This window comes from Chaetodon auriga, chromosome 3, assembly GCF_051107435.1.
Source record: "Chaetodon auriga isolate fChaAug3 chromosome 3, fChaAug3.hap1, whole genome shotgun sequence".
In the NCBI taxonomy this organism is placed as follows: domain Eukaryota; kingdom Metazoa; phylum Chordata; class Actinopteri; order Chaetodontiformes; family Chaetodontidae; genus Chaetodon; species Chaetodon auriga.
The window spans coordinates 17006151-17150329 of record NC_135076.1 but is presented as its reverse complement, the minus strand read 5'-3'; the positions used below and the strand labels follow the sequence as shown (position 1 = coordinate 17150329).

General features: G+C 42.0%; 1 protein-coding gene across 29 annotated transcripts; it reads right to left on the bottom strand.

Moving 5' to 3' along the window:
- Positions 1-37656: 37656 nt before the first annotated feature.
- On the bottom strand, positions 37657-134671 carry adgrl2a (adhesion G protein-coupled receptor L2a). 29 transcript variants are annotated; one of them, XM_076725849.1, is made up of 26 exons: positions 133691-134522; positions 112607-112771; positions 94129-94342; positions 81719-81840; positions 73840-74643; positions 62873-63169; positions 61985-62088; positions 60828-61013; positions 60214-60252; positions 57990-58173; positions 57125-57247; positions 56476-56681; positions 55657-55827; positions 54797-55006; positions 53786-54006; positions 53074-53140; positions 48969-49060; positions 47600-47644; positions 47268-47294; positions 45810-45978; positions 45482-45610; positions 44632-44728; positions 42912-43040; positions 42130-42147; positions 40845-40883; positions 37657-40217 (listed from the first exon to the last, which is right to left on the bottom strand). In XM_076725849.1, the coding sequence occupies exons 2-25, from the start codon at positions 112680-112682 to the stop codon at positions 40846-40848; spliced, it is 3768 nt and encodes a 1255-aa protein (XP_076581964.1). In that variant the 5' UTR covers positions 112683-112771; positions 133691-134522; the 3' UTR covers positions 37657-40217; position 40845. The 29 variants fall into 29 exon arrangements, with proteins under 29 accessions (XP_076581964.1, XP_076581951.1, XP_076581953.1 ...); XM_076725836.1 differs by lacking the exon at positions 40845-40883 and adding an exon at positions 75759-75773 and having other exon boundaries at positions 73840-74640; positions 81731-81840; XM_076725838.1 differs by lacking the exons at positions 40845-40883; positions 133691-134522 and adding exons at positions 75759-75773; positions 127324-127473 and having other exon boundaries at positions 73840-74640; positions 81731-81840.
- Positions 134672-144179: the final 9508 nt, after the last annotated feature.

Sequence of the window (144179 nt, the reverse complement as noted above, 5' to 3'; positions counted from 1 at the left end):
GAAACAAGAAATCAATTGTGTGAGCTGGTTCAGACAGCACAGAGCTCTGAACATGAGAGATCTGTTCCTTTGCGCTTCCTCACAGAAAACGATGTTTTTTTTATTTCCCCTCTCTCTGGTTTTGGTTTGTTCTGTCTTTTAGTTATCTTACACGCTTTTTAAAAACTTATCTTTCACTGTAATATTGTATTTGGCCTCCTGGAGAAAAAAAAGTTGTTTTATCATCTTGACACTTTTCAAACATTCTGAGGATTTCTCATAAACTTGAATTTTTCTTGGAGTTTTTTTTACAGGCCTCTCTGGGTCTAACTGACCCGAAACAAGTAACGTAAGTACGTAGGATAACATACTGTATATTTCTTTGCCAGTGAATGACTGTTTGGAAAACCACAGGGACATATATTTGTTCATGCATATCACATATCACATAAAACATGACATGTTTCCTTATTTGGAGTAATATCAGTGTTTTATACTCATGACTGGATTTAGTCAAAACGTGTCAAATGTGCAGTTTGGGGTTACAACTTTTATACATTACTGCTTTAATAAAGTCAGATGGGAAGAAAAAAATCAATTCAAAAGAATAAGAATTGTTATTCTTCTTCTTCTTCTTCTTCTTCTTCTTATTATTATTATTACTAATTGTTAGCATTAGTATTTGTAGTAGTAGGATCAGTATTATTAGTATTTCTAAAGATACAGCAGTAGACTGCAGTAGATTCAGTGAAAGCTGACAATACTTGTTTCTCCCTCAAGCTGCCACTTTTTATGTTTTATATATATTATCAATAATGTCTCATTCAGCAAACTAACAAGTTAATGTTATTTGTTTGTCCAGAAATATAAGTGGGAGAAAATAGAGGAGCAGAAAAGGCTTTTGAATCGGTGAGTTTCTAAAGAGGAGGTAAAGAAAGTTGGAGGGAACATCCTTGACTGCTGACTCGCTGTACTGTCGCTCGAACATACAAAAGAAATGTCTATCGAGCTGATAGAATGAAATAGCCTTTCATCCATCCATTCATCTGTTCATTCATCCACCCTCCAGACACTCCATCAGGTTCAGGGTTCTGGTGACAACACGGCCTCCTCTGTGCTGCTCTCATTAAACTTAAACAGGAAGTTGTTCTGAGTTTTTCTGTTTGTTTGTTTGTTTGTTAAGTATTCAGAGCATCCCAGGACTCTGTCATTTCACTTGACTTTCTCATCCTACCTCAAGCACCCTCCCTGGAAATTAACCAATACGCAGGTTTGGAGACATTTACACAAGTGCAGGTGCTTGTACTTGTACTTGTACTTGACCATTTCTATTTTATGCAACACTCTATCCCACCAGCTGACATTTACCTGGCAGCTAAAGCTATTTTCCAGTTTAAGATTTTACACACTTTACAGGGATGACATACAGTTTGATGTGTTTCAATGATGCTCAAAATTGATCATCTACATCATTAAAATGCTGCTTACACATTATTGGTAATTATCATATATGATACAGAAATACAGCTGACTACCTGGTGAGAACTTTTACTTTGGATGCATTAAGTACATTTTGTTGCTAATATTGCTGTAGCTCTACTTAACCCTTACATACTGTTCATATTTCTATGCCTTCACAGTATGTTCAAGGTTAATTTGGACCAAACCCACGAATCCCATCGTATTAAATGTCTATGCCAAATTCTGAAGCACAGATCTATTAGGATGTACAAATAATCTGAAATTAATTAATGGGTGATTAATCCTTAATTTATCTTTCAGAGAGCAGGGAGAGTGTAGTTTTACACCACTCATTTTTGGAGACTCACCGCTCCTTCATTAAAAAATCCTCATACACTAATCATAACTACTACCTATTAATTCAACATTAACTAACATTTCACAAACAAACCAAAAAATGTTTGCAACTAAACTACGACTAAACCAGTCTTTACATAAAAATACACACAGACACGACATGTAGTTTCATAGCTTCAGGAGTCCCTAAAACCACCATTTTCCTTGCTGATGGATCTAAAATCTATATTTCAATAGATGCGGGTCAAATGTGGCCCAGAGCAACTTCAACGTACAAACATTTGCAGGCCCCTTTACAAGAATAATATTTTTAAATGTTTAGATTTTTGTTAATTTTTTAAAAGATTTTGTGGTGTGGTGCTGCTTTTGTTTCAGTAAATGGTCTGAACGCTGCGAATGTGAGCAAGCCTCCCCCATTATCCCAAAGTGAAGTCCTGAAAAAGGCCATCCTCACCCAAAGCACATACATATTGTGCACATACATTGTTTAACATCTTGATCTCCACCAAATGGCGTCAGTGGGCCATCTGTGTCCGAGATTATTAAACAGATTCCTTCTCGGTTCTCCCTCTCTTTGTCACAACAGGAGCCCTTATCGTCTTGTGCTGTCGAGGCGCAGCCATTCTAAGTTGGGGATGAAACATCTATCACAGTTAATGTTCTTAAGGAAACTCTGGGTTATCCTAATTATCGCAAACACAGACTAGCACAATTTACTCGTTTAATCAAATCGTGTGCTTTGTTTAATTAGCTGGATATGTGCACAGAGAGGGAGAGGACAGGGTGAGTTTTTGGAGGGGAGCGAGAGACAGAGAGAGCCAGAGAGAGGAAGAGTGAGAGAGATGGCTATGCACGTACAAACATTCTTTGCCTGAGGACAGAGGGAATTAGAAAGAAAATTACCAAGCCATTGTAGAATTTGCACTCAAAGCACAAAAATTAGAGACATTTCACGAAAACTCCTGCAAAGACCAATTCAAGGTAAACTAAATCTGCTCAACAATCAGGAAACTACACTGAACACAAACTGGTTACTGCTATGGCACAATTATTGAACTGCATATTTATTTTAATTTGCCAAAAATTTATTAAGTCTTTATAAAACTGGTTTAGTTTTGCGCCTCACTCATGTTTATGCCCGTTTATCTTTTCTTTGGACATTATTTTTGGGGCTCCCATCTGAAAAAGCCCCCGTCATTTAACAAACTGTTATGTTTATAGTTTTCATTAAGTCATGCTAATGTTGCTGTCAGAGGTTAATTGCATCTCAACTTTTTCATATGTAATCCACCTTGACTTTCCACTCTTATTTGCTTTGTTTGACAAATTAAGCTTGGGAAACGGAGAAATCATGTGCTCTTTTGAAGTCAGATACAATTTGCTGAAAAGGGTCCATATTCGCATTAGTCCACCATTACTCACTATCATAATTACTCTGTCTTCTCAGAATCCAATATTTAACTCGCTGACCTTTGTAAATAAGACCAGTCTTCATTTAGAATGATTAAAACAAAGGACAAAGTCAAGACGACTGTACAACTCCACAAACCTTTCTTCATAATCTGAACTGATGTTGTACAAATTCTATAAATATGACGTTTATGTAACATGATTTAGAATGAAAGCCATCCCGTCCGCAGAAATTCATTTATTCTTAGAATTAATTTAGCTACTCGTTATTTTTCAAGCTGGCAAAATTGTAGCTACTTAAATAAAATCACATTTTTCATGGTTTTACATAAACTGACTACTATTATAAAAACATTCTTCAAATATGTTCAAAGGTCCTTTTTTACTGAAAAACATCATAAATTATCCTTTATGCTTGACCGTTACCAGATATTAAAGTCTTGATAATACAGTCAGGCGGCCTAATCCAAGTGTCTCCGATCATCATTTGTTATTAACCATCACACAACGGCTCAGGTTTAATTCCAGGTTTATATGCAGTGAACGGACACAGTCCAGCTTGCAGTGAATTTTAACTTTAAAATCCAAAAGAAAAACAATGGATCAAAGCCGTGAGGGCAAGTACCTAAAGTGTGTCCTTCACTCGAGTGGAAGATTGTGTTCTTTCTCCGGGACACAAGTGCACACATGATCCACTCCTCATCCTGCATTGCAGTCCCTGGACCAGCTCTCTTAATCTAACCCGCTACAGTGTCAAATGAGACCAATTACTACTCCCACCAATCAATCGTTCCCAGCAACTGAACCAACATCAAACTCATTGATTGAGAACAAGGCTCCGGTCGACGTAAGGTGATCAACCCCTCACAACTGCTCTGAGCTGCATCGATTTCTTTGGTACTGCACTCTGGGCAGATAAATAGATATCGTTAGATAAAGTACAGTAGATAACACTTGCTGTTAACTGTAACTTCAGACGCTTTGACCCAACTTCGGGAAAAGTTACTGTCGAGAGAAACAGAGCTGGCCTACTCTCAGAAAACTCTGAGGAGATAAAAGACAGGATTCAGAATGTGTTTTTCTTCCTCCATGATGTTGCTACATGTTGCTGTCGACCCACACGGTGAGAGGAATATATATATGCAGGAAGACAGTACTTGTTACACGCTGCATTTTAAGCAGGACAGCACATTTGAGGTCAGCTGTAAGAGACTTGTCTCCTGGCTCTTTTAAAAATGAATGCAGCAGCATTCAATCAGTGATGTACAGGACTTTTGTAATCAGTAAAAACAGGAAGAGGAGCTTATATTATTTACATTTCTGTCTGTACATTTTGAATCAATGCATATGACATCAAATTATCTACAGAAGAGAAAAAGCACAGAACAGGATGAACAGGACTTAAATTACATTTTAGAAACTGCTGGTTTCTTTTCCTGCAGCTGTATTTATCATTAGTTGAGAACTGTAACTGCTGCCTGGAAATTGTGCTCTGGTAACATTTTTTGCAGTGCTGCAATGTAAACTGTCTGGAGGAGGCCGGAGTGGACGGAGTGCATACAAAGTGCCGGACTTTGACACCAGAGATCACGATCTGCATCCTGAGTCAGGTCTATGGTTTGATTACAGGCAAACAAAAGCACTTTGGTTATGTTTAGGGGAGTCGTACCGATGTTGATAAAGGAAACGTGTATTGTCTCATCCTTGGAGTCATATCTGTTAACACAAAGGACAGCCAGAGTCAAAGAGGAACTATAGAAATGCAGCGGGTACGGTTTGTGGAGAGCTGTTCGAAAGAGAAATCAGAGCCAAAACAGAAAAGAGCAACTAAAACTCGCATCTTAAAGCTGCAGCAAAATGAGCTACAAGTAGAGAAGAGAAGGTGGGCGTGAAGCATATGAAAAATGTTCTCTCATTTTCCGAGCATAATAACGTTGAAAGGAAAACAAGCAGTCTTGTTTTGTCATTTCCACCGAGCTCCACGATGTGTTTTTGTTCAGTTGTTGAAGATTTATTCAATTTCTGATTGCTAAGTAGATTACAAATAGACGCTTCTCCCTGAGGTGCTTACTTAGTGGATGCAGCAAGTCATCAGTTACCATGATAACAGATTTGCTAGCTAATAGTGAAAGGGTTAACAGAGGAATTATTATGCGCACACAAAAACAATAAGTAGGCTTCGATGCGGAGACTATTAAATATTATGCATGTGCATTAGAATTTCATAGACCCAATAACATTTCATTGCGTTGTGTAATGGTGGTATGAATCATTTTTCCCTGGATGGCAGATGATTGTGTTTCATATGTCTGCTGTTACCTTCATATAGTTTCTACCCTCTACTTTAACAAATGTCTTGCTCCATTCAGTTCTTTCAAAGGTAATATTTAATAATGCACTCTGAGAATTGTCAGCCTTGTCATTCAAAACAATCGGAGTGACTTTCTGCTACCAGGGTTTTTTTTTTTTTTTTTTTCTCCCTGCTTTGTGTCTGTACGGACTTAGGAAACAAATCTCATGCCCTTGTTGCAGCTCAAGGACAAACAATGCAGTGTGACCAGTATTATCAAATTGTTACAAAGACAAACCTTGAGAGCCCCAGGCTACAACTGCCTGGGAAAGTGTTTTGAATTTTTTATGAAGCGTACCTGATGCAGAGCGCTGGACTGCGCGATAGTGTCACAATCACAGGCAGGTGTGGAGTGACTGACTAGTTTTATTCCAGCCTGAGAACTATATTTGGATAATACTTGAGTTGTCAAATTGAAAGGTATGTGATTTGTACTGCGCTACATTAAAGGTCTAATTTATAGACTCATGGAGAATGTTTCTTCTAGGATAAATATCAAATGTGTATTCCTCTTTAGGCCAATTTAGAAAACAGACTTCACATTTCTCTCCAACATTACAGTTGAGTTTACGACTTGAAAATGCTTCAAAAGGTGAAACAAAAATGCTCTGCACTGACAAAACTGATTTACAATTATTGTGCATAATTTTGTCATTCTGGTTTAAATAAATTGATAAAAGTGGCCATGTCTTGTTCACTTTGAAGTCAGAATTTTTTAAAATATGAAATCAAGTGTTTTGGGAAGGAACAAACTATAAGAAGGTTTTTTTTTATGGCAGTATTTCATATTCAAAACAAAAGGCTGATTAAAGCCACACACAATGCTAACCACTGCTAGTTAGCATGCCACTAAACCTTTTTTAATTCAGCTTAATACAGCATTTGGAGGCCATATGGCTGAAACTGACAATGTATATAACCGGATGATGGATCAAAACACGTGAAAGGACCAAAGTGTAACACAGTGGGGCTCCAGTTGAGGAAAGAAAATTAGATTTGTGTTATGGGAGTACTGTGATAGTTTTATTCATTCAAATTTTTACCCACTGGCACAACTTGACAGAATCACTAGAGACAGACAATACGATTTTAAGGAATTACTGGTGAATTGTGTGTGCTATGGTGCGAAAAATTAGCAAAAACCATTTTTCATTTCCTATTATTTTTTTTTTGGTGTCATTTTGAATAGGTGAGGCGTATTTTTGTATTTATCTGCTCCCATCTTTGAAAAGCAGCAGAGACACCTGGAATCAAGCTGCCAGAATCTGATCCCAGGCTAGTTAAGGGAGCACACATGTTGCTTCGGAGGCGGCAGACTGAAACATCTCTTCTACTACACAAGATGCCTGATATCACATCATCCACATGTGAACAGTAAAGGAAACATCTGTAAGACATTTCCATGCTCCAAACAGACACTGCTCTGTTAGACCAAACAAAACCTGCACAACATCCTGGCCTTTCCTACCATGGACCATTATCTGTTTTAAATGTAGCCTGGAAGCTGCAAACCTGGAGTCTGACTAATATTTGGACATTGCGTGACTGATCATAGAAACAGTCACGTCGTCCTTTAAAACCTGCTTCTCGTAGTCCACCAAGGTGGCCTGAAATACAGCTGTCACACATGCTAATTAGATAAAAAAAAGATCTGCCTGACACTGTGTGATGACCACATTATAACAGATGATACAGTCACACAAAATTATCAGCCATAGCAGGAAGGAAAACGCTGGAGTATCAGATAAATGTGTGGCATGCATTAATCCTCTGTTTAAGCCACAGTGAACCCCTGTGTTAAAGTAAGTATAATCTCCTCACATTGTGCTGAGCATAATTTTCTGATAAATCACACCTCTTTATTCTGCAAAGTCATAATAGCATTAAGGAACAAAGCCTTTCACATTTGTAAGGATTTTGTCTAAACTAGAGAGATACTGTCTCCATAACCTACATATTCCTCATTAACTATGGGACCTTATGGAGGGATGCAGTGCTATAACTTCTAATTATAAGATTCTAACTTTAAAACATCGCCTGCTATATATTTGAGCTTATGGGCTGTAAGTGTGGTTTTAGGCCCCACTCTTTGTGTCTCATCTTCTTTTTTTTGGCAAATGCAGTACATCATATCACACAGGTAATGAGGAGCCTGTCTGTCCTCCCTCCAAAGCACAATGGCATTAGTTGCTTCAGCAGATAACCAATAACAGCACACATTCACATTCAAGTCAGTAAGACCTCTAGTGGTTGTATGATGACTCCCGTCTTTTGGGAGCAAAGGAGGAAATTGGGTTGTTACATCCACAGCAAGTCCACAGAAGGAGGAGGTCAGGGTGGATGCATGGCTCAACAGAAAGTCTTACAAAGAAGGCAGCTGTTCACTTCCTACTGACGGCCTCTAACCAGGACCACAGTCCTTTCCCGACATAAACTAAGCCGTTACAATTTCAGCCATAACGGGAACGTCCCTTAACTTTGACCGAATAGTGATTTTAAGTTATTTCAATCAGACTTTAACCATAGTGGTTTCAGATCAGACAGGCTTGAAAAACACTGAAAAATGATGACCTGCCAGTAAAGGAGTCTTAAGAGTACTCCAGTGATTTAGCATTGCTCTCCTGTAATCACTGTCAGCCTCATGATGAACAGTGTAGAAAAACAAACAAACAAAGGGAATTAAAGTCGATGCAGCTGGAGCAGAGATCTTTAAAATTCGCAAAGCTCTGCGAGATCAGACTTTGAGCTGCAGCATCAGCGAACGTCCCCTTTAAGGCAGGATCGTGAGCTGATTGGTTACCTCATCCAGACTCTAATAAAACATGATTCATGTATTTTTAAAAGCACTGTTTCCTCTTATCGAAACACATTCTGATAACTAACTCACTAGTCCTCGCCACCTCCTTTGTTTTTCTGGCATCTCCATTCAGGACATAATTAATTGACTGGCTGGCGAGGGGCGTTGCATGTTGGAATATGAGAACCAATTAAATCTGAGCAAATACTGCACAATAAATACAGATTTCCCAGACTTAGTGGCAACAACATGCTGTGCCATGTAGTCAGTGTTAGCCAGAGAGTTAAATGAATTAAAACTGAATGAATTTGAATAGCTGTCTCAGAGATAACAATCAGGGTGTGTCAGTCTGAATTCAGCAAACAGGACTAACTGGAAAGAATTTGGTAATTAGTTAGTGAGGGGGGCCCAGTTGAGGCCAAATGTAGTGGTGATATGTTTATTTGACCAAGTCTGCCTGCAAGAGAGGATTTTTAAAAATCAAGTAAAATCTGAATTTTGTCAATGTGCACATTAGATTTTTAAGTGTTGGTTTGGGGGGGGCTAATGATCTTTCTCACAGATTTCCCTGCTGGTAGTGCTTAATATAGTCTCGACAAATCTAAAGATAGTTCCCCTTCTTTCCGTGCCCAGAAGATGATGAGCTGTATTGAGGGCACATTTTTAGCCACGTTGGTGTACATCGTCAATGTGAAAATGCGGAGCGGCTGCACACTAGGCTATAATGCCCCTTTTTGTAGCTAAAAAATTAAATAAATCAGCGGCTGAAGAGATAAATGAATTTGGGTGATAGGAACAATTTATCTTCACTGCTTCACTGCACTTATTTACCAAATCTTTGCTTTTACAAAGGCCTGCAGCACTGGATTTAACAAACAAGGACATGTCAGTGTGGCTTCTGTGGCAGCCACGGTCATCAGTCATCTCAGCTGGATTTAAATACTCCAGAGAGACCCGTACATCTGAAACAGTTCAGGGCAGAGGCTGATGGTGCTATTGTTGTACATGTGCTATATATGTTCAACGACGGGAGCGAACTCACATCTAGTAGCCGTATTTCCATTGGCACATTTAAATACTTCTGTCGGGAAAGTTGGAAAAAAACATTATATCTATACTATAAAACGTATTATTATATGAATGAACTGCAGATTAGCTTCTATCATTCATAGCAGGGCTGGTCTTTTAACACTCAATCATCTAATTTGTCCTGACGTATGGTAGTGGAGAATTTTACTCATTTAATGAAATGATCAGAAACAGGCACGAGAACTGGCAACGGAAACTATTCTGGCATCTGATGTAGAAACACATCCAGATGAAATGAAGAGAAGAAATGTGGACTGATGCATTTTGTTTAAATGCTTCAAACTGTTTATACAGTACACTGGACGGGGCAGACTTCAATTAATGATTATTTAGCAGTGATAACCAGAGATTTCCTGCCTGGGCAATTAAAATGAGTATCAAGAAATGAATTGTTTTGTCACATATAATATAAGTATGCTGCATGCACTATGACATTATTGTCCAGTAGATCTGTTACCTTGAACACTCAGCTAATCCGCCTTATCAGGATTGTGAGGTTGTACTTTGATAACCTAAATTCTGATTGGTGCACAGCATGTGATGTCACTTTTTTTCCAAACGAGCTCCACCCTTAAAGCCGTGAGAATCACACAGAAAAAAAAACACAAATCTGTCAAACGGTATAACCAAAACTGCTCCAGCTACGACAGAAAGGTGCTCACGTGGGAGCCCGTCGGTCACAGTCAGAAGCTGATAGAGAAAATAGATTTTCAAGGCCTTAAAATATTCATTGCTTTAAGGGTCTTTACTGTAAAGGGACGCGGCGCCTCAGTCGTCATCACAGCGGGGTCAGCTCACTGATGAGTGCCCTTGATGACACGAGTACGTGTCCAGTGCACAGCTTGAAAGAACTACCACATGCGAGGGCGTGTTAGCCTTATCAAAGATCTATTGATCACTTTGTGGGAACATTTTTCAGCCAAGACCGGCAGCCTGCCAGCACTTCACCTCTTCCTGCTGACAACACAACTTTAGCGGCACCACCTTTTCATAAATGGATGAAAATATATCTTTCTTTTTTTTTTCTCTTACAGTTGACCAGGCTCCCTACACTCTCCGCCATAAATCCTGCCCAGCTTTTCTGCACCCATTTGTTCAGAGGCCTCCCCGAAGCAGCGCTGGCAGGGGCCCAGTCCTGGGGGTTCGATCGGCCTCACCAGACAGATGGCCCTCGCGCCGTAATGGCAAAGTTCTTAGCAGAGCCTTAAGCTTTCATCAACAAGACCTTGACTGATGAAGACACTCCTCATTCCAGGTAAGGGGCCATTACTCTAACATCATGCCATTCATCTTCTCCTGTAAATGCCTGCATATTTTACAATGACGGCTTGTGTTTTCATACTTGGAAATTTCAGTGTTTTTGGCAACGGCAAATAATCTTGAAAGCGACATTTATTCCTACTTGTGCTACACTGTCTTCACTTCCTTGCTTCGACTTGACATTTTTGTCACCCAGACCGCTTTAAGATGTTGAAAGGCTGACCCACTATTTTTTGTACTTGTGGCTTTTCCTGCTCAATCGTGTCTGCTCTTATCTAGACAAAGCATATTAAAAAGAAGCCCAACATTAATCTTGCTGAATGTCTGCAGGAGGACTGAGGCCAACGATGTCAAGGCGAAAGGTTACATTAGTTGTTGGTTTCTGTGGAAGGAGTCTGGGAAATTTTAATAAAGTACAGGTTGTGGTCATGACTTAAGTCATTTGACCTGCGCACGAATCTAAATTATCTTTCCGCTCGTTTTTATCTGTCAGACAGGCAAGGTTTTTAGATACAGCATCCATGCTCTGTGATATAGCTTCAAGGTGGTTTTGCAGCCAAGAATTACAACACAGAATACAGCACCCATATAAGAAATATATTCAAAGAATAAAACCAAAGGCTTCACAATCCCTTACCATGAACTCCTGCAAAATCAGTGAGACTTTAGATATATCACTCCGGGAGTACAACATAATTAACCAAGGATTACAAAGCAAGTCAAGAGTTGATCATCGGGGGTTATGGGCTAATTTCAGTCATCGACTGATGAATATCTATCAAGATCGAGAAAGAAAACAACATGCCTCTCTTGATCATTCTGAAACTTTTGGCAGAAGTTGAAAGTCTCAGTGAAAACTGCGGACTCCTCTTAATCACAGTGCGGTTTGCTTAGGGATGCCAATGTTTACAGAGAGGAGTCTGATGAAAAACCTTTGATTGCACGATGAGCATCCACATACTCACTCTGTCGATGTTTTGGCGGTTCATACGCCATAACTCCCACTTCATATATCAAATGAATGTCCAAAAATAAACTCTGAATCATGAGGGATTCCTTTCTGACTGTCCTGATTAGCGGTTGACAAACCAAAGAGCTTAAACCAAACAGCACCTTTTGTGATATGAAAATCACACTGAGCTGAGTTGGCAAGCTGTTTATCTTCTGTTTCCTTATGTGCCATGACATCACAAAGGGATGCTAACGAGTGAAGTCTTTGTCCAAAAAGCCTTTGTTTTTAAGTTTATTTTGGCTGGAAATACACATACACAAAACTACACATTCCAACTTTCTTTAAAATAACAGAAACTCTTACTTTCAGGTGATCTATAACATTCATACTTTAAATGATATACAGTACACTACGTTGACTGTGAATTGCCTGATCACAAAGTTTCAAGGCACATATAAAAGAGATAAATGCACAGCCGGAGTAAAAAGCACAAAAAGGTGGCTACACATCTAAAAAAGTTGCCGCACCTCAGGGAGTGTGAAAAGAAGGGCTGGCAGCGCAGTGGAGCCACTGCAGCGCAGTGCAGTGCTGAATCAAGAGAAACCAAACAGCTTATCGGAGCTGCAAGTTTAGTATGAACTGTATACAACATCACAATTACAGTAATAGGCAATAAAGAAAGAGGAAATAGCGCAATTAGTTTAATTAGTCAGACCTCCCAAATTGTTAAATTGTTCTCTTTCTCAGTCTGCTTCAAATACAAACTCGCAATCATGCACACTTACAGTTTACTGCTTTTATGTTCCTTTTGATTTTATTGTGGTATTATTATCGTATTGTTTCTAATGATTCCATCAAATCGATTTGTTGGGCGAATGTGCTCTTTAAATTAAACCCTAAACAAATGGAGAGAGGAGCCTGTCTTAACTTGATGACACTAATGGGTTTCAGCGGTCCGCCTCACTTCTGCAGCGTTTATTTTTATTTCTCTTTGTTCTCTTTATGGTGGGCGTTACATGGTACATACGTGCAAATAAGCAAATTGAATGTACAGCTGAAAAGCCCATTAAAAGGGCTCAACAATAAGCCGCACTTGTGAGGGGAGCAGACCTCAGGGTTAAAACACCTCATATACTGGTGATAACTAGATAGCAATCTATTTCCCAAGTGAACTGCTAGCAGCACAGAAAACAAACAAGAAAGTAAATGAAATCTAATTCACTAAGCGTTCAGAGCAGTCAGAGGAAAAAAAACTGTTGTAACTCCAGGGTGAGTGTGATTACATTTCTAAACGGACTGAGTCTAATATATATACTAATGACTGTAAATATTCACTTTGTTTAGACATGTTATAGCAAAGTTTTCTGTCTGACTCAAATGTAATCGCCCTTTTTGCAAGTCATTAATAAATAAATAGTGTGTTAAGGATGACATTAATTGCACACTTCCAAAACTCTCTTCCTTTGTTCCATTTTGTCCTTTCCTCAAATGCCAAGAAGCTTTTTTCCTCCTCCATCTTTCATGTTCACATCACACTGTACAATGTGTAGCATGACGTTACTGAACCACAGGATGCCAAGGTTTCCACACCGCAGAGGTGTGTGTAAATAGCTTAGATGAAATAAAAGCTGAAATTAGACGAACTTTTATGCTTCTTTTGGTGGTGCTATCAGCCTGCAATTGTAGCTGGGCTCAAGCAGACAAAAATGTGTGCTGCTTTTTTTTTTTTTTTTTTATTCTGATCGCCGGGAGAGCAAGAAAAGAACCAGAAAAGAAGCTTATAGAAGGAGGAATGCAGTATCAGCAGGTGGAGTTCTCTCATCTCCTTTAAAAGCAGCAGAAAGTTTCCTAATGGACCAACCAGAGAGCTTCTCCTCAGAGAAAACTGTCTCTGGAAGGTGCAGCGTCACAAAGCAATTTATATACAGAATCCTGAATGTGCTTCCAAGGGCAGATGTCCCTTTTGTTTTAAGGAGACAGTGGATTGTTTCTGTGTGTAGTAATGCATATGGAGGAAAGACCAAAAGAGATTAGTTGGTAGAAAAATAATATGTAGGTGTGCATTTAAATAACCACGTTGTAGATAAAACATTAAAATCAGGTTTCTTTTTGGTTGCACTTCCACCATAAAGCCATGAAAACTGCTCCTTGCACCTGCGCTTGCTTTTTGAGTGAATACTGCCTCATCTGAACACATACAACTTCAGCTGCACATGACAATAAGAGATGCAAACACAAAGAATGAATTCGTACGTAACTGCCGCTGCACATGTGGTACTGTTGCTTTCCCCTCACATGACAATAATGTCCTTAATAGAGCCCTCAGCACCATTTGCACTTCACGGTCACAAAGTGCTACTGTGTGTGTGTGTGTGAGTGTGTTGTGTGTTCCACCATGGCCAAAGACAGGCGTGACAGAACAAAAAAACAAGATATTACATTTATCATAAATAATTAATGTGACAAAACAATTATGAAAATGTCTTAAATTGAGTGAAACAGATTGTGAAATTATTTTTAATTTTCAACTTAGACAGTTGCAATTCTCAGCGGAGACACTTCAATAGCAACTGTAACAAGATATTCTTTAATGCATGAGTGGTCCTATTCTCCAAATGGAATATAAAGTGGCTCAAATGCCTGAACACACCATTTGCTGTTAGCCAAAGTAGACACTCCCACCAATACCTGCACATTTACGGGTCACCTCCTGATTAACTTCCATCGCCATTAATGATCCCTTCGTCTGAAATATCATTTCAAGATTTTGACAGTGTGCGCACCAATTTTCAACACGTTATTAGGGGGGCTGTCGAAACAGAAACGGGCGACTTTCACGGTTCCACCAAAGCAAATGGAACTGCAAGTCCTGTTAGACTTGACCAAATGACGGGGTGAGTGAAGGAAGGACTGCAGGAGAGAGTCATTATTTTTAAGCCGCTGGATACGAGCCCAGATATTTTGAATTGGTGCCTAACAGGAGATTAGGACAAAACCTATCAAGGTCTTCTCATTTCACAGAACTTTTTATGAGGCTCTGTACTGTACGGTGAGTGATGAGCAACTTTCTCTGTGGACCGATGGGACGTCAGACTGGACCATATTGTGTCTTAGCATGACAAACACCTGCCAGCATACAGATGTTGCTGGCAACAGTTTAGGGTTTCAATGTCAGCTCTTACTGGGATTTAGCAGATTACCAAATTTGACAACTGCAAATTCCAAATGGCCTGTCCTGAACCACAAGTGCGATGTGCCATCATTAACCGCATCTCACATCATTTATTGCTTTTAGGAAAGTCTTGCCATTTTCAAAACTCTCTGCTTTCAGGCACACACACACCTCTCCATATGTTGGGGGCCGTTTGCTGGGATCGCCTCAGGGTTCTTTGAGAAATGCGGCCAGAACTCTCCCTTACCATCAGGAAGAGAGGGGTCAAATCTGTTAATGACTGCCCCCCTTCACTGGATGAGGTATGGAACTGGCCCCGCTGCCCCCCACACTCCCCTGTTTTTCAATACGCCGTCCATCTGGCTGAACCGCTCAAAAACTTTCCACCAGGAATGTGGCTTATACGTCTGCGGGAAACAGAGTGGATCATTGTTCGGCTCTTTGCTTCACAAACTGGAAATAATTTCTTCTCTATACATGATGTAAGCCGCTAAAGATGTTGTTATGTTAATGCAAATCACATACACGCTGATGAGGTTTTGAACATCAAAGTACATACATACTAAAAAATGTTGGCTTTTTGACAGCTGCAGTTACTCTTTACTGAAGAAAATAAAGTTCAAATAATTTCCACTTTGACGGATTACATTACAATGCTGTGCACACATAATGTACATATAAGAGTAATAATACAAATAATAAACATACAGTTTTTATTACTTTTGCACTTTGCTGCTAAGACGTCTGTACTTTAACCTAAGTCACATTTAGACTAGACTTTTCCTTGTACACAGAGTGCATTATTAGTATTTCTGCTCTTACTTAAAGGATTTGAATACTTTCACTTCACCGGTGCAAGAGCTTCTCCAGATAATTCACAGGAAACTGAACAGAAAAACAACAAAAAAAAAAAATCTAAGACAATAAAAGTCTCTCAAATCTGTGATCCATGTAAAGTGAAAACTCCAGACATACTGAAGCTGAACAAACAGTCCTCCCTTTGACGAGGAAAACACAGCTTTGAGTTTGATATGAATTATAATCCCCACCGTACTCCGGTCCTATTTTCAAGACAGATACACCAATATTCACACACATGGATGGATCCAACATTGAACAAATGAGACACAACAAGAACATGATGATTATGTTGTTTTTTCCCGCCATCACATTGAATTACATCTTTCATGCCTCCACTTCAGCTCCCAAACGTCTCCTATTCAAGTTCCTCCCCGTCAAAGTCTTGGATGCATTGCTCTTCTCATGTGTGATGGACAATGTTTACCATGGCCATGATAAACTATTTCCTCATAAACGATTTTGTCACGGCCTTCTGCTGGCTGTCATGTGGGATTCCGCCTGCAGACTAAAACAACCATAATTCACTGGGTGTATTTACCTCCTCAGAGGACAGAAGCTTGACAGATGATAAATGGCCACTGCTGACAATCATCAACACATACCGCCCTGTGTTTGCCTTGAGTATAAGTGGCGCCAGGACATGGAAATAAGACTTTGACATATCACATATGGAGAGAGAGAGACATGGAGAGAAGGAAAGAACTACAGAAGTGAAAGTGGGAGCTGTGGCTCTATTAGCGACTGGTTGAAATCTTTGATATGTATATCGCTCATGTTTGTTTCTCTGCTTCCATGCGTGTTTACTGTGTAATATTTTCCAACTGTGAATGGATTGATGCTGTACATGCAAACCCAGCAGGGGAGACGCACAGCTGTAAATTGAAGACGTGCTTTTTCTCCCCACTGTTTCTTGCTCGGTACAGTCTTACAGCATGTGAACGCTCCACTCAGAAGATAACAGTCGGGATGATGAATGTGCGTCTCCTTGCAGCATATTTTTGTATAAAGACTTTTTCCACATGGCCTAATGGCATGTGCAAGAGTCACCTGCTGCACAGCCTGTGCAGTCTTTCATGTTTTTCTCGGTGCATGTGTGCTTGTTGACAGTGTACCTACAGTAGCTGTGTGTGTGACAGCCTGGGCTGATGGTTAGAGATACTCTCCTGTAACTGAAAGCTTTCTACAACAGTCATTATGTCCATCAAATTTTCATATGTCCTTGAGGAAAAGCACTGAACTCCTTATGGTACCTCTTCACTGGCTGAAGTTACTCAAAATAAAAGCTTCTGTAAATGCAAACAAGACTATTGCCATGTCTATAATCCATACTACACACTGCCTCTAAGCAGGTTTTGAGTATGTAATGTGTTCACACGAGAGAAGTGAGAAAATATTAAATATAGACTGTGCTGTTGATGCACACTTAACTCCCACAATGCAATGCACAAAGGAAGTTAAGCAGCTCAGACCATTTCTCCTCATTAAGTTTGATTTGCAATAATATTCCAAAGTCGTTTGACTGACATCTGACATCAAACATGTTGTATCACTTCCTGCAAAATAGCACTGCTACAACAGTACACTATGAGGGGAAGTAGCCCACTAATATGCTCACAATGACAATGCTAACATGCTCATTTTTAGCTTGTATAATGTTTACCATGTTAATCATATTTGTTTATCATGTTAGCATGCTAACATTTGATGGTTGGCTTTGAGCACAAAGAACAGGTGAGGCTGACGGGAATGTGAGTCACAAACCAAAGCAGTCCGTAAATAAAGTTTCAACCTGATGATTTAAATTCGGTTTAATACCCATTTATCAATTGTATTTATATTTCATAACTTTATTGTCATAATCCATAAGTCTTTACAATATTGTTTTGTAGCTTTGGCTTTACTTGTTGCTCTTCTACTCTTGCTTTGTGAAGCACTAGGCTGCATGTTTGCATGAAAGGTGCTACATAAATAAAGATGAGTTCAGTTGAGTATCTGTTGCATGCCAATAGCTTTAGAGACATTTCACTGGACATCACAAAGGTCAACCTCATGGTGACGCTCTAGGAAAAGGCAATGCATCAGCAGCGTCAGCAGGATTCATCCTCTGGGGACCATGAATGTCTGTTAAAAATTTCATGTCAATCCATGCCAGCGTTGAGACATGTCAGTCCTGACAGACAAAGTGACATCTTTACAGCCACACTGCTAGCTTTACTAATAAGGGTAAAAAAGAAACTATCTTTGTGTCACAGCTTTCGAACTGCATGCTTGTAGTATAAGTGCAGATACATGATGTAAAAGAAGCTCTTTTCAGCCGTACTTAACTCATGACACAACAATTTAAAATGCACTTTTACTTTTTTTTTTCTTTTTACCTTCAAACGGCCCCTTTTAAGCATAAAAATATGTGTCTTTTTCCTTCCAGTAAACATGGCTGTGCAACATGTTTTGAATGTACCTCCATCCCTCCACTGCATGAAACAAGGATAATTCCTAATCATCAAGCCTTTCATCCAGGTAAAGTACACCCCTGAACACAATATTAATTAGCAGCAAGTCTTTGATCTTCTTCTAAAAAGAAAGTATGGAGCGTACAGAGTCTTGAATAAAGTGTTAAAAACACCACTTTTTTATGGATTGAGGTCTTTGCTATTTTCCCCAAATTTAGCAGTCTCATCGCAGCTGCTCCTTCTTCCCTCAGCGTTGCACATGTACTTACATCTGCGGACGGCACTATTCCTGGTAACCTTGTCCAAAGATGTTTGGCTGCATCTCAGATAGAGTAATGTGGCCTTGGATGGCATTTAGCTTCTCACTACAGGAAAAAAAGAGACAATTATAGTTCTCATCTATGCAGCACTAAAGCTAGTGGAGTGCCTTTGTACTGTATCCTCCTTCTTCTTCTATGTGCCACGCATTATCTATTTGTCAGAGAATTAGGAGATTAGTCATGTCAGACCTTCCTTCCTTTGTGGGCTATCTGTGAATTAGGCTCTGTGAAGGACGTTTTTGCCAGCCAGCAGTGAAAGGATCCTTCGCGTTTGCATATATTTCCCACACACATACTTTGCTTGCTTGTTGGGCACACATGGGGAGCCTACAGCTGTTCCCTACCCTCAACCCTGCCAACAGTCATTACGATGGCTCTGAAACCTAACACTTGGCTGCATTAGTCTTACGCAAGAAAATGTATTCCTTGCTTATTTAAGTCTAACAAATACAGAGACATTAACATGGTGTGATTGTAACTTCCAAACTTCAGAAGAAAATGCAATTCACCCGCAAAATTGAACTTTTCCACCAAATGAAACTGAATCTATCCCTTCAGACAGTTTCAATAGGGTCAAAGTCAACAGCATGACATGTGGAGGCACTTCTGCAGAAAGTTAGTGATGCATCTCATATCCAAATAGTTTGAAAAGGGCTCTGAGGATTTAGATCACTGTCTAGATACAGTATATTTGATTTGTTCAATTTCACCCCTGTGAAAATCCAAAGAACAGGCCGTTTGCAGAATGTCAATGTTGTGTATCATAGCCATCATAATGCTTACATAGCCTGCTTCAGGACTCTGAGGTCTCTTCAGAATCCCATGCACACGGTGAAACGGATCATTCCCAGAGATATCCTGGGGATATTGGATTTCCCCGGCAGATGAAACTATTTGTGACCAATATGTCAATTTTTTCCAGTCTGTTTGTGAGGGGCGAGGAAGGCAGGTTCTGACATCTCTCAGCCAAAGCAGACATGTGTTCTGCTGACCAGCAAAAGCTCCTCGTCCAGATATGGAGAGATTGCTCTGTAGCAATTTATTAACATCCGTCCAGGTGACAGGGTCAGCCGGAGACCATGCTCGCAGTTGGAGCAAATTTAAGCGTGGCACTGCTCCCTGCCATCCTGCGCAGCAAAAATCCACTACAGTATTTTAGATATTATGGTAATTGTGATTAATATGCATGAGATACAATTTAAAAAGACTTACTAATGAACTGAAATGCACTCTACTATCTCAGGTCAGTGTTACATTTGCCAAAAAAAAAAAAATTCAATTCAGTCAGGCGAGATATGAAAGATGTTCCCGATTTCATTAAGGTATTAGAATAATAATTTTAAAATTACAGACAAAAATAGCTGCCTCCAGATAAATCACCCAAACGATAACATTTCCAGATCGATCAGCGCTGGCAGCAGCCCAGCACTCACTGAGCATATCTACTTTTCACAGGGCATTTGCTGCTCAGACTGATGTATATAGAAGCAGGCAGACAGATGCAGTCATTCTCGGCTGCTCCGTGCCAGTCTCTGTGTCTCCGTCTAACTTGAGGAAAACAGGACTTATTGGCTCTGTGAACGAAATCAGTTGCTTGTGACACAAGTGTGCCTCCCAGAATTTGTTTATTGTGCCAAGTTTCATTAAATTCGCTTTAAAAGAAAGGGATACTTGCAGCGCGCCCTGTTTGGTCACATCACTTAAAATGGTTAAATGCTGAAAGGTGACACCTGCTTCCGCAGCCGTGACACGTCTGTGCTGAACCATTGTTGCGGTCCAGCTCTCTGTCAGCGTTAATTTTCCACCAGTCTCTTATTTGCTCTAAATCTAGACAGATCATCACCACTTTAAATGAGTTCCTGAGCATGCCACTATTTAGCATAGTAACATAAACATGTTTTATTCAAATGACGAGCGATAAGAGCACGGGAGGAAGCCATATTCCCCTTAGTGCCAGCAGGCAGGCACGTAGACAGATCTAGCCTCGCTGACTAAATTGTGCTTTTTTTCCTGAAAATTGGCAAGCTCTGGCTCACTAGAGGCACACTATGGTGTTGTCAATAACAATGACTGCCTGTGGCTTATTTATTTTCTTATCAGCTTTAATCAGTCTGTGTTGACAGTGACATCTGCGCTCAGCAATATCCAAACGCTACCAGTTAAGATCCATGTACATATTTGTGTTGTTTTGTGTCATATGGCTGTAGTGTATAATTTAACATTTGTGTTTGAAGATACAATTGACCATCTAATTTTGGGTATAGGCGCATATGCTCTTACACTGAGTGTGTTTTTGGGGATGTGTCTTGACCGGCCCCGTCTGCTGGGTGGGATCGTTTTGTATTAACATAATGAGGAATTGTTGATGTCGCTTGCAAGATGCAAAAACAGTGAATGTATTTCATTTGTTTTCCGGCAAAATGCGCAATCTTTTGATGCACTATCCACTCGTAGTGATTAGAGCGTTATTCAACGTTTTCATGGTGATGTTTAGGCATGGATGGCGCTGGGTTAAGGCCATGGAAAGATCATGGTCTGCTCTTACACAGAACAACTCAGCGTGGACTTGAGACGAAGAAATTTTCTATGAACATTTACCAGGAATCACGATCTTTCTTTGAAATTTTTCAAACATACTCATCTTGGATCTTGCAGTGGAGCTTATTATATAAAACCACTGAAAGCTATTTAAGTGCAGTTATTTCCTGTAAAACACTGAAGGATAAGAGGTTATTCACTTTGGATTTTATAGTTGACGACTGAGTGAGAGTTGAATAAAAAGACTCTGGCCTTTTGCCCTCTAGTCTCTAACTGAACAGATAGCTGCTGGTTTTGGACAGCTGTCTGACTGACTGCATCTCCACTGAGGAGCACATTTTTCCACTTTTCTGCCCGGCTCATCTGCCGGGTATGCCGAGAGGCGTTTGCCTGTCTGGAGAAGCGACGCTGGACTTGTGGGCAAATGTGTGTGTGTGCGTGTGTGCGTCCGGGTCTGTGTAGTGGTATGTGTATCGTCCATGTCTACCTCTCTCACTTGCTGAAACATATCCGTCCAAATTTGACAGCGCGGGGGCAGACAGCCATGTTGCAGAATTCTGATCATTTAAATGCTCAGAGGCCTGCTTGAATAGCAGAGGTGTTAAAAAAAAAAAAGAAAAAGAAAGACAGACACACGGAGAGAAAGATAGAGAGCAGCCCTCCACATGCTTCCATATCACATAAGGGACTGCCTGCCACTTTCCTGTGAAAAATAATGCTCACTTGTCAATCTTCCAAGAGCCAGCCAGATAGCCGCCAGTCTCACGGAGACCTATTGAGGTGTAAGCTTTGTTTCATCTGGGGCACGCCTCAGAGGAGATCGGGACTGTTGTATCCAGGAATTGCCTCCAAAATATAGGGTAGGAAAAGAAGACAACCCTTGAGCTGATGTGCTATCTCACTTCAGTATAGAAAACAAACTATTTACTCATTTGTTTGAACTGAGCAGAGAAAGAGACACAAATAAATGCCAAATGTATTTGAAACAAAGCTGGAAGCTATGGAAATCTTGATAAACTAAAAGCTAAAAAGGCCAGAGATAAGTGGCTGTGCTTTGTATAAAACACTATTTGAGCTGCTATTCAACAGCACAATTGTCCCTGAACCTTTTTTAAAATTTTTAGATTTATCACTGCCCTAATTACTTAAATTACCGTCTGATGATAAATCGACCAGCACACGGTTATGTACACAAAGGTACTGCATTCCTCCAGAAAAAGCAATTCTCTGTAGTCCACAGCACAAACTATAAAGGTGTCAAGTGATTTATCTATGCGGCAATGCAAATAAAGAAAAACATACCCAGCAGCTTGAGGACGAGGTCTGCATATCTGTCCACACAAACATTTCCACGTCATTTTGAAATACACTTCCTATTACAGTTTCATGATGCATTGCGCTGGAGCAAGCCAAGAAAACCTTACTTGTATAACTGTGGGAAGCATAACTTCACCTCCAGAAAGGCTTTTTTTTTTTTTTTTTTTTTAAAGTTAACAGCTAATGACGATGCTCTAACAAGTCCAGAGCAGCCGAGCGTGCCTTCAGCCTACAGCGACCGTGTTGAGAGAGATTCTGTCCTAAACATCCCACGGGTCGTCTTAAACGAGGAGGTTTATATCAGTCTATCTCGTACAGAGAGAGAGAGATTGAATGTTTGGCAAATTATTCACAGGGATTATAAATCACAGCGGTGTCAGTGTTTCCAATGATGGCAGAGGAGGCTTCCTCATTCCCTAATACAAATGACACGGAAAACAACAGCTGCAGCAATAAAACGCTCTGACATAAAAAAAAAAAGGATAAATAAATGTACAAAAAGGAAAAGCTCGTCATTAAACATGTCGGCGCGGAGCTCAATGTCATCTCAATGACTTGATGCCTGTTTTATGTTGTCGTATTTGCTTGTTTCGGCCTTGTGTAGTCAAGTTGTCTAATTCATTGATCTCATTGATGTTTATCTTATTGGATTTTAACTGTTATTGTCTTCCTTGTCTGTAAAGCACTTTCTCAAGCTCTTGAGGTGATTTTCAGCCTGTGGTGACGTACGACCCAAAGTGACTGAAGAGATTTCAGCATCTTCATATTGGTCAGCCAAGGAAATGCACTGCATTCTGTGACAGCTCCATATTTCTCGAGCATCCAGGTGTCATGATGTGACACGTTTTAATAATGATGGTATTTTTATAAACAGCATATTCCCAGATACACTCAGAGAGACACGTCAGCTCGGTAGCTTACCACAGGCTGCTGGCAGATGAAAGACCGTCTTCAAAAAGCTGAAAGAAGAAAAAAGAAATATATGTCTGTCACTTAAGAAAAAAAGGGAAAAAAAAAAATCAGGTTTGAACCAGGACTCTTCATCTGTTCAAATTAATATGTTATGTTATGTTATGCAAAACGTACACACTTCTGTTAATTTGCGGTGCCTTTGCAGCCTCACTTGAATGAGAAGCAACAAGAAAAAAAAAGGTGACTTTAAGTCTGTTGTGGTTATTCAAAATGGTTTGTTTTCATGTTCAGCACAGCTTGCTGGTTTCCTTCATTGTGCATTAAAGACAAATCACAGTTAGCGGCAGGTCAGAGTGACCTGCCGCTAACTGATACTGCTAGCTAATGTTACAGCTCATGTTTACATCCTGCACTATCACAACCACAAGTGATATCTCCAGAAACCAAAACAATCTAGACGGTTACATAAACCTGCTGGTAAGATAATTTTGGTTTTGGTGTGAACTGTTCCTTTAACCACGGAACTGGATGCTCCAGTTTCTGCCCTGTTATTTGAATTTGGAATGAAAACTTTATTTCTCTGTCATGTACTTCTTGAAATGTAACTATGGATGTTGGGTTCTACCAGTTCAGTATTGGATAAGTATGGGGTATAATGGCCTTCATGTCAAGGTTGTCCAAATACAGAAAAATTCTTACAAAGAGTCAAAGATGAAACTTAGAAGAGTAGCAGTTGTGACAAAGCTGTAGTGAAAGGATGACAAGGAAATTTGAGAATTTTCTCGACTGGTCATGAAGAAAAGCATCACGGCTTGTCTGAACTTTGAGGAAAAGAAATGAGCAGAAAGTGAAGACAGATCTCTTTCCAGTCATACTCCGTCTCTACCTGCTTATGCCTGTTCGGGGTTGATCCTCCTTTCTCAATCCATGTTGAGCCAGAAGAGGGGAAACCACCTCGGACCAGTAGCCAGTCCTTCGCAGGGCTAACACCTAAAACACACAAACACTCAAGGTCAAACAGGCTTGACCAGCTTCACCAGGGCTTCATGTATTTGCAGTATGAATGTACACAGAGGAAGCTCACTTTCAGATGTGGAAATGTGGTTGGGTTAACCACTGTAACCCAATAAGTCATACTATGTTTTCAGTCCAAACCAAAGTGCTGCTTTATTATTTCAGCAAATATTTTACTGCAGCAAGTACACTGTGACCTTAAGCCTCCAATCAGACCATAGAAACTCCAAGAACCAAAGCACCTGTAGGTTTTTTTTCCCCTCTCTATGACAGCAGTGATGAAATGGCTACTAAATGACTGATGAGGGACGATATTCTCCAACAGTCACTCCCTCCCAAGGCGAGTGTCACCCCGCTTCTCTCTCCATTTACTGCACTTTGTCATTATGCAAGGCAGCAGCTGAGATGGTTAACTACACTAAAGCCGGGTGAGAACGTGTGGTGACTCTGGCTAATGAAGGTGAAACACAATGACACTTCATTTCCACATTAGCCTCCCCCCTTTCCTCTCCTCGCTTTCCTCTGTGGGTTCACAGTGACCCGGTCCTCCCCGCTCATCTGTGTCCTGCGACGGCTCCAAACACAGGCTTGCGTGCACACACTCAGCTTTTTGTTAATATGCTTGCGAGGACTGGCTCTATGCTTCAGCCAGCATCGTGCAGACATTTGCAGCTGAAATCGAGTGCAAACAGCAAGTTACGTCTGTCAGTGACTTCTAAAAATGGTGTAAGCTTTGGTTTCAGGTTGTGCTGTGATTGGCTTGTGGTAACGGTGCAATACAGAAGAAAAAGACACATAAATGGCTGTTTTTTTAATGTCTTCGTGAACATTTTCAAGGTATACTGAGCACTGTGTTTAGCCTGTATGTCTAATTAGCGGCTCCTCTCACTCTAGTAATGTACACCTTAAAGGATAAAGGCTGCTGATGTTCTATTTTGTGTTCTAATGAATGACCCAAAACAACAATACATTTATTCATGTCAAGACTCTCTGACTTCCCCAGACCGTCAGTGCCAAACCCATTTGTTCCTACTGAAGACATAAACCTTTGAAAACGGGGCCATTGGTATATTCACTTTAATCTTTCAGAAATACAAAATAATTTCCAACTGTGTAGCAGCTAGGCGCTGTAGTTTCTCTGACAGGAGTAAAGAGAGCATTTGTGCTCTAGTGCGTAGCAGCAGGACAATAGGACTGACTCACTAAACTACAGCGCTCGTGTTCATCACAATGAAGGAACTTGTCATTCAGCGCAATTCTGTGGCTCACTGACACTAATAGTTTTTGGACAACAAAGGTTACAGCGGAGTCGTTCCTGTGCTCCCAGGGTTAGAGATTTGAGGAGGGTTAATGTGTGTTAACAGAATATTGAGCTGGGGAACACAGCACACTGGGAACATAGATGCACTCCTGAATAAACCAGCTTTGTTTAAGCTGTCATGCTTTGCATACATTCTTGTTAGCAGCATCAGTTCATTGTTGGTTTGGATCTTAAAGGATTTGATTAGAAATATTAATAGAACTAAAAACTACTAAAATACAGAATATCACCAGACTTACCCTTTTATTAGCAAGATGAATGGCCCATCTCACTAAATTACAATTCTCTCTATTAATGAAAGATTTCTTTTCATTAAACCCTTTTAGGAACCCAAACGTCTCGGCTACAGTCTCATTCCTGACCTGTGTTACTTTGGATTCTGCTTCTGTACCCTATGAAAAGAGTTTTCCTGATGTATGGTGTGCAAGTAAAAGATGCTTGGAGCTGTAGCATCCACACAGCCATAGGTCTGTGATAACACGATAAGACTGTGATTGATAGACACCAAGGACAAGCTGGAGGTTTTGGGCACTGAGAGGGCAGGGATGGACCCTGAGGAGCTGCTGGGGGCAGTTGAAGTGCCAGATCTGAAGGAAACTGATACAAGTGCAGAGAAACAACTGATGTTGAGTACGTTGGATTTTATTCTTGTGTCAATGTTCACACTTTGGTTTAGGGAGGAGCAGCACTGCTGTGAGCGGAGCAAGAGGCAGTCATTTGATGCTGAGTATAAACTGGGAACAATAGTAAAGTATTAACACTGAATACTTGCAGCCTACATTGAAAATTTTGATGTCAAATGTAGAAATTAACACCCGAACAGTTGGTATTAAAATGGGAATTTAATGAAGCAGAACTCATACCTGTTCTCATAAGGTGTTGTCTCATTCACATCTTCAGGACAGAACTGTTCATTTGCAAAGCTGAAGCTTAACTCGGAAGTCTTTTAGCTTCAGGACTGTGATTCAGGGTCTCAGCACACTTCAGGACAAAAAGCCACAAACCACCTGAGTGACCCATATATGGTGTGGGACAGGTGAGTCAAATCAATGAGCAATCACCATCAACATAGAATCAGAGTGCATAGAGAGGTAATTCATAGCTATGGACACACAACAACAAAGTCACAGAGTGGAGCAGAAGAAAAAAACATCTGGAACATCAGGAAATGCAATGTGTTTGTGTTTGAACTCACCACTGTCGTTCATGAAAAATGTCTTTACAAAACAAGACAAAACAGTAATTTCTGCCAATTTTTAACAGCAGATATGTTTGAAGTATTGCAGGCAGTGATGGAACAAGAAGGAGATGAAGAGCTGCAGGCTGCACACCTCCAACCTCTCAGCAATGAAACCAACTTCACTGTCCGCTCTGTCAGCAGACTCATGCAGTATGCCTTTAAAATCACATTAAAGTAACATAAAATATTACATTTGATATTACGTTTTCTAACAAATGTTGTAAACTGGGAAACAAAGCTGAAAGATAACACGGCAGGATGTGACTGACTAAGGTTACATTCACTCACCTGTAGATGTTTCGATTGTCACTGCTGGTAATCAGGCTTTACACTGTGCGGTGATGTTAGAGCCCTTATGTCGAATCTCCAGCACTGAAAGGTGTTCCTGTCCGACAACATGGCCGCCTGGAGGCGGGCGTGGCAGACTCAGGCTGCCAATGAGCAACACACCTTGATTTGATTGACAGACAAGCTGCGGCGCAAATTCAAAGAAGCTAACCAATCAAAAACAACTGCGTGGAAGCCGTCCTACCCTTCATGATGTTGCACTCAAAAAAGGATGAAACAGCAAAATTAATGTTATTTTCAACACATAACCTTTTTACTGAAAAGAATATTCTTGAATGTAACCGCTTTCTAATTGCCACCAATCTGATTAGTAACTGTAATTGAACTGTATATTTTTCTCAGTAGCTGTAACAGGTCAGAATTGCATATTCTGGCTGTTCCTCACTGTGCAGCTTTGTGTGCGAACACAAAATGTTCTCACTCTGTTGATCTTTAAACTCATTGCTCATGAACACAGACGCAGCCAACTTTGATATTAGTCATATTAGTCAGCCTCTGCATTAATCTTCTACAGCTCAGATGTTGTAAGTATTTGCCCCCGTTGGTCAGAACATTTTTCGGTGCCAGGTATTGATAATTCTCTCCCCTCCAGAAGTGTCAACTTGAAATGTACAAAATAAAACACGAAGAGTTTCCAAGACAACGGTGAGTGCGCGCTTCCTCCAGAGACGGGTGGATTCACGAACATGCAGGCTTCTGCTCCTCTTGTCTGAAGTAAACGCTCATTATACAAATTGTACATCACATGAAAAATGGAGAAGAAAGACAGGAAGACGAGGTTATGTGCCAAGAACGCTGAAACACTGAATTAGGCCTGTAATGTCTAAATTTTCTTTTAATCCACTATGACCAGTTTAAATTTTCTAGGAATAAGCTGTGGGAGCGCCCTGCCACCTGCTTGCACTGCGACAAGATTAATTTCCTAATCCCTACTAATACTTTCACTTGCAAACATTTCTAAGACGGACAAGTGGCTTGCACACGGCGCGGCTGTTCTAATATTAAATGACTGCTGTCAACTTTTTCTAAATGATGTAATGCCTTCCCCAGATTGACTCGGAGCAGACTCATGATACCATGTACATGATATTGTAAAGGCTGGGGAATTAAGCATGGAGCACATGACCCCAATTAGTACTTATCTCCATTACTTGGAGCGCCGCAATCCCGTGAGGCGGATTTTAAACGATCATTGTCAGTCAGTATGAGACGTCAAAGAACTTTGAGAATGACACTGTCTCAGTTCGTCAACTTTATCTGGAGAGATTTGGCTTACTCGTTATAAAAAGTTGTTTTTGTATGCAGAGAAATGTGGTCTGACTGGGAAAGGATAAGTCAGCAGTTTCTTTTACTGGGTTGTGGCTTAATAACATTGAGTTGCTGCTGAGGGTGTTGATTAGATGCAAAGGTGAAAAATCTAAGATGCTGGAAAAACTAACAAACCAATATATATTCATGAGGTTAATTACAGGATGTGCTAAAAAGATACCTTTTCATTACCATGGCCATTGTCAAATAGCAACTAGCACTGAAAGGTGTCATATTACAAATCAGTGCCAATTATGTAGACATTATGTGTCAGTGCTTTTTGTTTGGCTGGCAGGTTTGTGTTGTTGTACCGCGCACTAAAGTACACTAAATCGTTTGGAGTTTGCTGTGTTTTTATTGAGTGTTTGTTAGCTCCGCCGTGAATCAGCTTGCATCGGGTGTTTAAAGATAAAATGAGGTGTGGGGACAGCTGTTGGGTAAAGGTGAATGCACAAAAATTCATAATATTGACAGTCAACTGTGAAGCATTTTTCATTGGCTACCGGGGAAAAAAACAGTTTTATTAGAGTGAATAACAGCAGGAAGGGGCTCCTTTTTTATCAGTAATGCCAGGCGTGAAATCATGTACACAATGAGTACTTAAGAAAATAACATAGTTCATAATTCATGCAACGATAATCATAGTTTGCAGGGTACTGTGATGCTGCTAGAAAATTATGTAAAAAAAAATCTGTTTTTGGATCTGAGATATCATTGATGTGCAATTCAGCAGCACACTCGAGAAATTTATTTAGAAAAAAAAATCTAAGTGAACGCAGTTTAAACATATTCGTCGATTAAGTTAAAATTCAGCACACACGGAATCAAACACGAGCATCTTTAGCTTCATTTTTGAGTGAGTCCTCGCAGATGCTTAATGAAGCCATTAATCAAATCATGTTTTCGTGGAAGGTGCAAAATTTAACTTAAATAAAACACACTGATTGCTCACTGATTTACTATTGTGTTTCACAATTGGTGTTGTTGTATCACTTTCAGCCAACAAGTGGCCTGTAAACCAGCTCATGCCAAGAACCACGAGCAAGAGCGGCATTTCAATGCTTTATAATCACCTTGCTTATTATTCAGAGTAGTCTATCCACTGTTGATTAATGCCTCTGTGCAAATATGTACAGAGGGTCTGGTTAGTCTGCAGTGCTGTTTTAATCAAGTGGACCTTTGTTTTGTCCAGCGTCTAGTTTGTCCACCAGCCTTGTGCTTTCACATGCTCGTTATGTATTGATCACAGCAGAGTGAGAAATCCTGCCGAGAAAAAAATGCTGTTGGACTTGACTGCTTTTACCTCCTCCCTCACTCGTCCGTCTCTGCATCTTTGCTTCCTCTGAGTGCATTCAGAGCCTAGCCGTAAATCCTCTGAGCGTTTTATCATGCAGTGGTGACAGTGGGCACCCCTCTCAGCCACCCTGACCCCAGCGGACCTCTGCCACTATCGACCAAGTGACCCAGTGTACTGTTAAGGGAGAACAACATTTCCTGCAACCGCGGTTGGGTCCCTGAGCGGCGAGAGAGAAACCGGCAATGTGACTGACACTGGGTGACAAACACTTTGAACTCAGACAACAGGAAATTAATGCAAGGAGTGCAGCTCAAGGCACAGCACATTGCAGGCGGCACACTTAAATTGACACTTCTATCCAGATGACACATGTTGATACTTTGGCTGAGGCCTCAGTTCAACTTGTGATTCTCTGCATCTTGTTGTCCTCCGATGCTGCTGGCACACTGGCCACATAAAGACAAACCCTGCAGGTACTGGAGCTGCCTCGTGAATACTAATGTGAGTGGCTTAGCTTTCTCAAACCAGAACAAATCTCGACATGGTGTCAGCAACTTGTGCAATGAAACTACCCCCATTAAAAGCGCAGTTTGCACTTAACTTGCGACCAGTCTATATGCCCATCAGTCATTACTTTCACACCAAAACACCTTTCAGTGTGGCAGTAACAGCATCTGGATTTTGGCCTCTGTGGCCTCTGGAATGTAGGTGCTTCGCCCTGCGTGCCTACTGAGCTAAAGAGCTGTTTGTTAGTCTTTTCTTTATGCTTTGCCTCAATTAACCCCTTTAACGTGACCTACAGTTGAGATTTGGATGTTTGATTTCAAACTTTGTGTCTCTCAAGTTGCATTGAAGCAACAGACTTTAAAACACAGAAAAATATGGCCACCCTCTATCCAAATATCTACTGAAGATCTAATATCCCCGATCTGCCCGCCACAGCTGTAAGCCATAACATCAAAGTGAGTCGTAATGTGGCTCCTACTTGATATCACCTTCAAGCTGAAAAGCACTCGACGTAGTCAAGACAAAACAACCATTCAACATCTGTTTGGATCCCCCTGGCTCTGCTTTAATGCAACAGTGTGTGTGCAAGGAGGAAATATTGTAGGTCCCCACAAGACAGACAGCACAATGAGCGTTTACCATAATGATTGCACTGCACTGTAGGCTTATGCACTGAATTGCAAAGTGAGGCCACAGACTGTCATTAAAATGCTTTCCCAAAAAGGACATCCGCGGCGGCGGCCAGACTTGTGCTGAACATACAGGGTGAAACTAATCAATCAGGCGGCAGCGCTACCATAATCCATTACACTCAACGCTATTGAAATACATTCAAATTAAATGTCTATTTCCAGGGCTTCTGCAAGAACATGTAATAGGCACCATTCATAGCAATGAGTGTCAATACTATGATTATCACAAATAAGCTCAAAGCAATTTACTCTCAACAGAGAAATGGCTGGGAAGGCGGAAGCACGCCTGACATTAGACCCATCTGATCATTTAAATCTATTTTTGATTGTTGGAGATACGAAACCCCCGGCTCGGATATCATTAATTGCTTGTCCTCCCTTTTTCAGTCAACATAATGCTTTTCCCCTTTCACTATCTGCAATGTGATCCATTGAATCTGAGATGTAATTTACATGATTGGCAAGACATCTTATTGTCATTTGTAAGACATCAGACATAAAAAGTTTAAAGAGGAGGCTTTAAAGGTCATGCCAGTAATCTCATCAGACAAGAAATGTACTGCGGATTGATTTCAGGGCTTTCCTCTCACAATGAAACAATGGCCCTGCACTTCAGAAGCTCTGTCCCACCACTCCTGAAATAAGGTTTTACTGTCACATTTTCAGGATGATTTAGCTTGCAATTATATTGTTAAACACATCATACTTAGGAAGACATGTCAAATTTGCTTCAGAGTACAGGAACACTCCGTGGCAAACCCTTAATTCACCGTCCTATAGTCCATGAGCAGTATTCAATCCTCATTTAAAGTTGCTTCTTGTTTCTGTATTTTCCAAATTGGTTATTTAAATCAAATTTGCACACCTTCAATCAAACACATATTTACAGCCAACAAAGCGGTGCTGTGCACTGGTGCTGCTGGCCATGGGTGAAATAAACTGCTGATATGAATCAAAAAAGTGCAATTGATTCCTTGAAATGCATTCTCATTTTAATAAAGTGAAATCAGATTAGATCTCACAACACTTCACTCATGCTATATTGAAACTGACCTGCAGTTCAGTAGACATTAAATTATACAGCATGCTGTGTCTTCCTCTCTTAGTCTCCTCAGATGGGTTCATCTGTTTCTGTGTTATTGCTGGAGGGAGAGGTAACATAATGTTTGAGCATGTGAATTAAATGATTATTCATTAATAAAAAAAAAGGTGAGCTGAACCCAAAGTATCTCATGAACAAGACGAGCTGTTGAGTTGCAACTGTTGAGTCGCTGCTAAACTCAACAGAAGCTTCTATGGATGATCCTCTCTGTTTCTGCCCTCTGTTACCGGAGAAGTGGAGCAAGCTGTGCATTTTGGTGTCTTAACCAATTATTTGACTAAGACAAACTACTACACAAATAGGACAATGACAACACAAAGGCAATGAAAGTAATATGACAAAGATCACAGAGAAAAAAATGTTCCTTGAGATGTATGCTCGCTCACAGTTGCCGGGACCCTGTGGGACCACTTGGCCAGGATTAGCATGACAAGGTTCCTCTGCAAAGGCCCTTCTGAATCTTAATGAGAAGCTACTGTCCAACAGAGACATTCATAATATATTTCATATCTTGTCTTCATAGCCTCCTTCCACCTTCGCCACCAGCAAGGAAACTCTGAGTCAATATTCAGTTGCAATGCACATCTGTACTCAAGGTTACAACTGTTTTCCCTCTGCTTATCAATTATAAACACAGTGCTGGACTCGCCGGCTTTATGGATCCCGTTTATGTCCCACTGCAAATGATTGCGGTTCCCAGGCAAGGTGTTTCAATGAGACGTGGCCAAAGCTAAATCAATACATCTTGATGCCTTCATAATATTAAATAGGAACTCTAATGCATATTTTTACATATAGATTCCTCCAACTGTTACAATTCATAAATAAGTTACGTGTCATTAGAGTCTTTCATTATGCTAGCGTGCAGCTCTGAGTGTTTTCTTCATGGAGAGACTTTCGAACTTCAAATAATTATTGATTTGTTCCGACAGCATATAAGCAGGTTTTACATGTTATTAATTCTCTTCTGTCTGCCTAAAACCTGGAGAAGATGTGCTGGAGAGAGCAGTGAAAATCTGATCTGTGCTTCCCCGATGCTTTAAATTTAGAATGTGACCTTCAAACAAGGACTTTTTCTTCCATCTCTGAGGAGAAAGAAAACAGCGGGCAGTGGCTGGTAGTCAGAACTCTACAGTGCGGTTGCTTCGTTCACATAAAATTCACTATAACCTTGCTCAGAGTTTCTTTGATAGGAGAAATGGCCGCTGATGGATGCACATTGATTCTTGAGCCTTTGATTTTTCAGACACAGGACAGTCACTCTTCTGTTTCATCTATTCGGCAGATGGAACAATCACATCTTGCCATGAGAAAAGGTAACGACCTACTGTTACATCCTGATAAGCTGTGTTCATATATCTCAAGCGTAGATCTTACAGATTGCCGGCCAAGTCCAATTTGAGTGTTTTTTCCTCATATTTATTACAGTAGCATCGGCGCCTTGAGTCTAAGGATGGAACCTCATGAAGCAAGCAGTGCAGGCGAAGTTTTTATATGTTCCCTCTGATCCTGATGCTGTGCGATACAGCAGCATAATGGACGAGTTTGCATGAGTCTCAGCATACAGTAGGTGTAGCATGAGTGGGAGTTATCTATACTGGCCCGCGGAAGCTTGTGCATGGCAGGAGATCCCGTTGTTATTGCTCGAGGCTTCCCTCCAGCAAGTGCCAATGAGTTTATCAGACGAATGTCTCTCTGCTGCGAAGGGACCGCAGACAAGAATATATTGTCCCTGTTTACTGAGAAACAATGTGATAACTCATACCATTACATAAGAAAATGGTGTTATACTATAACACTACTGGGTGTTTCTGATGTGTAATGTGCTGCATGCATTAGAAATATGACAAAACACATCCATAAACCATATCAGACAGAAGGGGAGAATTTAAACGATTAAGTCTGACTAATTATTGGATCTAAAAATCATGGGCGAGTTGAGCAGGTCTTTAAATTCTCTAAATATTTTCAGTTTCTTTCCTGTCAGATGGTGCGAGCGTTTGCATCATCGTGTATCTCAATTAGCCACAAGATGAAAATGTGTTTGTCTTACAGGATGATTTGAATAGATTATTTTTGTGTTTGCCAACCCCGAGTAAATAGCAGAGGAATCAGTGACTCAGTGTGCTCAGGTTTCTAACATTTAGTCAGCCTGTGGCTCAAATCTCATTGAGTTTTGAGATGAAAGGGCCTGCACCAAAGGCAAGGTTAGACACAGTATCTCTGAAAAATAGAAAAGGCTGGGGATGAATGGGTGACATGTGAAATGTGTTGTTTTGTGAGTTTATTTTTCTCAGCGCCGGTGCAGACAGGCTGCAGCAACAGTCATGATGTTAAACGTTAAAATAGTTTAATTCAAACAAACACTGTACCTCACTGCTGCTCACTGTATTATTATGATTAGAGCTGACGGAGCTGGATAATGTAGGTTTTCTTTTAAATTTCATCTTGACCTCTAAAATAAAGGGATTTTATACTCACAGTCCTCCTAAGCGGCAGCCACCAGAGATCCCAAAGCGCTCGCAGTGCTGCTGTTTGATACATTTCCATGAGTGGTCTACTCTTATGTGCTGCATTTATACTGTGACTTCAAAAGTCTAAATGCATATCATGCAAGAGTCTATCCGTTAATCTCAATGGGCTATTTCAAGATCCGACCATCCTCTTGTTTTTGTTAGGATATTTCTTATTCTGATTACAAGGGCTTTTGCAGGTCTCACCTTCAAACCCAGTCATTAGAATTAGCTGTTCCCCCTTGAGGTAAATTGGAACTCTGTATACTGGCAGGGAATGGTTTATTTCATCTTTATTTCTGAGCCAGTCGCTCTCATCCTTTTTTCATTTGAAATCCTGCATCTGGTAATTTCATAATTATGGGAGGGAATTATAACGAAGGCAGCTGGAGCTGCAGGTTAATTGGATTTTTCACCTCGACGGGACCGGATCTAAGTCGCCCATGGGCCGCAAATCTGCACATTTGAAGTTGGGGACAGGACAAAAGAGGCTGGGGGAAGAAAAGAGTGAGCAGTTAAAGGGTCCCCTTTGACTTCAAGAGTTTGGGAAGTTACTTTTGCGCTGCCAGTTAGTGTTTGTGGCTTGAGAGGTTTTCCTTTGCTTGTACACAATCGCTTTCATCCACGTTGATGGCATCTATAATTGGCACAGTGTTTTCCGCTCACAGGAGTTACTGCAGCAGTAGCTATTGCAGCCGCTATTGATAACCTCACAGAAATCCCAGAGGGTTTGAAATGGAACTTCTTAAACTGAACTTTCAACAATAAATGAATGTAGACTTGAGAAAATGGCCTCAGTCCTCTACATTTCTGAGCCAAATCATTGAATTATTCGAGCTGGAGGCCTACAAAATATATGGACATTAAATTTTTATTTGTTAATATGGGGATGTAGAATCAAAAAGTAGGGAAAGTGCTGATGATATGCACATAATTATTACTTAACTCAAGTTGATGAAACTTGTCACAGTTGATCTTAAACTGACTAATAGTTCATTAAATCTCTGTGGACAAAAAAAAAAAAAAAAGCTTTTAGGGGAAGCGTCATTGTTTTTTGTCTCCCAGTCTGTGGCATACGGGTGGCCAAGATGGGGCGTCAGGAATTTTTTTGCAGGGTAGTGGTGGTGGGGCGGTTGGGGGTCAATAATTGGCCTGCACCTGAGAAACATGTTATGCATATGTGAGGGAGGGGAGAAGGTTGCTTGCTTTCGGGGGGGCAATGATGTATCAGAGCGGCTATGATCCCCCTGCCCCCCCCTTAGTGGCGTCCCTGCTCCCACAGAGGACACACACATGTGGGATACCTGCAGTGCAGTCTGGGACTTGGAAGAAATACACACACATATAAAGTCTTTCATCAACAGCAAAATCTCTTTCATGCCATTGCATCAGATCCTTCGGAAATTCGTCAGATCCTGAAAATTACCTCTGACTCGACAATCATAAATATCCATGTTTGGTCGCACATTAGTCTCATGCCTCTGTTAAGTCAATAGCACATCCGTCTTTAGCAGCTTCCCCCCGATTCTGCTGACAGTATTCTCTACCTCGGCTTCCAGGGACCGACCGGCTCCTCTGTGGGAGCAACCGAGCACGCAGCCCCTCGGCTCCTGGCCTACTTCTGAATCAATGTTTGACAAAGGGCGAGTCTCTCCCTGAGCAAAAGACGAGGAATTAGAGAGGCTCTGGCGTGGTGAGAGGGCCACACGCAAAGCTGGAGGGTGCCCAGGCCACATTCCCAGTCAGACAAATAGCCAATCCAAGATCAGATTTCCCTGCCCTTAATAATGAAAATAAACCTGCTTACGAGCCGAGTTTGTCCACGTCTGAGGTCACCGTGTTAGGATAAACAAACTGCAGTTTGAGAAGGGAGAGCAAAGGGCTGGCAACTCTTTGTTTGTCTGCATTGGAGGAGAGCAGCTACCTACTTAATGTTAATGTGGAGATTCTGTTTTACAATTTAGACAGAATCTAAAATGAAAGAAGTCGTCTTTTCTTCTTCGGGTAAACAAAGCGCTGGTGAGAAGCAGCTTAGGCGATTTATGTGATGCAATGTGTTTCCCGTCGAAATCAACCAACAAAGAACAAACTCAGGTCAGAATTTAGATCTGAACTTCTGACGACCAGACATTGTTTGAGTGTTTACTGCAGTGAAATTTGAGAAGTTGAACACAGCACTCTGGACACATAAAAGCAGGTTCTTCCTCTGTAGGTGTGAGATGATGAGGTTATTTAACATGAATTCTCTCTTTGTAGTTACTTTTGTTGGAATTCACAGTACAGTTTCTTGCAGTCTGACTATTTGTTAATTATTAGAAAAGGATTCTTCTCTTAAAAAATAAAAAACATTGCATATTTAAACCTCTGGGCTCTCATAGAGATAAAATGTTGCCGTACGTTTGACAATGCAGGATGGAAATCAATATGATTTTTTCTCTCCAATTATTATGCACGTCATTATGTTTGCCATTTCCAGCAGTCAACAATCACCTCAACGCTTGATTCCTAACTGACATTTAAGGGGTCTGTGCTAGAGATCACAAAAAAAGAACATAATTCTTCTACGACAATTTGTAGCCTCAGATAATTGCACAAAATGTCACATAATTGTGGAAAAAGTCAAAACAACACACAGCCCACACAGCATTATGTGCACCGGCTCTGACATAAAGCAGGTTTTTTGCTAAGTTCTGAGTCATTTCCTTCAATGCCAAATGGTAGACAGTGCAATTTCCAGCTACCCTGCTGAGAGCTGTCACTCCGCCTCAAATGGTGTTATATTAAAATGCTTCGTAAATTAGCACTACCTGAGGCATAAACTGTACAAGAACTGACTGTGGGCTTCAGCAGCAGCAGCAGACATTAATTAGTCCAAATACGTGTCATACTCGGACATATTATGTGTAATATATTTCTACATCTGCAGCCAAGTGTAACATTGACCCCTTGTTAGGTCCACGGACATGTTTCCACTCCCGCACGGAATTAAAGCCAACGTCTTCCATGATCTGTAGCGCAGGCCTTTTTAATGGTGCCAGGACTAGTGTTCATTCAATAATATACTAAGTGGACAATGCTGTGAACCAGTGTCATTTTTGAACCTTTATTAGTGTTACAACCACACAGAGGAACATTTACAATGCAATTTTCCTACCTGAGTTTCTCATCTTTGAATCACATGGAAAGATTTGGCTTCTCTAACACATACGGTGAAATGAGTTCTCTCTACTCTGCAGCGATGGAAGAAAAAAGCAGAACAAAAAGCAAATAAACCCCCCAGAAAACAACTCCACCAATTTAGCGTTCAAGGTGCTCGGAACTTACTTATAACCTGAGTCAAAAGTGTATTTTGTCCATAGCAAAATAATTAAGACCTGTTTTCTCAAATAGTACCAAAAACACAAAGCATTAAAAAGCAACTGGCATTTGACAAAAAATCTCACATTTATTTTATTTGTTAAACAAGTGTTGAACTTTACATCAGTCTTAAGTGATGAGCCCCTTGGTAACATGTTTACATAGAAAACATGAGCTACAGTACAGCATGTATACCAGTGCTGGAAAATATTCACACATTTCCCATTTATTTTTCAATAAATAAAATGTCCAAACCCAGGCGGAAGAACTACATTTATGATAAACTTTATTGTCAAAAGTCGGTCATTTGCGCGTGCCCATTACTCTGCCATGACTGTTAAAAAGATCTATTTCATTCAGAATTACACAAAAAAACTGTGCAATGCATAAATCACTTTAACTGGGTTTTTGCATTCCCATTCTACTAAAGTAATGATACTTTGGCAAAATCAAAGAGACATATTTCAATGGGCGATATCAATGAACTCAATAAGCAAAAAAACACTGTTCACAAGTGACAATGCATCTTTGTAATTTGTTGAATCCTCCGTTCTTTTCACAAGCCTTTACGTTCAAACATACTACCATGAATGAAGTGTTGGAACCATAAACACACCGTATAACATATGTGCAACTTCTACACAATAGTCTCTCAAACGTTAAATTTTGCAATTAAAAGGTTTCTTCATATTTACGGTTTCCCATGATTTTTTATTTTACACTAGCAATACAACAAAATATATATTTTAGCCATTTTCCTTGACAACAGTTCAATGTACAGTTGAGAAAATATAAGGCCAGGGGCTTGATTGCTAGTGGTTATACAATCCAAACTTCATGGTGATGGAGACTCTGGGCAGCCAGGACCTTATATTCCTTTTCTAACAGTCTGATCAGGAACATTTTACAAACAGAGTCCATGTCCTGGTCCAGGCGTGTTGTTTTGTTTACAATAAAAAAACAGGCTTCAACGAGGATGTTGGGGAGTGTATGTACAACCTTTTAACCAGGAAATTTCTGATCTGATGTAGCCAGTAATGTTTCTTTTCTTTTTTTTTTTTTTTGTCTTTTTTTTAATTTTCGTACCTTAAATTTTTCTCAATTATTCAACAGCAGCAGCACATTTAAATACATAGTTGGCTTGTCTCTTGAAATTGAAATTCGACTCTGCATTTTATGTACAGTCTCACTGAAACTTTGCACTGCCATCGCTGTGCACCAAGTCTGTTGGTCTGCAGGGAGGGTAATAGAGTGGCATGTTTGGGGAAGAGGAAGATGGCGATGCAGCTGGAGGAGGAGGGTTTGTAAATGGCGAATGTGTATGACGGGGCTTCTAGGCTCTCTTAAAAAATAAATCAAACACTTCCTTCCCTTCACGAGTGTGTCCTCCGAGAGGTCAGGGCTACACAAGGGCAGGAAGAGGTTTGGGGATGATTTAAATACATTTAAAGGCTTGTCACTAACTGCATCTGTCCTTCCCGTACATCGCCTTCAGGGATGCAGCCCTCTGTAGTGATAGGAATAATGTAACCGTCGCTGGTCCCTCGGCCTATCTGGTAATAGGCTTGGAGCTGGTGGCCGGACCCTAAGTTAGGCATGCTCTTGTAGTAAACGTCCTCATTCTCACTCCTCTTGGAGGGGGACAGGTCCTCCACCACTTCGGGGCTGCTCTCGGGGTATGGAGAGTCCCTCAGATTAGGCATACTAGTGTACAAGGAGTCTCTGTTTGGGGACTGCAGATTATCGTCGGGGTTGGTGGGTGTCAGCTGGCTGACAAAGGTTTCAACTCCCCCATCGGTCCTCACCTTCTTCTGGGGTGCGTACAGAAGCGAGTGAGTCCGCTGTGGGATGAGCGGTGCCTCCAGCTCCTGCTGATGGTGCAGCTCGAGGCCCACCGTGTCATCCACATGCACCAAAGACGAAGCGTCAGCGACGATAGCGTCGTCTTCGCTGCTGCTGCCGCCTACCACCGTCACCTTGGGCGGAGCCCGCTCCGCGTGGTGGTGGTGGTGGTACTGCGGGGGCTGCTGGTGGTGGGGCGGATGATGTAAACTGGGGTGCTGCTGCTGTTGCTGTTGGTGGCTTTTGTTACAGGCACGCAGGTTATTGTGTACTAGCTCGGAGATGATCATTTTCTCGAAGGCAGCATCGTCCAGACTGAGGCCGCAGTCTACTACCTGCACACTGTCGCCAAAGTCCCCATTGCGGAGTGAGTAGCTATTGTTAAAGTTACCATTTAGCGGTAGAGTATCCATTGCACTCGTATCCCTCACCGCATTGTTCAGTGAGTGCCCTGGAAAGAGAGGAACACGTGAGGGGATTTTACATTAGTCAACACCAGCAACCGTAAAATAAAGAAAGTTTAATGCTGTTTAGGATGCAGTTTCACATAGAGGACTCAAGTCAAATTAAAGCCATGCCGTAAATCCGTTAGTTAGGCACAACCCTTAACATACAGTACATAAGCATGCATTATTTGCAATGAGAAATCATTTTACTTTCTCACATATACATTTTGACTTTCCCTTTTGAAAGTTGCTTCATAATAAGCAGAGCATTGTGCATTTTAGTCTGCCACAAAAGTGACAAAGCAATGAAAAAGATCCCAAACAACATTAAAAAAAACAAACTGAAACAGTAATCACCATCACAACACACCGGGCAAAAGTAGATGTCCACAAGTATGAAGCCACAAACGGGCAAGCTACAACACTTACAGGTTTTCTAGCAACTAATAGGTTGGTTGTGCCAAGGGAAAGAAAAGGACAGAGATGGGAAAAGATGACACAGACAGAAAGGGAAAGTAGTCATGTATCAACATGGGACAGCCATCTTTGTTCTCACTACAAGGGGAGCCCACAAGCAGCACTCCACCATCACCACACACAGCAGGTGAAAAGACTCACTTTAGACAACTCACATCATGTCTGTCTGCTCAGGCTATCTGGTCTAAGAGCAGCTGATGTACAAAAGAAAGTAAAATGATTTATTGTAACATGGAGAAGAATCACTCAAAAGAACAACAAAACGTAAAGTAAAAGTCTTAACTGCAACTTAGCAAGAGCAAGGGTTCAGCAAATGAAATAAACAAGCATTAAATAGCTTTTACGTTTAGGAATTAAATGCCAACGGCTATTTTTGCAGCTATTTTTACTTTTTTTTTCTCTTTTTTTTTTTTTTTTTGCGTTGGTACACTTTCTGTCCATTAGTGGGCAGCTTGTGCACCCAAAGCTGGCAAAGGTCAGAGCTTGCCCGCAGCCCAGCACTTGGCATCCGTCACAGTGACAGTTCCCAGTGAGACCCCGGTCACTAGCAGAACAGCTCAAGAATAACACAGCCGCTGCAGAGGTCAGACGCAGTCATGTTAGGAATTTCTCAAAGCATGGAGGTCATGGAAAACAGCAGCCAAAAGGATAAATATTAGTTATGGCATGATTGAGAGACGAGATAAAGGAAAAATGTGCTCTGCTGTGGCTGACGTGCCTCCCTGCAGAACAACAGATGTAACAAATTAAGATGAAGACTAATGGGATATATTTGTCTTTGTCAAGAAATAAAAATGGGAGTCATTGTGATTGTTGGAGGCATGTTGAAAGTGCAGTTTCTATTCAAAATGAGGGGGAACGATGAGGAAGTTATGGAAAAAAAAAAGGGAGCATGGGAAAATGAAACAGCTGCTGCCATGACATCCATGTGTTTATGCCTGCTAGGAGGCAATTTGGTGTCCAGACAGGTGTGGTCTGGAAAGGTGTGTGAGGGGAATACTACTGGACACTGAGACTGTCGAATGCCACAAGAGGAGAGACATTTGGGAGAAAAGAAAAGAAAAGAAAAGAAAAAAGAAAAGGAAAGAAAGAAAAAAAAAGAAACCTCTCTGATAAATGCTCCTTTCTGCCAGAGAAAAGCAACACATCTTTGGTTGGTTAAAATCACAAATTAAGCAGAAGAGAGAGAAGCAGAGTAATGGGCATTTGCGATAAAGCTGTCAGATTCTGAAGATTACTTGAAATAGCTAAAGAAATCCTTTATTTCTTTTCAGATTAGAGTGGAATTTGGGTGGATAATTTTGTGAACCACTTGCTCACTGAGTGTGTGTTAATGGCCTAAAGTAAAACCAGTGATTGTGCCAGGGTTTTGGTTGTTTTTAATAAGCATGCTGAAAAAAATTTACATTTGATAGGCAAAGTTAAGTTTTACTCCCATACTTGTCTCTCTGTAGGTCACTAGAGGGAAGCACAGGGGAAAAGCACAAAACATGACAAAAGATGCCATTTCAGTTTCAAAATAGAAGAGCACACATAATCACAGCACAGTCTTAACAGTGTGATATATGCTTAAATGCCATGTGCAATTGAGATATAGTGATTTTTTAAAGGTTTTTATGCGTATCAGCTATTACCAAATATATCTATACATAGACAACTTAATGCAAATGTTGCATTAAGCAGATCTGTGTGAAGTAGCACAGATTTTGCTTGCAGTTTAACACGTTTTAAGGGGAAAGCTCCCTCTAAAATACACCAAAAAAAACAAAAAAACAAACCTCCTGATAAACTCAGGAGCATCAGTCTTAACAATCATGCAGTTTAAACTACGGCTTCAGGTCTACACCACTGTTTACATTATCGCAAGGCAGAACATGCAGTATCACTTTCCCATCTTAATCATTACGTCCCGCTCAGAGCTCGGATAAGAGAAATAAGAGAGCACACGGTCGGTGGGTCGAGACGAACCACAAACATCTCTGCGCTGCATGAGGACGTGCACGGGTTCACGCACAGACACACAGGTATGTATGAAGTCCATGTGCGACACACCCACACGTGCTGTATCAAGTAATTTGGGAGACAATGATTCAGAAGGAAAGGCGATACTGCAGAACATCCTGCTTTTCATTTGGCCTGTTGTATACTCAACTGGAGAGACAAAGAGAAAGAAGAAAGAGCAGAAAAACCTGAATGCAGGTGAAAGTATTAAGCAAGCACACCTGGCGAGTTAAACACTGGAGCCGTGGGGGTGTTACATACGACTGTCTCAGCCAGTAAGGTGTTATAAGGGTTGTTAGTGCCTTGTGGTCGAAGAAGAGGATTTGTTAGTAGATAATTCCCGCTCATTCCTGGAGTGGTAAGACAGAAGAGGAGCAGATAAGTTTGGCGCAGTCAGCCGACAGTGATTGAAAGTTTCATGAAGAAGAGAAACAGTTTCAGCAAGTGTGTCTTTTGAGGCATGTGGTTGAGAGTGAAGTCTGAGAGGTGGCGTCCGGACGCGGCTTCTGCAGGCCGTCCTCGCTTTTTACAGCTTTAGCGAGCGGGTTTCTTCACCTTTCAAGCTAATGCTAATGCTGTGTCGAAGATCATTCATAACCCGTTATTTTATAAACTGATTTTAGACGCACTAAGCTCATTATTGCACCCTGTCATCAGTGCTTTTCACAAGTCATTACTTATTTTGAACAAATACCATTTTTCAAAAAAAAAAAGCACCCGGCATCTCTGTGATTGGGATGTTTTACTGTTTGAAGCGCGTCCAAATACAAAATCTCCCCTAACACAAAGAGCAGAATCCTTTCAAGTTTGGATATCAAAATCATTACTTAAGACTCAAATTTCCATCCAAACCTCATCTTCCTTTGAGTTTTTTTTTTTTCCCACAGCTTGCAGTGTGTTTTAAGGATCTGAGGTATTTCCACTGCCATTTATCACCTGTGTTAAATGCCATCTGTCATGTTGGGAGGTCTCCAGGGATGTTTTTAATGACAGGGAAGTGCTTCCGGGAGATAGAGCCCTCCTTTAGTGCACTGACTCTACAAGGTAACTAGGCTACTACACCCCGGAGTGATCAATATCTGACCTTTACATTAACATCTCCGGTACGGTAGTCTAAAAAAAAAAAGTCCCAATCTGTGTTATTACCGATTTATCAGCAAGTCAGAATGTGCTTCATAGCCCTGCGTATAATGCTTCACCTTGTGGGAATTGACAGCGAAAGAGAAAGAGGAGGCAAAGAGCGGCAGCGACGGAGGAGGGCAGAGGAGGGAGCGAAGTTAAACTACATCAGTGTAAACCCTCTTTTCCCTCGCATGCTTGGAAAGCCATTTCAGAGGCAGCAGAAAGCCTAACAACACACTAAGCACTCCGGGTCAGCCAGAGTTGAACATCATCTTCTCATCATCATATTTGTGCTCAAGCTAAATAATAAATGACAGTTTTTCGCCCTCCCTCCCTCATAAATCCCCCTGTAAAGTAACAGAGGTCACCTTATATGCCAGGCAACAAATGGCCTCTCTGCGTGTCGTTGTATGACTCAGTTTTTAGTTTTGTCTGTGTTTCCCCAGAGTCTGGGTATGAACTTTGGACAGCCCGCTCTTAAATAAATAAAAAAACGTTCTTCTAGCCTTGCCCTAATTCGACAGTGACGTTGCCGGCCAGAATGATAGCGCACAGTGTTTGAGGACGGATTTTTGTAATCCTTCGCTGGCAGAACAGAGAGACTAGACTAAAGGCCTGGGTCTTCTTCCCCTCCTTCCTTTTTTTTTTTTTTTTACTGTACTGCTGTGTCTTTTCGAGCTGAAGGCATTCATTACGATTAGCAGAGTAGGATCCTCTTTGGCGGTGTGGGATCATTGGAACTCGAAGGAGGTATTTTTAGCTGGATGATGAAATGTGTGCATAGGTGTGCATGTGGAGAGAAATGAGGTGTGAACTGACCTTGGTTAAGGGTGGAGGTGCTGTTGATGTCACCTGAGATAAAGGAGGACTCAGATTGCTTTCTTACGGTGTCATTCCACATTCTCCTGATACGACTCTGTCAGGTCAACAAGGGACAGTCATTAGGACTTTAAACAAGCCCGCTCACCTTTCAGATCAACTTTCATTTATTTTCTCTGTACATACGACTGACTATCGCTCCTCACATGCCTGCCAGTATTGCAGTGATGGTAAGGCGGCAATAGTGCGAATTTTACATAAGTCAGCGTTTGAACGGCTTCAGCTCCAGTCATGAGCACCTCGAATTAGGCTGGAGGTTTAAGTATGATAGGGGTGTTTCTCTATAAGAGTACATCTGGAGCTATTGTCTAATAAGGCCTATTAGCCTTTAATAAGAAAGGAATAAAGCAAATGTGTTTTGTTTTTTTTTTTGTTTGCAATTTTGGCTTTCCCCATAGTAAAATGTGCTTGCAATGCTCTTTAAACAGCGCAGTACTATTTCCCATGCACATGACGTTAGTGAGAAAAAAGATAAAAGCAAGTGCTAAAGGGGGCAGAACAGAAGAAAGGTACTCATGCAGTACAGCAGATGCTGCTTGTAAAATGTGGCATAATGTTGGTGTCTCTTGATCGGCCTCTGAAACTAAAATGCATGATGTGCATTTTTTTTTGGAGCCGTACCTACATGCTCGCGATGAAAGTAGACTCTCATGAGCAATTGTTTAAACTTCGGGGTTGTTAACAATGCAAATGAGCTGCACGATTTTGTGTGTGAGCACGCAAGAGGCGCTGTGTTCCTCTCTGTTTTGACACTCGGGGAGTGTTTGACTGTATGAAGCGGCTGGTCTACCTGTGTACCAGAGGAGTAGCGAGCGCTGGTCCGTGTGGTGGAAGTCTTTGCAGAACCGTGTGAGCTCTCGGTTGGCAGCCCTCCGCAGCAGTACGTGTGGCGGAAGCACTTGCTGTACTCTTTGCGGACCTGCGTGAGCAAACAGCCTCGTATTTACGTACATTGTGGACTTTATGATTTAGCCAAGATCTTGAGGCAAGCGGTGTTTGTTCTTTATATCAGTGTGTGAATTCTTCATGCTGGTGCAAAGGCCCATTGAAATTCAGGAGTGTTTCACCTTGAAGGAAAGATGGCCGTCTTTGAGCACTGTGGATGACAAGAAACTTACTTTTTTCTGGAGGAGGCAGTGGAAGATGAAGATAAACATTCCCTGGAAGGTGTTGAATATGGTGAAGAGGTATGCCATGACAATCGAGGCCTCATTGATGAAGAACAGACCGAAGGACCACGTGAGACCCAGCAGACACAGCAAGGCGAAGGCACCCATGACCCAGGATCTGAAGGACAGCATAAAAAAACAAAACAAAACAAAAACAAACAGAGGACAAATCGGACGTTAGAGGCATTCAGTGACCTGAGAGGGTGATGAGTGGGATTTGCAATCACCATAACTATGAAAAACTAGGAAAAAGGCTGTAGACCAGGTGAGAGGGAAACAATAAAATGACAAACAACACCTATGACGCTCTCACAACCCCTTTGCCCGCTGTCCCCACCCCTCCATCCACACACACTCTCAGCCCAAACTGCAGGTCCTGCCGTCAAATAGGCAAGAAGGAAGCAAAACCTTAATCTGGTCTTGTGTAAATAACTTTTAATGTGTTGGGACATACAGAACAGCACGATCAGAAAGCACAGCATGTTTAAAAATAAGCTCAAAAAAGCGATCATGTACTAAATGTGTAATTTGTGAGTGTGTTATCAGAACTGGAGAACTACAACCCCGATTTTAAAAGAAGTTGGGAGGCTGTGTAAAGCGTAAATGAAAACAGAACGCAATCAATCAAACAAACCGTGTTTACTGACAACAGTTTTACAAAGTGTTCCTGAGCTCATGTAGAAACATCCTTTGTACAATCATGTGTTCACAAAGTGGTGAACCTCGCTCCATCCTCGCTTGTGAATGACTGAGCCTTTCCAGGATGCCTCTTTCATACCCAATCATGATACTATCACCTGTTACCAATGAACCTGTTTACCTGTGGAATGTTCCAAACAGGTGTTTTTGGAACATTCCACATCTTTCTCAGTCTTTAGTTGCTTCTGTCCAACTTGTTTGAAACATGTTGCTGCATCAAATTCAGAATAAGCAGATATTTACAATAAATGAATGAAGTTGATGAGGTAAAACATTAAATATGTTGTCTTTGCACTGTTTTCAATTGAGTATATATCAGAAAGGATTAGCAAATGATCACATCCAGTATAATTTATGTTTCACACAGCGTCCTTACTTTTTTGGAAACAACTTTTGGGGTTGTAGGCAGATGTGGAAAGAGTTCAAGGGGAAAAAGTAGATTCCCCCGCTTCATGTGTGAAGGTCCTGTGGAGCCTTCAGACACCAGCAGCGGTCACAGTTCAGCGCTCAAACACACAACAACAACAACACTGGATTTCAAGATGATGGACATGAAGTGGAAGTGAACAGTCACAAGGACAGTGGATGAGTAGCTTTGAAGCTGCAGTTTGGGAGAGGATGGGCCGGTGAAAGAAAAGAAAGAAAGAATAAACGAGGAGAGAATAAACTACAAGCTGAGGAGGAGACTACTGGGCAACATGTTCTTACTTGATAAACCGTTTATTATCTTCATAGCTAGAGAGCATGATAAGCAGGAAGAGAGAAACACAATTAGATCAGAGCGCATAACAGCGTGGGTTAGTCGGCATTTGAGCAAGATATCTTCAACTTTGATCCAGGGGAAATCACGAGAGGCAATGAAATTAAGTGTCTCACAAGAACTGAGAGTTTTATGTTTTGCTGTTGATGATTCAATTACAAAATTCTGTGTAAAGCATTTGGTCAGAGCACATTGTCTGTGGTTGAATTTTTATGCCACTGCAATGCGTGGGTGGTGTTGTGCGGGCAGAAATTGTCGGAGGTGTACAGTAAAATCTTACCCAGGCAAATCTGTATTATAGTAGCCGTCACAAACGCGATAATTACTGGTGCGGATCGCAGAACAGAGAGAGGAAGAGAATGACAGCAGAAGAGAAAGGAGAGGGTGTGCGTTAACTTTGCCTTCACATGCAACATGCAATGACACTGGTGCCAAGCTGACTTTCAGACTAAACTTTGGCACAAAAAAAAACACACACACAGAGAAAGACCACAAGGAAACAGCTACTAATACACAGTGTATTTCTGCAGTATAAACAAGCTCAAGAGAAATCATTACATCCACATACAAGCGAACACCAATCTCACCATGTGCCCCCATGTTCGGTAAATGTGTTCTGTTGTGGTTTCCTTGATAAGGTAGTAGTCTATCTCAAATAAACCGAGAAGTCTAAATAAGCCCTTTTCTGACTGTTCTTCCTGATTGCGGTGCTGTAGTGTTGCACACATTCATTAAGGAAAAAATGAAAAATAACAAACACAGGATGAAAATAGCAATGCAGCTCCTCCGCAGAGCAGAAGCTGAGATACGTAAAAAAAAAAAAAAAAAAGGGTGCAAACTGACATGGGGCGACAAAACCAGACAACCCCAAATGGAAGAGGCCCTGAAATCCAGCCTGCAGCAAACAGCAATAAATTTTTTTTGCATAAGTGCAAAAAAAATAAATAATAAACTCCCAAAACAATTAGTGCTTCAGAAAACACTGCTTTCCTTCCCAAAGCACAACACGTCATAAATGTTGAGGCGACTCTGACAGCCTGAACTAGAAGGGGGTGGTGGTGGTGGTCGGGGTGGTGGCGGTTGTGTAGAGAAGGAATTTTTTTTTTTCCTTTTCTGGGATCTATAAAAAAAAAAGGTTTGACATGTTCCAGTAACAAACACACATGGTAACTGTTACTCTGTACCCCACCCTAGCAGAGCTAACAGTGCACAGTTAAGTCGCAGCCTTGGAGTGATGTGTGTCATGCCAGTGCAATTCTGCGGCCGGTGGCTCCGAGCAAAACAACAAAGGACAAAAAAGACGACTCATGAAGTCTGCATAATCATCATGACGGCTAAGTCGTGCCAAAAGTCTCACTGAGAAACTGGGTAACCAAGTCAGAAACAATGAAGATGTTCCATCTGATCTGGATCGTTTCAAAAAAAAAAAATAAAAAAGCTAAGAAACATGGTAGCCAAGTACTGAAATCAGGCTCGGGGGTGAGGGTGTAATGCTTTCCCAGGAAACATTATCAAATAAAAATGAAAAAATGATTACCTCAAGAGTAAAAGAGCCTTATTTTTCCTGGGAGTAATGGTAGAATAGCACCAGCGTTATATTGCTGATAAGCAGCAGAATGCAGGAGTTCAGCATGTGACCCTTTACTTACTTTATATTCTCCAGTCGGCTCGAGTCTGGTTTCAGGGTGGTGGAGTGCTTCACCATTTTGTACATTGTGATGACCAGGAAGATGAGATTGAGCTGTCAAAACAGAGTAATGGCAGTGTTAATACATGAAGATGTATGACTCAAGATACAGCAGACAGAGAGAAAAAAAACTGTTAATTTGTCTATAAGTATTAAAAGAGGAGAGCCTTCAGTTCTCTGCATGTCCACAGACTAATCCAATAAACATCTATCGTTCCAGCCGGGCTCAGACGGGCCGACTGGCGCCAAATTTAGTGTCATTCTATATCAATAAGAGCATGGAAATGCATTAAAATCCATCACAGTGAAGGAAAAAAAAAAAGAAAAGGAAGAAGCAGCCACACAGCAGCAGACTGGCAAAGTCAGAAGGGAATGAAAAGTAGCAGGAGAAATAAGAGACCCCCTTGTTGTACAAAACAACTGCATATCATTTTATGCACATAGTGAAATATTATAAGGTATGATCAGCTCCAAAAGGCTTGAGGGAACATGGTATATTTTGTTCGATTTTTGTGTGTGGACACGTGAAAAGAAGGAGAGAGCAAGAGAAAGGGAGGGAGAGGGAGGGGGGCGGCGTTTGCTCGCTTGTTTTAATGTATTAAATCTTAAGGGAGCCAGTGGCACATATCAGGTTGAGACAAGAATACTATGTGCGCATTTATTCGGTACCTTAAAAATCAATACTGTGATTTAGAGACACAAAGGCTGGATGGGCCAGCGAGGAGCCGCTCCAAATAATTTACTTCAAAAACATTTATTCTGGGGCAAACTAGTCCCTGACACAGCATGTACATGCACTCACACAGCAGAGGAACCAGACTGTGTTTGTACTGCAAGCCGGGCATGTATAAATAATGTCAAGGAATATCGAAGAAAGAAAAATTGAAACGTGTGCCTCCGATAGTGCATATCAGAGCAGGAGAGAAATGCAAAAATACAGCAGACAAATACAGTATAATAAGCTACTGTGCCATTGGCATGTGTGGAAAAGGAAAACAAGACCATACATTTGCAATAACAAAAGGCTTTTTTTTTTTTTTTTCCAAGGTGAGCCTTATAAACAGAACATTTCGGTGTAAGCGTGTTACCTTTACAATGCCAAAACATATACAAGACACAAAGGGGGACGCTTTGGCAGTATGAGGGCATGAAATGAATGAATGACCTTTGTGAGCTGGACTCAGACCACAGCCATCCACCCTTGAACAGGAATTCTCCGTGTTCTGGTGCGCAGTGCTATCAAAAGACTGCCTGTGATCAATACATCACTCCTCCACATGCAATCAACTCATGGAGCCACTCACAATAACCCAGGCAGTAAAAGAGAGGGACGACTGGGGGGGGGGGGGAAAAACCCTGAATCGCAAACCTTCTTTTATATCAGAGACGGCGCTGAAGCTGTGTTTTGTTTCGAAGCTATCAGCTATTATATCTATCAACTGCCTGCATGAGTCAGACGGTGGGGTGGGGTGGGGTGGGGGGATGGGGGGGGGGCGGGGATGGGGAGGGCGCGGACTTTTTTCTAGCGGTGACATGGATCCAATGAGACACAGGAGAGGGACACAGTACTTTAAAGTAACCTAGCAGCACGGCACATGTTCCCACCCCCACCGACATGCTTTCGCAGCCCTTCCTGGGGGGATCCCCCCTTTTCTAGAGCCGTGCTGTCTTGCCTCCATCCTTCATTCTGTCTCTGAATCATCACTGCAAGCCATGCAGAAGCACCTCGCCACACTGGGACTGAGGAGAAAGCTTTTTTCTGAAGTGGACTGTGTGTGTACACACTGAACTCCAAATGAACTGCTGGGGATAAAATATTAAAGGTGCAGATGGAGCTGTCCAGATGATAAGAACTGCTTGCGACGTGTCATGATCCAAGAGGCCTCGTGTTGAAGCTATCTCAAGCATACTAATGGCTCCCCCCCACCACTCATTACTTCCATGTTCCCCTTTCATGGAGCTAATACCCCCTGTGCCCAGAGACAGGGCAACCTCTGCCTAAGAACAGGGATCTAAATGCCTTCCACTAGCTTTTGTTTTCAGTCAGTATTAAGGGCCCGTTTCAGCCAGCAGCAAAAAAAAAACAGGAAAAGCAAGAAAAAGGGGGAGAGGAAACAAAAGGATGAGAAAAAAGCATGACCACCCTCGGTTAAAACCAATGTTAGTTGGCACAAACATGGCTTGGGTGGTGGGGGGGATCCAGACCTGAGCCAAAGCAGCACTGCTTTCTCTCCTTTTTCTCTTGCTTATGTGCCTTTTCTCCTCCTTTCTCTCTCCCTCATTGACAAGGACAAAGCCAATTTGTAGAGAAACCAAGGGTCACGGATGGTGTAGACAAACCTTGCTCCTGCACGCTCCCCTGAGATGCCCCTTTCCACAGTACTTTGTCTTTTTGAGTCAATTGTTGCACAGAACCAGAGGAGCAGTGCGCGATGCCTGAGAGCAGCGCTGTGAAACCTCATTCCTGTCACACATTAGCTCTGCTACAATACATTAGCTCCTCACAGGGTCATGATTCTATCTCCTCGGTCATCACCGCCGGGATCCTGATCATCATTTCCACTGCAGAACGCATTTTTCATGCAAATCATAATAGAAGCAACACACGATCAGAAAACAATGAGGGTCCAATTTAGGGAAAGGAAACATATTCCTGTGTGGCTGACAGAGCATTTGCTGAGACAGGGAGAAATATATGTTTGTTTTAACACCGTGTTAGCTTTTCCTCAATTATAAGCTCACACATTCAAAGCGGCTGCCGAGCCGAAAAAAAAAAAAAAAAGAGGGAAAAAAAAAGAAAATCAATGAAAACAAAAAAGAAACATTTCACAATTTACTGAAGACATTTCAATCCGACACAGACCATTGCCAGGTCCTCTGCACACTTCCTCCTCCATTTTTAAATGCTACATCGAGTGGCAATGTCTCTCTTTGAGAAAACTGTGAAATGCAGTCCAGTGAGCACATTCGTCTTTTATTTATTCTGTTACCACACAGACAAAGAGATGTACTATATCTTTACTCTGAAAGCTCCTAGCAGTCTGCCAATGGTGCACAGAGCCTCGCTGGAATTTGACACGGGTGCCCCCTCTCTACAGTATATTTTCAGTGTCAGTTTGATGTTCAACAGAGGTCACTGCATCTGTAGATACAGTACCGACCATTATGCTGGATAATGAACACAGCACTGAACAAATACCAGCCATCCTCCCTGCACAGCAGCAAGACAAGTTTGCAGCGCTTCCTCATCCCTTGGTGTGCATGAGGGCAAAGCAATACATGGTGTGGTGGGCTGAGAGGAAATATCTGAGGAATACCACCTGCTATTTCCTCCTTTCCTTTTTTTTTTTTTTTTTTTTTTTTGCACAGGGAGGCAAGACTCCCTAAGGTCTCATTCTTCTGAGCCTCTCTGATGGAGCGGGAGATAATAATGTCATGACCAGTAAATAATTGCATGCTTCAGTGGGACATATGTCACTATGATATGCTATATGTCCTTCACCCTGACGGTCCTTGACCAAACAGAGAGGTGCCTTTGCTTTTCTTCTTCTCTCCAACACTGTCAGCTGCTATTTACTAAAGGAAGGCACACACACACACACACACACACACACACACACACACACACACACAGGGAGGCTGATGCAGAGGAGGGGAAAAAAGAAGCTCAAAAATCTTACAGTACGTGCTGCAAAATGCACACCTCCAGGCCATTTTTTAATCTGTTTTTGTTCCTTTATCATAGGGAGTGGAACTCGAAGGCCCATTAGGCAACATCCGTCACGTGAGGCTTCATGGGAGTTGTGTAAATGTGAGGTTAAAGTACACTATCAAATCCTGATCCTTGTCAGGTGGTGAGAGGCAGGGAGAATCGTCAGATGCCTCGAAATCTGTCCGTGGCGCAAAATTAACCTGTCATCACCGGGGAGACTGCGGAGCAAAAATCCGGCTGACTTTCCCTTCAGTTCAACCATCGCACTTCCTTTATCTCCCTCCTTCATCTCAGCCTCTCAGTTCCTTCCTCACTCTGACAGTCTCAGTATTCAAAGAAAAATAAAACAGCTTACCATGATGATAAAGGTGACAGGTCCTATAAAACTCCATATGAAATGATTGTCCACACTTAGCCAGCACCTGTGACAAGAAACACACTCTTCAGCAAAAACATATCAGTCTTCATATTCCTGCGGCCAAATATTAATGGAAAGACATCAATTTTTGGTTACTTGGGCTGGTGACTTTGCGTAATTTCCAGTCAATATTTAACTTGGAGTGCGATCAAACGCTCCTTTCACAGGCTGAACATTAATACTCATGCACAGAACAGAGAGAAGACCCCTCGTAGCCCCTCTTGATAGCTGGGTCTTAGCTGTGATATAGCCATTAATCTATGTAAAAGGCTTTTTCTTCACAGTGCTCTTCTCTTTAAGAGAGCATTTACAAACAAGAGGTCACAGGAGGGTCTTTAAGCAGAAAGGCTTTAATGTAGCAGCGCACCCCCCCCCAGCCCCCCACCCCCCGAAACCACAGTGTTGAGCCTGTCAGCCACTTTCAAATGACATGAAAAATTGAACAGCTCCTTTCGCCATCCCTGGCAAAAGGAGCTCAAATGTTTTTGCCGTAGTCTCCAGAGAGGCACATAAGGCGCTGGCAGAAATGATGAGTAGATTTCTTTTCAAAAGCTGCCACATACAGACACAGCAGGTAAGCCCACACAGTAGTAGCATCCAGCGTGTCTGCTCTGCATTTCCAAGGGCTTGTTCAGAAAGCTGCACTTACGCTTTGTCGGTCCCATAGCTGCTGTAGTCGATAGCTGCGGAGACACCGACCACGATGGCGGGGAAGAGGTAACCAGACACGTAGTAGTACTTTTTCCTTGAGTATTCGCTCTCAAAGACTTCCACGAGCATGAGGTACAGCTGGACCCCCTCAAGACACATCCAGGAGAAGGAGGCCAAGAAGAAGAAGTGGAGGATCCCGGCGATGATGGCACATCCGATCTGAGATTCACACAAGCGCAGAACATTCAAGGAGAGGCAAGAATAAACAATATGATCACAGTGCTAATAAAATGAGAGCTTTTTAGATTAACCTGAGGTACAAAAATGATTTAAGCATGACAAGAGGTATCTCCATAGCACTTTCTTTATTGAAAATTGTATATCATACAGCCCATCTTTTATTAAAATCCACTGAAAAGACGACATTCACCACTGCTGCCCCACCCATTCAGTGGAACACATATCAGTGAAACTGCTGGAAAGGGGTAATGAATATTCATTCACCACATGGGCTCTGACTACGCACAGGTTTAACTTTCCATCAGCACGATAGAAATTTAAATGGCATTCCGATTGTAAGGTTAGAGTCAGTAGATTTAATCATCTCGCTCAGCATTTGAGCCTTTGATTCCCAGCTGTATGTGGAAAAAAACGTTTTTGTGCTTCTAGAGATTGGAGGGAAAATGTAGGTGAAAGAACGTTAAAAAAAAAAACAAATAAAAAAACCCAGTATGGATGCTGGCTGTGCCATGGCAACTGTGGCTGTGAGTGAAAGAGGAAAAAAGACCCGTCAAGAGGAAGACATGGCTCCTTAGTAATCTATATTAATGGTGCTGTCCCGCTCATGTCATGTCAGGGACAAGCAGAGGAGGTTAGAAACAAACAATGCTTTAAGTCTCATCCATTTCACTCTGAAAGGGTCTTTTGTTTTGTTTTGGGGGTGAGAGGAGATAAAGTGAGCAGGAATGAATCAAAACCAAATCAATGGGGTGCAATCGTTCCGGCTTACCCTGGGTTCCGTCATATCGATACCAATTAGGAATATTAACTCCGCGATGAAGAGATTGATGCACAAGTTTTTGTGGATGGTGTTGCGATCGCTCTGCAGGCCCCGGAAGAAGCAGAAGGTGAAGATGCTGATGCTGAGGCAGACGAGGGACACCACGATCCCGACCCGAGTGATGACGGTCAGGAGCAGGTCGTGCACTATGCCTTTATCCTGGAAGGAGCAGAAGACGGACGGCGAATTACAAAATGCTTTAAGGCTGGCGTGCTTTTCTTTCAGCTCTGTGAGGGAATGTCTGTATTCAATGTTTCAGATCATGCGACCTAATTAAAATCACTAAACTTCCTTTCTATTTTTATACTGTACAGTGAATGAGTGACTATGGCATATGCATAAAAGATATACATCTGTGAGGGCCACAAAATGATTAAATGGACAAAAAAAAACATCTTTCTCTTAAACAGAATTATGTTTTTATTTTCAATTTAGTCTGACTTTTTCTCTCATCTATGTTCTTGTGAAGTACTGGATACTTTCACTTTCTCTTAATTAATTAATTCATTAATTAATTTCAAACACGCTGAGCCACAGAACATTAATTAAAGTCTTTACATTTTTGTCATTTTTAGGAAATGGCTCTAGTTTGCTCAGGTGCAGAACTGAAGTGTGTCAAACAGAAGAGTTTTACAGGATTAAACAGTTGATGGAGAAACGTCTCTCTTTCACTGCGATGACTATAATCATCATTTAAACCTAGAAACAGGAATGTTTGGGGTTTTGTGTTTGCTTATGACGTGGAAAAGAAGTCCTAAACGCTACAGGCCAGTTTGAAAGAGATAAAAAAAAAAATGGAGGAGACATACTATTTCACGATGCGCCATGAGGATGGCAAAGTTGGTGAGATGGTTGCAGGAGCAGGTGGTGTGTGTTTTATTGGAGTCCAGGAGTTTGCAGCCTTGGGTGGACCAGTAGCCCATCATACTCCTCTCAGAGTAATTCCAGAAGGAGCAATTGGAGTTGAAGTAGCGCTCCATCTGCAGATAACAAGAGATATGGTTAAGTGTCCAAATAATTGACTGCCTGAAATTGAAGTACATGTAGAACAGAGGCCATTTACCCCCTACTCATACAAAGCATTTTTCTGCACTGATATGGATGAGGATTTTTCACTTCACAGCTCTTATGAAGCAATTCATATGTTGCATCTCATTTGGAACATGCTTGCCAAATCAACCGAAGCATAGTTGGGTATATGAGGCCTTAATAACAGAGAGGCATAATTGTTTGACAGCATGTCTTTGGAATTGCACAATTTCTCTGATAAAGAATGGAGGCACGCACAGCCCTCTGGGAACTCTAGTGACAACTTTAAAAGACGAAAGATAATTGGTGCTCCAGTAATTTCATCCTAGATTGTACGGCTAATCTAGGAGTTAATTTCCCCCACTATAAAAGAAAATGGGTATCATTTATATCCCAATGTTGATTAAAGAATTAGTTTTCATTAAGAATTCACTTAGGTTCTAAAGACTCCTTTAATTTGATGTTCAATGACTTAAATAAACTGGCGAGTGACCTAGCCAGACATTTACAATTCAAATAGCAGATCTCTGTCTACTCTGAATGTTCCCTCCTGGTGTTTTTAATATGACCTCTCCATTCACTCCAGCAGGGAGACTCACATCAGTGTGCTTCAGGGTAAAAATCACCGGGTCATTAATGAATACACGGCTGGACTCTTTGTTGATTGAGGCAGCGATGATGTCAGAGTTGACGGCCACCGACACGTTGCGGCCGTAAGCCTCGTTGGCCATCTTGATGGTGGCGTTTTCTGCGCTGAGGAACTGGCTCAGGTTTTTGTAGAGGACAAAAACCAGCTTGGCAACTCCTGGAGAGAGAAAGATGGAGACAGACGGTCGGAAGATGGGGGAAAAAAATTGAAAAAAATCAAGCTTTCAGAAGAATTCAGAAAACATTCGGAGAAAAAAAAAGCTGTGGTGACAAAATATGCACAGAAAGAGGACTAAAAACATTTAAAGACTCCAGTTTATTTCAGTGTAGTTCAATTTAAAATATTCAACAAAGGAACTGCAAGAATGAGAGAAAGAAGTGGCCTCTCGTTTTTCAGCCAAAATCACAGAGCTTGAGGTTTTGGAGATAAACTCCTTTGTTGGGCTCCGACACTAATACAGACAGAGCCTTTGTTTTTTGACTGGGAGCAAAAGTCAAACACGCACGCACTTACATTTCCCAGTTCCTCGCACGCTGAACAAGCACTCCATCGCTCTCAGAGTTTACAGACCTATCTTGAGCACGTTTCTCGTAGCTTACCGTTCCGACTGTTGAGCTTGACGGTGTTGGCCGACAGCTGGATCGAGATGCCGTCCTTGCTGGATTGTGGAAATTTAAAATCCTGGACCTGGCCGTCCGTGCTCAGCACATACACATCCAGGACTGCCATGTGCAGAGAAGGCAGAAGGATGGGTTAGAGAGGAAAGATGAAAAGGCAAGAGAACGAGATGCTGGTCATTTCAGACTGTTTGACTTGGACGTCAGGGCATTAAAAGGAAGCAGAGGAGCAGACTGACTCCACAGCTTTGTTCCTGACATTTCGACACAAACTGAAATGTTGGCACAGACCAAAGGACGCATCAACGACTCAACCACTAAATCTTTGTGGCAGGGAGCTGCACAATAAAACCGTCAATCACAAAGTGATCATTTCAGCCCAGTGAGACTCTTACTAATATGAATAAAACAACAGAGCAGACGAAGGAGAGGCCTTCCTTATACGGTCTAACAGCAGAAGAAAATGAGAGGAGGAGGCTGAGGATAAACAATGCACTTTTTCTGACTCCACAGCAGGCTAATGTTCACATTAATGTATAGAGTTACAAGGTCTAGACGCACACATTTATAAACTAAGCGTGCGCAATCAGAGAATCCAGTCTATTTAATTGTTCGATATTCATCACTTTGTCAGTAAGCGACTCGTTAAACCTAATATGCGTCGTTTTTTCTGTTCCCCCGAGGTTTAAACGCTTATTATGAAAACAAAGTCCTTTTTTATGTGGCGGCCTTGTTTTCCTATCACAAGAGTTACTCTCCCAATGAATTGAAAGTAATCAAATTAACTGAGCTCGCATCAATCCACAACGCTTGTCATTTGCTTACCACAAACTCTTGTTTTACTTACTTATGTTGTCTGCAGGAACTTTGACAATGGCGGGCTCCATGAGGTTGTCAGCAAGGACAAAGGCCCCTTCCTCCAGGGTATCTAGTAACATGGTGGCTGCGTGCGTCTGCTCCGTGCTGTTCATGTCCTGCCAGGACTTCAAGGCCTCCGGTCGGAGAAGGTTATCTACTGTGTCCACGATGGCCTGCGTCGAACCAGACAAACAGACAAAAAATGAACACACGACACAAAAACGTGCACACTTGAGCAACTCGAGTTTGTTTTCAGGCGTAAAACGGTGACATGCAGACACTGAAATGAAATGGATGAAATGCTGTGCTGAAGCATCACATCTGTGAGGATTACAATGAGCGCGGTGAGGAAAAAAAAGGGGGGGCTAAAAGGAAATTCATCTTTGATGGTATATATGACAAGATCAATTCAACACAGGCATTTAGTGAATAAGAAAGACATCATTTTTGCAATCGTATTGATCATGAAGGAGGAACTACAGAGGAAGGGAAGAACAGGAGCGTTATTGAGGATGGTGCAGATTCAGTTTCTCTTTCAAGGACGTTGCATCAGGGCAGACACTGAGGGTCACAGTGTATTGAGCCTATCAGGTCTGTCCAATAGCAGGATATTAAGAGATGGCCTGATCAAAGTACCAAAAGCTGTCCTCAATTAAAATTCTCTAATTGCAAAGATCAGCGTGTGTCCGGCTCATAGAAACTTTCTTTTTCTTCAACTTTTGACCTGCAGTCAACTTGAAATCAAGTGCAAATACTTAACTGTGCAATAAGCCATTAAATCACGCTGCAAAAAGCACTAAAAAAAAGGGGCAAACCAAATGTGTGCAAAAAAAAAAAAAAACGTTAAGTTGTTTAAATGAACTGTTTCCTTCAGAAAAACATTTTTCCATCCGCACACTTTCTGCCACCTGAACAGCTCAGGGCAGACGGCGGATAAATTGGGCGTAGGAGCCAGACGACTCTGGGTTTTCTTCAGGAAATAATCAAATCAATGTGTCTAATCAGGTAATCAATGCCGGTGACGGCTGGTGGAAAGGGTGGGGGGCTGCTGTAGTGATGTTGCATGAACTATGGCAGATGTCAGATACTGCTGACTCAAAGCTCCAGATCCTCTCCTGCTGTCATTAGTCAAATGAATGCTGTCATTTAAGTTGATGCAACTTCTATAACTCTGTCGCTACCTTTGGCTTCAAATCTCAATGTTGTGACATTAAAAAAAAGAAAGTGATGATGTCACATTTTTGGGGAGTTATGTGACTACATACATGTATTTTTTTTCCCTTTCCTTCCTTTCTTTTTACGAGCTCACGGCCGTTGACTGGCTAATTAGCTCGATCCATTTTAATACCCTCCCGGAGGAGAGATCTGGATTGAGGGAGGGGTGACTTTGGTGGCAAGTGGAGGACACTGATCTCCCTAATGGTTGAGGGATATATATGGCCAAAATACTTTGAGGTATGAACCCAACCGGATAGCATTCGAGGAAAAAGAGGGGAAAAAATGGTTTGACCTGGCTAACCCTATTAACCAGATAGAGCTGAATATTCGCACCGTTAATTTATGAACTAAATGACTTCTATGACCTAAAACCTATGTCTTTGTGAAACAAGAGGCACAATTTTTATTTAACATGCGGTGAAAGGTCAAGTGAGGGTCTGCAGAAAAATAAAAGGTTTGATAAATCGCAAGTGAACTGTGTTTGATGCCATGTTCAGGAGCATTTTACATCAAAGGGATCTCTCACATAAAGGCAAAAATTGCAACAAAGCGCTAAATCCTTCAGCAAATGAATAATGAGGAGTGTAAGAACAGGATGTTTGTTTGAGTCGTGGTGTTACGCATCCAGACGTGCAATCTTGAGTAAACGCTTAGAAAACACACAATAGGGAAAAACAGAATGAAAAACAAAATCGCTGCCAAAGCATAGAGGGGTAGAAAAAAAAAAAAAAAAACACACACAGAGACACATCCACGTAAAGACGCCACCTCGGTAATTGAAGATGACTTCTCTTTGAGTTAGAAAAAGCACTTTGGGTGCAATTGTGTCTGTGTGTAAGGCAATTACTCAAAAAAAGCAGGAAGCACAGGGAGGAGGGAGTACACGACAGTGCAGAGGGTACATGCTGTTGAACGTGGCCGGGGCGTATACAGTGGCACAGGGGAAGAGGAGGGGATGGCAGCAAGCAGAGTGGGCAGAAGCTTTGCTCCAGTACCTTCATGTATGCCCTGCATGTCCTTTCTCGCTTTTGAAGCTTTTTTATTAGAAAAGAAAAAGAACAGATAAAAAATAGAGACATAATTTTACACAAGTTCATGAGCTTTGTAGGAGCTTTTACTGAACTACTGAATGACTGATACAGCTACTCCCCATCGCCTGCTGCACTGTCTCAGGCGCCGCTGCCCTGTTTACCTGCAGGTCGAAGAGTAAAGGCTTTCACTCGCATATTATGACACGCTGTATGTTCCTCTCAAAGCCCTCTGACACTTCATAGAAGTACCACATTACGGCCAATACCACAAATCCTGCCATGAACGCAGATCTCTGTTACGTGCCGGAGTGTAAAAGAACGTAACTGCTCTCTTTGTTTTGTCTTTGTCACAGTTTCCCTCAACTTGAAAAGAATGAATGCATGTGACAAACAATAACAACCACTGCACATATTACTGCATTATTCTGGGGAGCTCTGTATTCCTTTACGCATTTGTCATTCATCGTGTCGGTGCGGCGCGGAACGACAGAGCTGGTGAGAAAAACGGCTTCAGTATTTACCTTAATGTAGCGCGTTCAGTGACACGAGGGAGGCATTTTTCTGCCGAATGCGGTTACCTTGTTGAAGCTGCGCCCTGCAGAATCCTTCTCGCTGGGTCTGAGCTCCTGCAGCTGAGCATCCAGGATGTCCACCAGCTGCTCCATCAGGCGCACCGAGGAGCTGACGTCCCCGGCGAAGATGGGGCCTTTGGTGTGCTTGGCTAACTCGTTGGCCAAGTTTGCTGCATTTTCCCCACTGCGGATCTGCGAGGGGGGGTGGCAGTGAATAATGTTCACATGAATGCAAGAAGACAGGGTTGGAGAGTTCTTTACAGCTCGGCTTCTGACATCAAATCACACCTGAGTGAGTCCTTGAAATGCCAGTTGTGAAACGGAGGTTTAATGTTTTCTTCACGGAGGAGAAGTTGCCATGGTGGCAGTTTTTCACTGTGTGCTAAGTTACGGTGGGTTTTATAGTCCAGCCTTCGTGTGATCCTTCTGTCTTAACTTCTCACACCATTTGTTTTTACTGTTTTCATTTTTTCGTTTGTTTTATTACTTTGTTTTATTGCTTTTATTGACGGTGCTGTTGTTCGTCTTATTGTTTTTATGATTAACACTTTAATGGGTCCTGTTGTTTGCTGTTTTTACTCAGTAAAGCACCTTGTAAACCTGGTTTTGGAAAGGTGCTATATAAATAAAGTATTACTATTACTATTATTATTATTATTAAAAAAACAGGTACAATGAGAGCTGCTTGCTTTATCTGCTTCTACATCTCAGGGACACATTTCTGGCACAGGGGGAAGAGAAAATATTATTTCATATAAAAAGGCGTTTAACTCTGAGGCAAAGCTAATATATACATACTATTACACCAAATCTATGCCTGTCAAACATCTCTCTGGGCTTTATGCTAAACCTCTTTTTTGTTGTAGTTTGTCTCTGTCATAATTTTCCTTAACATATAAGGCTTCCCAGTCTTTACTTTTTTTAGTTGTTTTTGGAAAACACACAAATCAAGGTCCTCGTTTCCAGACCTCTTTCATAACTGACAAATGCAGCTTTCAAGCCAATCCGACCATCCTCGCTGCCATCTCCGTGACTGAGATGACGTCGCACCAGTATAGAAATCATTTCCAAGGCTGTGTTTCCATTATTTTGGCTACCCCCCTATGTTTTGAAGTAGCGCATTCCGCTTAGAGGGAAAACAGCGAGGCAGAGCACATACAAACCTTTTGGGCTACTTGGTTGACCCAGTGGGAGGTACAGTTGCTGAGATCAGGGCCCTTCGGGTGCCAGGCCCCAGTGGAAAGGACACATAAATAAGAGGCTGTGCCTGACAGGGAAAACAAAAACAGAATAGTCATGTTCAATTAAGTCAAATCAAATCTGTTTTCCCATGAAGTCCTTTACAGGGCAACAAAGGACAAGGATGCAGATAATAAGAGGAACCTGCTCCCAAACAAGAAATTTACAAACATGCAAATTTAGATCTTTTATACAAATATGAAGGCAGAAGATGTCTGCTGGTGTGCACGCACTGAAATGTCAGCCCCGAAGGATGTTTTGTTTTCTCACAGGTAAGACTGAACGCCGTCGAACGACAAATGAAACTGCCACTGTAGGATACAGTAAAACTCCAAACATCTTAAAGTCACCAATTCTGTCTCTGCAACGTTATTTCCTGAAAATATTTTCAACAGCTTGCTCCTGTTTTTGCTACAAAGTGGGAGCATTTTTTTTTTTTCCCCAGTCCTAATTAGCCCCGTGGCTGATGAACTCAGAGCGCTAACGCGATTTCACACACAATCAAATGAGGGATGCACGTCTCCACACAAGCTGCAGGAGACACAGCTGAGCCGGCTCCTCTGCGACACAGCCGTTACAGATTGCTAAATCATGTTTCGACCTGCAGTGACACAGCCAAAACTTAACGCCATTATAAACTGTCTTCGCCGATTCCCTGAACACATACTTCACATACTACAATCGGTGCTCCATCCTTGTGTGCGCGAGTATCAGACGAATCTAACAAACTCAGGGACGCTCCCTTGGGACGCCTCAGGTCATATTGAAAGCAGCAAGCACGCGGCCCTGAGGTGAGCGGTAGCCCTGTTTACCTCGTGTTCCCTTGGGGCAAGGTCGCTCCACGAGCATGCCCCTCTGGGTCTGAGGCCACGTTATGTCTCTTTTCTCGGTGGCCTCGCAGAAGCGCTCAGGTAAAGGGAAGGACTCGAGGGGCGGCGGGGAAGTAGTCTGTGGAATCACAGGAGGCGGCTTGGGCGCTCCCCTGCTGCCCTCCTTGAGCCCTGTTGTGGTGGTAGTGTTGGCCACACCCCAGTGCACTGTGGTTGTTGTGGTGGTGGTTGTAGTTCTCTGAGGCTGAGGCGACGTGGTGACTTCTGACAGTGGCGGAGCTGTGAAGAGACAGAGGATACAGAGGTGTTATGTTTCTGCGGAGCACTGTTTGTGATGGTGTGCAGCACAGTGGGGAAAAAAACATTATCTCTTCTCATGATTTATGGATCCTCACTGGGACACATATTTATCGGTCTTTATGAAAACAAGATGCAGTCTGTGGATAAAAATTAAAAAATAGACAGTTTGCAATATGGGACTGTGGAAATAAAATTGATTTTAACTTGACTAGCTTGACCTGCAGTTGCAGCGTGAGGTCAGCTCATTAGTGTGGCAACCCTGGGGCGCATAATATAGAATATATCAAGTATTTTGCTAAACATACTTTGGCAGGTATTCAAACACTGGCCGCCTGGCGGGCAGATGCCCTCATGTGCCACTAAACCTTCACAGCTGCCCCTCTGTAAAGAAGACTCCTAACTTTTTTTCTCAACATGTTCAACACTGTAATGCTTATACATCCAAGTATCCTGTTGTGTAAATTGCCGCTAAGTGCTTTGTGCAACAAGCGTATTTGCCTTCCCATTGACTATGGTTCATCCAAGGCACTCAGTCTGCAGCGAACAAGACAATAATTACAGTAACATCCTCCTGCCTGGCAATCATTCTTGCCTGGGAGATTTTGTGGCATGGCTGATTAAATTTCACTAGAGCAACACAGAACCTGTATGCGTCGCTATGGTGCCTGAGCATTCATTTTACAGTTGTTTCTTGCTACAACTCATACTCTGATAAAGCAGGTGTGCAGTAACTCATGCAATGCCCCAGGCAAAAACAATATGTTTCAGTCCTGGGAAAGGAAAAAATAGTGCACTCCTTACATTTAACATGAGCCACTAAGGAAAAACTACGAAGACATTTTTCATGTGATACACCAGAGAAGTGTGAGCAGCACTGTAATTACATTTCATAAAAGTCGAACATGAGGGAGTTTCATAGATGAAATGTTGATAAACACTAACTATTCCATATAAATCTGCTCCACATCTCCAAGTACGAAAAGAAAGCTTGCCCCCCCCCCTTAAAAAAAGTATTTGTTAGTTGAATTTACAAGGATAAGCTATATCAATGAAAGGAGCTCTGATTGGAATGCAATGTGCATAGTGAATCTAATCGTATTTGAGTACTTTGATTTCCTCCATTAGGCTGCCTGTAGAGCATGCAGAGAATGTGAAGAGGTGCTGTTACACTGCTTGAGCCGAGCACAGACGTTCTCAGTAGTACAACCGGTACTGAAAACATCGCAGAGACAGAGAGCCAAAAAGAGGAGGGAGTCAGAGGCAGGACAAGGGGGAACGAGAGAGAGAGAGAGGGAGGGAGGGGGGATGGTGGAAAGTAGAGGCACACGTGGAGGACGATGACAGGAAAATTCAGAAACAATGGGGCCAAGTTGGAGAATGAGAAGACAGTTTCTGTCTTCCGGTGGATTGGAGGAGAGGCAGCCAGACCCCAGGCAGCAACACCTCCGTATCTATTGCCTCCATTGGATAATGGGTCCGGCTGATAGCAGCAAACCCCCCCACCAACACGCACACACACCACTGCCACTATCACCATAGGCCCCACGGTGTGGATGAGAGGCTTCAGCGCAGTTGAGCTGAAGGGAAATCGCCTTTGAGGTTGGCTGCTACCTGTGGCGAATTAGGCTCTATTGACCAGAGGAGATGACTCTGTGTGCTCCCTCCTGGTGATGGGGGTATAGAACTCCATACACACAAACACACGCGCACACACAAGCGGGCGACATGAAGGTGTACACAGCTGACTGGCTGTTTTGACACTGAGCTGAAGGCAGATTTGGCTGGCTGGCTTCACCTCAGCCTCCTCTTCTCTCGTCCCTCCACCCCCACCTGTATCCTTTTACTCAACACAGTGAAATTCTCGGCTGCACGGCCTGTCACAGCGGTTGAGAGACAACCTGTGCTTAGTGTCCTTTCAGCACTAGCATTTAACTGGCTGGGAGAAATGCCCGTCTCTATTCTGCACCAATACCCTTTTATTGCTATAACCGTTGTTTTTTTTTTCATGACTCAGAGGTGAAAGCAATAGTCTCGCACACGCACAAAAAAAATTGGCTTTTTACCTTAATGTATGGTTAAGTTTACACTCGGCAGCATGAAGCGTCGCAGCTCCGTCTCAAGAAAATCAATGCGTGTGTCGGCATAGTTTGTAAATGATTATCATTGTTTCTTTTTAAACATCTGGGTCAGGGTTGCTTGGCAAATGTCCAGAAGATTCCCAATAAACCGTGGGGCCCTTTATAGGTTTCCTCTCTTCCAAATTATGAAAGATGATAATGATAAGATCCAGCCCCGCATGGGTGGGGAGTTTAGAATCCAGACAGAAATAAAACGAAAATGAATCCCTGTTCGGCACCATGATTTAAGATAAAGGGCTCCCGACCCCAGCCAATAAATCACAGAGACATCTGCCATAATCCGAGCACATTCCTTCTGCATGTCGACTAACAACTGTATCTTGTTTACACACCTCACTCAAGAGGGCCGCTTGTCATGACTCGCTGGGATGTTGAGCTCCATGCTCTAGTTACAACATGTACAAATAAATCACTTTGAAGTTTTTTTTCCTTTCATTTCTTCAGTGCTACCTGCTATCAGTGTTGAAACTGTGGGGGTAATTAATGTTAGAACTGGTTAATACCGACTAATGGGCTCGGCTTTCCTGAAGCGTTCCATTGGAGAGAGAGTTTGCGGCAAAGCAAACTGGATGGCTTCAGCTTTTGGAAAAGGGCGTGGGGTGGATTCACTGAGCCAGCGTCTGTGCTGCATGAGACATAAAAGCTCGGCTGGAATTGCTAAAAAAAAAAGGTTGTTCTCAGTGCGCACCACCATAGAATACAGCTGTACATTAAAGAGCTTAATTAACAAGAAATATTATGAAAAGGACACAAGCGAAAGGGCTAAAATAATCCTGTTGGGGGGGTCTCATTTCATGTTTATGATACAAACTAATCCTCTTTCGCGAGTGAAAAAGATGCTAATGTGGATGCTGTCTTCCCACAGAGACTCGCGCATAAACAATGGCGCCTCTCTGACCGCTGCTGTTCCTGTGTACATAGCGTGTCAGCCCGTAATCCTGCCAGCAACACAATAATCTTATTACCTTTATGCTGTAGCTCAGTTTAATTTGAGCCAGTGAAAGCTGAGAGGAATTAACCCATAGGTATTAAAATGGACACTCCGCTCAGGCAGTCACTTCTTCACAGAGATGTCTAAGTGGATAAGTTTATAAGCAGTCACTGTGAGGGATGGGTATTGATCTGTTGGTAGTGCTGCAGCAGTCTTTTCTATAGCTTTTGTGATTCATAACGTGGACCAAACATTTTCTGCTTTCTGCTGTGACACCGCTGAATACCTTCCCTGTGCAATACTCCTTTGATTATGACAAAAGCAGCAAATCCCATGTTTGGGCTATATAGCGAAACCAGGACAGGATCCTTGATTATTATGTCTCTGCTGCACTCAGCCCAAGGGGAACCTTCAATTAGCTGTCATAGAGTGTGAGCGCGTGGAGCGATATTCTCCAAAGTACCGCCGATAGTCAGGACAGACGTATTCATAACCTCTTTGTGTGATTCGACGCCCACGCGTTGTTGCACTTATATGTATTTCAGCGCTCCTGTTATAGGTCTGGGACTGAAGGCAGACAATGGGACGGGAATCCAGGAGAGGAGGACGGCTTGCCACGTAAGCACTCAGGAACACACACACGCACAAACGCGCACACACACACACACACACACAGGGAGACAAGATGAGACTTTAGCAGGACTCAGTAGTCATGCCGGGGTGACAAATGAAAACCGACAGCGTGTGTGTCTTTTATATTATGCTTAATGGCTTCACTTTCAGTAGGCACCGCATGGTTGTTCATCAGGGTAATGTTTCATACACATTACCAGGTGCTGTTTATCTTGCGAGGGAGGTGGGCAAAAAATGGTGAGGGAACACACATTTAGCATTAGTTTCAGCTAATTTGCCACATGAAAAGTTAAAAAGAATTATTAGGTCTCGCTCGTCCCCCTCCTCTATCCTCTGCTCCGTCATGGAACAATCTCGTGATGATGTTTTAGTGGGAGACTGAGCTGAAGTAAAAGAACCGTGTGTTTTGCACATGATGAAAGGTGGCTCCTGGGTGGTAATCACCTCCTAATGGAAGAGGAACAGCAAAAGTTAACAAGTCAGTGGAACCTCAAACAAAGTCTGTTTCTGCCATCAGAAGGGGCCCCACACTCAGTCTTTTGTGAGGGGGCCAAGAGGATCTAGTGGATGGAAAATACAAGAGTAAACCATCAGCTTTCAAGTCATTCGGCACAGAGCGCAGGTTAATTGAAATAAGGTGTTGAACTATGAAAAAATAATGTGTAAATTGCTTCTCCTGCTAATGCCGCTGCTGAAATGTCTCCGCTTCAAACATGCATTTCAGTCAGCCCTCTCTAGATGCACCCTTGCCTGCAAGTTCATATGGAAATGGAAGCTGTTCTTGAGTATGAAATAGTGTGATGATTTATAACACGTTTGTGATGCATTTTGATATCTACCAATAATAACAATAATACACAAAGGAAATTGGATTACACGTCTTTCACTCTGCGCTGCATTTGTAGCTGTGGAGGGGAACACGGCGTGTGATTGCTTGTGTATCAGCAGTAAATATGAAGAAAGCTGAGTGAAAATTCGTATAATTTCCCATGAGTCATGTCCTTGTGAGGGTGTGTACAGTATACGTCCATGTCTTAGGGAACAAAACCTAATAGTTGGATTATGTTATTTACTGCTGTCTCCAATATTTCTGTTTCCCACAATACAAACGCATTGATTCATACGGACACAGGCAGGCAGAGTGCACTCCCACACTCACACACATGCACGCTTAGAAACGCGTGTACACACTCATATGCACCCTCACACACAGAATGACACCAAAGTATAGAGAACAGACACAGCAGCTGCCAGACTACAGTTTTTTTCCCCCTCCTTGCAGCTTTCTCTGTACTGTACGTGCCTCAAATTTCAAGCGTTAACTCAAAGTGTGCCGAGCAGACTGATATTTAATGCCGTGCACACAGGAGGGTGTCTGTTTCAGAGGTGTTCATACAAACACACACAGACACACACAGATACAGACACACTTCCAAACAGATGCACATACATAAGCATGCAAGCACGCGAACCAGATTAGAGAAACACAGACACACATCGACACAATAATCAGGCCTGTGTGAAATAAATCTCCTCAAAGGCGTGTGTCAGGGAGTGATGGGGGACCATTGTGATGTCTGAGTAATAATTCTTTTAATACGCCTTGTTTCACAGTCAGGCTGTAATCAAACAAGAGACTGTGGATCCCCTTGGCTATAGGGCTCAGTGTAACCATAATCACACCCCCCGTCCTCACTCTCTTTTATGTAAAACAACTCTTTGTGACATTTTAAATCATAACCCCGGGTTTGCTGTTGCCCACATACTTGCTCGCTGACAGTGAAGATCACTTGGCCGCACTGTGTGCAGCGGCAGTGGTGACAAGCAGCTTGGGAGCGCGAGAAAACATTCTCTTGAGGTGTGTTTTTGGGATGAGGGGTGAAATGTTCTACCTTGTCTGGAAACAACTGGCCCTCGTGTGTTATGATGTTCGGTGCAGGAGGAGCCGCAGAGATCAAGATCCGGTTTCAGAGGAAACAGGTGACCTCCTGGCCTCGTGTCCTGAGCAGACGTCGCTGCCACCAGATACTGGCTGCTTAGGTATTATCCCACGATGTAAAACCAGAGACATTGTGAACAAGACTGTAAATCCCCATCGTGGGATTTCCCCCCTTTTATTGCCCAAGTTAAATTCACCCTATATCGTAACCAAGAATGAGACCTGAGGGTCACGGTGTAGACAGAATAATGTCACAGTATATCATAAAACGCTGGTTAAAAAAGCTACATGGGAGGAATAAAGAATGGAAGCTGGCATATAGGGAGATCCTGCAGTCCAGCGCTGAAGAATGAGGCCTTTAGCTAAAGGTACACTCCACAGCTGTGCCCGAGCATCTCAGAAATTCTTCCCAGCTCGCACAGCTCAAAACATTATCAGTAAGCTGGGCAAAATTCTGGGACTCAGGGACACCTTTAAGGGCTATAACAAAATAAAGGACTTGTTGAATTAACCCGTCACTGCGACCCACACACTGGTTTAAGGTTGCAGGTCACTTTGGGGGATTTCTACACACACTCCTGGCGGTTTTGAGCAGATTGCTGTGCACAGTGAGGTGTTTGATTTGAGCTGGTTCTGGCTTGTGTAGTCAGTCAACATCAGCGTGATCCTGACAACAACCACCAGGAGTTCAGGTCGACAGGAAAGAACACGAGAGAGAGCCACAGAGACGTTGCAGCAGGAACAACATTTTTCACTCGGATAGGTAGCTTACATCGGCTGCACTTTGCACAATGCCAATCAGAGGCAAAATAGGTTTCATGCAAAATCTTTCGGTGGAATAATGTCACTTAAATGTAAACACGGTTGTAAACTGAATGACAAAACTGGGTGATGTGTGATGTGCATGATGGCCGTCTTTGTCCTGTTTTTGTGCGTGCACAGTTTCCCAGAAGGCACAGCTACGGATTTACTTAAATCCTGTCATTTAGTGTGCACAGCCCTCATTGGGCATGATTTGAACAGTCTGACCAAAGCTTTAGCCTGACTTCAGAATGTGTGTGGATATATGTGCAGACGCGCACGTACAGAAATGCAAATACCCAAATATGTAGGGCACAGCTCGTGGATGATCATGGAGGAGGAGGACTGAAGAAGAACACTGGCAGCACAGGCAGAAGGAGGGTAAAAGAAAAATCAAAAAAGACAGAGAGAGGGGCGAGCGAAAAGAGGAAGACAGACAGAAACAACAAGACTGAATCCAATAGAGACGGAGGAGACGGAATGAAAGAGAGAGACAATAAAATGGAAGCAGACAGAGAGAGAAACAGCTAGAATATGACAGGAGGACGGAAAAACAAAAACAAAAAGGGTGAATTTCCACATCAATATCGTCTCCTTTCACACAAACAAATTGGCCGTTTTTAACACATCCTGATCCCTGCTCCTGCACCTCTGGTGAGCATGTAGGAGGCAGACGTCTCTGCCATTTTACCAGAGCGCCTCAGATGGCCGATGTTGCAGTTTAAAGTATCTATATCTCTCTCTGCTTTCCCTGCTTTCTCTCTAAATGTTGCCACGCACAAGTTGACCTCTATGTAAGCACTGCAGAAGACAGGAATGAATCATAGTGGTGCTTATTAGAGAGCTGTATATTCATCAGACTATAAGAGGTAGGCTCTCTGGGGTGACTGCTAATGCATGTGACTCACAAGCATCTGTAACAGCTGAGGATTTTTGCATTGTAAAGCACTTTCATAACACACAAACTACAGGGCATTGTTGTGACCACATGCAGAGTTTTGTAGCTAATTGGCAAGTCGCGTCAGTGAGCCATACCTTATAATTTCAAACAAATTGGGTCATTGCCTTCCTTATGATCCCCACTTGCAAATGTATAATTTGAGGATGCAGCAAAGATTGAAACTGCATGCAAATGTATTGACATTTGAACAATTAAAGAGGAGGTCTTGATTTGTGTGGGTGTTAACTGCAGCTCCGGGGGCTTTTACATGGAAGTTATTCAGAATCTAATTTTGCAACAAGGGATAAATAAAAGGTTTCCGAGGCTCACCTGTGTCCCATTGAGGCAGTGAATACAGTCTGTTTGTGCATACTTGTGGTAAAAAATAGCTTTTGATATGCTTACTGAGTGGTTTGAGGCCACATATTGGAGCTTGGCATGAATAAACGGTCCATAGAAATGGGTGCATAATGAGTTTTCTCTGGGAATACCTCATTTAAATCAATTTAATCATCTCACTTACAAGATGCGACAAAGGAATATGTCTTTTTATGAGCTCCTATATGCAAGGAGGAAGACAGGCATGAAGCCATGGTTAAATGAGTGGATTATGGCGCTGTTGGTCAAAGCCAAGAGACGGACTTACTGACCCATTTAATGTCCACTTCCAGCGGAGCCGCTTGTTGGATGTGACCCCATCCACTCCCCCATAATCCTACAAGAGATGATCTTGCCTCGACACGAGCAGCGTTATTGGACTTGACAAGAACCCAACTGTCTGCCACACAGCGTCTGAACATCACTTTGATGTGATTGCATTCCATGACAGAGCGAATCATGTGACAGAGTTGTTTGTGCACTTAAAATACATGAAAAAAAAAAAAAAAAAAATGAGGCAGGGTGTGCAGTGCACAGAGACAAACGCATACAGTATCAATCTCACGCCCCCGCAATTATATCGTTGACTCATCCTCATGTACATGCTTTGAAAATCTCTGGAAGAAAAATCTGTGGTTGAATTAAAAACCAGCAGATCTTTTTTTTTTTTTCCTCCCTTTGAAGTTTGACTTTAAAAATGTCAACCAATTAACACATGTCTAGCATCTACATTAATAATTAGCCGTGCTCTGTTGTATAAACAATGCTTTCTGCATGTGCCAAGCTTTTACATGTGCTTGATTTGAGCAAAGCTGACGCACTGTTTTGATTTTTGCGTTTTTCTCCTTTTATTTTCGAGCATTACTCAAAACGCGTACCTTCAACTTTTAACACCACGAGGCACTCTGATCGCTTGTTTCAGCGCCTAGTGAAGCAGGCGCTGGAACGGGCATCAAGATATCACAGAGAGGGCAACCAGAGACAGCCAGAAAAAAGTGCCATCATTTATGTGTCAACATCAGCCATGTGGGAGGACAAGTTTATTGACATCTTGATGATCATCCTGGACCATTCTCCCTTGCACTCATCGACTGCAACTCAACATACATTAGTCAGCAGCAGGGCCAGGCTCACGTCTCATTTGTCAGGAGGAGAGGAGCGGGTCCTCGTTGACATTAAAATAAAGATGTGTGAATACAGAAGCCCTGAGGAGCGAATACCATACGTCAGGTAGTGTTTGTTTCTAAATGTGATCTTGAGGAAGGGAAGTGGGTTCCTTTGGGTGCTTGGGGAGGTCTGACTGTGTGAATAAACACTTGTAAAGTGTGTTTCTCTCACACACGTGCACAACACAAATAACCGTAATGCACTCTTATTTCAGGATCCTTTTAAAGCCTGCGATTTCTCTATCAGTGTCCGTTCAGAAAATGAATAAATCAATTGAGCGTGCAGCCTGTATATACACAGCTTTTTTCCCAAGAATCCATAACAGCTAAGCTGAAAATAAAGGCTGTTGAGGAGGCTGTTGCTTTACTGCCAAATAATCAGTTTACTGTACATAAACACGTAATGGCATGTAAAGACACGCTCCGAAATATTCTTATTAGATAGCAGAAAAGGTCATATTATGACCACTTTTCCAGCCGCTGTGTGCAATGAAAGGCACAGCTTTGAATCAGCTCGTCTAAATTCTCTAAAGGGAGGAAACACCTTTCGACTGGAGCATATTCTTCAGTTGTTAATGTTTAATTAAAAAAAAAATCCCTGAGTATCTGTCTCACTGGCTGCGCAGAAACTTCAAGTATGCTCTTCAGACTTAGAAAAAAGAAAACATTTTTCATCTCGTTCCTTATGACAGTGGTCGTATTTCACTCGGTGCCCCCTCTGCATATTAATTCTGCTTTCCAACCTGGGCTACGTTCTTTGTCGTGGTAAAGCTTTGCCTTGGCTTGGCTGGACTGATGCCGTTTCTACTGGCCCAACCCAATTTAGCAGCCCCAGGCCATGTCCTATCAATACGAAAGCGGACGAGTAAATGCATTAATAAATATTGAGCTCTCGGATAATCTGACTAAAAGTTGCTCGACCTCTGTGACTCATCAGCGACTGTGTAAAGCATTACGTGGACTTAGGAATCTGGGTGTGTAGGGGGATTAGGATAATTACTGTTATTATATTCTCATTGTAAGGATGATCGCAGGTCTCAGCTAGCCTCCCTCAGCTCTTGACAGCTAAATTAAAAACATACACTTCTGATGTGACCCAGGGTGATTGATCCCGCTCCCTTGTGTTTACCATCCATTTCTCTCTTCGGCAGAACCTTGAATCCTTAAGTCCACCTACAGAGTGTGAAGTTTTTTTTTTTTTTCTTTTTAATGGCCAATGGAGATTTGGAGTTCCAGCATCACTTGGGGAATGATCTAACCTTGCCCCAGGCCAGACTTTGCACCTGTCCAGGCATGTATGTTTCCAGAAGTGAAAATATATCTCTCTGTCACTGTCTCTCTTTAAAAAAAAAGGGGATATGCTAGCAGGGGTCCCTCGAGTCTTAGCACCAGGGACTCAGGGAACGCCCGGATGGTAAACCTCCCCAAATCCCCTAGATACTGATCCCTTATGATATGGTAACTGGCTTCGAGGTGTTGTTTACGACAGAGCCCCACTCACTTCACCCCCGAGATGCTTTCCTACACTCCAAAGCTTCCGTAACATATCTAGCACATATTAGATTCTAAATTAAAAATCAGTCAGCTGTGACACTTAATACATAGATGGGGACTACCAAGGGAATATGACAGTGCACTTGACAGCAACTGAAATCACCATTTCAGCACTGCAATTTAACAATATTGCCTGTAAAAGAATTGATTGGGGGGACTGGGCTCTTACCATGTGCTGGATCAGGTGGGCCAAACTCCAGATTGTATCTCAGGATGTAAAAATTATTCCAAACATAGAGCTGGTTATCTCGCGGATTGTAATCCACAGCTGCAATGTACTGGTACTGGTTGGGAAAGTGGATATCAACGTATTCCCCACGGTTCTGCTTGGTATTGTAAATATAATCAATCAGGCTCTTGCTGACCTCACTTTCATTGTCTTCATAGGTGGAGCGGACCACATAGAGTACTCCACAAACCATGAAGGCATTGGAGGCGGAGCGCTTATCATATGCCGTGTCCCAGGTAGCCTCAAAACGTAGCGTGTAGGGGTTCAACTGGCTGATAACCATCATGCCATTGTTCTGCTCTGTGGCGTAGATCACCCACAGCCCATTCTCGTCTACTGCCAGGTCAATGTCTGTTTTACCACCCCACTTGTAGGGCGACGTGTCGTGGTAGTTGGCATTGTTGATGATCGCCTCGCCGCTTTTGATTCGAGTCCGCAGGTCAAACTTCACAATGTTGCGGGTACGCTCCTTGTTGAAAAACACGGCCCCGTCGTACACCACAAATCCAGTCCCATCCACCCGGTGGGGCAGCTTGTAGGTGATGGTTTGCCGGGCATTTTGGAAGTCGTCCAGGGAGGAGTACTCAATGAGAGTGTCTGTCCTATAGGGAGTCCAAGGCATGAAGTAGATTTTGTCGCCGGCTTGCAGTGGGTCTTTGCACCAGGCGCCAGCTTGTTGCTCCGCTTCAAATAGAAAGGAAGGATCACCGACAGCTTTCAGAGTCCCAGGACAAAGAAAAACTAGTAATGGAAGAAGAGTAGAATAAGAGACAGACACAGGTTAACATGTGAAAGACAAAACCATACAAAACAATGAGTAAAATCCATATAATCTCTAATGTCTTCATTTTGTTCTACAGGTTGTCCGCGAGGAGTGGGGACAGACACACATTACAGAGTGGCCGAAACACAACTAACATCTATAGCCAATATTCACAAGCAGTATAAGGATTTTGGTTTTGTGCATAGAAAGAAAAAAAGGAATAGGAAAGTTATTAAGCATAATGTTTAAATATATTAAGTAGTCTGAAACAAAAGGAAGCTTGGCCTCATAGACATTTACTGTTGGGAGTAGAACACAAATGAGGGGAAATAGAACAGAAACCAAACTTAACAAAACAATTGGTCCTGTAAACAAAAAAAATGCAGCCAACTAAAGTCACTTGGCAACAGACGGGAGAGGTTATGAGAGAGCAGGAGTCAGCGGAGTCTGCAGAATGTTTGTGTGCACACTGATGTGTCTCAGAAACACCACCATTTCTACGGTGTATACCTGAGAGGCCTGTCATTACGAAGTGGTGCAAATGTCACAACCATTAAGATTTAAAAAACTTTTCATTATGGGTCTCTGGAGGTGTTTTGGTTGTTGCTCTGAGGCATTGGAGACATAAGAATCAACAAAGAAAAGAGCAGCAAGTGGTCAGGTGAGAATAATGGGGAGAAGAGTGAGAAGGGGGGGGCGGAGGGGCTCTGAGAGAAAAGGGACAGTAGAAATCAATAGCTTGAAATAAGGGCCAAGAAACACTGTTACCATGGCATGCTATGGAAAAGGGTTTGGAAGCCAGGCAATATGAGATTCTGCTGAGTAGCAAAAGCACCCAGGGAGAATGAGAAGAGGAAGCCCCTATGGACTACAGCCAACATGCCCCCATTTACATCTTCTGGCTGCCTGTGCGCTGTCTTTTTTATGTCCAGCCTCACTTCCCCTGTTGCACTACACTGGCCGTTAAATTACAGTAGGGGGGTTCTGAAGATAACGTCTGTGATGCATTCGTTGGGGCCACCATGGGAAAATAGGTACTTTACAGCCAGATGCCACAAAACAAGGAGCTAGGGTTTGGATCGTGTCTGTTATTTACCTTTTTGCTCCACTTCTATTTTAAGCGTTGGAAGAGAGAATGAAAGGGGTGCAAGGGGAAAAAAAAGAGATTAATATGAATTAACTGTCATCGCTACGATTACATATGCAGAAACACGTTATGAGACATGGACAAAGATGGGTAGACCTATTTATAGAAAGCAGGAAAGTTGTCAGAGCGGTGGCACACAGTCGTCACGGTCCTGTCTTAGAAAAAGGGTTTCATTAGAACATCGAGAACGGTCTGATCGGGTTTGTGATCATGACCAATCATAACAACTGGTTTATAGCAGAGTGGTGGATGGATTTTATATTTGACAGACTGCCAACTGCCTGTGAGTACGTGCTCTCACTCATGGCCTCACTTCTGATATTCAGATGTAAAAGAAATCTTTGATTTTGACTGAAAACAGAGACGAGCAAGTCTGAGAGAGTGATCTCCTTTTACAACCCTCATTCCAAAAAAGTTGGACTGCGTAAAAACAGGATGTGAACAGTTGTGAATCATTTTTGGTGGAAACTCAGTCAGAAAACAGTGCAAAGACAATATATTTACAATATATTTAATGTTTTACCTCATCAACTTCATTCATTTTTGAAAATATCTGCTTATTCTGAATTTGATGCATTAACACGTTTCAAACAAGTTGAGTCAGGAGCAACTAAAAACTGGAAAAGATGTGGAATGCTCCAAAAACACCTGTTTGGATCATTCCACAGGTAAACAGGTTCACTGGTAACAGGTGATAGTATCATGATTGGGTATGAAAGGGGCATCCTGGAAAGGCTCAGTCGTTCACTGCGAGGATGGAGTGAGGTTCACCACTGTGTGAACACATGATTGAATAAAGGGTATTACTACATAGGCTCAGGAACACTTTGTGAAACTGTTGTCAGTTTGTTTTCAAAATGACTGAATAAAAATTTTATTTATGTTCAACACGGCGTCCCAACTTTTCTAAAATCAGGGTTATAGTTCTAAATATTGTGCACATAATTCTAGGTTAATGAAAACATTTTCAGACTCAAAGTCATCTCTGTGGATAATACAGTAAAGCAACATTTATTGTGTCATTTTATTTATGTTAATTATAATTTCACTCCACATGACTCTGGTTTTGGTGAAAAGCCAAACCAAGCTGCTTTCAAACTATGGTCTGTGTTAATCCACCCACCACCATAAACCAAGCCCAAATCCACGGAAAAGAAAAAATGTCTTCTTTTTAATAAATAAGTTAAATATAGGGTGTTGTATACTTCTTTGCTATGTATTTAAAATCTATATTTGAATACAAGAAATATGCCGTTTTGTCACGTAGGACCTGTAACTCCAGACTAATACCAACAAAAGCCCCTGCGTGCCACTCTGATCTTACTTTACCACTTTAAAACTGAAGCCACGTATAAAGAAAAAAAAAAATAATTGTGGCCTTTTCAAGAAAGCAGGTAATCAGTGTAAATCACTGGAGCACAATACATTAATATCGCTTATGTGCACTCACTGTTGAAATGTACTTAATTCCACAGTAAAGCACTGCACTTAATTTGCTGAGTTATTTTGTGCTTTCCAATACAAGTCGGCTATAAATTGGCCAACATGGGCACATTCAAACAAGGCACTCTGAAGGTAACGGCGCTAAGACGCATTACCCAGCCCATTAATCTGAGATGTCAACGACGGACTTAAAGGACACATCACAAGACTTAAAGCGCAGAAAGGAACCAGCTTATTTCTAATTACAACAAGACTGGAAATTATTTATGACTTGTTTACAAAGATTCTTCAGAAGAGTCTAAAGCCGAGGTCAGACTAGAAGACGGATCAAGTCATGTCTTTCCCAACTGGGACGTTTCAGCTGAGTCTGCTCACGGTTCAATCAGCAAGTTGAGGACAAAATGTGAGGGGACAAAGACGGGAACCACAGAAAAATGTATTCAGTCATTCAAAGATTCCTCCTCTTACTCTGTGTACAGAAAAATATCGTTAAAAAAACAATTCTCATTTCATGGCACTGAAGCCACAGCTTCTATTATAGAAATGTAGTTTATCTTGCTTTGTTGCTGTGACACTTCTTTGACTTAAAAAGTAATTTCTACCAATGCGGACTGATCCAGGCACATTGCTATTTGATGTAATCTGAAAGTTGTTCTTTCATCAATATAGTAATTGTTTACTAGTGGAGATGTTAATCTCCTGACTACAGACTGCTTGCGTCAGTTCTTTCGCCCTTGATCAACACTTCTATTGGTTTTTGGCTTCAGTCTCAGATGGATTCATAAAACAAAGGCTCAATCACAGAGGCCCTCTGAGAATCAGCGTTGAAATACTAATTGTACACATTTTGGGCCAGTTTGCACCATGGAATAATGTGAGCAATCATAAATTAGGTTCCCCTTGAATCCTGCACCCCTCCAGCTCCAATTAGTGCAGGTTCATATCAGAATTAGAATTTGTCTTAATTGTTGAGTCTGACCTGGACCTCAGTGGCAAAAAAAAAAAAAAAAGACAGAAGAAAAAAAAAGGCAGTAGAAACAAGAGATTTATATGGATCCATAAACGAATGCACGCCAGTCTGGAGAAGAAATTTAAATGTGTTGCAGCTAACTAAGAGATCAAACACGGATGGGAGGCAAACAAATTACAAATTACACAAACAGTCGAGCACTCAGAGGCCGCCTCAGCCGCATACAACGGAGGAGGCGAGAAGAGGACAGAGAAAGGTGGCGTGAGAGAAACCTGGAAAGAAAAAGAGAACACATGACTGAAGACCTGATGACGTTAGTAGAAATGTAAAAATAGAAATGGCAATCAGTGTGATCAGTAATCGGTCAGTGGATGAAGAGAGTGAGTCAGATAGCCGAGGAGGTTTCCTGCAGATTGCACAGGGGAAGGGAAGAGAGTCAGTCACTTTTAATACAGCAACATTAAAACAAACAAACATGAGACACATCCCAACCCACACTTTCCCCAAAGACCCTAAACTTTCTCCACTAGACGTCACAGACTTTCTAGGAAATTCCTGCTGTCTCTGAACTATGACTAATCAAATTAGACCGACTATTAATAATCACTGTTTATAATCAGGTGGTCCATCTGGATATGGATGGATGTCTGCAGTCAGCTGCAGGCTCTGTTAGTGGCTCCAGTGATTAATCTAAATCAAAGCATCGTGTAAACTATGCTGAATAAATAAGGAAGGAAAACTGAACACAAAAAAAACAAAAAAACAAAAAAGGGGATCCAAAAATCATGCTGTTACAGCTTAACTTCAATTTTGATAATCTGGCCATCACTGGCGCATGGGGGGGTGGGTGGGGGGGGTGGGGGGTGTGGGGTTACTGGCATTAGAAGGTGATGAAAAATGAAAACATTAGCATTGAGGACTGTTTATGCCCACTGGCACGACTCTTCAGTTTTGCAAGGGTAGAATGGGACTGGTACCTTTTTTCTTTTTATTCCAAAAAAGCTCACACAGAGCAGTCTTTAAAAAAAAAACACACATCTTGGCTTTTTATGTTGCCTGATTCGAGCAATTACTAGAGCCAATTCAGAGGGCAATCCAGTGCCAGGTGAAGGCAGAATTTACATCCTTGGCTGGAACATGAAGATAATGTTGCTAATGAGGGCAGTTCATGACAAGAACCAAATTATGAAGCCAAAAGGATGAAAATGGTGGAAATGTAGGCAAGTTGTTGCAAAAGCCACTTGCACAGAAGTGAAAAATCCCAAATTGCTTGTGTGATTATGCAGAGGCTTAGACAACAGAATGAATTAATTTGATAGCACATTACATTCAGTCGGTGACAGAGGCAAAAAAGCAACTGTTTGTAATACTGTGTTATTAAACTGCTGGTTATATTTCACGGGACTGATCGACTTTAAGGGGCGGCAGCTACAAGTCAAAATGAGGACACTGTCTGCGGTCCCGTCGTTGATCAGCTTAATGGGGATTTAATAATACGTTTTCTTGCAAAACAACTTCTCAAGTCTTGTATCCCGGCAAATCCTGGCGATCCTAAGCTCCTGAACCGCTGCAGTGTTTTTAATCACAAATCGTGGTATTTGGCATATGATCTGTTCCATCTGAAAACTAGAAAACTGTAGTGAGGTATTTGCTATCCCATCTGAAAACTGTAGTGAGGGTTTGCTCTGGTGAGGAAAAGCTCAGTAAATCTTCCCCTATGATTGCCTTTCTCTGCGTTAGTCTGACTCTACAAAATGATCTGGGCTATATGGATTTTATTTTGGGGAAGAGGAAACAGAGGACTGGTAAGAGGGAAGAAACATAACACAGAACTTGCCTGTAAATCACAATCTATCACAGTTTACAACAGGGCTTGAGTGGGAAAGGCTGGACTGGGCTTTGTGTGGACTGGATCAGACTGGGAGAACACTAAGCACTTACCGGGGCAGTTGCGATAGGATACATTCTGTGTTCTTGGTCCTATTCTGGTTGGGCATGGACCTTGAGAAGCAAAAAGACGGGGCTACAGACATGCATGTTTGAAACTGCTTAGAGTGAAGTGAGGACCTGCTCCGAATTTTTGTTAAGACAGACTTTGTCAGGACTGAGAGTCCTTGGGCAGAAGTTTATTTTTCACCACACTACAGCGGTCTTGACTGCTTCCTTGGTGCAAGAAGGAGGCAAAAGACAATCATAACAGTGGGTGGACATGAGTGCACCTTGAGGCTAATCCTGCTATTAAGGTTTGAGGTAACACAGCAAGACATGGGATCGATACTTCACTTAACTATGAGGCAAGTAGAAAAAACAGAAAAGAAAAAAAAAAAGCCAAAGAAAAAACAAGCAGTAAGGCGTTTAAGGTAAAAGCTACAGGATTTGGTTTTGCTCAATAAGGTGGACTCGAATACTCATTCTTGCTTATTCCAATTTTAATTACAGGTCCTCAAAGCCTCGGAGAGGTTAACCTTTAAGTTGTAATGAGCTTCACCACCTAATGATGTTCACTAATGCATTCTAATTCAACACTAAGGGGGACAACTTGGACAGGTATACTGGTAATGAGCAATGCAGAAAAAGGGTGTTGTCTAAAATATGTATTTTATAGAAATATAAAAATGTACTGTAGAATAAAGGTGCATTATCTACATTAATTTCCCTTCAAAACTAAAACATATCTGAAGACATCGGCCAATCTGCCCATCACTCCCACTCCAATTATTTCAGTTCAACCTGATTAGTGATTCTGGCAATTCATCTAAATCTTTGCCATTAATCAGTTTGTAAAGGTTACATGAGGGAATTTCTCTCACAAATTGCAAATGAACATGGCAGCTTAAAGGACAAAGTGCAATCTAAAGATTGTTTGGGAGCTGAATGGCAATGAATATTTTAGCATCCAAGGAGCAGACAAAATGTTAACACTACCTCTTTGGATGAAATATTAGCTTGTTGACTTACGAGCGGAGCCATTCTGGTCTGTTACATAATGAAACATCTGTTAACACATTTCTAACACCTGTTGTATGGATGTATATTAAGCCATCAAGGTGAGCTGCGTTTTGCGCCTGATAGACTTCTCCGAACAAGACTTGAGTAATGAAACACTCGCTTGCCATCACGGAGAGTCAGCATGACTTCCTTCCTCTACCCTCCCTCTACTCTGCTACCTCATAACCAGGCTCGTTGATCCGCTGGAATCACGGCAAGCACATCAATAATAAAGGCAGTACAGAAGAGGACCAAAGGGTTTTACAGGTCACATTTCATGAAAAGTTCATGGTGAGACACAGATGGAAGAACAGACAGCGGTTAAGGGTGCTGGAAGGTGTTGCATGTGAAGAGAGCGGACTGTTAGGACAAGGCATGAGGAAGAAATGGGACGGGATATGGTGTGACACAGAGGAGAGAACAGAGAGGGCCCAGAAGAAGAGAGACACTGAGGATGGACGGGGGAGGGTGGAGGGAGAGTTCTCATGACAGAAATTCATGACAGAAGGGTCGTACTTACTGTAGGGCACACACTCATACTGGACCTCCAGGTACTTGTAGGTCCCTGGGCAGGGGTCGGGGAAGACATCTGAACCCGTGATCACGATACACTGGGTCCGATTGTTGCATCTGAACGGGGGACAAACAGAGAGACAGAAACAAATTTAGCAAATTTGTTCCTAAATGCATCCATGCTAGCCTTTCCAAGCAAAGCAAACAATCAATTAAATGCATAAACAAGTGAAGCATAGGGAATAAAAGCACGAACAAATGTTCTTAACGCGTCTTCAGACTGGGGAATATTCAAGTTCCCCAACAAAGAGGGTGACAGAGTCGGCGAAAAGAATGGCGTTACTGCAAAGCAATGCTATTTAATCTGTTTGTAATAAAGTCAGGGCCACTGCTTTTCACTCAGCCATCACCTATTGCATCTTCTCTGCCATGTGTATGAGTCACTGAGGTCCTTTGTGCACTGTACTATTCTGTCTTTTTCAAGAGCTTGGATAATGTGTTTGACTGTGTATGTATAGGCTAATGAAGGAATACACAGGCTCTGGCTCTGCAGCATTTCTATAAAGCCATATTACCTGTCTCGTCAATAACTGGACAACAGCGTGTTACATTTCTTTTTATTCAGTGAATACTGCAGCTACACGTAGTCTGATGCTCCATCTCTTCTTCCCTGCAAGTCGTGATCAAATCAAATCCAGCCTGGCTCTTGGACGTGTGTGACGCTGCTCTACATGTAGCTGCTGTCTTGCCATTATAATAAAATTAAACTAAATGTACATAAATGGTCCAAATCAATGCAACAAATATATGAGGAAACGGATAAAGCCTTTTCCACAATTGCATGGGGACCTCATGCGATTTTGGAATTTACCCCCCACGTCTGTGTTTCGTGGGGCGCATTTGCACGGGATAAACAAAGTCTGTGTGTTTCACTCAAATGTCCCGACTTATTGATTTGAGCTTGCTCCTTCTCTGAATGGGTCTACATGCTGAGTAGCTAGATGAGGCTCTTGAATTTGCACCCAAAATGCCATCAAAGGTCTCATTAATGATTTCTACGCCAGCCTCCATAATTCTTGACCCAGAAGAGCGAAAAATGCCAAAATACTCATTGCAAGTACCTTTAAAAAAAAAAAAAAAAAATCTGAATGAGTTCTGTGGGCAGAAAACGTGTTTAATTTATGGCACATCTTTTCCACGTGGGACTGAGAACAGAGACGATCTATATGCATTCATCGGATATCACATGGAAGACCTAAAGGCGGCGGACATAATTCATGCAAAACAATGAAAAGAGAAGACGTCGTTTGGGATCATGGGAGTTGTTGTTGTCATTGTTAAACAACCACCATCGCTGATGAAAATCTATCTGAAGCGACTCAGGCGGAAACGTTCACAGGCGAGATCGTGCATGAAAGTTTTATTCACGTTATGTTGAGTCATGTTCCTTCCTCACTCTCTGACGTGTAATTTGGTGTTTCCTGAGTTTCCCTGGAAGTTGCAGAAGCTACAGGAAGTAAAGGGGAGGCGACGCCATCGACAAATGACCGGCGCCTCCTTGAATATGAATACAGATTTCAGACATTGTTGGAAACATTTGGGATAATGCAAGTATGTACGCGTGTGTGTATACATTTTGTTCTTCATTTCACCAGCCATTCACAGCAGTGTCGAGAGTTAATTTCGGTCACTGGCTTTAACATCTGGAGAGCAGACATTCTAATTGAGCCTGTGGTGTGCTCTGAAGCCTGGGGAATTGCAGGTGACCACCTTTTTGCTGTACTGAAATCATGATAATGACATCAATACCCCGAGCAAGGCGTCTCTGCTGCCGCGGGGACTTAAAATCCTATTGGCAATGCGAGGAGCCAGATCAATAACTCTGTTGTGCTGATTTAGCAGGGACCAGAGATAATATTTGTTTCTTCTTATCGCAGACCAGTGCGCCCATTTACAGCAGATCATTGGAAAATGTATTACTGGTTGCATTGCATTGTGCTCTGGGTTTTGCCTTTGTTTTGGGCTGCTGAAGTAATCACTGCTCTGTGTCCAAATGTTATTAATATAATATTAGGCAGCGCAGTGGAACAGTGGAGGGTTGCTTACTGTTGAGGTGTATAGCATCGAACAGACACGGGGGGCAGGAAATTGGCAATGTTTAGGTTTCAGAAGGAAAGCAAGCACATTTTTAGCTGCATACCATGTACGCACGCAGTGTGTTATGGTTGACAACACAAAAAAATTGTTCAGCAACTTCAACGAACAGTTCCTGTGTTCAAATAAAACACACAGTAAATCACAATAACGGCAGGGGATGGAATTAGCCATTACCTTTTTCTTTTTTTTTTTTTTTTATCAAAGCACAAAGGCAATTCATTCCTCTCTTCCTCCTGTTCCATTTCTCCCAATCAGCATGTGAGCCAATTAACCTTTTTTTTCTTTCAAATACATTTGATAGAGAGCACTTTTTTTAATTTCACCGAAAGAAATAAAAGGATTTTTTTTTTTTTTTTTTTTGGCTTTTGGCAGTGTTAAAGCATTATATCATATCACAGAGTCGATATGATACATTTGTCTCTATATCTGCGTGTGTGTGCATCTGTGTTTAGCGAAGGTCTCAAGGGGAATTTCACTTTATTAATGACCTTCACGTGTGATAACAGATGAGAATATCAGCATATTGTATTTGTTTTTATGGAAATGAATTACTGTTTTGGAATTAAAACATGTACCTCATGCTGAGCCCATAATACGCCGCTTGATTTTGTGGGTAATATTTCATGACTCTGCAGCACTTTCCATATATTATATGGTCACTTTGATGATTCTGTCCCCTTTGCTCATGCATAAGCATATCATGCTGGAGCAATATAAATTACAGTGCTTTATCTAACAGATTCCAATGAGACCGAGGAATGAATGCCTGGTTTATATTAGGCATATGAAACAGAATGATATCAAAAATAAAATTCATGACACTAATGAGACATAGACCTGCCATCGTTTCTCAGGCAAATGTATTAAACAACAGCACGTAAGCACCGGAGAAGAAAAACTCTCATATTTCTTTCAAAACAATGTTGACATAAGTGTTGATAGCTCTTTCTGATATATTGCCCTAATTTTAGAGCTGTGGAGCAGGAGCGCCCAGATCCACAGGATTGTGTGACTGTGATTCCTTCTCATCTGAGAAACCTTGGGCTTCTCCCGAGACCAATTGAAAAAGCCCTAATGACTTCTTCCATGCATAGTCCTAGCCCTCAATTTGAGAGAGAGCATGTAATTGAAATTCCTCCCATAAAAAGTTCAGCATTCAGGCCTGCCAGGGCACAGGTCTCAAAGTGCACACTAATTAAATACATGTAAAATATGATATCTCTGACTATCTTTTGATAGTCTGAGGCTATATAGTAATTAATCATGTACATAATGAATATTAAGTCAAAGGAAGCTTTTCTCCACTTTCCTCCAGAGTGAAACATTCTATTCCTATAAATACCTTGACTGCTCAACAGGATTTTACTAAAGTAGAAAGAGGACTAATTTATTTTATCCTGTAATGCAGGAGAGAGAATAATTAGCCAGCTGGAGAAGGAGCTCAATGTGAGGTACTTTTGAGGCAAAAATGCAGCAAGTTAGGCTTTTTTTCTATTTTTTTTCTCTTTGGAAGGACGTTATCCAGATGTTTGGTAATAATTCTGGATTATCTTAAATCAGGAAAAACATACAGTGCATTATTTTTGGGGGACGAATTATCTAACATATGTGTGACATGATTTAACAAAGGGCTGTGCAGTTTAAAAAAAACAAAAACAGAGCTGCACATCCTGAATATGACGAGTCCCCACCTCCTAAAATCCCAAAGCTGCATCAGTCTATCAGTTACTTTATTTCAGATTCATTAAAAATAAAAAGTAGTCAGAGTAAAACTAAAAGAAGATGGAGCCACTCTCTGCTTTGATTGCCTCCATTTTGCCTACCGGCCCGTTAATCACACCGCAGTATTGCAGATGTAATCCCATCACATCTCTGACCTTTTGGGAGAGGCAGACATCAGTACAATTAGAGTGTCATAGAAAATGCTGCTTGGATTTGATGCAAATCTCCTTTAAAAATGAGCACTCCCTGCTGACAGCGGGAAGGGGCGCGATAAGATGCCAACAAGGTGTAACTGATAGCACTCCTGGTACCATGTATCCACATGCAATTTAACCTTTTCCACTGCCATCATAAAGCATGCCAGAGGAATAATAGGACATGAAGATAATGTGCTAAATGAATAATAAATTGCCCAGAGTATGAAAAACGCTACTTCCACTAACAAATGCGGTAAAAGGCATTACTTACATCTAAAGTCTGTCTAATTCATAGGTGACTGTAATTCAGATCCTTTTTCTCCCTTTAAGCGCAGATACAATGTCATTTTAATCCGCGCTGCTGTGCTCAGTAGATCAGCTTAAGCTTGCAACTCACCTTTGCTTATGGTGCCCTACTCTAAAATTTAAGCTTTCGGTATATTTTATTGATTATTTGTTATTAATATGCACCCCTCTACTTAGTATAATGAACAAATGTAGTGCATTCAGTGAAGCAGACGTACTGGTCAATATTAGCTTACCACAAATTGTTATCAGCAGATATGTCAGCCGAGAGGAAACACATTTGCCGTGCAGAAATGCCAAAGATATGATAATTGAGGTGAATTAAGAAACATTTAGAAAGCAGAGAACGCTGGCAAGTCTTTTACTTCTTCACCTCATCCTTTTCAAAACATTTGTTTATGTGAGTGTGCTGATTTGAAAAAATAACACTGAGCAAAATAAACGTGCTGCCATTGGATTTTTAAAACTCTCAAATATCTATTTTGGGCTCAAAAAGCCAGTGTGGGGCAGGTTAAATATTAGCAATATATTGTAATTTTAATATAGGCAAAAGGTTTGATCCACCAAGCCAAGGGATGCAAAAAGTCTGTTTGGTAAATAAAATGTAGCCCAACACAATGTAAATATTCTATGGGGGAAAACCATGTGAGTCTTGCTTTTTTTTTTTTTTTTAACAGTAAAAGTTCAGGCGAAAGTTCATGTGAAACGTCACGTGCTGCTCATGTGCGACATGCTCCCGAACTGCTGAATCTGAGGCTGTTTTGGTCCCACTGCTCAATTTTTTATCCCTCAACACACTACAGAGCTGAGGAAGCCTAAGCAGCCACTTGGAATTCACAAAATAAAAAATAGCATCAGCAGCGAAAACAATCTCGGTGTAACTGGAGGAGAGGAGCGACATGAGTGAGGGGAGCACATTACAGAAAAAGGCACAGTCTACTTCCTGGTGCTCCCAGTTTGAATTTCAATCAAATTAGTGTCTCTTAAACTCAAAGTGACCCGTCTAGCTCCATTTCATCTGAAATGCTGATGAGGTTCATGGCACAATTATCAAGGCAGACATCTCTCTCAAGAGGCAAGCCTGTTGATAGCAGACAGGTCATTGAAAAATTTAATCATTTCCAGGGCCACAAAATGGCAGCAAAAGAAACAATCTGTTGCAAGCAGGACACAACACACACAGACAGACACACACACACATGCTAGATGTATAATCACCTCCAATATTGGTATATTTAGAGCGTTTTCTAAGGGGGTGGCCCAATAATGTTTCAGGAAATAGGTCGTTAGAAATTAACCATTAGCATCCTGTCTTCAACTTGAGGTCTGACCCAATATCCGGGCAAAACTTGTAATTACTGTCATATGTTTGTGTTTATGCTATATTTACTGGAGCTGCCAATGGTGCTCGATGGGGGGGATGCCAGGCTCTCACAGAGTCTGGAGGAAGGCTGTCTGACTCACATCCGTCCATCTCACCTATTGATTTTCAAACCAGCAAAGGTATATTGCCGTGCCACTCAAGTCGATGGAAATACAATTGTGACATACTGCAGCTCTAAATGTGACCTTTATAAGATGTCAGAATGCAACCCCAGCACACCCGGGCGTAAAGTCGAAGCTACACAGGAATGGCTTAAGAACAACAATGCGGATGTCCTGGAGTGACTGAGTCCAGATCAAGAGTCTGTGGCTGAACTTGAGAAAAGGCTGTTCACTCATGACGCCCGAGCAGAAGAACGAGGAAGAAATGAAGCGTCCAGATGAGCAAAGCATACAGAGGCTCATCCACACGCAGCTTAAAAACTGACATGAAAGGGGCGAATAGATATACAAAAGCATATTTTGCATTATATTATATTTGTACATCACATTCGTAATTCATTCAGATCACTTTATAGAGATCTGTTTCACTTTGATGTGAAAGATAGAAGTAAGGAGCCAAATTAAATCCACTCTGAAAGAATAAAACATGAAAACAAGCATGTGAAGACTTCTTATGAGCCCTGTATACTGCTGAAGTTGAATTTTTGATGTCTGACTCATCTTAAAAAATCCATAAACTGTACGTACGAAGACAGATTAATAATCACTAATTGCAAGTTCTGCAGGGTATCACTTAAAAACAAGGATGGAGAATCATTTTCATAGAACAGAATCTTATACTGGGACACTGATATATTTCATGATAAAGTAAATTGTTTGGAGCTTTATGAACAGGTGCATTATCATTATAATATATTGATGCAAAAATCCTACAAAAATCCAATTTGGCCATAAAGCAGTTCTGCCAACGCTGCCTACAAAGGTCTAATACTTGTTCAAGCACTTTTCAAGCACTTTCAAGGTACCTAAACCAAAAATCTCCAGACTCTTGCAGCCTTTACCGTCACATCTAAACTGTTCATATTAACTTTGATCATGATTACTTCATGCTGTCTCATGTCATCGCCAGGAGGCGACAAACACATACGACGTCAGATGATGTTGAAAATCAAGCATTTTTCAAGGCATGTGTTCGAGCATATTCCCAACCTTGAAAACATAATGTTAAAATTAAGCATTTTCAGACTTTGAATACTTTGTACAAATGCTGTAACACACGTGTCAAACTCAAGGGCCGCGGGGCACAATTTCTTCCTGCCCGCCAGATGATTCAGATTTTCCGTTATCGGCTACTGGCCCATTTCCATAATGTCAACAACATGCTGCACTACAATCCCCAGCAGCGCTCTGCGCTTTAAACCAAGCCGCTCTCCTGCTGGAAATGTTGCAGTGTTAGAAAACAGCAGAGCGAGCGTGCTCTGTGTGAGGCATTGCCATGGTTACCCATGTAAAAAAAGACAGCGTTCTGACAAGTCAACGATCAATCACTCACTCACTTAAAAAAATCAACAGCAGTCAAGAGGAGTGCAAGCAGATGGAAACACAGGTTTAAAAATAACTCGACATTAGCATTTGACAAATAGTATTTTTAAATGATTTTCCAGTTGTCTCTGTCCGTGCAGAGAGGCAGGACATCAGAGGAGATTCCACAGGGCTTCGCTTTTCTGTACATTTTCAGTTTCTATTGACTTGAATTGGGTATTTTCTGCCGCCCCAGCAGAATCACTGGATCTGACATGGTCACCCCAGGAGGAGAGTGCTGGCTGTGCCCCTCCTTATCTGGCCGGTGCATTAATTTATAATTTTTTAAGACGGCCTCTTCAGTGATTGAGCTTGGCACCCCGGGTCTAATGACACCCAGAAATGTTAAAGTGATAGCCGCCGTGCTAAGAGTCGCAGGGCAGATACGATATGACTACTAATCTAACATGATATAACATGTTTGCAGGTGAGCTTACAAACACCCATTTCCTCACGTATTAACATGCAAAAAAAAAAAAGTTTTAATTCCACTTCCATTTAATTCCACAAGTGTTATTTGTTCGTGTGATCAGTTGTCTGGCGAATGACAATCACTGATGAGTGTTCCTACACTTTTTAATTTAGCACATCATCACCAGCACAGCCTTGAGTAGAGAGCAGTTTCATGGCTCATGAACTTGTGTACACCCCTGTGAAACGCCCGGGCTGAATCTGGATCTTTATGAAATCTTAATCTGCTGCGCTTTAAATAAACACTAACACTGTATGTACAGAGAGGGAGAACAAGGCAGTGTGCTGTCAGGCGGCAACAATGAAGCTCCTCGGAGAGCCTTGCAAGCAGTCCTGTCACTGATATAAATAGTGTAAGCAGCATCGCTTAGACTCCAGAACTGCCTCACAGTTATTGACAAGAACTTGAAAAACACATGCGATTACTGCTATTAAAAGGTCATTTCAACACTGCAAATCAGATGTTACCGACCCTATTAACTCAAGCCGCGTCTTCACAAAACAGAAAGTTTCAAATGGTGAAAGGTAATGATCACTTTCATGATAATTATCAACGATAATCAGCCGTCCGCTAATCCTGCTAATGAATTACCGCGTCCTCTGTTGGAGAGCTATCTGCTTTGATCATTCTTGTCAATGATACGCTCCTCGGAAAACCCACGATCCACAGGCACGGCAGGACCCAGCCATGTTATGTTACAGTAATCAATGACCTTGTTATCGAATACTTACAATGAAGCTCATTAGTCAAAGAGGAATCAATAGATGTAAGCCACTTATTCCTACTGTACATCTTAATATGTTCTTTTTGTGAAGATGATTAGTCAAAATGTGTCATTGTCGTCTTACTGCTCCTCAAGCTACAGCGATAAGGACGGGCGGTCAGATTTAAATCAATAATAACTACGCACCAGATGGTTAGTGCATGTGCAGCCAAACCTATCACAATATAATATTCAAATCTGAATTGCAGTCTTAATCTAGTCGATGTTATCTGTGTGGCGAGAATGTGTTGTGGTTGCAATCATTATCATTATCATCAGTGCGGATGAAAAAAATGCAATTAGTAAAAACTAAAAATCCTGAAAAGAAGCACATGAAAAATCACCTCGCTGAATATTATTATCAATGAATTAATTATTTCAAACTGTACTGCCATGCAGTTTCACATCTGCTGGGGAGGTGTCCACGTGAAAAATTCCTGTACAGATTATCACCCACTTGAGTCGACTAATTGCTTGCAGCTGAATGTTCTAATTGAGCCACAACAGTCCTAAGGCTATTTTCATAAAATCATTGTGCTCATGAATATAATATGCCAGCCAGATATAAAAACAACTTGGAGTGCCAACAGGATCTATCAAACTCAGCGAAGCCTCAATCCAATTCTCCACACTTCAGGACCACATCAATTTCGGATGTTTAAAAGTGAACACAGTTTTCCACACAAGTGCTAATGCAATTTTTTCCACACACACTTCAATTAGTAGGCCAGGGTAATTATGGCGACAAATATTTTTTGGCTCTTCAGTTCTTTACTGATAGAGGCTGTACAGTGAGAAATACAAGTTCCTTCCATACACGGTGGGTTGCCTTACACATGGAAAACTTCAGCCGGGTGAGCCTCAGCAGGAGCCAGACCAGAGTTTTGACTTGCGGAGAAGTGAAGGGCTCAGACCTCCTCGCAAACAAACATTTTATTCCAAATAGGCCAAAAAAAAAAAAAAAGAAGAAGAAAAAAATTCACCACACTTCTTGTTTGAGTATAATCATCTTTGGCAGCAGAGACATTGTTTCATTACATTTGCTTCCCATTTTAGTCCGCTCCTGTAAATAAATGGACGATGGATGAAAAAAAAAAAAAGAAATCACTAATTAGTCCCATATGCAATCTCGGGCGTTCGTCAAGCTGTCCTTGAATCTATTTTCATGACAGTGAACTGTTTTAAGTTTCTGCGCTGATGACACAAAAACTGCTTTTATGATAAAGGCCTACATAGGTATTAAAGTGAAGTGTGCATCTTTCAACGTATGGCTCGCTCCCACATAAATAAGAACATGAATCTGCTGCCACACTTTACAAGGTGATGCATTTCACAAAAACTCGCGCGCTGACAAAAAAAATTATCTGTGTGGCACTTTATGCAAATATATGCAAGTCACTTTTTTCGCATCAGTTGATCTCTTTTGGATTCCTTCCTGCCGTATCAGATGTAAACTCTTGTGAGGCTCCTTTTTGTGTGATTTTTGAACCCACGCACCTGAGAGACAGCATCTGTATCACAGCACTTTTTCTTAGAACGCACATATTTCTCTCTTTGCTCTGAATACAATGGCTCGGCAGTGACATTGAAATGCTAAAAACACATTTAGAATAACATCTGAACCGGCACCCTCTGGCACTCTCAGGATATGCATATGAGGAGCGAACCTCCTCTACAGACGGCGGCGGAGGGCGTTTTTCGACGAGGCTGTTTGGGATTTGTTGTCAGGTGGCTCCTGCTGGGTCAGTATTTGTGCTTCAGTGGACTGTTTTTGTAAGAGCCGGGCTGAGGGCAGCATAATACACAGGGCCACAAGCAGGGAGCATGCAGGCGGCAGCCTTTCAAGACAGACAATGTGAGTCAGCTATCTGACTTCATCAAATAGGGCTTGACAATAAACCCCCTGAATACAAGGGCTCTACTGTTTTATTTCATTATTTTTTTTTTTATTTCCCAAGGCAGCTTGCCAAAGTTGCTGACGGTCTCATACCGTCCAATAGCTCTCTCTGTGGCACTCATATGTCATTCCATTCTGTGCACTTTGGCTCAGCTGGCATCCGTACGTGACAACTGGTCTCATGTATAAGGTCTCATGCATACGGTTTTACCACTGGAACCCTACCGAGCTGCATGTGTGCGCTCAAGTCCACGCACCTCTGTGGGTTTGTTTTCCACACTAAATCATCCTTCTTTGCACATGAGTGATAGCCACGGAGACTGTGGCATTAAAATGAGAGGACGTCTCTGTGGTCAGTGATCAGTGTGTAAGTCGGCCCTGCAAATAGCCGGCCCTTAATCCAACCAACAGGCTTCAACAAAGGGCCAGTAAAGAGGAGCAGTATCGTAAAGTTGAGGGAATGTCAGTGAGGAAAGCAGTGTTCATCTTAATGGTAAGCTTTAAGTAAAAATAGCAATACCACACTGTAAAAAATACTCCATTACAAGCTAAAGTCCTGCAATCAAAATTGGAGTCAAGTCAAATAAGTTTTATCAACAAAATGTACTTGAAGTATCAAATGTAAAAGTACTCATTATGTAAAATTAAATTACATTATTATATTTGATGATTTATGCATTAACATGTAAACGGCACTTACATGTTGTCGGTGGTCAAAATGGAGAAAATGTTTAACTTTCAGAGAATTTTTGAATCAAGCATAACAGTGCATTACATTTTCTGAACTGATCACCTTAAGTTGAATTAAATATTAAGTAAAATCTAAATATGATAACTAACTATTCGTCCATAGCTGTTGAATAACTGTAGCGTACATTTTTAGGAAAAAGTCAAATATTTGCCAGCAAATTGTAGCAGAGTTAAAGTATCAGCAGCATAATGGAAAAACTCAAAGAAAGTACAAATACCTCAAAACCTGTACAGTTTTTGAGGAGTACTTAGTTATTTTCCACCCTGAGGAAACGCTCCGGATGAAGTACAATTTGCACTAAACTGTCAGGTGTAAGTAAATAATGATACTCGATCTGGAGACTAAATATTTGATGTTTATTAAAATCCCCATAATGAATACAAGTCCCCACAATGTGACTGTATAAACAGATTTATGTCCCCGCATTGTGAGTACTACACCTCTACACACACACACACACACACACACACACACACACACACACACACACACACACACACACACACCACGGATTTCGCTAAGAGCAAGTGGCTCAGCTTCACTAATACAGCAAAACAAAGCGTGATAGACGAATGTTAGCATACTTAATCTGGAGTGCACACTTGCAAGGTAATGTATTTAACTAGAGTAATTTACAACAGACGGAGTAATTAGTAAGCACCAGTTTTTAGTTGTGGTAAAAGAGAAAAGACTGAAAGGCTTTTTACTTCCTGAGAATGTTGTTGAAAATGTTCTCGGTCATGTTCATGTTTTCTACAGTGAATTGGATCTCCATTGTGTTTCTTTCTGTGCTCTCTTGACTGATTTCTCTTAAAAAAAAAAAAGAAAAAAAAAAACTTGGATGGAAGTTTCTAATGTCTTGCAGGTTTATTGATGCTGACAAGCTACTGTTGCCTTTTTCCTACTTTTTTTAACTCCACACTTGTATTCAGTTTTACTTTTTTCAATGGAGTAAATCAATCCAGCGGCAGCCGTGTGATTCTGCTTGGCGGAAGATTTTAGTCCAAAGGCAACGGATGTGGAGGATTTTTTAAGCACAGGAGAAAGGGATGCCAAGAGGGGCAACCAGACAAAATGAAATGGATGACAGTGGTCCATATCTGGTTGCTCAGGGCAACAAGGCAACCATTACCGTTGAGCCCTGTCAATTATTTTCTCAGAGTTCTGTAACTTTGCCAGTTACCACATTTTGGAATATTTTTTTGTACTGCGCAGAGATGTCTGCAGTTTTACCTTTGTGACATGATCTTGTAGGCATCTGGAAGATAGCAGTTGATGTTCTCCATCTGGAAAGGGTCAGCGTCGCAGATCTTGTCATCTGTTCGGCCATAGTTGGCACTTTCGATCATTATGACATCACTTCCTGGACACCGCAGATCGATGGGGTAACCCTCGCAAGACAGCTCTCTCCGTACTAAGCCAAATGGCAGGGCGGCTCGACTAAACCCTGAGGGAGAAGAGAGAGAGAGTGAGCTCTATCAGTGCAAATCGAAGGGAGAGGTGTAGCTGGCGAAGAGGAAGAAGGCATGAAAGGCAGAAGATACATGAAATCAGTGCTGGGTGAGAAGCAGCATTTTTGAGCGTGTTAATCAAAAGGCTGTAGCTGCTGTGGATAGTGAGCCGTGGACTGGACCACTGGCCTGACATACATCAGTATATTGAGTGAACATTTCAGATCTCAACCGCATCAGCGAGCTAATGGTGCTAGTATGTCATCCCAGTGCCTAACTGGTCCTGAGAAAAAAATCGATAATTGTCATTAAAGTGTAGTTTGTCGGCTAAAATGTCTGGAGCACTGTAACCCCTCACGGACGTCTGCGTACAGTAAGCACATTGATACAACACTAATAACCAAGGCCGACAGCTGATGCGATGGCAAAAAAAAAATTAAACTCCGTGAAGATTTTGTTTTGTAGTGTGTTTTTGTGTTTTAAACAGCCTCCCACCACGACTGTCCTGAGTTTCATTTCAATATGGCATCAGCAGAGATATCACCAGAGAATTGTGGTTTACTCGCAAAGCTCATTTTTCTATCCAAAATGAAAAACTACAACGAGCATCTGTACAACATTAGTGTAATTTAATCCACTTTGCAGCGCTGACAATCGAAGTACGGGCTATTGGAAGGTTAGAAAAAAGAAACGTGTGTGTGTGTGTGTGTGTGTGTGTGTGTGTGTGTCAGGGAGGGTGAGGGGGTAGGAAAATAGGAAAAGAAATCAATATTGTGGCTTTGTGCTCTGCAAATGTGAACAATGCCAAGAGCCATACTTTAACTAAATCTGAACTACATAAATAAACTATATCAATCCAAATACGGGATATTTTTGGTTAGAGCTGCTTCTACGGCTGTGACATGTCAAGCATTAGAGACAGCGGCAGAGAGCTTAAAGAGATTGCCAGCCGCCCCTCTGTGAACTTTGACTAAACCACTGGTGGCACTGAATAACAACCACAGCTTCCTTGCATGCAGTGGTGACTTTGTCACCTCTTTGAATAATGGTGTTGTTACTTGCAACTTGGTTGATGGCTGTGTTGTTAGTGTTTCCAAAGCCTCTGTTACTCTAATGAGGTTTAGTTCACAGTCACACAAGAAAGGGAAAAAAGAGAGATGTCGTTTGCTCATGCACTAATTTGTTTGGCTCCTGGACAAGTCAGAATGATCCATATGTGCAGTTGTTTATAATTACAAAATACTTTTTTCACAAGTCATCCTGTGAAATGTTCTGTGTAGGGCAACACTTAACTTAAAGCCACTGACTTCAGCTCAGCTAAATTGGCCTGGGAAGGCTGAGTTCATTTTACCCTATTGGATGCTTCATCAATTAACTACCAATACAATTATCTTTGTCTGATTAAAATGCTATGCTACAATGGCAGGGGATTAGCATTCCGTATTGCGCCCCTCACCAAGAAATACTACTGTGGTATTTTACAAAGGAAGATAAATGTCAGTTTGTATTGCCTGATCCTCCGTCTGTGCACCAATCAGGTGAAAGTACGACTTCTAAGGTGCTCAGTGAAGAGCTCGGGGTAAACAAAGGATACATCTGTATGGAGGAGGGCAGCTGGCCTATCTAACCTCTATAACACTTTATTTGTTTGGAGCATACAATCATCAGGGAAGAATCTTTTTTGCCCCACTTGCTCTTTCTGACAGCAAACTTTCTCATGTGACCAATAGGCATGAAAAAGAAAGGCTTTCAAATATGATCGGTTTCAGCCATATTTCATTTTTGCACCCCCTTTTCTCTCTGGAGTCAAAAAGAAACGCTTAAGGTGATAAACAATTTATCAGAGATGTTGGCTTGAGAGAAAAAGCCCAAGTGGAAAAAAAAATGAAAACACGGTGTGTCAGGAACACGACTTGACAGCCAATCTCGAGTTCATGTCAGTGCACTCCAGCATAGCTCCATCAAAAGTCAGCAGTACAATGTGCAGCAACTATAAGAACCTATGTAAAACATCAGTCAATGCCATATTACAATTTTACACTCATATCACTACTTGAAAATGGCAGATGTATAATGGAGACACATCCACTGCTTCTCTCACCACTTAGTCTTATCAAAGAAAAGCGCAGATTTCACATCGTCCACAGATGGTGCAACAGATATTTAAAAGCCTTTTAAAAAAACATAAGGAAAGGAACTGAAATGGAAATGTAGTCCACACCACTACAGAGGCAGAAGAACATTACACATTATTAGATTAGACTCAACCTTATCATTGCACAGAGTACAAGTACTGAGACAACGAAATGCAGTTCAGCATCTGACCAGTGCAAAAGCAGTGCAGAGTAAGAGTGATGTACATATGCATAAATAACAATGAGGGGAAGATATGAATATGCTAAAATAAATACAATATGAACAGTAATAAAAGTATGAACCGAAGTATGTCCAAGTGCAATATCCAAATATCAGGAAGCATAAGTTTTTGATAAGGTGGAATGTGTTGCAGCGTACCATCAAGCATGAAGCACCGTGGTGTCACAGAGACGCCTGATCTACAGCTCATACTCTGCAGATGTGAGGGAACACGCTTGTTTGGTGCAGATCCCAGGAAAAATAACATCATCATCATCATTTTTAGATTTTTGTTTTTGTGAAAATGAAAACCAAAGACGACCATTCTCACGAAAACTGTGACTCTTATAGTAACTTGTTTCCAGTGGAGCTGCTCGGTGGCCAGCAGATGAGACTGGTTGTACTGGGCAGCTTCCAGATGTGAATGTGTGTGACTGTGTGAATGAGACCAGGGGATTTTCTGAAAAGGAGGTTTCCTCTCAGTGAAACCTCCCGGAGTGAAAAAAAGGTTAAAAAAAGCTTTGTCAAAATGATCAGAATATGATTTTTTTTTTTTTTTTTTTTTTTTTGCATATCGTATAGACCACAGGTCATATAGGACTATAGGACATGTACAATATCCCAGCTTGTCTTCCTATAGAGGTCACATGGATCGATGGGGCAGCAGTTACATATGGCTGGGTGGGATACAATACCTTTCACTGGCCTACTTTGTGGCTGCAAGTGAGCTGGTTTTTTGGCCATGTGCAAGACCTCTGAGCTTGATCTCCAAATCCTCAGCCAAACCCACTGATGCTCTGTGTCCCAGGAACACTGCTATAACACTTAAATCACTCTGCAGAGCCTTTGCAGTCTCGACTTCTGGCTTTATGATTTAGAAGTGATGCAGTCTCTCTGCCTAAGTAGAAAAACAGAGGCTGAAGCAATGAGGAGATAAATGTGTGCTCAAAAATACTGTAAGACTCCTACTGAAATACACGAGCAACTTTCCAACCACACTGATGACAGGCCCTGTAATAATGGTACATTTTCGTGTTCAATTCTCTGGAAATCAAACAAAATTGCCGTCTTCTAAGCGCACTCCATTCGCCAGCTGGGTTTGTGCATCATGGACCAAAAGCATGGTCGTAAACAACCTCAAAAAGCCTCTCTCCATTGATTAGGCCTGAGGCTGGACTACTTTCTCACTCTGGTGTCGGATGGTATTTTTGGTACACGGGGAGATGAGTGACACAAATCAATACGGGGACACCCAATAGTCCTGCAAACAAATTTCAATGCAATAGATGAAAGTCCTTAGTACAATTAAGTTAGCAATGCTCTGTTGTATTCTTGAATGCTCTGCACACTCTTCATTCTGGTTCAGTTCACTAGCTTCTTTATTCTGGTTAGAGCGAGATTCCTCAGAAAATCTCCCCTCTTGAAATACAAATTACACACCGCGGTGGTGTGATCCAGCAAAATAATGTGCAACTACTGATATACCGACTTATCCAGTGGTCAAAACAAGCTAAAGAAAAGGTAATTTACGCTGCTGTGATGACAAATCAAAAAACCTGCTCCTTGCATGATTGTTTTGTTTTGTAAGTTCTTTGATATTGTATAACTGACGGTTTAGACGACTACTTCAAATAAATGCCCTTCCTCTGTTTTCATGCAGACATTATGAAGACGCCAGAACACCATCGATCACGGTCTGGCATGACAATGCACTGCAATTACAACAGAATAATGTGATCACAGTGAATCTAACATAAACAAAATCCAATGCTTACTGTCTCACTTAACTAAATATTTCATTATTCAAATGAGCCTGAAAAGTAATCATTATTTCGCTCATGGGGTCATTAGCATAATTATTCAGGAAATGCCTGATATGAAAAGTATTTACTTTCCATATGGTAACAGTAAACACTGTCAGGAATATCAATGTGCTGAATGCTATCATATTTGATATACAACGAACCTAAGAAAGCTACATTCGGTCTTTTAAAATCACATCTGGAATGACCTCAACAGTGTATTGGAGCTGCTGAAAGCACTTGTTGTTTCAGGAACTTTTCACGTCTGAGCCTTCGACAATGGGAAAATGGCGCCACGAGCTGTGCACATCAGTGATGCATAGGTGCAAAAAAGGAGCCACATGACAGCAACTGAGAACAATTTTTAGTCGTGTTCATTTCAGGTCGTCGCAGGCACGCACCGCTCGCTCTAAAAGGGAAACTCGGCACACTCCTGTGAGCACACACTTCAGACATCTCCTCAAAGTATGAGATGCTATTTTACTAGCTTTGATGTACTCTCATTGTGATAGTGCATCCAGACCTATACAAGGGCTGCAAAGAGGGATGTCTATCAATCAAACACTCAAAAGGAGAAGCTTTACATTCTCTGCGCTAATTAAACACCAGGAGGCAAAGCATCAAGGCACACGACATCATGTGGAAAGCTAAATCCTGTGACCATGGCAACGCGGTGCAGCAGAGACATTACTGGTCAGATCCTTATCGTGGCCTTGCTGACACTCTTCCTAATCAGGCATTCTGGTCACCCACCACTACTCGAAAAGCATTTCAAATCCTCTTCATCAGCAATGTAGGAAGCACTGAGCGATGATCAGTGCCATTGAACAATAGCTAAGTACTGAGTTGGGGCCGTGCTCTTTCTTTGCACAGACTGAAATTAAATTGTAAATCTTGAAAATACTGCATATTTTACCACCGACAAGTTGAAATTAGAGCTGATTTTTGTTGTTCCCACAAGAAAATAGCTGTTTTTTTTTTTTTAAGCACATGATAACTCAACCTTTTGACACCTGCTTATTGTACATGTTATTATCACATGCCAGTAATTGATTTTGATTGGTGCACAGGACCTCTATTTCCATGGGTTATAGCACTTTATTGCACCAATGAGGAACCTCTATTTAAAGCTTCCCAGGCTGGCATTTACTACCATGTGTAACCTTTGCGATTACATTAGGCCCATACAGAATCTGCAGCTGAAGACCTGTGAGAAACTCCCCTACGTAAAGGGGACCCATTATGCACCGTCTCTCCGGTGCTGTAATGTTTTAATTCATTTTTTTTCACAGATGAGCCAAATCAATTGGAAAGTGACCATCTGCTAGGATATGAAGCAGAGGTAATGAACAAAATGTCTTCCTATTTCACAGAAACGAGGAGTCATTAGGATCTTCATCAGCCGAGTGGGGACCTTCTACCACATAGTCCCCATGAAACTAGACATTACCACGTTCAAACCCACAGGGACTTACAGCACATGCTATGGACAGAACGAACATGAGTATACAACGCTAAAATGTAGCTTCTGAGACCACTGTATGTTTAATGAGGGCAACAAACTTGAGCTGCATTCAATTAAATAGAATTATTCCACTACTGTCAAGCGCCGATTATGCAGCACATATGACAGAGGCACTATTCTGCTTTTCATCAGGACTATCTTGCTTCCAGTAAATGGTTTTCAAATTAAAATGACCCTTTGTAACTTGAGTTACACATGCTTCCAGAGTTAGTCCAGGGGCAAAGCAGAGGCTGATCAAAAGGCCCATTCAGCCACTCATGCTGCCATCATTGTGGCCAGAGCACAAAAGAGGTCTCCAGATTATTTTGATGTGAAACCAGATAATTTTTCTGTCGAGAGCCAATGAGAAGTGTGACGGGGACGCTCCTGACGCTTGTCTTCTACCGTTAATGCAGCCCTTTGATTTTCCTCGCTGTTCTGATGAGAGCTAAACAGCTGCTTGTAAATGAGCTAGCATCTCCGCTCGGCCCGCCATTATTCTGCACTCCTGAGCCGACAAGGTCGCTTGCTGGGGAGATTTGGGGTGAAAGAAAAGTATGGCCTATAGCATTAGCTTGGAGCCACAGGAAACACAGCTTGAGTTCTCCAGGTTCTGCCACCCCACCCCTTACCCCTCCTCTCCATGGTACAAGCAAAGGAAGTCTGTGAAGGAAAAGAAACCTTTAAGTCAAGACTCTTCCCACAGTGCTGATTCTGTAATCCAGAGATATCCTTTACAACAGCATGTATTCTTAAGAAGTCATGTCCACACAGGGGAGGAGAAGAAAGAAAATATTGCATATATCCTGCAAACAGCAGGGTATGAGGTAGACTGCTGACTATGTGTGGCCATTGTAAAAAAAAGAATTACACTACTGGTTTGACAGATATTAACATTCTTTTGAATTTCTTAGCGTAAACTTTAACTCAAGGCTGTGTTTCTATTTTTTCCGCCTTGTGTGTGTTGAAAGCTGATGTCATTTTTTGGGCATGGCTAACAGCAAACGACAGTCGCTTATGTAGAGGCTTTTTCTCCTCTGTAATTCAGCCCATAACATCTGTAGATTATTAAACTCTTTGACCACTGATGTTGAAACTATGACTTATGTGGCCCAGAAAACACTGACACGACATCTTAGCTCATATTTATATCAGAGATGATCAGTGACAGGCCAAAGTTATTCTGTCGGGGAAAAGACATCGATTTTTCTGTTCTTATTTCATCCATCCATCAGCATGATGCTGCAGCGCCAGACTGAGAAAAAAAAAAAAGAATTTGCACAAAGGCACAGTGGTCTTGCTTTAGAAAATTATTATTTTAAAAGTAAAACAGATCTGAAGCCACCCCGCCCCCCCCCAAAAAAGAAAAATATTCCTATTACACTATGTAGTGTCAAAATATGCAGAACACTGGCTAATGTTAGGTCTTTGAAATCTACTTGCACAGAGAGAGGGAGACAGGAACAGAGAAAGATATTGGGAGAAGAAGAAGAGGCGAAGAGCAGCAGGGGAACGAGCATTCCAACCTCATTTGTATTCTCCACCATCCAATTCACTCCAGTTCATTTACATCTCCGCTACTTCCATAGCAACAGCAGGGGGGCTATCAGGAGCATCTTTGATATAGGTACATGACTCTGAAAAAGATCTTGTCATTTCTCTCTGAATAGATGGCATGAAAAAAAAAGACTCCCAGACTTCCCCCCTTTGGGTATTAAGGTGGGTTTCTTTAAGCAGAAATTTACCCTGTCAGAGACTTTTTTACATCTACTCTATTCCTCATCCCCAACTGGCACATAAGCCTGCACAGGAAATGCCATCATTGCACAGAAAAGAAATATGATCCTGCAGCTTAGTACTTGATGATTTTACTGTGTTCTGACAAAACATGGACACTAGCAAAGTCTGGTAGCCAAGAAAGGTTTCTGTTTTTTTTTCCCTAATCCAGAACAATTTGAAAAGATACAAGGCATCAAGTGGTGCAGGCAGACGAAATGAAAATGCACCGCACCAGCAGGAAAACACAGCCCCATTACATTCCTTGTACACTTGTATGTAAATCAACCTTAAGGCCTAATTAAGCTCTATGGGGCTCATCAAGGTCATAAATCCCCTTTTTTCATAATGCATTATTGACTTCACATCATCTGCACATGTCGGCTGACTGCACTCGCACAAGCACACAATGTCATCTCACTGTCTAGTATCGGATAGCCCTGGGGCCAGGCAGTGTGTGTGTGTGTGTGTGTGTGTGCATGTGTGCGTGTGTGTGTGTGTGTGTGGGAGAGCTTTTTAGGTCACAAAAAAAGCAAGGACATCTTCTGGTAATGAAATGGCTGTGATGACCATCAAACTGTAAATTTTGTCCCATGGTCCTGAACTCAAATGGTCACTGGTTGATTTGAGCCTTAAATTACATTTTCAGATTATCAAGGATAGGACAAGGCTCCTTGCCTATTTTATCATGACAGCGATGAGGTAAATTTAAAAAATTTGGGAAGTTAACATCCTTCAACCTCACGCTAAATTATGAAATAAACAGAAAGAATGATTTTGTTTCTGTTACGAGAGCTGTGACCTTACATTTATTTATTTTTTTTGTTTGATTAGAAGTGGACTGATCGTGTGAGTCATCCCTGAGGAGAACTGCTAAGGGCCATGGTGCCTTTTAGCAGCACACTCTTTGGACTTCATTGCTCAGCCTTATCAGTGGCAATATTTCAGTATTGCAATATACAATGATCCAAAGTTTAAAGGACTAGTTATATTTTTCCAAAAGACCTTTCAGAGCGTATGTGTTTGTCAGTGTTTCCTCTGGTCTACACCATTTCCACAGGTTCCATTACAAATGATGGAAAAAAAAAAATGGACTCGGATACATTGGGTAGCCCAGACTTCCTTCTCTGCTCCAATGAAGCGTTTGATGCTCCTCGATTCAATAAGGAAGCATTTCCCAATGGGTCACCGGTGGCAGTACACACAAATGAGAAGAGTCCATCTGCTTGGTTTGCATTCCCAAAGTGCACTTCCTCAAGCAACCCACAGCAGTGGTTCCTCTTCCCGAGACCCGGCTCTCATGTGTATGCATTTGTGCCACATTATTCAGCTAGTGCTTCAACTGACCCCCACCTGGCATTTAAATTCCCTGACCAACTGGGTAGTCATGCCCTGATGACACGACTGCTGCTCCAGCTGAATTCTTTATGCAGCTCTTATTCAGACTAGACTGCAGACTTGCTGCCTTCTAGGTTAGGCAGATTGTTATGTGACACAATGCTATTTTACTACATACACTGGCCTCTGAGGCTTTTGTCTCCTCCTCACTGGACTCACTCAAGGTTATGCACAGATTCTGCACACCTGCAGAGCACTTATCTGATGAATGCAACACAAGGGAAACCAGTCCAGTCTCTTCAGTCTGCATACAGACAACACAAATTTACACATTCAAATTGCTTGCAGTGCGTATGCAGAAGTCAACCTTTGCATGCAAGTGATCCGCCAATCCTTCTGTGGAGTCGTCCTGATATCACGTAAACAAGGCGACGCAGTGTAAAGAGTAAGAAAGTCCACGTAGGATGGAGGTTGGGGTTGACGGATGGGTCAAACAAACGCAGGACTTTCACCCAGGTGAGCAGTGTTTGTGTCCCGTGTGAAACCGAAATTCAATGCTGACTTGTTTTAATGTGGGTAACCTTTAACACATACGTCAGTTAAAGTGCTTATTTTAACCCATATCCAAACTGGTGTTTTTGGATCAATCCACAACTTTCCCAGTCTCATGTTGCCTCTGTCCCAATTTATGCGTTACAGGCATCAAATTCAGAATAAGCATATATTTATTTAATATACTGTCTTTGTACGGTTTAAAATCGAGCATATCCTGTCTTATTTATGCTTTACACTGCGTCCCAACATTTTTGGAATCTGGGTTGTTCATCTTTCGATGAAGGCAGTTTTTTTTTTTTTTAATTGAAGGGACTATTATCTTTGGATTTCATGCGGTTCAAGGATTCCATCTCATAACACTTGAAGAGAAAGCTGGCCAAGCTGAAATTGAATGTTACTCTTGTTTCAATTCATCAAGGATTTATTGGCTGGTATTCATTATAATCCACAGGCTGAATATTATCTTGATGACCTTCCATCTCATATGTATTTTTCCCCTTCAGTGAAATGATTGTAATAATGTTCAAAAGAAGGGGCCCCCCCCAACATTTTTTTGTTCGAAACTTTCAGATTTGGATTAACCTCATTTGAATGGAGTCGACAGACTAAGCCTGCTTCCTAACATTCTCACTCCTCCATCTGTTTCCAGCCCTCACACGTCACAGCAGGGGCACTTTGAAGTTCTCATTTCAGGATTTATCAGATGTCTCTCATGCTTATCGGCCTTAATTATTGCTTGTTGGCTATCTAAAAATAATTTGGGGACTTGAGGGGGTTTGTGTGTGTGTGTGTGTGTGTGTGTGATGAAAATTAGAGTACAAGAGGAACTATTAAGCGAGAGGCAATGGTCCAGCTGAGCTGAGTTAGTATTATAAAAGACACCCTTACATATTAGGAGGGACTGATCATTTCATTTGATATTGATTTGTAATGTTCCCACAGGGGAATATCTCTCTCTGGTGACTATTTTCTTCAGCCAATTATTTACTTGAGAAGGGGGCTTAAGAGCAGAGGCCCAAGCCCTTGACATACGGACGCACTCAGGGGTCATTATGACTCAAAAGGTCAAAAACTGAGTCACACGCTGCCAAGTCTTAGTTATCTGCCAGAGCACAAATGGCTCGACCTGATGCGTGTTATGTTCGACAGCAAGTAGAGCTCTTCATGACTTCTTCACTCTAAATGATGAGCAACAAAAACGGGGAAATGAGCCAAAACAACTTCATAATTGACTCACAGCATATTTTATCAGCCTGCCTTTGGTCAAGCGGGTTTTGGACAAGCTTCACTTTAAAGAAAAGTCTATAAGAAGTTTGAACAAAAGAGGAAAATACTGAATGTACCAGTGAAACTCTGTAAGTTAACAAGCTTCATAAATGGGCACTCAGAGTTCCTTCAAAAGGCCCTGGTTCTAAATCCTTTATATTTATGGGCGTAGCTTCACCACCCCTCGTTTACAGGAGCCTCTTCAGGATTTATAGCTGCTCTAAATCAGGACTGAAAGCAAGAGGACAAAGAGGATTCCGCTAAGGGCAAGCAGGAATATCTTGCATCTGACTCTTGAGAGTGAACTGTGAAATCTGTGAAATCACAAGCCTTTGGATTACGTTCTCTTAGCAGAGTCTCTCATTACACGTTCTGCAATCAGATTTCCTTGCAAGACATCGAAACCACAAACACACTTCCTTTAGCTTTGGTGAACGTGTCTTTCAACAGCATCCTCACAATGGACATGTGATTACATACATCTCGAACACCTGCAGATTGTTTTTGTTGTTTACATTTGGTATTTCAGCTTATGCGGAATGAACTGACAGGCATGAGTCAATGCTTCGGTAAATAGCTGTTCTCATAAGACCACTTCAGTGCATTCATCCCTCGGTTGCTCTTGTTGCTCAAATCAGAAGGTGCATTGGGACTAAATTTCTCACACTGATAAATACATATGATTCACTATATTAAGGAAAATTGCACAGCATTGACTGTAACAGTTCATTGATAACAGTCAGCATCAGTCTTAAATTCACAGAAAAAGCTCAGGCCTATATGGTTAACAAGTGATTAATGCTGAACTCCATGTGACCTGAACACTGCAGTCTAATCACCTTAAAATTCCCCAGTATTACAGTAGCAAACAGGAAACCAAGCTACACTTGCCCTTTGACCAGCTGAGATGGTTTATTTGTCTGGCGGGAGGTGTACATGCTGGTTCCTGTTTGAAATACCATCTACGCCGGATAATCAAAAACATTCTCCTCATCTGCCCCAGACAGCACTTCATCAGCAGTACTTGCGTGAGCTCTGTCTGCAGTCCTTGATGTCCACTACACAGGCTCCAGCAACATAAAAATATTAAAGAACTAAAGAGCTTGTGCTATTTCTGTTATCATACAGGCAGCTTTAGGTGTTTTCTCACTACGCACGCCTTTTGAGCTACATATACCAGAACCTTTGAAATCAAATCCTGCAGCGAACCTGAGTTAAAGCCACTTTTTCATTCCACCACAACAAGTAACAAATATAGAACACAAGCACAAACAAAAAGACAACTTTAAAACGGGAGGCATATCTCTGACAAATTGAAGCCTGCTTATACAAAGATGCCCACATACTGCTAGTCACATCTGCCACGGCCAGATCAGAGACAACGAACAAAAGCACAAAACAATAAATGTTCCATGAATAATAGGTCTTTGGTTATAGACCACTGCACTGGAGATTGATAAGTCGTATTTGTTTTTGTCTGTCTTTGGGATTCAGAGAGGAGACTTGATGGGTAAGCAGCACATATTTTGTAGATTGTCTGGGATATACTTGTTAGGAGCCCACATGTTTCTACCTGGGCAAGAACAAAGTGAGACAAAGCATGACGGTAAAATCCAAGTCAGATAGGGACATGTGGGTAGATGACTAATGTAGGGTGCCTGAGATCCCACCCAGCGAGGGCCTCGTGGGACCAGTGCGAATGCCCATTATCCACAAAGATCAGCACCGAGAATGACGGGAGAAGGTAGGTTTCACACTAAGTCTGATGCTCTGTCACGCTGAACCAGTCTCCTAGACAAGTCTGAAACCCAATTAAGGACCATGTTAGAGGTTGAGCACCATGTCAAGAAACACAGTCCTGTTGTTCTGTGTGAGAAGTCCGCGAGACTCATGCCTTAATTAAACAAATAGCCGCATCCTTGCAAGAGAAAAACTCTTTGCTTAGGTTTATAAAGGGCAAAACATACAGCTCAGGAGACTTGAAAGAAGCCAGAATCTGAGGGATAAAAAGCCCCATATTGTACCATTTAAAGGGCCCCTGCTATAACTAACACACGGAGGAGAGTAATTGGAGTTGAAACAAGGCTTCGTGTCTTCTGTCTGAACTGCCGCACTGGTGTCACGGCCGAGATCTCACCATGAGTTATGGACGGCGACAGCACACAACAAACTAATGATGCTTCCCCAAGGTTATCTGTGCATAAATAACCATTAAGAAGAATGCTGATGCAGCAGCCCAAACCCACAGACCCCTAATATAGGGCACCAGAACGGCGTTAAAAACCTTTGGCAAGGGCAGAGAGGTAATAATTATGAGTTCCATACATTTTGGGTTAGTGGAACATCTTTTAACTGCCTCAGTAGCCAGGTGACGGGAGGTTCTGTGTTTGGGTGGAAGGGAGGAGGGTGGCAAGATGTCAAGAGCTCCGCCATGCTCTTGCATGACAAACACCAACCTGGAGCCAGCAGTGACAAAGCCCTAATCCAGAAAATCCCTCCTTCCTTTGCTGAAAATCCTAATGAGGATTTGAAGTGCTCGGCAGGGAGGAGACCCAGGGGCTGTGGTTACACCTTGCCACTGCTTGCTCTCCCAGTCATTGTCTCCTTATCTCCTTATTGGCCAAGCCTGGCTGGCGATGAAAGAGACATGACAGCATGGTGGGCCTTCGTACACAGGACCCACGCCTGCCTGGCTCCACGGGAAGCCAGATTCCACAGTCTGCCGCAAACAACCAGGATGACATCAAGCGGGAGGCGGAAAGACAAAACCAACAGAAGTTGTTTACTAAAGACACGAGACAAAGGAAAAATTCACCCCGATAGCCTGAACTGTTTTAAAGCTGTTTCCAATATGAGGAGCTGTAAAAAAAACCCTAGCTTAATATGCGTTTCATGAAACAATTACCTATGAAATGATTTGTTTCTATTAACAAATTAGCTATGGGCCAGCCTCACCTTAAATACCAAATTACGTGGTCAGGGAGCAGGAGGGTGGCGACGCAGTGGGGGACTATTCTTTTCCACCAACAAAATTCACAAATTAGTGCTTCAAAAGAACGGGCCTACTGCTTGTGGTTCTGCAAATGCTTAATTGACAGACAGTATTTTGATTTCTTCTATTTAAGATAACACACACAAGCAAAGCTACTGAGGAAGAGGTCCCTGGTGGAGAGAATGAAAAGCAGATTATTGGTAAGCACAACCACCTGCGGTATCTTTGCCTCTGAAGAATAGGCTTAAGATATCTGGATGTGTACTCTACCTGTTAGACACTAATATGCTGTCCATGATCACTATCGGCCTGACATGATGTAGTTAGGAGTGGCATGAGGGCAGGCCGGAGAGAAAAGTTATATAAAAGTTGTATAAATTAGCTTTCATGCTTACAAGAACAAGCTACGCAGAGCAGATAGGTGGTGGCACAGCAACTGGGAGGTGCTGGATCCTGTTCTTGCAGGTCCTGGCTCACATTAAGCCCTCAGCTTTTACTTCCAGTAATTACATTTCAGAACACCTTGATTGTCTATTTCACTCCATTCACTTTCATATGAAGGCTTTAAGTCTCTTCTCTTTCACTTTCACATGGTACAAAGATGACTTCTGAAGGTGCCCTTCCCCGTCGCCCTTGAGAAATCTCAAGTACTTCAAACATTTCAAGCTTTTGAGGAGAAACAATGGTGTGGTTTCAGGGTGTGTGCTGGGAACAGAAATTCTCCACGTCAGACCTGTTCGCACAAGTTTTGCCGCCGAAATGCGGCTTTTATATCACGGGACACTCTTTATGTTCGCTTAATCTCTCAAGCCATCACAGGCCTCAGAGTAAGAGAATGACAAAATGTAATCTAGAGGGAAAAAATTGCTGTTGAATCAGTCTTACACGAAATCCCCATGACCTACTTAACAAAGCTTTGCTTTTATTGTACTTATATGGACCATGGCCTTTCACTTCCTGTAAAGTTTGCAAACAAAAAAAAAAAACCAGCAATGCCACAGAAAAAAAAAAGACAATTCCTAAAAAGCATCCACTACGTCAACAAAGTTTCAAAACTGTAAAGCTGATCACTATAAGGGGAGATTCAACGAGCAGACAAACAGCAGAGGAATAAGGAGCAGAGACATATTTTCCACCGATATATGCCTGGCACTCTGTCCTTGCCCTCCCCACATCTTGACACGGAGCCCTCACTCTGCTCTCTAATTCTGTCTCGCTGTAATTCTAGCAATCTTGGGGAAAGCCTTTGAAGAGAGCGCGTGGCTGAGCTAAGGTGTGAATTGTTCTTCTGTCACTGATACAGACAAATCCTTTCAACCTCACCTGCATTGACTAAATTATTTTGGAAGACATGTGAGCCAATTTGACCATGTGTTGCAAGGGAAAATTGCCACAGTTTCTACATTTTGAAAAAAAAAAAAAAAGCAAAAAAAAAAAGCATTATTACTTCATGAATTACAACTTCACCTCATTTCTGCTGGGTTGCTATGGTGACGTCTGCAGAGGACGCCAGTAGGACAAAAGGAAATAAACCTGCTGCTTCAAAGAAGATCACTGTGAATGCCAGAGGGCAAACTTGTGTGGATGCAAAACAATATCAAAGCAGGTCAGAGTAAAGCACACTGATCAGAGGGACAGACAGTGACGTCTTTTACTTCCTGACCTGTCTCATCTCCCTTAAAATGGTCATCTGTGTTAGAAATTATTCAATAAATAGACGGTGTGTTGGGATATTCAATGTAACTTTGACAGCTCTGACACACAAAGAGCTCTTCACAAAGCTGGTGCATATTCAAAAGATCAGATATGACAGTTTTTGACTTGAAGTACTGGTGGTTTCATAAATGATGTGTCATAATTACGGTTTTTCTCATAAGTAATTAGGTATAAAGGGGCACTCCAGCAATTCACTATTTCTCTTCCACAAATAGGAAAAAAACGTCACCACTGAAGCAGCGGAGGCCAAAATACCCAGTCTTTAAGTCCCCAGCATGGCAATGTGTAACGTGTCTTTGAGAGTTTCTGTTAAAGAAAAGTGTCAAACCCAAGGTGAGTTATTTTTTTTTTGGAGTTTGTAAACCTTCCTCCAGAGCCGCAGCAGACACGATGCTGCTGCAGCAGCAGAGTTACTCCCTGAAGTGATGTGATGATGTGTAAAATCAGCATCTCTTAAAAGAAACTGAGGCCAAATTGCATCATTTACACTTGATGACCCTTTAAAACTGGTTGAGTTCTATCCTATAACCAAAAACCTGATATCCGTATTGATGATATTGATTACAGTATCAGTGTGACAGCACGGCCCTCCTGGGCTTTTGTAGGATTACATACATAGTGCAAGAGCACTGGCTCAAAGTTATGTTTCAAGATCGTCAAACGACCGTTTTATGAAAATATCTGTATTATAACAAAATAATATTACAGCTTTAGCTGTTTTACCGCAACAGTAAACAGTGTGGTGCTGTTTTTTTATTCTCTTCTGTAATAAAACACAGTCGAATATGATATTGTTAATTCCATATCCATATCATTAAGTTAGAAATCTCTTGTCCCCAGGGTTCCTTTGAAGTGTATTAAACTATGCCACATATATATATATATATGGCATAATTAAAATATATATGTATGGCATAATTAAAAAAATAAGCCCAATCAATTCCAGAAACTACAGTCACTGAATGCACTTGACTGCATGCATACAAGTAATTTTTCAGGCTGAAGATGTGAAGAAAGCGCGGAGATGAAAGGCTTGCAATGGCCGTGAGTCAGCCGAGCAAATACAGACCGCAGACACGTATACATGTGGACACGAGTCCAAGCGATCAAATGTGGAGGATGAGATATGCATTGCATAGAAGGAGGTCACAGGAGGAACACCATCCCCCACAGCTACACTTTCAATCTTGGCCTCGTGTATCTCTTCCTTCAAACACAAAAAAACATGGGGGAAATAAAAAACAAACTTTAAACTATTTACAGCATTCCACTAACCCATTTAATTCAATTATAAAAATGCATTAAAAAGATATTAGGGGTAGACGCAGTTTAATGAAGCATGTTTACTTGGGGATATTGTTTGTAATGAACTGTTTCTGGGCTGATCTCTGCGGCTGAGATGGGAAATGGGAAGGAGGAGGGGGTGGAGGAAAGGGCGGAGGGGAACCAACGAGAGGAAAATATGAATGACAAATGTCATCAATAAATGGGTTTATCCCTTTGTTTTGCATTCCCTCCTTTTTTCTCCTGAAGAAGCGCTTCCTCACACACTGCACTCACTGCTTACCCCCTCCGTTTGCCTGGGGAGAGCTTAGACTGCCATGTGCCACCCTGATCACATGGAGCCACCTGTCAGCAAGGAGTCTCACAACATGTGTGAAGTTCCCGATCGCATCCCTTTTGGCAGGTGCAGCTTCGCCAACCAACCATTAGGACTTCGTAGCTTAGTAGTTAACGTCCCTCACTGGCTTCCAACCTATCAAACGCTGCCAGCTGATCTCTCTGGAGCACCTGGCGAAACCAGAGGTGCCACAACTGGAGACAGACACTCTCTAGGGTGGCGACTATCTTTCCTGCCCCCTAAATAGGTGCATTTATATATACACCTCGGCCTTGAAATTGCAAACTCTTATCTTTGTATGGGGTTTGACAGATGGCGCTGACAGATATGGAATACATATGATCATATACAGACACTTTTAAGTGATTTCTGTGACCCTCTGGGTTTCTTTAATCCACTGAAGCCTACAGAGGCCCCAGTCTCCTCAGATTTCACTCTTCTTATATGAAAGATCCAATCCAAGCCAGATGATTTGTGAGAAACACATATGGCAACAAGCATCACGGCGCTCTGTTTTGCGAGAGTGTAAATTAAGCACGTTGAGAAATAATTACCTTCCAAAGTCAAATCAATAACCCTATATCACCGAGTTCTTTAAAAATCAATAAAGCAGGTAAAGTGAGCAGTTGGCTAGAGCTTCAACAGTTGGCACCAACAAACCAAATCTGTCATGGCTCTTCTGATATATTGGACTGAAGAGATGCCAACTTTGGTTTATTCTAACTCCAGTGATCACACATCTGAAATAATGCACCTTGATTCTTGCGATTAAACACTAACATGTTGAGGATACAGTTTATGAGGAATGATTTTGGTGCATAAATCTTGCAATTACGATACAGCTGAGAGTGATTTAATCAAAGCTAAACGCACTATGATTAAAACACATTCAGGCTTTATATTTTTCGGGGTGTGAAATCTGCGTGCGCCTGCCATGAGACTGAACATTTTAGTGGGGAATTTACAAATGGATCCAGCTCTGATGCCACTGGGAACAACTGACGCTTTCAAGCAGAAAATCTCAGACAAATCACAATTTACCAACTAATGAAACCACTCAAGATTATCCCCCATCCGCCTGCGCCCACTGTCCTCAGCACTGCATTACTTACACAAGCACTGCCTGCACTCAGAGGAGCAGCTTTGGCTTGAGTCACAATTTCACTGCTCATGCTATATTCCTAAATAAGACAATAGCAAAACAATATTCTCCGGCGCTGGCTGTCACTGCACCTGAAACAATACTCACTCAAAAGATGCTATAAAAATCCTGGCATGACAACAAATCGGTATGTTTTCAGAGAAAGCAAAGACGGCTCTTTCATATGTACTTACCCTCTGTGGAGTGCACTTGGGCGAGTGTGATGAGAAACCAGCAGAAGGTGTGTAGTTTCCACAGGGAGCAAGCCATGGCGCCTGGTTTGTGTTGTGACTAAAAGGTTCTGATTAAAAAAGTCCAAGCCGACCGGTCTCAGAGATGCTCATCATTGATCCTCTCACCTGTGGAGCAGACCAAGAGAGACGTTCATTTCAGGGATGAAACTTATTCCATGAGGGAGCTCTGTCCCCGCGTGATTTTACAGAGGAATTCACCCTGTCACACTCTTCTCACCAGGCACTTGATGCAGCATTTACAGTACATTCCACTGCAGAAATGGGACAAACCTTAAGCTGTGAAATGCTACAAACCCACGTAAGCCACTGAAATAAGCCCAGAAGGTCATTAATCCTGAGAAGGGAATCCCGTAATGGTAGCTGATTGCTCACCATTTCACTGGCGGGGAGGTGGAGCAGGGTGGGGCCAGCCAACAGATAAGGCCCTCCAATGGCAAGTGTCGCAAACCTTATCAGAGCTGTGTTAAATCACATATTCTTCACCGATTGCAAAGAACATATTCCAACCTTTCTGAGCGTTGTTAAGTCTTACGTAAGATTTCTACTTTCCCTTAGAACAAAGTGGCGTATCAGTGGGGATGTGTGAGAGATTTCTCACTCCACTGTGGAACAAAAGCTCCATGCAAATTGAAATTTAAAATCAGCCCCACAGAATAAAAAAAGCACTCAACTTTGCAGAAAAGTTGCATCAGGAACTGACCAACTGTAATTTGACTGGGCATCAAAAGTGTACAACAGCACAGTGGAAGTGTTAAATTAGCTGAAAATAACATTAAATGCTCAACTTATTCACAATAACAGCTTGATGAATATTAACCAAAAAGGCTTTTCATCCTGCTTCGCTCACATTGGTTTGCATTAGCTTGGTTTGGCTCTGAGTAATTACTGGAAACACTCAGAGAAGAGGTGGATATACAGCATAGTATGTCAAACACTGATGTTAACATGAAGTTATTTTTAGAGCATTTACACAGCAAATTAAGCCTCCAGCATCACATATTTTACAAAATGTGGGAAAGGTTTGTAACCATGTAGGTAAGCTCAGTCTCATTCACTTCAATACAACTTAAATGAGCTACATTATGCTGGTATTTAAGCAGCGTTTGCTACCACTGGCATTTCATTTCTACTTAAGCAGAGCTTAAACAGTAACAGTGCTTCTATGTGACTGATATTTTGTGAGTCTTTCCACCCCCGCGCCCTCGCCAAACAAACAAATAAACAAACACTACCAAGCAAATGGTCACTTCTCTCCGCTGTGACTGACCACAAACCAGCTTATCTCTCCGGCCCCTCCCTCCCCCTCACATCTCTCCAAACCAGAATTCCTCTCCCTCCACCTCATCCATACCTGTCCCTCTAGTGCTCGTCTGTTTGAATGTTTGTTTTTGCTCTGTTTTGCTACAAAAGCAAATGGCCTCCTCCCTGTCATGGATACAGTGCTGGAGCTGTGTAGGGTGAAACCTAATGCCTACCTGCGCGCCCAGGCATGCGTTTCACACTACTAACGGCTCCCTTTTGTCTGTGTGTTTACACTGCTGGGCTAAGCTCAGTCCTCTCACTCCCATGAACCATTAGCACATTCACCATGGGATATGGCATCGCTCTGGCAACAAGGCACATAGGGCCCCATTAGAAACTGTTTTTTGTCTTCTTTTTTAGCACATTCAAAAACAACATTGCATTTTCTTTTTCTCTGCTTACAGCCTGCAACTGTTAGTTAAGATTCAAGGGACTGAATGTTATCCATCATACTAGCAGCTAACAAGAGAACTCCAGTGAAAAGACGGTGAGGAATTCTGTTTGTCATCTACAGTCAGAGCTGCACAAATCAGCTTCGGCTGGCTCCTCCACACTGGAGAATACCCACGGCCTGAAGAGTCTTTGATCTATTTCGTCTGAGATCTCAGACAGTGCAATCATTCGCCACTGAGAAAACATGCGGAGCGCACACATTAGCCAGCAAAGTTATAATTAAACCTACCATAATCAGCTCATCTAGTATGACATTACGCCTCACCTGAGACCTCTAATTTTAGAGCCATTTAAAGGAGGTTAACAGGAGCAGAATACACGCAGCCAGTGTATTTAGTTTCAATGGAATAATGTGCAGTCATGAGGCTCGACAAATGAAAGTTGATCACCGAGACCAAACATATTGGATTCCAGCAAAACCCTAACCCTTGTCTTTTAGCTGATCAGTGCATGTGGCACGAATTAAATTTATCAGGTAAGTGGCTACAAATAATCAGCCTACACTGAAGGTCCACACAGGATAACGAGGCCTTAAGCAGATTGTCTGCACAATAAAGCTGCACAGTGAGCAAAAAGGCTTAAGGATCTTCATCTGCGCGCACAAAGTCTCACTGTTTTGTTCACTTCAGAGACAGACAATAAGACAGACAATAGTCGGATCACACACACACATACATGTGTGATGATAATCCCATTCAATCATGTTATCATGCATAAAATGATTTACTGTTAAAACTCGATCAAAATCGCAGTTGGACTAAGATGTATACATGGTTCAGTGTAACCCAGTTCGCCCAGTAAAAATGAAGTAATCTAACATGAGTTGTTTGATATCTAAACAAATGTGCAGGCCAGCAGGAAACAGAAACGCAGCAGGAAAATGGAGAGCCATGTTTGGCGATAATTGTTCTTAACATCAAATTTTACAGAGCAGATCCACCGAGGCTCTGTCACTTGAGGTGTTGGTTGTAGCATTAAATTCGTTTCACTGTCACTCAAAAAAATGAGTTTTATTTTCCCACCGTCCCTAGCCTTGTCACTCTTTTATCAAATATAGTCCCACTTTGCATCTGGTTCACTCCGTGACCTCTGCGGTGCGTGCACAGAATGGAAACACAGACGTGCCAAGTGCAATTTCAAAGACAGATGCTGTGTCTACCCCGCTTACGACCTTGACGCACGCGAGATAACCTGGTTAAGGTCTTTACGGGGTAGTTGCAATGATTGGGGTATTGCCGTACTCTGGTTGTAATTGAATTATTAGAGTACACATAAACACACTGATTTTCTCATCACAGTTGAGCAGATTAATGCAGTGGATTAAGCGCTTTACCCAAAACTTGATTCAATCTACCTGGAGAACACTCCTGTCACACCGCATCGCCTCCTTAAGCCCAAAACTACACTCTAGACAGCATTTTATTCCTCAGATTTGCAGATTAACGACCATATACCTGAGTGCACCATTAATTACATCTGAGGCAGGTTAAAAGCATGCATTTCTCTAAATTTGTGTCTCTTTTGGTGGCAGCGGGTGCTCGTGTTTACATATGTAAACAAACTATTATAAGTCTCAGCCTGAGATAACAGTGTTGAATCAATATGATTATTCTTGCTTGCCTGTCATCATTGCTTAGTGTAAAGAAGAGGCAGCGTGTTCAACAGACCTCCTGTGTCAGAATGTGAAGACAAAGACAAAATGCCTTTAAACAGTTTTGCCTCCAAGGCAGTCGAGACCCCCTACCATGAAAAAAAATGCAAAATGTAGATCCCTAGTACATGGGGATGGGTGTTCTGTAAATCGATGATAACAGTCCCATACTTTAATATATTTTGTCTCATGCTGTGAGTGTTTAACATGCTGAGACACCAAAGGCGCAGACTGGAGGGAGGCTGCCTGACTGCCGCTCTCCTCATTAGACGTGCTGAGGTCTCCCCTCTCAGTTGGGGGTTTCTTTTCTCTCTCCGCCTTGAAACAGAAACCACCGGTGATCATACCTTGCCTGTTTTTGTTTTTTTCTTTCTAAACAGCCCTAAACTTGGGTGTGATCTCAGAACAGCTCTGAGCATCATGTGCTGGGGGGGGGGGGGGGGGGTTGGTGTGCTCACGGGGGGACGGACAGATGAGGACGAGCGTCATCGTCAACATGGCTGCTTCTAATGCACGAGACAAATGATCGAGGCAATTTTCAGTGATTGTTAAGCACAGATTGCTAAAATGTCAACAGACGTCACACTGTTTTGGCTAAATATGAAGTCATTGCAGACAGATGTTGAAGCACTCTGAGAAATGGAGAAGCCACAGGGGCGTGGGCCCGGAGGCTTTAAACATATGTGTACTTGATGTACTCGCAGTACAACAGAATGCTCTCTAATGGACAACTGAGTGACGGAACTGTGAATTGCAGGAACTCAGTTGGCCTTCTTAAGGAAAAAAGGCTTAGTAACTGGGAGGAAGGGGGTTATTAGAAGGGGGGGGGGGGGGTTGATTGAAAAGGACAGTTTGAAATTTGAATGCAGCGGGGGTCTGAAAACAAGAGGCAGATGTGAAAGAATGCCGGGCTCCTTAGACAAAGGTCCCGGTTGTCCCTCTGTAGCTGTTAGAGGACCACAGGAGAATAGAAGAAGAGTTGGGCCATTCTACAAACGAGGTCTGGGAGAATGGAGGGGGGGCCCAGAATAAAGAGCCAGGGTGGGGGAGGGGGGCTCCAGTTACAATAAAAGATTGACAGCTTGCAAGTCTTGCTTGACCCTTGAATTAGCCCCTGAGCTTTCAACAAACCTCAAGAAAGAGTTGGGATGTTAATTGTCATGGAACATCAGAGGGATGCAAAGGAAGGGAAATACGGGGCCGGAGATTCACTGAAATGTAAATGAGAACCAACAGACCACCACATGTTGAATGCAGGAGAACACATTTGGTTTCTATTGGGTTTTCCCAACAGCATCCTCATACATGAATTCATACATACTATAAGACTCCTCTTATCTCTGTTTCTCTTTGCCACTTTGAGGGAAAAACTGAAATACCTGGGGACACAGGGCTCAGTCACAGAACACTCAGCATCAGATGTGGAGGAAATATATTCCCAAAAGAGATTGTGTTCCTACTTTGACACTGCTGAAGATGTACAATTTGCAAGCGTAAATCAGAAAATTTGCAGTCCAGAGGGGAGAGATTGGGCTGGCGATGGGATGAGTCTGGAGCCCCACTGAGTCAGATATGGGGCAGGGAGGAATCAGAGGCTGACCCCTCTGCTGAGGGAATGATTGAGTGCAGCACAGGGCCAGAGGAGCTGAATGACACCCAACCAAACACTGTGCGACTGCTCGTGCCCCAAAAGCAGGCCCTGACCCTGACAGAGGCTCAGCCAGTGAAATACCAGGTCAAACATGCATGCTGCGCAACAGGACAGCTCGGCTACTTCAGGAGGGGGGGTGGGGGGGTGGGGGTGATGTAGGTGATTAAGGAGGGAGAGGGGAAAACAAAAGCAAAGCATGAGGGTTTTTCTGCTCGAGTGGGGTTTCTCCGTTAAGCCGTTATATAACATTTTATCAGAACATTATTAGCAAACAACTACATCGCAGATAATTCAAAGCTACTGTGGCCGCAGATGACTGATTAGGTCGGCTATCTTTTCACATCCCTTGTAGTTACAATGTATTGCAGTTATTTATCATTTTCAGGCATCACCCAACCCATTTCATCATCGGAGAGTACATAAAAACAATTGTTTTCGGATCTGTGGATCGTAATGTTTGGATTAAATGAATCGTTACCTCGCTCTTATGCAAGCTGCACTTCAACAGACAATAACAGAAGTACGCAAGAGAGAGCCAGAACGTGTGACACAAGCGTGGGGCTTGTCATGCTCACTGCTCTTAGTGTCTGCACCATTGATCATTTTTATGAGCCACTCAATTAATCGATTAGAGTACTCCCCACTGGTCAGGACATAGGGCTACTAAATAAAGCAATCACAAGCCAAACCCTGGAACGCTCCGACTCATAAATACATTTATGGAGGCAAAAATGGAAGCGGTGTCAAAAACAAATTCATGAGATGGGGTAAAAAAAAAAAAAAAAAAATCTATTCGTGGAGTAGTTTTTAATGTGAGACAGCCATGTTTATCAGCGAATATCCCCTAATTTAAAAATGTCAATATGTAATAAGGTTTTTATGAGTCTCACATGTTATTCAAACTGTGTCCGTAGGCGCTGAGTGCTGTATTGCCCTCTGCCTGAATATATATTAACTCCATAGCCTCATAATCACTTTAGCAATGCAACAAAAATCCTATTAGTGCTGAAAGATACCTACACCTGTCTGTCCACACGGATTATAGCCAGATGATTTGCTACGGTAACAAAGTTTTAATACAGGTTCCATACATTTTGAGTTGTAATTTTGATGTTTTACTGGGAAGTGAAGTGGATTATCTCAAATGAAATTTCAAAATGTCATTTCCACTTGCTGATAGCACAAAACTATTCCTTTCAGGTCTGGTGAGATAAGAATGATTCAGCCAAGGCCGTTAAACGGTGTCTTTGCCAAATGTTCCTCCGCTTAGGAATTAATAGGCTGACATTAATACAGCAAGATAAATAGGAAGGTCAGGAATGGGAGACCTGCCATTATATGTGCATCTCATGGTGATAGTACCTGCCAATCAAGTCCAATAAGTCCTTGACACAGCATGATTCACCTTGGAATACACAGAGTGCATGCAATATGCAGCGTACAGTCCCCTGTCCAGAAACCCAATCCAATTAATATGTGCACATGAATACTTTTACCCGAGAGCACATTAGGACACCATAAAAGAAACATTTGTTGTGAGCCAGTTTGCCATGGCTAAATGAGTCAAAACAAATCAGGGATTATACAAACAGAGTACGGCAGTTGGCCAAGACGCTCTCCCAAACTCATCTTCTCAATTTCAGCACGACTACAATTATCGCTGCGTTCATGCAAAAATAAAATAACGCGATGCGGCTCGGCAAGGTCAAGCAGCGGGGACTAAAACACGAAACAACTGCACACTTCACAGCAAGACACAGCCACTGAGTGTCACGCAGAAAGATCAGAGATTTGCTCAATGGGGTCACATTCACTGAAAAAGTGTAATTGACTTCGGCAGCTTGTGTAACGCATTTTATTTCATATATTTTCAGTGTTTGCAGAAAAGGGACAAGCTCTTCTGAATGCAGACGGCCTGGTTTTAGCCCATGATAATAATGTTCTGTATTTGCTCGGATATGCACCAGTAAGCAGCTTTTGTGACCCGCCACCCCCCCACCCCCCCACCCCCTTTAAATTGAGCAGCTGAATGGTTAAAAATCCTGCTCCGTCCTTCAATTAAGGACCTCACCATCAATAATGCACTGTGATCGTGAGGCGTTATTAAACAGGATGATTAATTTTTAAGGTAGTGGGCAGCAACACAAAACATGAAGAAGGTAATGGAGAAGATGACTTGTCAGAGCCCACATTTAAAATGGAAGTAGAGCGAGTAGCAAAAGAAGGCATTTATCCACCACGTCTTTACTCATTTAAGCTACGGGAAACAAAAGAGAAAGTGAGCAATTATCATCGGGACCAAAAAACAGGGGGCAGATGTTTTAACTCCACCTTGAAAGAACGATGTGTCATTAAGTAAATCCTTGGCTTACACCGAGTATACAATCCTGATACTGAGTCACAGCACATTTTGCACAATCCACATCTCAATTGTCTAAAAGCTCTACAATCCTTCTCTTCTTTGTTTGCTTTGCTTGTTGAGCTGCATCTCCTCCTTTGTGACTGGTATATTTAAAAATGGCTTAAAGATAGCTTTTACCTGGATTCACCCCATCGGTGTGCTCGAGCATGCGTCGCATTTTTCTCTCAGTGCATATTTGTTCAAGAAAGCATCGATGGAAGATGCTCCGTCTTTCTAAAATTACTCAAAAAAAAAAAAAAAAAAAAAAAATCTTAAAAATGCACAGGCTTGGAGTGGTTGATATTTTGATTTTTGAAGGGTGCTAATTCTCTCAGATTAGAGATGTTGCGCATAATGTGGCCGACCTTGGCTCAGTGTCTAATTGAGGCTTTTAACCTTTTTGTGGCTCAGAGGAAGGACAAACACAGCCAAATTAAGGGAGGCTGCATAATCTGTCCTCACTAAAATAGAAAACAGCACAAGGACCTTCCCCTCGCAGCAGAACCATGATATACCATAACACACTATCCAAATGATTTCAGCGGTGGAGTGGATCTACTGTAGCCTACTTTATCCAAGCACATTTCTATCCCAGTGCTGCCGAATCTATTTTCAATCTAAAAGATGGCATGAACGCCTTTGTCAGACGGGGGAAGCAGCGTATGTCAGCCTAAAACAAGGTATAGCACTGAGTCTCGTCAGGCAGACAAAAGAAGTGGGTGTAGTCTTTCCTGAATGCAATCACTTGTCAGCCCTAAATCTTCCCTCAGTACTGCCCTGACAGGTAATGGTGCTTGTTAAACCTGATGAAGGTATATTGGCGTTTTTTTTTTTTTTTTCAAAGACAGAGAAAATATCTAAAAGACATTTCACCGCTGCTCAGAAATGTTTTTAACACTCCGCTGCACAATAATGTGAATCATATTCTCAACATACAATGATAAAAAAAATAAATAAAAAGAAGCATCTGATGCCACGTTTCTACGCAGCGACGTGAGAAAATGGAGCGCTTTAAGTTGCTTTGAATTTTCGGGCTGCATTATTAGATTTCCTTGTGCAGTTTCAGTGTCACTCCTCCTTGCCCTCTCCCCGAACGCTGAAAGAGAGAGGACAGTTTTGGGGCTGAGCCTTCTCCACAGTGTTCATTAGCATAACATCAGCACTGTGTAGGGGATTGTGATGCAAACAAGCCCAGATTGGCTCATTCCAGCCCCCTCTTTTAATAACTTAGGTGCTATAGGATCTCACTCCTGCCCGCTCACTGTACAATAGATCAGACTCTTTGGGGCTGAGGGAGAAAACGAGAGTGGACCTTTGAAGACGAGGAAAGTTTCAGCTTCAATTTGGGCGTGAGAGATGCCGTCGAGCAAATATTTAGCTTACGTTCAGCAGATGCGGACGCAGAGTGGAGCTTCGCCTTCGCCCAAATCTAAACACATGGCATACCACAGGAGACAGAAGCGGTAATGGTTAAAAAAATGTGTCTTTTCAGGAATATGCCCCGCTTCCAACTGACCACGATTCAGGCTTGACATGATTAAAAAAATTATGTAAATGGATCTGTGGCTTATGTTATCGTCCCCTGCCACCCACAGTAGGACAGCAGATACAGCAATCACTGCTTCTGCACCTTGTGTATGTTTAATATGTGTTTGCTCTTTTGTGATAACAAAAGGGGGAGGGGGGACAAACAGGGGTTTCTTTCTCTTTTTTTTTTTTTTTCTCCTCTGTGAATAACTGGACCAAAGTCAGGGAATCTAAAGACACAAGGAGCGAGAAAGCAGCCAGATACAGGAGACTGTCAAGCGGACTGCGATAAAACATTCACTAGGAAATTATCTCCCTGTCATAAGGTCCTCCTGTTTTGAATACCAAAGGGATTCAAATTCCCAAACAAACTCTGAAAGGTTGACCAATTTCATGCTCTGCCAAACGATAGCGGATTGCCGTACAGGTCGCACCTTTGAACCGCCACGCTGGAGGTAGTATGAAGCAGAGATTTTAATCTCTGTATCTCTGCATAGGTAATCCACTGAAGTGTAATTGCTACAGCTCTAAGTTATACAAAATAATGACAGGAGAATAAGACTCACTATGAATATGAAGTGAGTGTGATAACAAAGTCCCACGCTGGGAGAGAGGGTAATACTTGGACAAGGGCTCTTGCTGTGGAGGAAAATTCTCCTCTGAACAACAACAAGCATCTTTGTGAGGTGGTTTCCAACACTACGCCGCATTCAGAGCGCCATAATGCACTGAGCCGTGTACATGAAAGATTATGTGTTATTTGACTAAAATGGCTGGTTTATTACCTCCGCCAAGGAGGTTATGTTTTCGGCTTGGTTTGTTTGTTTGTTGGTTTGTCTGTTTGTCAGCGGGATTATAGAAAAACTACTGACCCGATTTTCATGAAAATTGGTGGACGGGTGTAGTTCGGGTCAAGGAAGAGCGCGCTAAACTGGGGAGAGGCTCCGACTCACAGGGCGGAAACGCAAGTGATTTTTCACTTTCGTTAACGTCGCAAGATTTGCCCTTGCTGGAATAAGTCTTAAAATCCAGTATATGGTCGTAAAGTATGCTCTTACTCACATCCACATGTGAAATTCTATCACTGCTGGACATGTGTCCAGACGTAAACTGCGGAGAGGTCGCCCTTGCAGATTTGCATATCATAGAAAAGCGGCCTGCTGGAGGTCAGCACTCTCTGAACGCCCTTCCAGCTTTGTCATATATCGTTCTCTGAGCAGTTTCTGTGAGCATAAACAACAATTACTGTGTTTGTGCATAACCTGTAATGAAACAACATAAAAGAGACACATGAGAATGAGATGCACTTAACAGAGATTTGCATTTTACACAATTAATACAGTCATGCTAAACTGCAGTGCAATCTGCTGCCTTACAGAGAAGACACTTCTTCCAATTCACACACACACACACACACACACACACACAGAGTTGAACTTTTCCCCTTCGCCACCGCCTGCTGCAGCGCAACACTTTGAAAATCAGTCACTGCAAAACACGAAAGAGCACCAGCTAGTTAAGTGTGACAAGACTGGGTCTATGCTTCATTACAAACCCACTTTCAGACTTTGTTGTCAACCGGGCCAGGAGTGACCTAGAAATTCATGAAACGCCGATAAGCGTTTATGATACTCCAAAACACAAATCCATATGTTAATAATTTAAAAAATAAGAGGAAAAAGGCCCTCCTGCATTCCACAAAGTTTACTCCAATGTGACTTAACAAGAAAAAAGGAGGTGTGTGAAGAACAAGCGCAGGTTAAAGCAGAGACACACTGTAACTTCAAAGGAGAAATTCTTGTCTAGCTAATAAATATTCAGCCCTGTCCTCTGAATATTTTCCATCTCTGTCATCCTATGTATTACACACCAAAATATCCCCAGCGTCAATTAGCACTTTTGTTTGGGGCTATCGCTGCATGCTCCAGTTCTATGAGTCGTGTTAGGGAAGCATCATTACACATTTCTGCCTTGGTGCAAAAGTGTTTAACTTCTGTTAAAGTTTAAATACCAAGTATGCAGCTGAGAGAGTCTTGTGGCAGTGACTTCAGAATATTTTTTGCACTGTCTCTGAGTAACGTCTGCACACCTCCTCCCATTCTGCACAGGAGCCTACGAGCCTTTTCAGGTGAGAGGGAGAGAAGAAAACATCCCTTTTCTTGGCCCTTGCAGTAAAGTAAGTAGGCGTTGCAGCGTCTGCAACATTCACCATCTCTGACTGATTGTTAGGCTCAGCTTCGGTTTCTGGTAGCTATGTTGCAACACCTCTGTTTACAGAGCTGAAGTTCCTGGGGTTCACCGTCGGCAGATCTTTTGAAGCCATGCTAAATATCTACACCGAATAGACGTTATCGGGCAAAACATGGCAAACTTTTCCATCCTTCGGGCAGGTCTCGGCCTCTTCGAGCTGCAGCTCCTCGCCTACCCCCGGGCCCGCTGGACCTATTTCTGATGGTAATGGCTGCAGGAGCCGCATCCTGTCAGCTCACTCCAGACTCACTAGTAATCAGCTCGGGCTGATGAATGACGGAAATGCCACTGGCTCCACTGCAATGACAGAAATGCACCCGTTTGTGACCCCCCCATTTGACTGTCCTCTTTACACTGCTTTTTCCCATTTCCATCAACTACTAAAGAATAGCACTCATGGCATTGGTTCAGCTGCTGTTGAGGCTAAAAATGAAATGTGTGTTGCCGGGCACAGATGCAGCACTTGTGAAACTGTGCAGCATGCTCAGAGCTTTCTGTCTGGTCATCATTTAACCTTGCTTTGATTTTTATCACAGAGTGATTCATAAGGATGAAAACATATGTTTCGCTCCCAGTTGTTTGTGATGAGAGCGCAAACAGAAGTACAACACAGATTGAGATTAACGAAATGTCACATTTGCGATATTTGACTTTTCTGCGGTTCACTAATTAGACGATGACGACCAATCGGTGTCATCTATCTCTATCTCCTCAAAAAGTAATGTCAGGTTTTATAGACTGTTTTTATATAGTCGCAGTCAGCTTCATAAAACAGTGTGTAAAACCTGAAACTTGACTTTTTGTTTAAATCTAATTTCAACAACACCTTCGCTGTCCAACTCAGACCTTCCTCAGTAGGTGGGCCACAGCGAAGCGCGCTGGATTTAACACCTTAAATTATTATGAAAACTGAGGAAGAGTGAGGAGATAAAATACCTTTTTTTTTTTTTGCTTTTATTTTATGGACTGGGAAACAAACTCCTGCTTTTTCCAGCTAAATAATTAATAATTTAAAAAAATTATTGCTATAGCAGACAAGAGTTTTGACATTTCGGAAATTTCTTCACAGGACGGTGACGTAACAGTGGTACTAAATTCCTGAATTACTTTCATAGAAAGGCAACCAGCAACTCAAAAACTAAGACTAAAAATAACTAATCTTGATGTTAACCCTAAAAAACGATTTCATGGCCGCCGTCAGATCACGCATACGGTGTGCACGTACGCGCTGTCCCGATATGCCGGAATCTACTCAAGCGGATTACCATTTTGTCGCTAATTCCATTTCTTCTTGCTTCTTCACATCTACGTGTCTCGCGTCCAGCGTTAACATGCCAGGTGTGAAGCAGAAGCTGCAGTTCTCACACTCGACTTAATTACTGAAACCGGTTTGCTCGGGACTGAATCGCTGAATTAGACAAACAGGTCGGTCTAATGGATAAAGCAGTCAGGCTATGTGTGAGTTATAGCAGAATTCACACCAGCAGAGCCGCCTCACACCTCATTTAGAAGGAGGCATGATGAATTATTAGGGCAGCCTGTATATGTATTTTTCCTGTGCAAATGCCAAAAAGATCAAATCAAGACACACACTGAGGTGTCAATATTAAGCATTCCAATTTTCATTAGAAATGCATTAATAATTTGATGTCTCCATCCACACACACACACACACACACACACATTCAGGAGCTCAACTTATCTGCAGTATTTAAGATGTTCATTACCTAACCCCCCGGCAGTGGAGGAGGAGTTGGATCCAACAGGCAGCAGTGAATGCCAGGCCTGGCACAGCTGTACAAGCAAAGCTGTAAAGAGACGTCACCGGCCACTGTCGCTCAATCTTCCCCTGTGTTAATCCCACACTATCTGCATTCACGTCAGCCCCACTCCTCGTGTCCCTGCATTGCTTTTCACACTCCTAAGTTCAATTTGGCAGGAAAGTGGACATGTTGCATCACTTCTGCTGGCTGAAAATCCTCTCGGCATTGTTCCCCTCCAATAATCTTTTTCTGAGACGGCGTGATGATCCAATAGTCATTTTCTGCAAGATATTTCTTGTCTCTTGTTGTCGCTTTCAGGTATTCACTGAGCCAGAAAATGCGTGTGCAAAAACGTTAATGTTATTCCGATACCAGATCCTAGCCCTGTGACTTTTAACAGCAGCGTAGCAAATATGAGCACATATGAGATTTAAAAGCCTTTAATGCTCCTGAATCTCTTCTTAGCTGATCAGATCATCTTCTGAATGGCCTCAATACACAAGCAGGGCGGTGTGTGTGTACAGAGGAGTCAGCTCCATTTATCTGTGTTCATCATTTACAATATTAAGGAGAGACAACTTGCTGTCATATCATACCCCAGACTGTTACTGTAGCCGGACACATGCACTGAAGAATGAGCGCTCAAGTGGCGGTCACGTTTTACTAAGCCCGCGCTCTTAAACCCCACTATGTTTTACAGGCAGGAATTTTATACCCAAGCTCCAACGGAACCAAATCCCGGCCCTCGGGGCAGAATTTTTTATTTTAACATCTCTTTTCAGGACTGACATTTTGTCCTCTGTTTTCAAATGTTTTCCCAAGAAGCTTCTCTCCAGTTGACCCAAGCAGAGACCATTGCCTCTGGCTTGTCACGGAGAGAAGAGCGATGCGGTTCTGTGGGCAACAGAGAGGGAGGCTCTGTACTGAGACAGCAGCAGGTGCAGCTGTGACAGTTGCCGTGTTGTTGCTAGCCCCACACTGTAGTCAAGATGAGGTTCACAGATGTAGCCACTCAGTGCAGTGGTTTATTGGCTGCCTGAAACAATGCATCTCTGTCAAGAACAGCTCCTCCTAAGGCCATTTCAGTCTGAGAGTGCTCTGTATGAAACAAGGCGTAGAAAAACCTCATTCTGACACACAAGGTCAATTCTGCTCCACAACAACACAATCAAAGCTCCCCCTGCTCTGCCAGAAAACAAAACAAATTCCAACCTGAAGCAATCATACTGAAACAGGGGCGTTTGAGCCATATTTTCATGTCAAGCGATTTGTCTGTCTGAGGCAAAAAAAAAATAATAATAAAAAAAAGTGAAAAAATAAAAAAGCCATTGTGTGTAAATTCTGCACAAATGAAAGAATATTCAATTACACTGTCACACTTTTAACGATATATAATTCTATAACGAGCACACATTTTTTTTTGTCCTAACTATTGCTACAAGCATTTCTGATTAATTATTACCAAGCCTCCCCCTCGCGCATGCCTCTTAAGTCAACCAAGCACCACCCAAGCCTGCACTTCACCCCCAGGTGGATCTTGTAAGACATGCATTCCAATCATGCGACAATTTCAATAAACCGCGCCAACAGAAAATGAATGGCATCCATTTTGCCGTAACTTTTCTTTTTTTTTTTTTTTTTTGTGAAGAGAGAGCTAACCTGATTCCTTTCTTCAATTCAGACCCATCGAAGTAGTCGGCAAAGTCCAATCCAGGGTAGTGTTTTGTTGAATCTCAGAGTAGTGGAGATCTGAGATAATATGACTATTGTTTTCCTGTAAAGCACCCAGTCTCTGCTTGTTCAATTACTGGAAGGAGCCTCAACGAGGGCGGTTAAATCATTTGCAGAGACATTATCTACGCAGAGAAAGACAGAAAGAGAGCAGGGAGAGAGAGGGAGGGAGGGACAGAGAGAGAGAGAGAGAGAGAGAGAGAGAGAGAGAGAGAGGGAGGAGAGAGAGAGAGAGCAGACATAGGGGCCAAACTTTAGTCTGTGGAGGAAACAGAAACATTTTTTTGTGGACCACACATGGAGGCTACTGCGAGGATAAAAGCAGCAGGATTCGTGATTAACTGCAGGAAATTAATAAACTAATACAGCTCTCTCTGTGTCAGTGCCAAAAACCACATAATAAGATAAAATTGTTTTCATTACAGGTGATGATGGATATCTGTGTATAGGTTAGGAACACGCGCGCTGAATTTACGACAGAGCGACCACAAACTTCATTCTTTCCTCGCATATGTTTCCCACAAACAAAAACAACTCGCAAGCACTCATCTGTCAGCGTGAGCAATCATTAAGAGATAATTTGATTGTTTTTTCAACCTCGGCTGTGTTTGATGTCTCTGGCATGGTAGCAATTGAACAGACAATTATTTTGTTGATTAGCTTAGTTTTTAGCAACTTACCATGCCTGTGATATTCCTCTGAAACTCCCAGACCAGACGCTCAACTCCATCTGACTTGGCAACTGCATTAGGAGAACAAAGCTTCCACACACCCCCAACTAAATACTGTGCAATAAAATATCATTTATCAAAGCCTCAGACTTCAAAACCAACCAGACGACCAAATGAGCATATAGAGCTAAATAAGCGGCGGCGCGTACACTTAAAAAAAGTGAGCGCAAACATTAGCTGTAATATGCATCTGGAGGTGCATTTACTCCCATGTTTCCACTGACTTCGCTGTTTGGTGTGTTTGATCATCCAATATCCACGTTGCCTTGAAAACTGCATTCCAACGCGCAGACCTCAATGCAGGTGAGCGTCTACTGTAGTTTTCTGAATTAAAGCGCTCTCAGTGCATCAGTATGCACACACTCAAGGAGAACAAGCGAAACATTGATTCATGCTGAATCAGAAACTGCTCTCAGCTCCATTTGCACCCAGTGGACGACATGCTATTGGTGCTTTTTCTATGTTTTAGGAGCTTGCTGCAACTTCCTCCTTATGCTATCACAGGCTGTGTTAAGAGCATCATAGTTCACTTAATTGCGAAACAGTACTCCGCACAATAGCTGTGTAAAGCATTTGATAGACACCCACAGAAACATCTGAAGTACAGCACTGGAAACAATAAAACATGAATTAAAAAAAAAAAAACACTCTCTTTTGAACATTTCTGCAAAAATAAAACGAGATTCTAATGTTGAACACTGCTTACCCGTTTTCCACTTTGCTGGGATAATGTCAGTCTGAATGTAGTGAAGAACGCCCACCAACGTGAAATTATTTTTGAAAAAAAAAAAAGAAGAAGAAGAAGAAGGAAAAAAAAAAAAGGCACGGGGAGTCAAACTTATCTCACTTTCAATGAGTCACAATTGTCAAGGGCAACAGCAGCCTATATGGAGGAAATATATTGCTCTGGTGTGTTTACCCACACCATCCCTAAATAACAGCCCTGTCTTGTTGGAAAAGGGGCTTTTAAGTGTGGATGTGCTTCGCTCTCCTATAATCCAGCCGAGACATTACTCCTTCCCCTGGCAGACGTCCGCAGATCCCCCCTCTCTCCCAGCCAGGCCTTGCTCTCGGCTGCTATGGCAGAGCCGCAATAACTGCTGTTTGCTTAGAGCCTTGCCTCCCAGGTTCTCCTCTGTCACACAGAAATTGAATATTTTCCCAAATAGTGTTGCAGCTGTGCACAGATAAGGACAAGTCCTGTTCACATAGCACAAAGAATGAGACAGGGTCAGCCAACGTGAGTGTGTGTGTGTGTCTGTCTGTCTGTGTGTGTGTTGTCTATGCTGTATATGTTAAGTCTGTACATTAGAAAAAGCATAACCGCAGCAAATCAAATGAGAGCCAAAAAAAAAAAAAAATCATCATGCATAAAACTCAATTTTTCAATAATTACAACATTTTTCAATAATTACAAACGTGTTTGTAATTTCCTTATTATCTTAAAAATTGTCCAAGTGATAAAAACTTGATGTGATAGCTCTAATTTTAATCTGTAAAATAATTTCAAAAACGCCTTCAGGGATAAATAGTGATAAAGTTTTTTTTTGTTTTTTTTTTGTACTGACACACACACACACACACACACACACACACACACACACACACACACACAGACACACACTGATAATAGCAAACAGCATATCTCATCTGAAACACAGGTCATGGTTTCAACACGATGCAAAATGCACAAGTTCTGATTAGAAACCAGGTCAATATGTTCCACCCAATCACTTTATGACCACAGGACAGGTTTTACAATCCTGCTTTGTTTTGCACTTTGCACTTCTCTCCTTCTAAATACCTTTTAGAGGAGCACAAAATGGGTGAGGCAACAAAAAAAAAAAAAAAAAGAGATGCCAGATAAGCTCAGGGTTGCTGCCACTTAACGAGTGCACAGAGAGCTTTGTGAGAGCCATCGGCTAATATCCATGTTGTTTCTTGTCACCAGAGTTTGAATTGACCCTCACTTTCCACCGCCTATGTCCTTGCTGTGTAATGTTCTGCTAGCAAATTATTTAGGCAAGCAGAAAGTTTCACCTGCCATTTCAGGGGCACCGAATCCCCCGCTGCACCAGAGGCCTTTGGCAAGTGGAAACAAATGTTTCACAAAATGGCAGGGAGGGGAACACGCTGGCGCACAGCATTTTACTGATTGCCAATCGTAAAATAAAATCAGTCATGAAAGGGGAGGTATTCTGGCCCACCAAAGGCCTGCACGTTACATCAAATTTGCCATAGCTTTCTTTTACAGCCTTGTTTCTTCCCTTTAATGGCGAGCAGTTATCCGCACAGTATGGCTCCATGTAGGTGGTTTAGCAACAGAAAAGATTGCATCTGAAAACACAAACCCACAATTTACACGCCAAATAAGCAATGGGATGTAAATCTAGATGCTTTAACTCACTGCAATCTTCTACTTCTGACGCATCCGCCACATCCATCATTTGCTTGATTTTGCTATGGAGCAGCTAACACACCATTTGTGAGAACTGCAACTTGAAATTGGTCCTTGATCCTCACACGCTGTTGGGCGACAAAGACAGCGATGCTCGGGACAAAAAAAGAGGAAGATGAGCTTGAATTTGATGGCGTTCAGCGTGTAAAAGCACAACACCCCTACAGCGTAACGCTAGCACAAACTATCCATCCAGCCACGATGCAACCTTTAAATCAATCACATGGACTCGCCAATCGCTGCTCAGACAAAGACAGCAGGCTCGTGAGAGCGCACGACACAGAAAGTGAGGAAATGTTGTCACTGGTCAGTGTGTGTGTGTGTGTGTGTGTGTCTATATTGAATTAAAACAATAACAAATTACCTTAATAAAGCCAGAGTGGAAGTGCCTGGCTTGTTGTTAGAGATTTAAAATGTGGAGAGGCTATGAAAGCTGCGTTATGATCTCTTTAATGCACCAGTCAAATATCTGTAGATACTAAAAAACCTCAGCTGCTCCTTCTGGGAAGGGGGGGTGGGGGGGGGGGGGGGTATATGCCAGAAGAAAATGAAGCAACAGTCCGTAATTTCACAAATTTTGATGCGTTCACACCCACTCACCCATTCACACTCAGTGAGTCACAACAGCCTCGTGTGCAGCCAGAGAGCGACATAGAGACTTGAGAATAGAGTGAAATGCAGCACTTTGTCTCCCCAAAACCGATACAGAAGTGTGCTGGGCTGTATTGATCTGCGAGTAGACATGAACGCACAAGCAAAGAGGGGCAATCTGGTGCTCTGGCAGATCAAGAGCAGCTGCAGTTCTTTGAAACCGGACGCACTTCCACTTAAACGAGGCTATAGACTGAAAAAGGTACTCTCTCGCGCTGGATTCGACGGTAAAATGCTGGTAATGGCATGCTGGAGCTGAAGACATGGAGCACTGAGACATCCGAGAAGACACTTTCCTTGTTTCGGCCGCATTCTCAAGTAGTTTGTTATTTCCAGTGAGAGCAGACACACCTGTTTTTACAGACGCTGAAAAAACCAACGAGCAATTATCGAAAATTTTCCTCTGTATTAATTAAGAATTCCCCCCCAAAAAAAGCGCTTTGCAATTAAGAATTTTTAATTTCTCGTGGAATGAACTCCATGCTCCCCCTCCAGCATTACACTACTTTATGAGTCACTATACAATTACCCTGTTGTGTGAAAGCAAACGCCAGTCAGATTATGCCATACACAACATGTCATACGGACCTACTTACAAGAAAGATACACAAGTCTTTCAGCTGCACCAGCTCACACACTCCTTCTCAAGCCTTTCAGGCTCAGCCAAAAAACCAGTGGCAGAAAATACGACTCTCCCATTGTGTGCAGGCTCTGACCACTTTGATATGCTAATATGTTCCTTCCAAACAGCTGGAATTTGAACTTGCATTAATTCAAACATTTTTTTTTTTTTTTGATGCACAAACACGTGAAAATGGAGTTCCCCAATAGAGAGGCTTGAATAAAGACGTGGAGCTCCTGTAGCCTGATAAAAGCGTGCATTAGCTTATTTCTAACACATTCCTGAAAACCCAATACTTATTCACAAACGGGCTGCCTTTGTGTTCAACTGAATGTCACTTTGTTACACATGAAGATGGAGATGCAGCCACTTCATCCTCCAAACACTTGGTTGATTCTCTTGTTTTCTATCATCTCAAGAATACAGCCTCGGAGAAGGTTGAGCGTATTCAACCAGGACTGTAGTGTAAGAGCATTTAAATGCATATTTGACTACATGCTCGACAAATGTCACCTCGTACGGGGGCTGTATATTCCTCTAATGGACAGCTATGATGGCTATGATGAATGTACTCCACAGAGATATCACAGACCAAACACAGAAATGAGACACATTCATGGACTCTCATCCAGGCAGGAATTCGTAGCTCTCTCTTTCCTAAGATCAGACGCACAACCTAAAAACAAAACAAAAAAGAAAAAGCTGTGGTGCATGTGAAAGCTGGAGCTAAATTTATCCCAATCCACTGATCGATCACTGGAGATTACTGCTCTGCTCCAGGCTGCCATGCATCACGGGCTGGCCGCTGTGTGCTACCCGGGCCAGGCGCAGGCACACACCGCGCCGCATGTGCGCGTCTGCTGCCTGCTCTTTAACACATGGTTGACAAGACGCGTTCGGAATCGGTAGGCCTAAATAATAAATGTGCAGTAAGAGGATCTAATTTTACTGCCTCTCTGCGCCGGCTGGGTTTGAGTTAAGTCCAAGAAGCAAAATCTGTCCTCTTTTATGCATGCTTTTATTTTTATTCCCCCCCTTTGGTTGATTTCCATGACATTTCCTGCGCTTGTTGCCCGTTGCATCACAGGCTCTTCTCTGGCCAAAACTAATTATTACACTGGTAGGCGAGGCTGGGCTGTTTTTCTTTTCTTTTCTTTTCTTTCTTTTGGACAAATAGCACAAGCCCCAATTATAATGGATTAGCCTGTGAATGCTCTCAAGAATCACACCGACATCGCTTCTCAGGTCACAGCTCCCGGTACAAATCCCAATTCAAACCAAAAAAAAAAAAAACCATCAGTGGATTTAAAAATAAAAAACCTGGTGACCAGCACCAGCAACAAACTGCCACTTCAACTCTGGAGGCATAAATTCCCATTAAATGGTGCTTTGCATGTTCTGGTTCACATGAATGCGTCGCTCCCCCACTTTTTTTTTTAAATAGTTTCCATTCAGCCAAACTCGGCAGCCGAGCAAATCAATCCACATCTGGTTATGTTTTGATTAACCATTTTTCAATTAACCACGGTACCCCTCGGACAATTTCAATCAATGCAAAATGAGGTGTCCCGCTTGATTCATTGTTCAAAGCAAATTATGTTCCTCCTAGTCAAACCTGACCCTTTGCTTTACTTAATAAAAGACGCTAAAACACGCTGCCACACTTGAGTAATGTCTTGGTTTTTAATCCAAATGAGCCCTGAAAGCAAATGCAAGGCTGTGAAGCGACCGAGAAGAGGAGGAAAAGTTGCTGCTACTCCACATCAACTTGTCAAAATAGTGCTGCTCAGGCTCTGATTTACACAGTGTGGATGAGAAAACAAACACTCTTACCTTTCTTGAAAAGCAGTGGAGCCAAACAGGCTGAAATGAACGCAGTCAGGAAGTGGATTGTTTAAAAACAAACAAACAAAAACAAAAAACAAAAAAACAAAAAGTCAGATTGTGGAAAGACAGTCTGGTGGGAACTCCTCTGCAGCGAAGACAGAGAGTCTGCAGGTCTGAGGCATGCTCCCCTTATCTGGGACAGAGGCTGGCGATCAGGCGGCGGGTCCCCCTCTCAGCCCGTACATTCCCCTGCACCGGACACACACTTCCATGGCAAGCGAAGGTGTTGCTCTCGCGCTCAGTCCTGCCTCATTAACACCTGATAACGCGCCTCTGAGCAGCTCATCTATGTCTCGGCTCCTTCACTTCCCGAAGCGGCCGCAGCAGCAACAACAAACGAGAAGAGGAGACGCGGAGCTCGGGGACCCAGAGACTGGAGTGACTGAGAGGGACAGACAAGAGTGGGGCTTTCAGTGTCTTGACGATGAGGGTGGGGGGGTGGGGGAGAAGACTCTCCGCTACTCGGGCAGCCGACTCTCTCTCTCTCTCTCTCTCTCTCTCTTCCTGGCTCCTCCTGAGTGAGACTATGAAGACTGGGACAAGTTTCAGCGGCTCGCCTCTGGAAAAGATCCCGCTCACAGTGTTGAGACACTTGGTGGAAGCAGCGCGGAGCGGGCTTCCAGTCAGCAGCGCCAGTGCAGTCAGCGGAGAGCAGGCTGCCGTCTGCAGGAGCCCGACGGAGCGGAGGGCTCCACTAAAAACCCGGCATGGAGTCCCACATCCGCGCTGACTCGGAGTCTACATCTGCGCAGGAGACTAATCACATCAACTTATTACCATGCCCGGCAGGAATCAGCTCACTTTTCTTTTTCTTTTTTTTTAAACTTAGGAGAAGATTCAACTGCGTCATGTGAGCAGGAAGGAGGTTATTAATATATTTCTCCTCCTCGTTTTTTTGGCCTCTTTTTCTGCTTAGAGATGCAACACTGGCTTCCTTTTGGGCATGAGAGGCCCACGCTCTGTCACAGTAGGCAGTCCAGCCTATTCAGCCAATGACAGAGGACTTATTCTACTGTAATACTACCAAGCATCAAAAGGAACATGGAAGCCGAGATAGACTTTTTCTAGCCCCCTCTCTACAACTGGCCCCTCAGGATAACACACTGGCCCGGGCAGCGGTGGTCAGGCTGCTGCTGCTGCTGCTGCTGCTGGTGCCGTGCAGAGCCAAGAGTGTGTGGAGCCAAGCAGTTTTTCAAACCAAGAATCTCTCCTCAGTTGTGAGTGTGTGTGGTTTTGTCCCCCCCTGCACTTTTCTTTTTGTATGATTCATGACACCATTCAGGGAATTTTTTATTTTTTATTTTTTTTATCAGGCTGCGTCGGCTTTTGACCCCTGCACTCTTTACTGTAAGCCGCAAAGTGACGTTACTGATGCAGACTTGGCATTCACTGCGCAATGCTGGTGATTACACTTCGTTCTGTACAAGAATTCTTCATTTGCTTTCGAAATGAAGCCGAGTTGTAATATATGATTTTAATTTTTATTCCAAAAAAAAAAAAAAAAAAAGCGAAAAGAAATATGTCTCTAAGTTGGGAAATCTAATTTTCAACGCAGCTGCTATTTTCCATATTTCCCCTCTATCCTCAAATCAGAATATCTTGAAAATAAACAAAACAGGCCTGGTCACAACTGTTTCATGTTTAATTCTGCATCTGGTGAAGACTTGAAGCATGTTATGATCTGGTTGAGGAATTCTGTCCAGAAACATTATCAGGCAGGACGTGGGTACACACCTGGCTTCAATAAAAACTGTCTTTCACCCACTATGGGGGAAATGTGAAGTTGAGTCATGCTTGCCAGGTGAAGGTGAACGCAGGAGAGGGGCAGACTTATGTTTTCATAAGCATAATTTTACATAATAATACAGCCTCTTTTTTTTGCGGGGGACAAAAAAGAGAAAACAGATGTAATAAAAGGTCATCCAGTGGCAGGCATCCATATCTGGGGAAATGTTTATTTATAAGCCGAGACTAAAAACACATGTGGTGTCTCTATGGCTGCAGTGTTGAGCAGCTTAAACTGCCATTTTGCAAGAATTCATTTGAATCTGCTTCCTGAGATTGTCAACAGAGGGCATTAGACTTATATTGCTGTTCTTATGAATGAACATAATTCATCATTCTGTAAAATTCACCACCAGATGAAATATAAACAGGTGAAGACAGAGATATCAGTTTGAATCACACAGTAATTAAGCCTCTTTTGCTTATGACAGACCACCTTGCATGTGTGACCCCAGCTTGCGCAGTCGCTCCTTTGACGAGTCACAGCGGGTCCACATAAACTGTTTATGTGCAAGTGTTTATGATAAACTGTGATATAATCATATCTTGCAAAGGCAGCACAATATTGCACGTAATCACACACCAAATGGTGCATGATAAATGCTGCGCTCAGAAGGCGAAAAACAAGGACGGAAATCTCAAGCGTTTCAAAATATGAAGGATGTGAGCGTGTGTTTGCAGGATAGTAAAGATGTAACGGCGGCGCTTTTCCTGTTTTCGCAGCAGCTGAGTGCAGATGCTTTAGACGGACCTCAGCCATCCATGGTGAGAGCAAACATGTCTCCCCATTTCCCATGTGGCACTGAGCCTGCCTCTTAACCTTCAATTGTTAACCTAACAATGCTTATTGGTTCTTTCCCAAAATATTTGCACATGATTGACATTTCAGGCACACATGACCAGTCACAGGACTGCCGCTGACCCTTACAAGCCAGCCTCCTTTCGCCAATGACGGGCAGAGATTTGGCCAGGTTTCATGCTCCAGAGCACAATTAGCAAAGCCGCGTCCAAGCTCGATCACTCAATCACTCGTTCATTAAGTGTTTTTGACCTTCTGTATTTTGTCTTTTCATTAAACACTCCTGGGCTGAGAGTCACGTGCTGTTGTTGTTTGAAAATCTAAAAGTCGTGAACTGCTCCTGTAATTTAATTTAAACATGACTTCAGCGCGCGGTTTACTAAATTGTACTGTGCAAAGAGCAGACAAAAGACTCAGCATTAGGACACTGAAAGGGGTCGCACTTCCTATTTTCCTCTCGTCACATCTCTCCCAACCACTGGAGCATAAGTTCAAAGTGAAGCTCCAAGTATGAGAAGTGCGAGCTAGTGATGTTTCTTTCCCTGCTTGGTTTGCATGAAATCCAGCAGCTTGATCTGCTCCAAAACCAAGTGAAACTCCTCCACATCACAACTACACCGACTCTCCCGGTATTCTCTCATCAATTTTGTCAAGCTGGCTTTAGTGGTCTCCTTGGATATCAAACTCTCGGAGCAGACTCATAATCAAAGAAGGCCTCTCTACACAGCGGAGACTCGGTTAATATTTATGTAGCCATGGGCAACCGTGCAGCTTGGAGTTCTGACCTCACTTCTGCAGCACCTCGAGGAGCTGCCCTGTTTCTGCACCGGCAGAGCTGGACACAGAGCTTATCTCGGACTTGTATATGCTTATTAAAAAAACGGAGCTCTCATTGTGTGTAATGTTCATTTTGGACGTTCGAATGCTTCCGTCTTTTCTATAAGTTATGGATCGGGGCGTTGAGTTTCAACCTGTGGCTGATGGGGGCATGAATAATATATAAATAAAAGCCTTCTACTGGAATTTTGCTCTTGCTTGTAAATATGGATTTTGACATGAGAGGACAGCTGGATACTGCCTTCACTCAACAGGCTTTAGCAGTTGGATTACAGATTTCCTTTTGAAGTCACATCTTAAGGTGGTAGATTTCACCAATCGTTGCCAGAAATTTGGAAACGACGCATTATCAAGCACCTTTATTTTGAGAAGTGTCTGAAAGTGCAGGTTGACACAGACGTTATTCTGCCTTCACTTTGCTGTTGGGGTTAATGGAAAACGAATGGATTACCATATGTTAATACAAACCTGTCTTTATGTGTTTTTAATTTGCTCACTGACGACTGGTTAATCTTTTGAGCATTTTTCTCAAGGCTCATATTTTGTGTTAAATACAATACCAAAGAGGGTGTTTACACTAGAGTGCACCCGACCCAAAATCAATAATGGATTAAAGAGTAAGACTGTCTTTGTCTCTCCCGCTTTTTTCATTAAACAGACCTAAGAAAGGAATCCCAGGCAATCAGCCTCTGACTGAACGTAAATCAACATGTGTACGCTGTGAGCTGACACACCAAGTAAAATATTATCAAATCAAGTCGCAGTGAGTGATCTCATCATTCTGCTCAGATTTCAGTTATTCAATCACTCCGTCTGTTCAAAAACGCTGCTATAGTCAGTCCCCTTTAAAAAGGGCCCAGGACTTATAATTGACCCAGCAGACAGGAAGCAATTAAAAAGAAGTCAAACACATGAGGGGCTTTGAGATCAAATTAGAAAAAAAGCAAGGCCCAGTGTGGGCATGTTGGGCTCTGGCTTGCACAACTGTCAAATAAGTTGAGTGTTAAAAGACCACACTACATAAACAAATCATTTAAAGCAAACCGTGTCACGGTGTAAACATTAAAGAATGGTAGCGCTCTTTAGACCGCGCTCTCTCATCAGACCTCTTCACAAACACGCCGGTACGAAACAGTGTCTGAGGTTTGATGTATGACACACGTGTTGGTTTAAACAAGCAGAGGCGAGCAACAGATACAGGTGAAGAATCTCTATTCAAATGTTTTGTATGGAAATGTAGCCAAGTGGAAACAGATGTGCTTCACTTCTGACCTATAAAAAATGATATATGGTAACCAGTAATATGGTTCAGCAGAGGCCAACGGTTCCAATTTGCTTCACTTTGCCGTGTTGTGCTCTGTGTTGTGTAAATGTGGACGTTCTGTGGCGTGTTCACTGTAAACCGAGTGAATGCTCAGTATACCTCCAAACGAGCGGGTTGAAAGACAGCTCCGTTTATTCATGATTGCGACACGTTGGGAACCACAGGTTTTCTGTTAAGTTCGACGTCATCACAGTTTAATCAAGTTGATGCATTATAATTCGAGTGGTTCAGCAACAGAGAGCATCTGTGGTATTTTTCCACATCTTTCAAGGAACTCTGAAATAATGAATGAACATTTTTTTGCTTCATAGTGATTCCTCATTTGTTTCCCACAGATTAAAAGTGAGTATGTCTAAGAATATTCCAACTGAGCCCCAAGAAACATGTAGGACTCCCAATGTGGTATGCAAGTTTCAATAATGCATCAATCTGATGCACTAAAAAGACCAAATATGTCTGTTTCTTCATGAATAACAGTGACATATTTTCAAGAGTTTCACATTAACTTGTACTGAACCTACAACCCAGATTGCAGAAAGAGCTGTGTATAAAGTAAATAAACAGAATGCAATCATCTGCAAACATTTTGCAAAGTGTTCCTGAGCTCATGTAGTAACATCCTTTATCCAATCATGTGTTCACAAAGGTGTGAACCTCACTCCATCCTCGCAGTGAACGACTGAGTCTTTCCAGGATGCCTCTTTCATACCCAATCATGATACTATCACCTGTTACCAATGAACCTGTTTACCTGTGGAATGTTCCAAACAGGTGTTTTTGGAACATTCCACATCTTTCCCAGACTTTAGCTGCTCCTGTCCCAACTGGTTTGAAACATGTTGCTGCATCAAATCCAGAATAAGCAGATATTTACAAAAATGAATGAAGTTGATGCGGTTAAACATTAAATATATTCTCTTTGTACTGTTTTCAATTGAGAGTATATATATATAAGCTTCACATATGATCACATTCTGTTTTATTTCTGTTTTACACAGCATCCAAACTTTTTTGGAATCAGTGTTGTCGACAGTATTTGAATGTTTGTGGATGTATTTTGCCTTTTTGTATTCAATATGACTGACAGAACAAAACAACGATACAGTGAGCTTCATCCTGACACCATGACAAAAATGACCTTCTTATACCTGCTGGGAGGACAAAAAAGTCTAAAAAGCACTGATGAAGAGGAGCAGGTCAGCGTGAGGAAGACAATGCTTCAGAATCTGCCTTCACCTGGACAGACAATAATAGAAATCAACTTTATTAGTGAAGTGTGCAGGGGATAATCTGTCTGTGTTAATACCCTCTAGTATGAGAGGAAAACGCCTTCAATTGTTCTCTCTAATGAAGATGAATACTATACTGCAAAGACAGAGGAAAATATGTGACCTCACCAGTCCCTTTAGAGGTCAATAATCTTTTAGAATAATTGCCTGAAATTTTAATTGAAGCAAAATCTTACTTAAGCATTCATCATTGTGGACAGACATTCCTCCCTTCAATTTTGCATTCCGATTAATTCCACTAATTTAAAAGTAACTGCTTTGTGCCAGTATAAAGGAACACAATTATAAGTTTTAAATACATATAGCTTATTTCCATAAAACATTACTGTTCTAAATACGGAGGCTGCTCACCAAGGCATAAAAAATGGCCAAATTTATGCTGGCTATTGCTGTAGATGCTTAAACATATTACCAAGTCAACAACAATCTTTGAAGGTTTCCAAATTGTCAAAACTTGCAGATATGACTAAACAACTTGTTCTGGAGGGCTGATTACTTTTTCAGAGGTGAGTTTCCAGCCACTCGCCTCAGGAAGCAAAGGCTTTTGCAAATGTGCAAGGTCGTATGTAAATACTGCCAAGACCAAAAGCACGTTCTTTAATATGCATCCGTTAATAGGTCTGGAATTGCACCCATCCAAATCATTTGACACAACTGTTTATTAAGCCAAATTAGTCCGAATGAAATCTTTCCAAGCCAATCAAATAGTTTGCTTGATTAGTGGTGTGCTCATCCCGGTACACCGAAGAACACATGAATCCAATGGGGGGAAAAGACGGGAAAGGAAGGGCAACTCCAATTTCTGAGGACAATGAACTAAATTGTTCTGTCCCAATTTCTCAAGAGATACTTTGCAATCATGGCTAATTACTGTTGCATCGTAAAGTGGGAAAGGAACAATGTCGTTGTTTCAGACTTACTGCGAGTCTGCAAAAATAAAGAGATATTGTGAAGATTTGCAAAAACTTCTATTAATGCACATGAGACTGTCACAAGTTCAGCACACCAGAGGACGGCGTCAGTCACTCAAATCTCTACGATTTGTTAATGTGTCTCAGCTTTTTATACTCCTAACAACACACTGCACACAGCTCTACCTCCAGAATTTGACAGACCTTAATTAACGCAGACCAAACACATCAGTGCGCAGAGTCTACTCTGGAAAAAGGCTCTGTATGAGTTTAAAATGAACCACACCGCAGTCACGTGACTTTACCGTCACCACAACCACGATCCTAGTCCACCATACCGGACACACTTTACTATAAAAGGATAAATCTACAAGTTGAAAAGCTTGAGTTAGAACAGTTTGAAAGAGTACAAGCATAAACACACTGCGGCTGTGAAGGCGAACCTGTGAGTGGATGAGTTTCCATGTTTGGCGCGATGGCGTTTGATGTCCCTGACAATCTATGTTGTCTCGTTAGTCACTTGCAAACTTATGTTGAACACAGACCTTATTTTAGGCACCTCACCAAAAACCTACTCCAAAGTCCCATTGACATCAAGGCGAGGGGACTGGGAGCGCAACAATGCTAGCTCATGTGACGACTCATTCCTGTCGCATTCTATATCTTCGGATTATTATTACTTATCTCTATGTTATCCAAATGGACTATTCTACATCTGTAATAGTGTGTCAATTTGTTAAGGTCATCGTGTTTCAGGTAAAATCTGTGAAGTGTAATAAAGTAACTTTAGGTGTGAAATGGATGCAGTGATATAAAACTTGCAGTATTTCCATGTGAATTAGAGTAAAAGCAAAAAGCCTGAAATGGAAATACGTACAGCAATTTGAATTTTGCTGTACTTGAGTATATAACATCACACCTGCAGCAGCTGCCAGTGTGAAATAGTGATAAATTACAGGTTTTGGTCGACCAGACAAAGTTGACCCTGAGTTTCTGTCAGTCTAATGCAAAAGGAAAACGATAGATCAAGGATAAATGTCTCAGTGTCTGAACAGTTTCTCACCTATTATGCTTTGACCTGCTTGATGCATTGGATTTCTCTGGAGAGCTTGTGTTATAAACTCTGTGTGGGTGTTTTGTCAGAAGTTCTCTCAATAGCAACCCTCTGAGAAGAGAAGAATCAAACAACCTTTACATAAATACCATTTGGATTAGACTGTATTTGACAATTTCTTCAAGGTTACCTACTTCAAATTTGTCTGCATTAAGGTTCACCAAAGAGAGGAAATTAGTCAGAAATGTCAGGACTAACATAAATACCTTTATGAAAGAAGCAGAATAAATAGGGGTCAACATTATAAATGCAGTCAGTGTTCCACAGGCAAAAGGAAATGGAAAAATGGAAATGTGCAATGGATTCCATCTTTTTTGCAGATGATGGGATAGGCTTGCCATGTTTAACCTAACGCTGGGATGTTTGATTAACTGTGTTAATCATTTCCCATCTGCACTGGGCCCCTGTCTCTGCCTTTTGATTAAATTCCGACTAGTCTTGCATTGTTCATTATGTGTACTTGTCAAATAATTGACTGCTTGAAGGCAAAAAAAGAATGTACGCCTTTCAATCTTGATGAGGAAGTGCTTTAATATCATGTCATTCACTTTGCATGGCATGTCCAGGAGACGAGTGAGAGGAGACGAGGAGGAGTACCTCTCCAGCACCACCTCGGGGGGGAAAGGTTATCATGAATTTGGCCGGCCTGATTTTTCCAACAAGCTTTTTCTCCCTGGGGTTCATGTCCAGGGTCAAAAGCACTGACACTTGGCCCAGCTCATTCAGAGTACATACAGAGGACACGTGACTGGAATTCAATTCATGACATGATCTCTGTGATAGAATAGGGCTGAGATTAATTAAAATGTCTTTAAAAAGGTAATTATGAAAATCTTTTAAGCATGCTGTGAGGTAACAGAACAGATTCAAGGCATACTGTTCATGTAATTGATTTTCATTATTCCACAAATACGCCATGACATGCATCTTTCACTGTATATGCAGTAGGATTACAGACACATACGATATGGATTCACTGTAATCAAAGCAGAGATCATTTCAAAAGGCTGGAAAGCAGTAGTTCAATGTATAGACTTCATGATTCATACCCTTTCTGGTGTCTACTTTTCATATTCGCGAGTTTCCAGTGTTACCCTCCTTTATAATTACTTCACAGCACAAGTGAATCTCAAATCATAAAGCTGTCAGCCTTCTCTAAGAACTAAGACCTGCCGCGATAATGATACCTGACTCGAATGACAGCTCCATGCTGTGTTATTCCTGGGGTTAAGGGTGTGTAACTCCAGACTCTTCAGCATCATCTGTGCTCCCGGCTCTTAATACAGTCTTGTTTGTACAGTCCTTAATAAAGAAGCACACCACTTTGTATGCATATGCGGCGGACTGACAGGCGCTCTTACCCTCCTCAAGGATAAACGGGAACCAAACACTCAACACGATTAGACCTTGTAATGTAAGTATAACTCATCTGAAGTGTATGTGGAATAAAAGACAGTAAGAAGGCTTTATGGTTGTAAAAGGCTTTGTTTTGCAACTCTGTTACAAACCAAGATCACCACATCTGTGTGAATAATTCATTTGTAAAAAGCTTGTTTCCAGCTGTCCAGGCAAATCGCCTCAGTGTGTGAGTAAAATGAATTTACTTGCATGGTTCCACAAGAACTGTCTAATGATGGACTTTTAATATTATGGGCGCCTATTGTCACCACGCTACTCACTGTCAAATCTACAAAAGAGGCTGGATTTAATTAAAACACTACTTGTGGATTTCATCTCAATTGCTATGGCAACATCCCAACTTCCCTTGCCAGGCTGCAGGTTTGTTCTACATCTCATGTCTCGCTCCTTTTCAGCTTAACACAAGCTGCAGCCACGAAAGATCACAGAGGTCCGGTTTCAGTTAGAAACTAGTGCATTTTTCGGGTAATGATATTATGTTGTTGACAGAAAAAGAGCCAAGGATTTCACCCTTGTTATTTTGTCCGCGTTGGAGCAGAATGCTGAATTCTCCATTTCAGACACTATTAGCTCTCAAAAATGAGGTAACAAACACAGATGCTTCTTTTTTTTTTTTTTTTGGTAAACGTCCTTGTTAGGATACCGAGACAGAAACACAGCAAGGCAGATTAAATGGAGCTGTAGACAGAGAGAGAGATGAGTGAGTATGTCTGTGTGTGAGTGTGTGTGTGTGTGGGAGGTTTTCCCCAAATTACTAGAGTGAACTCATAGGTCACTGGTTTGTCATGGTAAACATAAGCCGTTGGAATTGAGTTCAGGAGCTTTCCCACCATCGCTGCGAGGTGGCAAAGGCTCAGCCACCGCTGCATTCTTGTGTGTCTTACCATTAAGACCCAGTGAATACCTTGGTGACAATGGTCATGTGGTCAATGAGGAGGCAGCAGTGGAAGCAGCTCA

What these genes read in the sequence shown, in the direction of transcription:
- adgrl2a (XM_076725837.1), bottom strand. Translation starts at nt 112,682, where the DNA reads ATGGCTTGCTCCCTGTGGAAACTACACACCTTCTGCTGGTTTCTCATC. An exon ending in TACAAGATCATGTCACAAAG is followed by an intron (nt 81,841 to 94,128) that starts GTAAAACTGCAG and finishes TCCCCCGTTCAG; the next exon opens with ATGCAACAATCGGACCCAGT. An exon ending in TATAATACAGATTTGCCTGG is followed by an intron (nt 47,295 to 47,599) that starts GTAAGATTTTAC and finishes CATGCTCTCTAG; the next exon opens with CTATGAAGATAATAAACGGT.